The 143294-nt window shown below is 37.9% G+C and overlaps 10 protein-coding genes and 2 long non-coding RNA genes across 26 annotated transcripts; 4 read left to right on the forward strand and 8 right to left on the reverse strand.

The window, feature by feature from the left end:
* Window positions 1-10408: 10408 nt before the first annotated feature.
* On the reverse strand, window positions 10409-17684 carry LOC131323411 (protein GRAVITROPIC IN THE LIGHT 1-like). Of its 4 annotated transcripts, XM_058355189.1 has the most exons (5): window positions 17408-17572; window positions 17209-17256; window positions 16075-16192; window positions 12156-12287; window positions 10409-12119 (listed from the first exon to the last, which is right to left on the reverse strand). In XM_058355189.1, the coding sequence occupies exons 4-5, from the start codon at window positions 12285-12287 to the stop codon at window positions 10563-10565; spliced, it is 1689 nt and encodes a 562-aa protein (XP_058211172.1). In that variant the 5' UTR covers window positions 16075-16192; window positions 17209-17256; window positions 17408-17572; the 3' UTR covers window positions 10409-10562. The 4 variants fall into 4 exon arrangements, with proteins under 4 accessions (XP_058211172.1, XP_058211169.1, XP_058211170.1 ...); XM_058355186.1 differs by having other exon boundaries at window positions 10409-12287; window positions 17408-17684; XM_058355187.1 differs by having other exon boundaries at window positions 10409-12287; window positions 17201-17256.
* A 5976-nt stretch (window positions 17685-23660) lies between these two features.
* Window positions 23661-29912, reverse strand: LOC131323413 (uncharacterized). Its single transcript, XM_058355190.1, has 7 exons — window positions 29655-29912; window positions 26879-27253; window positions 26122-26349; window positions 25642-25996; window positions 25300-25424; window positions 24998-25133; window positions 23661-24194 (listed from the first exon to the last, which is right to left on the reverse strand). The coding sequence occupies exons 2-7, from the start codon at window positions 27220-27222 to the stop codon at window positions 23955-23957; spliced, it is 1428 nt and encodes a 475-aa protein (XP_058211173.1). The 5' UTR covers window positions 27223-27253; window positions 29655-29912; the 3' UTR covers window positions 23661-23954.
* A 1301-nt stretch (window positions 29913-31213) lies between these two features.
* Window positions 31214-40245, forward strand: LOC131323414 (transcriptional adapter ADA2-like). 3 transcript variants are annotated; one of them, XM_058355191.1, is made up of 13 exons: window positions 31217-31526; window positions 32660-32718; window positions 33744-33922; window positions 35039-35104; window positions 35264-35389; window positions 35484-35559; window positions 35976-36042; window positions 36147-36205; window positions 36330-36398; window positions 36801-37023; window positions 37493-37703; window positions 38917-39198; window positions 39691-40245. In XM_058355191.1, the coding sequence occupies exons 1-13, from the start codon at window positions 31474-31476 to the stop codon at window positions 39880-39882; spliced, it is 1662 nt and encodes a 553-aa protein (XP_058211174.1). In that variant the 5' UTR covers window positions 31217-31473; the 3' UTR covers window positions 39883-40245. The 3 variants fall into 3 exon arrangements, with proteins under 3 accessions (XP_058211177.1, XP_058211174.1, XP_058211176.1); XM_058355193.1 differs by having other exon boundaries at window positions 31224-31526; window positions 38926-39198; XM_058355194.1 differs by lacking the exon at window positions 36330-36398 and having other exon boundaries at window positions 31214-31526.
* Window positions 40246-44237: 3992 nt separating this feature from the next.
* On the reverse strand, window positions 44238-55405 carry LOC131323415 (transcriptional regulator STERILE APETALA). The gene is made up of 3 exons (XM_058355195.1): window positions 54862-55405; window positions 47041-47599; window positions 44238-45015 (listed from the first exon to the last, which is right to left on the reverse strand). Exons 1-3 carry the CDS (start codon window positions 55105-55107, stop codon window positions 44435-44437), a joined length of 1386 nt encoding a protein of 461 aa, XP_058211178.1. The 5' UTR covers window positions 55108-55405; the 3' UTR covers window positions 44238-44434.
* Window positions 55406-66657: 11252 nt separating this feature from the next.
* Window positions 66658-84817, reverse strand: LOC131323416 (phytochrome C). Of its 6 annotated transcripts, XR_009199168.1 has the most exons (7): window positions 84645-84817; window positions 84255-84382; window positions 75157-83818; window positions 73784-74600; window positions 73279-73575; window positions 71065-71439; window positions 66658-67047 (listed from the first exon to the last, which is right to left on the reverse strand). XR_009199168.1 is itself a non-coding variant. In XM_058355200.1 (6 exons), the coding sequence occupies exons 3-6, from the start codon at window positions 76976-76978 to the stop codon at window positions 71296-71298; spliced, it is 3051 nt and encodes a 1016-aa protein (XP_058211183.1). In that variant the 5' UTR covers window positions 76979-83818; window positions 84255-84382; window positions 84645-84817; the 3' UTR covers window positions 70757-71295. The 6 variants fall into 6 exon arrangements, 5 of the variants coding, with proteins under 5 accessions (XP_058211183.1, XP_058211179.1, XP_058211180.1 ...); XM_058355200.1 differs by lacking the exon at window positions 66658-67047 and having other exon boundaries at window positions 70757-71410; XM_058355196.1 differs by lacking the exon at window positions 66658-67047 and having other exon boundaries at window positions 70757-71439.
* Window positions 84818-86708: 1891 nt separating this feature from the next.
* Window positions 86709-89296, reverse strand: LOC131323417 (protein NEDD1-like). Its single transcript, XM_058355202.1, has 4 exons — window positions 88560-89296; window positions 87823-88394; window positions 87195-87368; window positions 86709-87115 (listed from the first exon to the last, which is right to left on the reverse strand). Exons 2-4 carry the CDS (start codon window positions 87859-87861, stop codon window positions 87068-87070), a joined length of 261 nt encoding a protein of 86 aa, XP_058211185.1. The 5' UTR covers window positions 87862-88394; window positions 88560-89296; the 3' UTR covers window positions 86709-87067.
* A 4685-nt stretch (window positions 89297-93981) lies between these two features.
* On the reverse strand, window positions 93982-96404 carry LOC131323418 (alpha-1,6-mannosyl-glycoprotein 2-beta-N-acetylglucosaminyltransferase-like). The gene is made up of 2 exons (XM_058355203.1): window positions 95837-96404; window positions 93982-95696 (listed from the first exon to the last, which is right to left on the reverse strand). Exon 2 carries the CDS (start codon window positions 95629-95631, stop codon window positions 94333-94335), a length of 1299 nt encoding a protein of 432 aa, XP_058211186.1. The 5' UTR covers window positions 95632-95696; window positions 95837-96404; the 3' UTR covers window positions 93982-94332.
* A 2394-nt stretch (window positions 96405-98798) lies between these two features.
* LOC131323419 (uncharacterized) lies at window positions 98799-100345 on the forward strand. Its single transcript, XM_058355204.1, has 3 exons — window positions 98799-99130; window positions 99229-99298; window positions 99972-100345. Exons 1-3 carry the CDS (start codon window positions 98986-98988, stop codon window positions 100114-100116), a joined length of 360 nt encoding a protein of 119 aa, XP_058211187.1. The 5' UTR covers window positions 98799-98985; the 3' UTR covers window positions 100117-100345.
* Window positions 100346-101876: 1531 nt separating this feature from the next.
* LOC131323420 (protein ACCELERATED CELL DEATH 6-like) lies at window positions 101877-105193 on the forward strand. Of its 2 annotated transcripts, none has more exons than XM_058355206.1 (3): window positions 101877-102767; window positions 103361-103878; window positions 104688-105193. In XM_058355206.1, the coding sequence occupies exons 2-3, from the start codon at window positions 103402-103404 to the stop codon at window positions 105003-105005; spliced, it is 795 nt and encodes a 264-aa protein (XP_058211189.1). In that variant the 5' UTR covers window positions 101877-102767; window positions 103361-103401; the 3' UTR covers window positions 105006-105193. The 2 variants fall into 2 exon arrangements, with proteins under 2 accessions (XP_058211189.1, XP_058211188.1); XM_058355205.1 differs by having other exon boundaries at window positions 101877-102582.
* A 23002-nt stretch (window positions 105194-128195) lies between these two features.
* On the reverse strand, window positions 128196-136679 carry LOC131323422 (uncharacterized). Its single transcript, XR_009199171.1, has 3 exons — window positions 135807-136679; window positions 128586-128761; window positions 128196-128464 (listed from the first exon to the last, which is right to left on the reverse strand). It is a non-coding gene; the product is annotated as an uncharacterized LOC131323422 (long non-coding RNA).
* Window positions 128921-131633, forward strand: LOC131323421 (uncharacterized). 3 transcript variants are annotated; one of them, XM_058355207.1, is made up of 4 exons: window positions 128921-129526; window positions 129896-130112; window positions 130234-130477; window positions 131085-131633. In XM_058355207.1, the coding sequence occupies exons 1-4, from the start codon at window positions 129357-129359 to the stop codon at window positions 131282-131284; spliced, it is 831 nt and encodes a 276-aa protein (XP_058211190.1). In that variant the 5' UTR covers window positions 128921-129356; the 3' UTR covers window positions 131285-131633. The 3 variants fall into 3 exon arrangements, 1 of the variants encoding a protein (XP_058211190.1); XR_009199170.1 differs by having other exon boundaries at window positions 128924-130112; XR_009199169.1 differs by having other exon boundaries at window positions 128928-130477.
* A 1007-nt stretch (window positions 136680-137686) lies between the features above and the next one.
* Window positions 137687-139935, reverse strand: LOC131323424 (uncharacterized). Of its 2 annotated transcripts, XR_009199175.1 has the most exons (3): window positions 139898-139935; window positions 138706-138770; window positions 137687-137912 (listed from the first exon to the last, which is right to left on the reverse strand). It is a non-coding gene; the product is annotated as an uncharacterized LOC131323424 (long non-coding RNA). The 2 variants fall into 2 exon arrangements; XR_009199176.1 differs by lacking the exon at window positions 139898-139935 and having other exon boundaries at window positions 138706-138863.
* Between the last annotated feature and the right edge of the window lie 3359 nt (window positions 139936-143294).

Genomic DNA, 143294 nt, shown 5'->3' on the forward strand with positions numbered 1-143294 from the left:
TTTAGAAAGCCATTTTAGACGGGTATGCTCACACATGTTGACAGCAATCTTTTCCGTGGTAGCAAAGAGAAGATGCCTTTCCACAAGAACCAAAATATTTTTATTTGTGGTCAACATCAATCTTGGTTGCACCCATAATGCTTTTGACGAGTAGAATCTCCCTTTTGCAGTCTGTAAGTAAATGCATAATTGGTTTCGTATACAGTGGTGGGTATTGCAACTATGTTTTAAACAAAGATACATTTAGATATACATAAAGGTTTTAGAACCATTAATATACCGAATTGTGAGGTACGTATACCAATCGTAAGATTTATTCAAACATAAGATAAGTTTAATGATACGCATCGGTGTTACCTATAAACGTACTGAATCGTAGGATACGCATCGTCAATTGGTTTTGGCAACGCTAAATCATAGGATATGCATCGTCAATTGATTTTGGCAACACTAATACACCTAACTCTGATTCCCCTAATACTTTCAAATAAAACATAACTCTTTAGCTGTTTTCTATGAGCTTTTGTTAGACTAATAATTGTTAGCAACTGTCAACTAGCTCTCTCAGCAATGTCACTTCCAATTTGTTGGGTGATTATTTGAAGTGATAGCTTCGCATTGCCAACATTTTTTAATGGTTGTCTTGCCATGCTTGCCCCTTGATTTGTTTTGTTATTAGTAGTTTCTAAGGAATTTATTTGTATATCGGATTGCATAAGCCCATGCCAAACCCATGATTTCTCTTTGAGGACCCAAAAACTGTCCGATAACAGCCATCTTCCCGCCCATTTTTGCTTATTTTCGTATGCAAGTTAAGTGACTTGTTGCAAAGAAGAGCCTCCTTTACACTTACTGGTGTGGAGTTCAAAAATATACACCCTCTTGAAATGAGAATAAATTGTATCCACCGCCGGTGTAAAATCCCACTTTTCCACCACCGTTTATTGTGGGCCCCACTGATTGTCTATTATTGTAATATGAACCGTTCATATTAGAAGACACGCAATATTGTATTGCCATTCAAAAAAATCAGCTTTATCGAAAGTCGATAGATATATCAAAATTTGAATTTTGGTTGATAAAATGGACCATCTGATTTTTGTCAATAATAATAAAGATAAACTATTCATTTTACAAAGTAAAATTCAATTTTTGATACTCCTATCGATGTCAGATTAAGTTTTTTTTTTTTGCATAGATACACTATTATGTAGGGTTTACAAGATAAACGGTTCAGATCAACAAAAAACACACAGTAAGACCGAAAAAGGCGGTGATGGAAAAGTGGGGTTTTCCACTGCCTGTGGAAAGAATTTAATCTCGAAATTGAGTTATGCAATTAAGATTTGTGGTTTTATCTAGATTCAACATATGGTCTAGATTTGAGAATAAGTCGTACCCAATGCTCCAAATTCCTACATTTAGTCGGGTCTGTTACATTTTTTGATAACTCAGATGCCTGGATCAACTTATGCACACCTCGATTTATTCTTGGGGTCCAATCTCACCGTTCACTTGCGGGGAGCCCAAATCGGAGCAAAGTTCCATATGGACGGACCCAAAGGAGTTGATATCACCTTAAGAGGTTTCGAACCTAAGACTTAAGAGTTAGGAGGGAGCAAACTCCTAAGTCGCAAGCCTTGACTACTGGGCCAACCCTTTTGGGAATGAATGTGTTTTATGATCCATTTTGCATGTAATGCTACCGTTGCTGAAAAACCTGGCCTACTCCATACAGAACAGTACAGAAATGCAGATGCATTGCCACTAAAAACGGCCATGCTTTCAAAACTATTGCGTACAAGCAATAGACATGGTAACCCAGCATAAGTGACTTGACTGACTGTAGATGATAAGCGCCCCTTGTGACATTGCCACCATCCTCTGTATCAATGTCAAGTTCTCTTTTTCATCCTTTTTTGAAAACAGGGGAATGGGGCATTGATTTGGTATCAACCCAGTTGGAGAAAAGTTGAAACCCTAATTGGAGTTGAAGAGAGAGAGAGAGAGAGACTGAGAGTGACTAGGTTCACAGAAACTACCAAAAAACATGGGACGGCGGCTTCCTAATTCATGTGTACCTACCTGATCTACTTCCACAAGGCATATGACTTTGCAAAACAAGGTGAATGTTCCTTTCTCCCAAGTATCTTGACTCAGCCATTTCTCACTTCCACAAGGCATATGACTTTGCAAAAGAAGGTGAATGTTCCTTTCTCCCAAGTATCTTGACTCAGCCATCTCTCTCTCTCTCTCTCTCTCTCTCTCTCTCTCTCTCTCTCTCTCTCTCTCTCTCTCTCTCTCTCTCTCTCTCTCTCTCTCTCTCTCAATATTGCTAGTATATAAGCATGTTACACTTCCAACCTAGGCTGGCATAACAGCCTTCACTTCTCATCTTCTTCTCTGTTTATCGATCTCCATTACCCGACTCTCTCTCTATCTTTCTACCCTTAGCATTGCACATGGCTCTCTTAAAAACAGTTTCTCTTGCTTTCTTTGTTTTGTTGATCTGTTGCAAATCACCATCCTCAGAAGCGAGGGTGCTCTTGAGCAAGGAGAAGGAGGTGCCTTCTATGGAAGACAGTTTGATCCTAAGTGCCCTGCCCAAGGGCACGACTCCGCGTTCTTCCCCGAGTCACAAAGGTCATGCAATGGCCACCATTAATGAACGGCTCTATGTACTCCCTATTCCACACGAAGACCGGGTTTTGCAGCAGTCGGTCCCTAGTCCCGGAGTCGGCCATTAGACTCGTCTACCTCTTACAAATATACATCTACCCTCTTTTTCAAGACAATCTATAGCTGCATATATAAAAACATAAATAAAGTATGCTTGCTTAATTTTCTGTTCCTTAAAGTTTGATGTATCAAGTCTAAGAGATTATACAACATGTTTCTATTCCCTGTTTAAATGCAAGGACATGCCCCAGTTCAGCAAATGATAGTACGCACTCAATAGCAGTACTGTATTAGTCAGCCATGTGCAATGTTAGCACGGGACAGAAGTAGCGAGTTTCACGGTAATAATGAAATAGAGTGGATTTGCATCTGAAAATGTTGTATACGGAGTAGATAAGATATAATAAATGGCATACAAGTAGCGAGTCTCATGTTAATAATGAAATAAAGAGGATTTGTATCCGAAAATGTTGGATACGTAAGTAGGTAAGATAATAAATGGCACGGGACAGAAGTAGCGAATCTCATGTTAGTAATAAATAGCGAGGGACATTTTTGCTTTTTGTCTCGGTAATTCTCCTCACCGTAATAACTTTGTTCTTGGTTTTGCTTCAGACCAACAAATACACATCTCTTATTATGATTATGATTCTGGCTTGAAAATAAATTAAATAATCAACGTTTCATGGGGGACCTCTAATTAAGTTGGAGTCATTTATAATGACTATGAATTATTATTGTTCAGTATACGGTACTAATCAGTTTTTGTTTTTTGTTTTTTTTTTGTACATTGGAAATTATGTTAATCAGTAATTATTTATTGGCAAAACGAAAGCTACTGAAAACTATATTATTCAGTAATTATTCAACAGATCAACGGCTGATAAGAGTTGGCAAAAAGTCAAAATGTATGATTCAACAGATCATCAATTACTGATTAAATGTCAAAAAAAATATTATGCATTTTAATCAGTAATCTTCAGCCAATATTATTCAACAGATCATCAACCCATTAAAAAGTCTTGAAAGAATTGGCTGGCAACTTTGAAATATTTTGGGTAGTTTAGGCCCATTTCGCCCCAAAACCAGTTTTGATCCGGGAAATTACAAGTGCATTGGGCTTTTTCAGTATCAAAGATTCTGAACCCTTCCTATTTATTTATTTTTTGTTACACAGACCTTCACTAATTCAACTTGCTGATTTCCGCAAACACGATGTCCTCGACAGAGTTCAATAGAAAACACGGATTCATGTAGCCGATCCCAATTGATTGAGACTTAAGTCTCGGTTTGGTTAGGTTAGGTCCTACTTGGTTACATATATATTAAGAGTGTTGCTACAGGGACCGAATTGGGGGACCGAATTCGGACCGACGGCCGCCGGCGGGCCGTCTCCGGCCACCGGACGGCCGATCCGAGCCGTCCAAAAATTCTAAAAAAAAAAACCGAGGGGCCCCACGCGGGAATCAACGTCATCCGAGGTGTGTAGGGTGCTTGATCGGAGCACCCCTTTTCGTGTGTATATGTATATTTCCGGTGGCCGGAGACGGCCCGCCGGCGGCCGTCGGTCCGAATTCGGTCCCCCAATTCGGTCCCTGTAGCATTTTTGATATATTAAAGCAATACAATAATTGGCTACTAGGGATTGATTAGGACTAAGGTAGTAATTCCTGCCACCCAGATTTCAACAATGGAATAAGGTTTGAGACCCTTGATTCCGTTATTTGTTTCATTTCCACCGGAAAGGAAAGAAGGCTAGGCTATTTTTTTTTGAATCAAAGCCCATTTCATTAAAAGCCAAAATAGGCTAAGTACAGCGAATCCATCCTAAAACACAGAGATAGGGAACCTACAGCAAACCATCACCGAAATAAAATACTGAGCACAGGTGACCCAGGGGCAGCGATAAAAAACCGCGAAACTAGTAACTAGACCTGTGCATGACTCACCGCTACAAAGGGTCGGGACACGAGGGGCCAGCCATCTAACCATTAGTCGCCCCGGCCTGATAAAAGAACCCTATCAGAGATAAACTATACAAGCCGATGGAAACAGGAGTAATAAACAAACAAGTAAGTCATACACGACCACCATAGAAGGAATCCACTAGCACGCCGGCCGCCTCCAGTTGAGAGGAACCACCCGAAATCGACTGGATCTCGAACTGAAGGGATGGAGGAAAATCTCCGACAAGCCTATGCTGGCACGACAGGGCTATGGAATAGGAGGAAACGAACCAACCTTACTACTGTAGTAATTTTTGGAAACCCTTCATAACGAGGAAATACCTCCTAGCTATGGAGTTGGTATTAGTGTTTGTCTGTATGAAAGAAGAAAGTAGAATGAAACAAGCGAGAGAAAAGTACACCTTTCGAAGTCATGTTTCGAATGTGGCGGCCGTAAATGAAGGCTTTTGTCTACGAGAGTATGGCGATTATCCCGGAGCACTTTTTAAGCGTCGGTTGGAAGTGTCCACATTTCTAGAGTCATGAAAGCCGAGTTTGAGAAGGTTGCTTGCTGCTATAACCAAACCTCATGTCAAAATGTGAACAACGTTCAAATGTTACAGACCAAGCACTCTCAGGTCAGTCATTTGTTAGGACGCTCGCAAGAATCAAAAGTGTGAGCTGGATATATAAGATCGATTCATTGGTCATTTAATCCTCTTGTACTTTGCGTAATTTGCATGGACCCAAGTCCCCAAACCACCCTAGCGTGTTTTATGTATCAAATACTATATGGGTGTAAACGATGAACCTAAAATATCATCACAAAAACTGATAATGAGTCTTGGATGGGTATTTATTCTGCAATGCTGATAAGCGTAAATACCCAACTTTTTCCATTGACAAATTGAGTCCAAATTACTTTGCACGCGACAAGTCACCGGTCAATTATTTGCCAAATGCAAGATTTGGTTATTCTTAAAACGACAATTTATTGATAGTTAGTTCGTCGCAGCAATGGAGTTTGATGTAGTATTTCGAAAAAAGAAGAAATTTGATGTAGTACGTACTTCGAGAAAAAAAGGAGATTGAAATTTGTGTCTGGACCAAAAGTTCTACGGTCCGGTTCCAATCCAATCCGTGACTCGCGGATTGGTTACGGTTTTGTCCACGGATTTTAGCAAAAATAAAGCTCAAACATATATTCCACAATAAAAGGGAAGAAAGTTACATTCAGAATTAAATTTAACACCACCAGAAAGTACTTGTTACATATATTACCAAAAGCTTACTTTAGAAATCAAATTCAAAATAATCTAAAACACTAGTAGGATTGTATCATTATAGTACATTACATAACATAAAAGAATCGGAAAAGAAACAAACTACTAAAACTCAACTAGGGTTACCCGTAATTTATACGAAAAAACTACAATTTACTCCTTATATTTTATGTACATCTACATTCTATCCCATTATTAAGATAAAATACTAAAATTGATGGAAAAAAGTGTTAACATTACTAACAATTTATTATATAAATACACACACACACACACACACACACACACACACACACACACATATATATATAGATACATACAGTCCGGATCTCCTAAGGGATCCCGCACGGCCTTACCATGCGGGACTCCCCTTTCCAGATCGAATTACGATGATCCAAGCCGCTCAAAGTGATCAGAACGTGATTTTAAGGGTACCCGCAAGAAATCAGCAAAAAAAATTATCAGGAAGGGCTTGATCCGAACAGTTTTGTATTGAACGGTTCAGTAAAAAACTGTTCGAATCAAGCCCTTTTCGATCATTTTTTTTGCCGATTTCTCGTGGGTACTTTTAAAATCACGTTCTGCACACTTTGAGCGGCTCGGATCGTCGCAATTCGATCGGGAAAGGGGAGTCCCGCACGGTAAGGCCGTGCAGGATCTCTCATTGGATCCCGAGTGCATATATATATATTATTTATATAAAATAAATATCTCACGGTCCAGTTTGGTTAATCCACGGTTTTGTAATGAAAATCCGTAGACCGAATCGCTAGTCATGGTTTTCTTATTTTTCAATTCGTGTCCGAACCATTAATCCACGGACAAAATCCAAAAGGTACTGATCGATTCGATCCGGACCGATTTCACGGTTCACTGAATTTTTTGGGCAGCCCTAGTTCCAACTTGTGCCTTTTTGGCTGAGATACTCTTCGGCATTGCTTGCTTCGAAAAGTTGGTTTTTTGAGTAGCTACGTTTTGATGATTTTTAGCTTCTGCTTTTTGATAAACAACTCTATCAACAATTATAATAAAAAAATATTGCTATTATATCCTACAGATTTGAGACGAGAAAAGAAGAGACAGAACGTCCTCCTCCGCCATGAAAGGAGGAATTTGCTGCACAAACCTCACTTTTGCATGTATCCTTGGCCTTGCCTGTCTGTGATTGAGACTAGATCCTACCCTCTGCCAAAATTGGGACCCCAAGGCCACCGTCTATCGCATTTTCCGGAAGAAAAGTGGGGCGGCAGCGACCCTTTAATGGCGGGTCCGGATCCTCTCCAGTCGAATGATTTGAATTGGACAACCAAATCGGGACTGTCTATTGGTATAATTAATGGTTCGGAATTACTCATTAATTCTTAATGGTAGGATTTTAAAAATGCGTTTTCGATCGATTGCAGCAGATGAACGATATTAGTCGTCAAAACTGTCTCTTCCGATCCAAACATGGATTTGAGAGGATTCTGCTTTGTTTGAATTGTTTTTAAAAAAAATATATATCAAACTCAAAAAACACTCATTATCTCCACTTCTAATTATTACTTATATCTATCTCCGATCATTATTCTTATTTCTCTTTCTATCTCTCATCAATCATTATATCTACTTCCGATCATTATTCTTATTAGGGGTGGCAAACGGGCGAGTTTGGGTCAAATTGGATAAGTTGTTAGTGGGTTGGGTCTTTAATGGGTCATTGACCCATTTAGACCCATTAACTATGAGTCTAATTACCCATACCCATCCTGACTCATTTATTTTAAAACAAATCCGACCCGCTCATTAACCTAATTACATATATACTAAAAATTAAGATCGAAAAATTAGAAAAGTAAAAAAAAATTATGATCGAAACTCATAAATTTTTTTAAAAAGACGAGAATAAGTAATTTTTTTGTCTTATTGATTTTTTTTTATCTTTATTCAAAAAATTATAAGTTTCGATCAAATTTTTTTACTTTTTCGATTTCTCTCATCAAAACAAATTAATAAGTTACAAAAATATGACACAAAATAAAAAAAATGCAAAAAAAAATTGAATAAGGACAAAAAAAATAAGTCAATTTTTTAATCCAAACCCTTTGCGGGACTACCATGAGAGAAATTTATTCACGGCGGAGCACAATTTCACGGGTCCATTCGCGCAATTAATGGATGAGATGTGTTTTCAATTTTGACTGGTCAAAATAATTGTTACCGGTCACAATTGATTTTTAATTCAGACCATTCAAATTTTTTTTGGACGCGTGTGATTTAGCACAAAACAATTGAATAAAAGAAAGAGAAGGCCATGCTCCTGAGAGAGAGAGAGAGAGAGAGAGAGAGAGAGAGAGAGAGAGAGAGAGAGAGAGAGAGAGAGAGAGAGAGAGAGAGAGAGAGAGAGAGAGAGAGAGAGAGAGAGAGAGAGAGAGGTGGTGGGCCGTACTCTTCCACTTCCCAATTGCAAAAGAGACAAATTAAGAGATGGAATTTGGTGGGTTACTTTCATTGTCCATTGGGTCATTTAAGTTGACTCAATTGATGCCCAATTATGACCCAACTAATAATGGGTAAGCTGGGTTTGAACCCATTTTTACCCAACTAATAAATGGGTTGGGTTGGATCTATTTTCTAGTTGATGGGTCTGAGTTTGTTAATAAATCTGAGTTCAATTTGCCACCCCTAATTTTCATTTATCTCTCCATTTATAACCTCAAAAAAAAATTTAAAAATTTCTAAAAAACTCATCTAAACACACAGCATTCATTTCCTTGGCTAATCATGGAGCCCCCAAGTGACCACATACCTCTCTCCTCGAAAAGGATACATTTCCCACAATCTTTAATGCCCACAACTTTCCCATGAGTGCTGTCGAGTCGTGTATCAATCCGAATATTTGTACGGTGATGATGAATTATGTTTAACATAACATGTGACGTATCAATAATGAGTCCTTTGATGAGACCCCTAATTAAATGTTGAGTCCTTTGATAAGACCCCTAATTAGATCACATATTCACATGGCTTTGTTCCTTTAAGGGTTTCTAAAATCTCCGGTCACGATTTTTAATAAATTTTCTTTATCTATCTCTCTTTATTTATTACTTTTGAAAATCTCTCTCAAAATTCATACCGAACAGTCTACCAAATTAAAAAAGTAATAGCGATCAAGTATCCATTATACCTCTCTCTAGTCAGCAATTGGCTAGGTGAGTTGATATATGAAATTAATTACTCTTTTCCCCTCGTTCAAAAAGAAATGGCAGAAGGGCCTGTGATATTATTATTCATTCTCAATCATCAATGAGGAGGATTCGAGGAATGTGTGGTAGACAAACTGTCGTATAATTAAGCAAAAGATGACCTAAAAAACTTGTACCTGCTAACTAATGCCAAAAATTCTTCTACCTACAATGAGAGAGGATTAAGCGGATCTGAGGGAATAACATTTGGTAGATTGACTTTTTAAACCCTATTGAGGAAAGACTGTTAGCCTAAATTCTCCGTGATTTGAACCTGCACTTCAGGCTACAACTTACCCTACTAATAAAGTAAATTATCTTGGAAGGGCATGAAAAACCCTTGTTGTCTATATTATGGAGATTTCACACCCCTCTAAAGAGACCGGTAAACACAGTCCGACTTTTGGAAACTTCTGGAAATATCATGCGGTATTGTCATATGATACTTTGTATAAATAAAAGATTGCAATCACATAATATCGATCACCCAATGTCTCCTAACCACCTTAAAAAAGTGATTGATAATGTCTCTATCGGTCAATTTCTAACCGCGTAAATAGTTAGGAGTACAACGCGTTTGCCTACGTGGTATGGTACCCCGGAATGCTTAATAATTACCCGTAAACAAAGCAAATTGAACAAAAGTTGCACATAATACGAAAAGATGGAATACTTTTATACAAACGACTAACATAGTTTTTTGTTTTCTTTTTGATCCTCAAGGACTAAATCCATACTCCTGATAAAGTAAAATAGTCCCTCTATCACTTTCCTGATATTCACAAAACTTGGGTGACTGCTACAAGAAATACTAAAAAAATAGAAATTTCTCAGTGGTTGTTCCCATGAAATGATGGTCCACGCGCATTCCTTTTGAAAAAAGGGCCAACAAAAAACAAAAGAGCCAGAAAACCCAGGTGACAATATATAACGAATTAGGGGATGTTTTGATTACCCTACTTTTTAGCTTTCTGTATTTTGGGTATTGAATTTTCTGCGTTTTGAATATTGGTCAGAGTGTATTTTGAATATGAAAGAGTGTTTGAAAAATATGTGCAAAAAATATTTTGCAATATGATTAGTGTTTGGGAGATATATACAGAATACATCCTTTAGGTCTTTTTGTTAACTAGTAAAATGGAAAAAATCCCCCTACTTCTAGCTTTTGGCCTCTATCATCAAAATTTGTTAATGTATTTTCTGAGAATGCATTTTGTGGGTAGGGAGCCAAGCACTAAAAACTGAAAAAATTAGGAATGGAAAATGCAAAAAGGTAGGATCCAAACACCCCCTAAGGATGGACCTGTCTTTCTTCTATTAATTAACTAAAACTATACTATTATACAGTATAGGGAACAGACCCCGGCATCGACAACGATTTCTCACCGTCCGATGGAAGATTATTATATATCTAATTACATAGTTGAAGATCAGGAGAGGTATACCTGACATTGAATTACAGTTTTGCCTATCCTGAACCCCGGAACCACGGTGAATGCCACTACCGGTCCGGTTTTGGTTTCGGTTTTGGTTTTGCCATCGGATGACAAGAACGCTTCCTCGCAAACACTTTCCATGTAAACCTCCGAAAACCGGCACCTCTTTTTCACCTCAAAGATCGAGGCTTCGGGCTCGAACGAAAAGGCCAGGCAATGCAGCAGCCAGACCCTCTTCGCCATGTCCGAAAACGCGTAAAAGAAACTAGTATCTGGGAATTCGCCGGTTCTTAGAACATTTGTGTGGTTTGTGTTGCCGAAAAGAGACGACTCCATCTTGGGATGAACGACGCGAAAGAACTTGGCGGAGCAGAATGTTGCGAATTTCGATTTCGGGTTCTTGACTAGATATTCCCTTGTCTTGAAAGCTTTCAGTTGTGTGAATCTATCGAAGAAGAGCCGGTGTTGCTTCTTCGGCTGCTCCCACTTGTTTGGAGGTATAAAGTGAGGGAAATTGAACCCATCGAACATTTCCCGGCAAACAAAGGCTTCGATAGCGAAACACTTGTGGCTTTCATCCCAGTAGACGACATCCGGTTCGATTGCTCTGGCCGCGGAATCCAAATCCCACCCGGTCAGTTCCATCTCGTTGATCATTAACCTAGCGAATTGTCGAACAGATTTCACCGTCTGGCGAACGGCAGAGATGAAATGGTTGGGATTTAGACCAGAGAATTGGAGATTGTCAGGATTTGATAACAACCCACTTGCATTCAATCTCCTCTCAATCAACCTGTTCTCCTTTTTGGTTTCCTCCAATTTCTCTTTAAGGAAAATGATCTCTGAGTTCTTGAACCTAAGCTGAGAATCCAACTTCTTCCCCATGATTTCATATGTCTTCAAAAGACTCTTCTGCTCCTGGAGTTCAGCCAATACCTGAACTTTTTCTGGAGAAGACTCATAAAATTGTTTCTTTACATAACTCTGCTTAAATCCAGATAAGTTCTTCAATTCCGAAACCACAATCTGATCGGCCGCTTGAATGGCTTCACCGTCGTAAGGAGACTCAGCAAACTGCATTTGGGCATATGCTGCTTTCAAGGTCGAAACACTAGCGAATAGTTTCGCAAGAAATGCTTCCGTGGCTAATTTATGCTGGAGCTTCTCATCGACGTTGTCAAAGGACTGATGCCTGTTGCCTATTTTATGCTGGAGCTTTTCATCGTTATCGCCAAAGGACTGACACCTATCGCTACTTTTATGCCGCGGCTTTTCATTGTTATCGCCAAAGGACTGACGCATATCGCTACTTTTATGCCGGAGCTTTTCATCGTCATTGCCAAAGGACTGACGCCTTTCGCTACTTCTATGCCGGAGCTTTTCATCGTTGCCAAAGCCAAAGGACTGACGCCTTTCGCTACTTTTATGCCTGAGCTTTTCATCGTTGCCAAAGCCAAAGGACTGACGCCTTTCGCTACTTTTATGCCTGAGCTTTTCATCGTTGCCAAAGGACTGACGCCTATTGCTCATGCTATCGTGCTTGACCGTCTCCTGAGTTTTAGTCTTCTGAGCTCCATCATCCGGGGCCTGAGTCTTAGTTTTCTGAGCTCCATCATCCGGGGCAACACCGGTCGCAGCTCGAACGTTCAAAACCTTTGCGAAAGTGCGCGCCAATAGACTTTTATTTGGAGTCACAGCCCGCCGATCAACCGCATCCATCTGAGACAAAAACCCAGAATCAAAACGATGATGATGACGATGATAGGAGGAGATTGATTGTAGTTCTTGAGTGATTCCAGATAAGCAATAAGGGCAGTGCTATGATGGTAACAATGATGAATGTTTTTCGTACAAAAGTGGAACAAGCTTTTGATAGAGGCAATTATTGGGTATGTGGAATTGGATTTCCTTTAGTTTTTGCCTCTGAAAATTTCCATTTTGCTTTCCACCGGATGTGCAAAAGGCGGATTTTAAGCTAAAAGAAAAGGGGAGGAAAAGAACAGAGCTATCAAAGATGACAAAGCTTACGAATATGAAATATATTCATATGAGACAGGCCCAAGAGTAGCCTACGTATGAAATCAAATAGAATTACTTTAAAATGTCATTGTCATTAACACTTATCAACTCGTCTTTGGGTCACATCACCTCCACACGTAAGACGCATAAGTGTATGAAACGGCTGTGGAAGGGGTGGTAGAGATTTGGCCGAAGTGCGCGCAAGCTGGCCCGGACCACAAAAAAAAAAAAAGACTTGCCTAGGTTGGAATGACGCAGTGCTGCATGATTATATATTTTACTATAGTTTCTGGGTGGAGAAATGTCTAACTAGAGGAACACACGACTAGTGGGAGCTACAGAAGTTAATGGTGCCATCCCGGAAATTACCTCGCAATGTTGTTTTTTTCTCAAATAAAGAAATACAATACGCCAGCCAAGTATCAAACTCATGAAAACTCAGTCAGAAAATCATCTCATTAATTAGTACGTACTTCCTCCGTGGCTCCGTCTATTTTTAAATGTCCAATTTCGTAATTTTAACTTTTAAGGGGATTTCATTATTGGACCTTTTATATTCACTTTTCAAAATTATCCTCTACTTTTTCCCATTAACTATTTACCCATTAATTTTTTCAAAAGGACAAAATAATAATTGTACACGCTTTTACTAATTAACTTTTCAAAATGGACATTTATTAAGAGGCAACCTAAAATTAAATACTGGACTATTACTTAGGGACGAAGGGAGTATAAGATATTTTCGTAATTAGCTGAAATGAGTCGTAATAATTTTGTTCGTAGCGTATGCAATTATTTGTAACTAACACGAGATACTAATACCTCAACTATAAAAAGTACTCCTAGTAATAAATTATCCAAAATGTACTTAACAAATTAGATACTAATACTCAACCATGAAGCTCTCACTCGTCTATGGTACTGTGAAGAAAAGCGAGAGTATCCATCATTAATTGTGTCTAATACATTACCCTAACACGCCTTTATACAGTAATCTACAATACTTGACCACCAAGAACCCTAAACAAATTAGAAAAATATGTGGAACATAAAAACTTAGACTAAATAGGAAACACGAATAATGGCCTAGACAAAACATGAAACAAAAACTAATAGAATCAAGAAACTATGGTAACATAATATTTTCTAGAACTCATCCAAAGCCCAGAAAAAAAAGGTATGTAAACCATAAACCAACATTATTGTTTTGTTATGGTCTTCATTGGCATTGGGAATCTATTTTCCCTATGCATTCAACTATAAGTGGGAAGGTTTGACCACATAATAATAATAATAAGAGATTGCTGATTTTGTCACTCCCTTTTTTGTTAACGTCACTCCCCTGCAAGTGTACAGGGGAGTGCCATTAACAAAAAAAAGAGTGACAAAATCATTTCCCTAATAAGAATATATTAAGAACCAAGAAGAGATGGATGCATGTTACTAGGGGTTCGTGTAGCAAACTAACGCACAACGAAATTGGAGTCCACCTCGATAGAACTCTTTTAGATTTTATTACTCATCATATTGAATCGTTCAAATTTATAGAATTCGTCAAGTACTTTAATTGGGCAAATAAGTGAACTTATCATCTGATACCGATATCTAAACGATTGGACAACATGCATTTTAAAAATAACGAACGGTTAGTATCATTTAGATCTGTCGGACAAATTTATATCGATCCTGTGATCATGAATACTTGACTAACCTTATTTGTTGCACAAAAGGAATGCTCAAAAAAACTCTAAAAATGAACGGCTCTAATAGAATGATAATTCTTATCTCAAAAGATCAAAAGAGACGCGTTACACCCCTAAAAAGTCATATATCCCTCCCAATTTTGATACCTCTACGGACTTTCCCCGTACGCTAAAGTAGACTAATCACAATCATGGAACTAGACGGTGACAACTACAAGCCATAAATAAGAGGACAAAATAGGAATAAGAATAAACATGAACAGGTAATTGGCAATAGTATTATTCTTTCCCATATTTCTCAAATGAATTAATTCTAGACAAAGAATAACCAACATGATTAGCCGGCACTACTACAAAATGAAAAAGAAATACTAAGTCAAACCGGCAATTAGCTCTATTATTTGATGGATCCCATATTTAAAAGCCCAGGAGATAGAAAATAAATTTGAAATTGAAACTGAAAACTTTCTCAATGTACATAAGCAAAATTTTGCACATAAACTATCTTATGGTTGGGACAGAACGAATCGTCTGGGTGATGCCCACTTGATTCTTTTTCTTGATTTAGTCGACCCTATTTCGTCACTGTATGCACGTTTGCCGGTTACGCGCAAACAAGCTCGGACAGTCGAAGTTGTCAAAGAAAAAGTATTGTCCTCAACGCTCCAAAAAGTCTTACATTGTCGTCCACATGGATGACACGGTTTACACCTATATTGAAATCGAAGATAAAGTTTTACCGCTTATAACAGTACTAACGGGCCGTCTGCCAATGGAATAGAAAGCACCGGATATAAGTGCTTCGAAGTATCAGGTCGGCACGTTTGCCGTAAATAGGAGTATCTTTAATCCAGCGACAAAAATCCAAATCCTTTTTTGCCCCGCGTAGCCTTAGAATTATGGATTTGACAACGTAGTGGTCCACACGGGTGGCATTTGTCCAAAGCAAAATAGTCTTAAAAACAGAAAGAACACGTTGGGATGCATACGAATTTGAATTGGACCACCCACCGTCATATGGTACTCTGAACCACTTTATAATCACGTGTTTTGTGAGGTCTACCACCAAGTGCATGGATCTCAAAAAAACATATGGTTGTAAAGTGATCCGGAACACCACGCAGCGATATTTCTGGACTATTGAATAATTACTCTGCTTGGACTTTTGAACTTAACTTAAATCTGGAAGTTTGTTCTTATTTGAATTTTTTTCGCATTTATTAGTTTTGCGCGAAATTTTTGTGAGTTATTGATTCGTCTCGACGAGAGAAATCAAAAAAAGTAAATTTTTTTTACTTTTACCTAAATATTTTGAGAAATAACTATTTTTTTAACATAAGATGTAAAGTAAATTTTTTTTTACTTTTTCGATAAGACGAATCAATAACTCTTAAAAATTTAACGTAAAATTAACAAATACGAAAAATATTTAAATAAGAACAAAACTCATTTAAGTTAAGTTCACAAAAACACGGCCTTGTTCATCGCGTCACTGTACCCACATTTATCACGACCGTTGGATGGGTACTCATTGGGATTCTAGCCACAATTGGCTAGAATCCAACGGGCACGAGAGCTCACCATCCGATGTGGAGCCCACCCCAGAAAGAGGGACAAAAGACCTGAGAACTCTGGTGCGGGGTGGTCCACAGGGAATCGACGCTCTCCCAGGAGACAAACGCATCGTTAATCGGACGGTCGTAGCGGGCGATGTACTAGTAAACTTTGAACGAATATAAAAACGGTCGATTTTTTGAATGAAAGAGCGATAAATTGGGACCTACCTCGAAAGAATCCCCGAGAAACTGCGAGGGAATCTCAGCCTCTGCTCATCGCGACGTGAATCTCAAGGGAAAAACAGAGCACCGTTAACAACCTCCAATGGCGACCCCTCCCCCAACTCTGCCAACCAGAAAACAAGGAAAACAAAGTTTCATGTAAATTCCCTAGGCATGTATGTACGGTGGATGCTTATTTTGACACTCTATTTTTGTATATACGCGCTTCATTTTTAACGTGAAGTTATACAAAGTGGAGCGTCAAAAGTCAATTTTCATATACATTATACAGACGCTTAGGCCCCGTTCCACGGAAGAAAATAAATACAGTACTACGGAGTACTTATTGTGAGATAACTTATTTTTTGAATAAGTACAAAGCTTCATGTAAAATTTTCAATAGTTACTTATTTTTTGAACTAAAAGTGATTTATTATGAAAAAAATGACACGTCTTGTGAGACAAAAAAATAAGAATCTCGACAAAATAGAACCTTATGCATATGAAAATATGTTTGAATGTTTGCAAATGAATAAAATTTGCTTCGATTTTAATTGAGCCTTACCACCGCAGACTATGTGATTGGTTTTAAAAATTAGTTAAAGATGTACGTAAACTAGATCATACACGCTTAGTTATAGAAAATAAATGTGTACACATATACAAATATGTGAATCTATTACTAGTACTATAAAGCAAACACCTCATTTATGGTGTGAACGTGAGTTTGAGTCAGCCTTGCATTTTTATTTCTTAAAAAATACTCTTTTCAAAAAAAAAAATTTGTTTTCTTCTGTCCGCTTTTCTACTTTCCAAGATCAAATTTCATTACAAACGATGAAATTTAAGATGTGTTCTACCAACTAAAATAAAAATAAATTAAAAATGATATATCGTGATAAAATAATTTTTCTCGTAAAACAAGAAATAAGAAACCTTAGCGGACCGGAGGCTCGAGAATTCCGTGCTCTGTTCGGCTAAGCTTAAGAAGCCAGCGAAACAGAGCTTCATATATATGATCTGTACTCTACACGTACATACATATCAACCGATATATACATGTACCTGATTCTAGATGAAATGAACAAATGAAATTGAAAAGGAGAGAGAATTTTGCTCTGTTTGGCTGAACGAACTTACCTCTTGAAGAAACCAGTTCTAACTCGAATTGAATGACTGCCTGAAAAGCTGCCAAACAGAGAAAACCAAGCATTTTTAATTAGAATCACCGTAAAAACGTAAAATTCATAACCTACATGTCCGAAGATGGAACCAGACGAAGAAGTAAATTGGGAAAAAAAAATGCAGCTTTTGTGAAGTTGGGAGAAATTTGACCGACCTAACGGTTGTCAATGGCTGATTCTAGAGGCAATAAGTTGGTGAATAGAGCATTTGAAGCAGAAATTGAAGCGTGTTTGGAAGAAGATAGGAGCTTATGTGGAGAGAGAGAGAGAGAGAGAGAGAGAGAGAGAGAAAACAACCAGGATTTGGGAAAATATTTAGACAGCGAAGGCCTTGGGGGGTTGTTTTCTTTGATTTGAAAAGGCGAGGCGTTGGGAATTAAAAAACACGATAGGTCAATCGTGCCCCCGAGTCTCTATCTTTGCTACGGGTGATGGATTGGAACGTCGACTGTAACGGTTGGGACATTTGAATGTTTAGGAAGGCTAGTTTGGTCAATTAAGATACGGCAAAAGAATTTGAGTGTGTGTTTTGGGTGTGGTTGTAACCTTGATGTATCTATTCACACCAGAGATATGGCAAAATTTTTTTTTATTAATTGGAAGCGAAAATGCGATGAGATGAAAGAACGGAGGCTCACACCATATTTATACTAGGTAAGATGGGTCAAATAATTCATTAGTATGATCTTTTGTTCTCGATTTTCAGTCATTGTTCTATGCTCTCGTTTTTAATCATTATTTTTGCGAATTTTAATAGTTTGAGATATTATTGAAAGTCATTTTTATGCTTGCGGTATCATTCACGCACGCGTAAATCAATAAGTAACTTACGAAAAACACATGGAAAACATTGGTTGTGGACTTACGAGAAGTATTGGTTGTGGACTTACGAGATATATCTTAGGTGACTTACGAAATCCGCAAATCTAGTCATCGAAATGAGACTCGTAGTAAGGGCACGGCCTGTCGGCCTCCCTTACGGCCCAATTTGTAGATGTAAGTCATTGTAGATATGGACTTACGAGAAGCATAACGACCCATAATTTTTGAAAATATTTTTTAACCAGCTTATGGATCAATATGTTAAATTTTTTCTATTCACATGAAAGAAAACCTTTTTTTTTTTTTTGGATTGACAAAGTAAAAGAAAAATATAGTTGATAAGTAAACGGGTGAAAAAAACCAAGAATATTGCTTTACTATAATTTATTCACATAATTCAGTGCAAGATTACACAAGGACTCACATAATTCAGAGCAAGATTATACTAATCAAAGGAGTTTTATGAAACCAAATCTTCCCTTGGCGACCAATAAAGGAAAAACAAACTAAATATAAAGTTCCCTTTGAAGCAAGATTAATTCATAGATAAAAAAAAATTAAGTACTTGCCAACTTAAGAGTCAAATAGTATAATACCATGGTACACGTGTGAAGGGTGATTAAGCATTTTTTTAGGACTTAAGATTTTTAGGTAATCAGTCTTAATCAAACCAATTAGAACCATGCGACAAGGAGAGATTTAGTGGGCATAATCTTGGATTCATGAATAGTTTGGTTAAGCAAATTTAAAAGCCATAAGAGAAAGGGTATGTGGTTGTCAGGTTGTGGTTAGAAAAGGCTTAATCAGCCTTTCACATCAATTTGGGTCACAATTAAGATTAAACCTTAAAAGTAGGTTATGGTTTAGAACACGCAATCGAACAAGTGTAGGATTTCCTTTCTTGTTTCGTCTTTTCACATCCATGTTTATTGCATGATTGTTTGCTTGATTGAATGCGCATTGAAGAGACACAGCCATGTCATGGTTTATAGCAGGGTTTTAGATACAAGTCGTCAGGTATCGAATCGGCCGTTACGTAATGAAATTTCAGATCTCTAATACCGTAATTTACTTATCGAAAATGATTTTCACGCTTCCCTCTTTGTAATCCACACTCCTTTTTTTTTTTGGTTTTTCTTCACATGAATTTACAATATCACCCTTGGATATGTGAAAAAATGTATTAAAAAAAGAATGGATTGTAAAATAGGGAGTGTTCATTAACATCCAACAGACAGTCATTTGTTTAACCGATTAAGCGCTCATGAGAAGGGCAGGCAGGATGAGCTGTGAATCATGGAATGAGGAAGCGGAACTCACTGCAAGAGGAAGGGTTAGAGTCGCTTCGAGAAAAGCCTCCCCTCAATCCGGTAGATGTCAAGAAGGCTGTCTCTCTCTATCCGAGGAGATTCGATAGTGGCATGACACAGTTAAATACAACTGGCCATAGCCCTGTGTTGTGGCTTATCAAAACTTCTGTGGTGCTCCTAAGTGGTATGGGAGCACCATACTCCCAATGAATTATAGCCTTTGGATTGAAAATAGATAAATCACAGCCGTTAGATGAAAACCAAAATTTAAAAGTAGAGAGGTTTTGGTAAAAATCAGGTGGTTTTGACCAAAAAAACGGAAGATTACTTACCACAGAAACAGGAAATACTTACTATTGGTAAGACAACACTTACCATTGTATAAAGTAAAACTTACCATACAAACAGGCATACTTACTACAACCGGTTGGTCAGGTAACAAGTTACCATGAAGTTAAAAAAAAAAAATAGTAACTTTTTTTTTTGGCGGGAAAATTTGGAGATTTTAGGGATTTATATATTAGAAGAATTATCTAAAAAATGGTGTTCATTTATAAATTTAGTTTAAAATTTTAATTTGTTATGAAAATATAATTAGAAGAATTATCTAAAAAAAATTTGAAAATTATTTTTCATAATTTCCAAATGACATTATAAATGTATTTAATTAATTAATTTTCAAATAGTCATTTATTATAGATATATTTAAGTAACTTAGTTTTAAATATTATGGAAAAAATAAGATATTTATTTAATAATTTGATAGCTTACAAATTTAATGAATATATATTATAAAATAACGCTACAAGTTGATTGTTACAACAAAACTGAACAATAAATATATTTTTGTTTAATAGCTATTGAATAATTTTGTAGGATTCTTAATTAAATTTATGGTAGTGTTTAATGAAATTAGGCTATTCAATTTCATTAATATAGTTTATAGTGATCAAAATGATATATTTTGCAAATCTAACAACTAATAATGTTGATACTAATATACTTGGCAGCAATCAATCAACGAAGATTGATTCATTTGTAATTGATTGATCTAGTTATATGTTCAGCCAATTGATCAAACGATTTGAATCGATTAAGATCATATTTGGCAGATATGGTAGTTAACAATGATGTTGATTGATAGTGATTAGTGAAAATTAATATAATTGGCTAAAGTAAGATGACTAATTTATTTAATTGCTTAACGACAGACTTATCTATTTCAATCCTTCAAGTTACACAATTAGCAAATTTCAAAAATGGTTATTTGATGGTTAACATTGATCACTTAGCAAATGAATGAGTAACAGTCTTTGAGGTTAACATTGATCACTTGGCTAATGTAGGAGTAACCACTAGTGAGCTAGTAAATTGAAATATCTCATTTATTTGATCCTTTTTTAAAAGTAATTTTATTAATATAAATGCTTTTATTTAATTTATCATAAAAGTAATAAAATGGATCCAAATAAAATTTAATGTGGTAGGTAATATAACATTAATAAAGATATACATAAATGTATACCTACCTGTCATTAATGTCATACTTACTATAGAATAAAACTTATTTACCAAAGCATAAGGCTAGAGATACCACAAAACTGAATTTTTATGATGAATAAATATTCGTTGATAACACTTACGACGTGGTTAACAATACTTACCATGAAATAAGGGGAAAATGACTGTATGGTGAAACCAATCTTAACATGCAAACTGATCACATTTTACCATAAGCTAACTCTTGTTCACAACACTTACCACGTTTTTATTGTTTTTTTACTTTGTTGAGAGCCAACGATGACTATATGATGAAGCCACATTTACTACAGAAAGTTAACACGTTTTGATCATTGCATTGCTTACCTACCACCAATTATAGCATTAATGGTACTAGATTTATCCATACCTACCTTAAACTCTTCAAAATTATCCGCTCTAGCTCCCATTCATCTCTTTTCTTCTAAAAAAAATAAATATTAAAGAAGAAACTTCTTAACTTTCAAAAATCCAATAAAATGAAGAACTTAACCAAGTAAGTTTTTTATAAAAAAAAAAATGAAATTTAGTTGTGATTATTAGCTCTTACCAACTTACTCAAATACCATAAGTTGAAGAACAAAAATAAGTGTTTCACAATAATCTAACCAAGCTTTAATTTTCATGTTTTTATTATTTTTTAAGGTTACGCTTACCATTATTTATGACAATACATACCACTTTATATGGTAGTACTTATTAGTTATTATGGATTGAAACAATATGATACTAATGAGTGTGGATCCTCTCATGCAACCCTCATGTGATGCAAAACTGGATCCACCACGATTGTACATAATGATCTGAACTATTTATTTGTAGTTCTTAATGTTTATTTTTCTCAAGGCAAAAGTCCCTCTGTAGTAGAACAATTTATAGTCACCTCCAACTCTATCCATACTAAATTTATATCCCCCAATCACATAATCTTCTCTTCTACCATCTTATCCTCTATCCATCCTTATTTAATAGTATTACCAAACACTTAAAAACATTCACTGAAGATAAAAACAATAAAAACAAACAATTTTTTTAAGGTTGACTCATGTTTTTTATTCTTTTATTTATTATTCTCATCGAGATGAATGAATTATTCTTAAAATTTAACAAATTTTTTTGGATAAATAAGAATAATCCACTCTGTAGGCAGACAAATGATTAATTCAAAAAAATTTAATGTAAATTTATCAAACCATTCTTAAAACCAACGGGAAAAAAATACCAAAAATTCATGTAAATGATCATTGGCCCAAGAGAACAAGAGTGTGCAGCATGTGACTACATTTACAATTAGAAAAAATATATAAGAAAATAAAAGAAAAAGAGCACAGCAAAACTGTGCGTGCCAATGTATAGTTTGTTAGGTAGCCCAATGCTAACATGAATGGTTGGTTGGAAGTAACAAGAGTCAGGAGCACTGAATAATTTGTCCAAAGAGAAAGGGAAAAGTGTTACCGGGTGGTAACCTGTTGGGCTTTTAGGAATTCAAGGGTGGAGATCTCTTGTTCTTCAATCCAATGGTGAAGAAAGTGCTAGTACAATTTGGAAGTATGGTGCTCCCAAACCGTGTTGTGGTGAGACAAAGGGACGGAAGGAACCTCGTTGTCAGAGCATCCTTCCCTGAGTGCCAAGCGCAAGGACCTAAAAGCAGCTTAAGGTTTACAGCTTAAGGTTTACAATAAGCAATCAAACAAGTTTAGGATTTCCTTCCTTGTTTTGTCTTTCACATCCATGTTTATTGCATGATTGTTTGCTTGATTGAATGCATGTTGAAGAGACGCAGCCATGTCATGGTTTATAGAAGGGTTTTGAATATAGGCCGTTACGTATCGAATCGGCTGTTACATAATGAAATTTCAAATATCTGATATCGTAATTTACTTACGGGAAATGATTTTCACACTCCCCCTTTTGCAATTCATACTCTTTTTTTTGTCTTTATCCATATGAATTTAGATACAACTGGCCATAGCCCTGTGTTGTGGTGAGACGAGGGGATGGAAGGACCTCGTTGTTGAATGCAAGCACCTTGATGAAGTGATATTCTCAACCAATTGATCGAAGAACCAGTGTTCACATTCATTCCAAATTACTTGCTTGAAATTAACCACCTTCAGAGTCGCTCAAGCATAAATGAGGTTTAATTAAGTCAAACTCAAACTGCTTTAATTGTGTTCATGATTTTGAAGGAATGCTAACTTATGCAGCCAAGATCTTGACTTGTCCGTATCACGAGCAGATCTCGAACGAGCTTTGCATCTGCATACAAGTCAAACTTGAGCATTCAATTTGGCAGAAAACCGTTTTTGGCATCAACACCTCACGATAAATAACCACGATTGAAAACAAAGACACAAATTTTACACCATTCGACGATTACCTGCATATAGTGTGAAGCAGGTTTCAGTACTCCGAGGAGAACATACAGTCAATCCCAGCCCAAGCTTATACCCAAGCAATCCTCTCAACTCTCTCTAATCTCTGTATTTTGAGCCAACTCCTTGATTTCCAGGAGCTGGAATTCAACAGAAACCATCTCTCAAGTAAGAGAATAGCGCAAGATTATTAGTTTCCCTGCAAACAAGTTGCCCATCTCTTGTTGTGCAGAGTAAGATGTACTATGTTATATATGCGACTCATCAAGATCATGGGCTACTACAAAAGAAAGGAAACAGTTTTTCCAGTATATCGTTGATTCATTCATCGGACGAGACTCAAAGTATCTCAATTTCATAGCTGACAATAAAAAGCTTCAAGAAAAATTCATTGAATCATGCAAAGTGACATTACACAGAAGTCGTTAAAAAAATGAAAAATAAAAACATGGTCCTTGTCCCCATTACTTGGGGTGGGCTACATAGGGTCATTCTCTCTAACAGTGTCAAACTTAATCACAAACTACCCAACAGTGTCAAATTGAATCCTGTAGTCTTAACACGAGAATCTACTTCCGTCTCTTAGCTCACCAAAACTGCTGGGTAGCTCATCGGCGCCACCAATAATACATTGCACAAAAAAGCCCAAATAAGTTTTAGAAACCAAAGAAACCGAGCTCACTGGCTTTCTCCTTCTCGAACGTCTCAAAGTACTGATATATAATCGTGACAGCAAGCAGAATCCCAGTCCCCGATCCAATTGCTCCCATGAAGTCTGCCAAAACAGTCAGTGCGCCAATACACATGCCCCCAAAAGCCGCTGCAGTGGGTATGTAGCGGTTCAGTTCCTTCTGTAAATTTGTTTCCCTATGGCCAGGCATCATCATTTGTTGTTCCTGAAAGTCAGCAAACACAAATAGAATCAACAGGTTCACAGATGAGACAGAATATAACCCATATTTTTTGCCTAGCTGATAAATAACCCTCATCAGAATTCCCACCATGCATAGTTAATCAAGAAGCTAGCACAACAATTACCCAAGGCAGAGAACAATATACAAAAAGGAAACAAGAAACAAGAGACAATGGGTCTCTATTATAGTACATTACAGGTTAATTCACTAGTCAACTGCACAGTGCAAGGGCGAGCTTGCAATCATTAGCAAACGATTAAACTAGATCGTATTTGACAAAAATCGGTGTGGAACTAAGACATAAATCATCTAGTCATCTTTCACTTATTTAAAGGGGGCCTAAAGTCTGCCTATTATGTGTAATCAAAAGCTTATACAACCACAGTACATGAACATCTGAATAGGATTATTGCTTAATTCCAGTAAAAAGTAACTTTTTAAGTTAAATTAATGTATACCATACAAGATTTCTTGAAACCTACTCGTACAGGAGGCTAAAATACAGATGTGATGATGCAAATGAAACAAACCAATACCTAGAAATGAACATGAATCATATTACCCTTGCTTAATCATACCCTTCTATTCACCAATTCCCCGAAAAATCACGCTTAAGTTAAAGAACATCACCTCGGAATGACTCAGATGGAGGAAAGAGAAGAGAGAAAATGCAAGAATTTCTTCTCATGAATGCTCAATCAATCAGTTCACATATGGTGTATGTAATGAAATAGAAAGACTGAGTGGAAGAATAGCAAAACAGTAAAAAACCATTTACATCGTACCTTGAGCTGCTTAGCCACATCCCTAGCAGAGGATCCAGATACTTCAATCCAAGTCTTCGAGAACAGAGCACATGCTGACAACATAAATACGATATAAAATAGTGCATGGAAAGGATTGGCTGCCATGTCTGCCAAGCTGCAAAATAGCGATTAGACTAGTTTGTCAGTAAGGCGAGCTGGTTTAACTGGGGGGGAAAAAAACCACCAAAGAGGTATACAAGGCTGTGTGTGGGTGGGTGGGGGTGTGTGTGTGTGTGTGTGTGTGTGTGAGAGAGAGAGAGAGAGAGAGAGATTCTATAAACCTTGATGGTGCAGTTATATAGTATGCAAGACCACCAACAGGGACGGATTGCCCAGAATATTCAGATTCCTTCCATTTGCCCAACAAGTTCACAAGGAAATTTCCACTGTATCTCCTGTAAAGCAACTGCAAAGGAAGAAAATCATATTAACTTAGAATCTGCATCTATGACAGGCAAACTATTTCTCTATCTATGCTAATCCATGAACTTTTAAAACCAGTCTGACATTTGTGCTAATGGGTGGATTTAAACCTTTTCTCTTATGTTGGATTCTCATCTTAATACTAGGGCAAGGGAAAATGACTTCAGTTCGTGCATAGAACCAGTAACAAGTTACAGTACCTGGGAAATGAAGTAAAGATTGGAGACAAGTGCCGACTGCAGAATGATGGGCATATTGGAGGTGTAGAACAGCTTGATGGGATATGAACCCTGTTGTCCACGAGCATTCTTTGACCTCACAGGCAACACCACGCGAAACCCTTGGAAGTAGACAACAATAAGGAAAATCAAGACCGTAGCAAGCAAGTTTGTTACATTTGGAAGGTTCTGCCGGTAGAATGCCTCACGGAGTGCTCGAACCTTGTCCGTCCGAGTTATCAGTAGATGGAACAAAGCAATAACAGCACCTTCAAATTCAGCTCCACGCCCACTATTGATTGTGGTGGGACTAAATGCCTTCCAGATAATGTTCTCACTACAGAGAAGTCACAAAATTATCAAGAAACAATTCTTGTGGGACAAGGTAAGTATTAATCATTCAAACCTTTGACATGGTAGTAAAGCCACACACAAAAAAGAGATAAAATAGCGACTACTAACCACATGTTGGTTGCTATGAAAAGGGATATTCCAGATCCGAGACCATATCCTTTTTGAAGAAGTTCATCTAAACATATCACAATGATACCAGCAAAGATGAGTTGAAGGATAATAAGAATGGCATTTCCAACTCCAAGTTGGCCAACACTTCCATACATCCCAGAGAGAACGTATGCAACTGCCTCCCCTACAGCTATCAGAATACCCAATAATTTCTGTGCACCATTCCTGGCAGAGAAAATAATCAGCAAGTCAATCATAGAAGGCGCAAGCCGCACAAGTATGTTGCAGGTAAAGAAAAAGTGAAACACATCTCAACTTCTAGAAACCACAAACATTTTGAAGCAACGATAAAACTTGAGCATGCCTATTCAAAATGCAGATTGATATACACAGAAAAATCTGTCTATAGTATGTGTTGATTGGTACTTCAATAATCAAAGGACAACATAATCTGAAGGCTCAAACAATGGTTATTCAGAGTCCAGACTACGGCCACTACAATAGCTTGAGAAGAACACAAGTGCAAACATTGTACTACCATCACAATTTGTTTATTAGGTAAAAGTTATGGAGGGAAAATTCATCAACAACGAAGTCTGAAGTTTGAAGCTTAGATGAAAGAGGTAACATGAAAGCATTAGTAACAGAATGACCAAACCAAGAACAAACCAGTTCATCTAGGTGGAATATGACACGAATAATCCATTTCAGTTCATGACGTTAAAGAAAGCAGAGTGTCCTAATGTTTACTTACAAGAGGGCACGATCCTCGCGCACATTATTGTCCACTTCAATGATTTTCGATCCAGCCAAGAGTTGCATCACTAGTCCAGATGTCACAATTGGTGTGATCCCAAGTTCCATGACAGTCCCACGACTCGAGGCAAGAATAACACGCATCCAATAGAATGGATCTGCGCCTGTTGTAGAGTGTATGCCGTACAAAGGAAGCTGACTGCATACCAGAAAAATAAAAAGAGCGATCACGGTATATATTACTTTCTCTCTGAATGGAACCTTCCTGTCTGCAGTCTGAACTTCAGGCAGAAATGAGAGGAACGGTCGAACAAGGTGAAGCACCCTAAACCCACCACCCATTTTCGTTCTACAGAAACTAAATCACTCCAACCTGCACCAAGAAATTGTAGTGACATGGGTATCAGCAACTGACTACATCTGTGAAACATTACATCATCAACTAATAAAAGTCACGATTACAAGACCTTAATATTTTAGAGAGTCCTTGTTTAGATAAAACTGAGGAAAAAATAAAATGTCTATATGACCAAAGGTGGTTCAGACCATAATCCTCTCAATCCTATGATCAACACTACTGCATCTCGGAAACCACCGGATCACAAAGCCATCAAATAGTATGATCGATGTTGCATTAAAGAAGCAAGACATAGGGATGGCCATCTCGACCGATCCGTCCATATCCGATCCGTTATCCGTCCCGAGAGATTTTTCAGATATCGGGGCGGATTCAGAATTTTTTTTTTATTTTAAAATTCGGAGATCGTATCGGATTCGGAGGTAAGCCTGCCTCCAATCCGATCCGCTCCGAATCAGATATCCGATCCGCGTCCGATTTCCAAAACACCGCAACAATATTTCAAGCATTGCCGCCACTACCGCCGCCGCCGTGATCATCAAGGAAGTGGTCGAACACCACCATGTGAAGTCCGTAGAGGAGGAGGAAATCGAGAGGGAAATCGACGTGAACACCCTTTTGAAGTCCCACAGCCACCTCTGCCATGGTATTTCGCTTCTCGACTATCTGGGGAGGCGGGAACCCACCGTAGACTCCACCCACTTCGATGACGGGTTGGCTGAAGTGGCGGAAAAATGTCCTGCCGTAACCCAGCAGGCTGATCACTTCAAATGCATTACTTAGGGAGGAATCAAATTTGGATTTGGATCTCCGTTCCCCGGTTGGAGTGGGGATGGAGGACCAAAATATATATCCGCTCGGAGTTTGGGGCGGATTCGGGGGCGGGTGGAAGGTTCAGATTCGGATATTGCAATATCCGCCTCCGATCCGCCCCGTTGCCATCCCTAGCAAGATATTGCAAGACTTATGACTTAGTAATACACATAAAAGCACCCAAACTACCAGCCGTTGTATTTCAATATAGGAAAAAGGCATCATACATATGTACCAAGAGATTAGGTCACATTCAACTATAAGGAAAACTCAAATAGAATGGGCATTAAAAGCACCGACGGCAGGAAAATGGAATGCTCTTTTTCTTTTCAGTCCAACATTGTTTTCTGCCATCCAACATGTGCCATCACTTAAAACTTTCCAATTAGTAGTTACCAATTCTTTCTATCTAAACAGGTTATTTATAATTTATAACAACTTCAATAAAACAAAAACAGAAAACAGTTATTTAGCACAGCAGGCCATATCATACGCAACAGAGAAACAACAATGTGTTGGTAAGCTCCTCCTCTCCACAGCCCCCCTCCAAAAAGAGAAAAGGAAAAAGCATTTACATCCACATATGTAGTTGAGAAAGTGTTTTCTGAATCCGTCACACCACGTGACCGAGCTGTCATGGTGTAACGTACCACTCATGGTTGGCCCTGCCAAGTTGTTACAAGTATAGAGTTCCATTTAGTCGACCAATCAGCACCTCAGGCCACCAAACACAGAGTGGACCCTCCGCCACACTTTTACCTCAAAGAAGAGAAAGAAGGCCCTACACTACCTCGTAACTTCCTAAGTACCAATCTGGATGGTCGAGTAGATAATCCACTTAGAAATTCAGATTGATCAGACTTAATACCAATTTTGCAGAATGCATTTGTCTTGAAAAGAAAGCAGCTATAAATGATTCTTTAAAAAGAACTGTAAGGTAAATGCACATCGATCACATAGTTACCAATGTCCGATCAACCTGAATTTTTACTCGGAATACCTACTTTACAAGACAAACAAAATGTCCGATCAACAGGATCTGGGATTGGCTCCACAATGGGTACACAGCACCAATGCACAGGACAGACAGTGCTCCCTGTCAGCTCGGTCATGTGGTGTAATGGTTCTATGAAATACTTTCTAAATCTAGTCAATAAGCCCAAAAGTGTAAAGGATAAAAGGGGAAATTTTGAATTTTGAAAACACTAAGGATAAAAGGGATAAAATTAACAGTAAGACTCAAATTCAATATTTCGGTTTCACATCTATTCAAAGACCAGAATTTGCGACCTACAAATCAAATTACAATCCACCTCAGAATGAAATCAACCCTCGAATCTCTGTTACTTTGCCCGTAGACACTCCATCACTGAAAAAGATTGAAGAAAACCCATCCAGTACATGCACAAATAACCACCCCAAACCCAACCGAAACACTAAACTAACAGAGACACTCGTCTTGCAAGATTTTCCATACCCCGATCGGATCAATCAGGTTATTATGCGGAAACAAACGAGGAATAAATCAAACAACAGATCTACGTTAATGAAGACCCAAGTAGGAAAGATCGAAAAAGCTGCGAATTTTATTGCAGGAACTAACCTTGGGAATCGAATGGGCGAAAACCCTAATTGGATGAGCCCCGATCTGTGGAGATTGATGATTTATCAAAGACCCATTTGACGATTAATGTATACTGTTTTTGGTGGGGGAGTAGTTTGTTTGATCTGGGCGGAACTGGGCCCCACACGTGTGTAAGCTAATCCAATGGTGTGTGGTGTGGCTGTCTAAATTTGACCAAATCCTTACGCTCAAAGTACTTGGACCCGGCAAACCGATGCTTGGTTTTGTTTTTTCTCTTTTTTTCCTTGGATCTTCGTTTCCGAACTTCCCCCTCCTCTTTTCCGTCCCTCGTCGCATCTTAATCGAATAAAAAGTTAAGAGAATAAATTCTTTACATCGCCGGTGTAAATATTTATTTTTTTTAAATCAATTGTATTGTGACGCGTGTCAAAATAGTGATTTCAATTAATAAAATATGACGACGTGGCGCAATACAATTGATTTGGAGGAAACAAATCTTTACACCGGCGGTATAAAGAATTTATTCTCAAAAGTTAATCATACTCTTATCTCTTAATTGGTGGTACACTTTTACCTGAAATATAATTCTTATTTGATAGATTTTATTTCATTTCATTCTTTTAAATAAAAAATTTAAAAATCACCTACAATGTTATAGGTTTCAAGATATAGTGAATTAAATTTGGCACGAACTCTCGCAACTTATTTTAAAAAATGGGACGTACGAAGTAGTTTTATCACTCTTCTCCTCCTCATACCAAAAACCAAGAAAAGAATCCGAGACTAAAATGCCAATTCATCCACTGTCACTGTAAAATTTACTCCCTCCGTCCCTATTTTATAATCCAGTATTTCATTTTGGGCTGTCCCTTAATAAGTGTCCATTTTGTAAAGTTAGTAGGTAAAAGTTGATGAATTTTTCATTTTGTCCCTAAAAGTAGATTCTATTTTAAAAAGTTAGTGAGTAAAAGTGTAATGATGATGGGTAAGTAGGAAAAATGGAGGAAAAAGTTGATGTGAAAGGTATAATGATGATGTCTTTTTAATAAGTTGAAGTTACGAAGCAGGACACTTAAAAAGGGACGGAGGGAGTAACATTCTTGATTGAAAATGCTAGCATCTTTAAGAGAAAAATAAAAATAAAAACGCAACCAAAGTACATTCGAAGAGCTACATAAGCAAATCTCACTCCCAAAAAAATAGGAATGGGGATGCTGCCGAGCAGTGCAAAACAGTTGATTCGGTTGCTCAACTCGACAATCGACGATTTGGATCTTAATCGAGCAATATACGATTCAAATTTATATGCGATCAGAATCGATCTCAGTCGCTTGTGTCGAGATAAACAGTAGATCCAGCCATTCTGTACCCGCTCGGCAGGGTCCCCAAAAAGAGCAAACTTGATACTCTAAACATTATTGTACAATCATTCTACGATCACAAAATATTTACACAAACTCGCTCACATTCACATTGGGTGTATGAGACCCATCAAAAGTTATGAGCACGCGTAAAGTGTTTGTGTAAGTGTGTGTGGAAAAAGGCCTGTGATTTCTGACAGGCTTACCCAATCCATATCCACACGGCCCAGAAAATTTCGAAGCCCAGTAATAGCCCAATCTCACTCTTCCCCTTCAACTTGGCGTTCATCGTCCCCAATTTTGATCCAGAGATCAATCAATTAACCAATTTACCTGTTTTTACTCCTTAGTCACTGAATTTAATCAACGAGATTTCTTCGTTCCACACGAAGCATTTAACTACCAGTCTCTGTTTCTGGTAGAACCTCCTACGGTTTCCAAATTCGGAGCCCTAATCGGACCCGATTCGCATACCCATGGGTCGTTCTCGCCCCGTTTCCCACCACGGCAATGACGATCCCACCCAAAGGTCCCTTCAATTTTTCCGTTGTTTTTCTGACTATTTACTGTATGGCTGTGTTGTTTATTTCTATGTTCATAAAATGGATTCAATTTATTCATTCGAAGATTGAATTTTTTAGCTGAATTACTTATCTGAAAGAATTCATAGCTTAAGAGAATTTCAATGAAGGGGATAAAAATTACTAGTACGTGGATGTATTTGCACACTATATGTGTTTATTTGTGACTAATTATCCGAGAAAGTTAGCTCAATTTCAGATTGAATGGTTTAAAATGGATTTTAACATTGAATTTTTTAGGTGAACTTACTGAAATTTTTATTCTGAAAGAAAGAATTCATAGCTTAAGAAATTTGATCGAGAACTGCAAGTCATTAGGCAGGAGGTATGATTGTAAAATGGGAAAAAAATCAGTTCTTGTCATACATTTGATTGAACTCTCTCGTTCTGCTTATTCGTTTGGTAATGGAATTCTCCACAAGTTTAAGATTTTAAGAACCCTTTTATTTTACCAGATATGAGCATCCGATTGTTGTATATGTCGAAGGTCACATATCCGTCTTTTTTTAATATCTGGATAAACATCCATTGGACGTATAATCTCACAAACTATGGGATATACATTACCATGGAGGTGTCGAAAGATTCATGTTAGGATCGGGAAGATATCATGAAAATTTTGAAATGAATGGAAAGTTAGTATTTTTTTACCGTCATTATTAACCTCATGGGAAGATATGTCCTATGACATTCCCATATCCCTTCCCCTTACTCCCATCATACAAACGGCCCTAAGTTTTGGTTTGTCATTTTGTTTTCCTCATAAGTAGAGTTCTGCAAACACATTTCCATCTTTTTTATTCAGCTCATTGTTGCATCATTGAATTTTGCTCATATTTCATAATCCAATTTTGTTTTTACCTTTTTCCCTATAAAGTTTTTGATGCTTTGATTGGACACGTTAATCTAGTTATTACCTTATATCCATTCTCTATGGAGTTTATGTGTCATGCAATTATCAAGTTCCAGTCATATCTCTAACTGGCAGCCATTCCTTTATTTCCGTTTGTGTTAATTTTGTGTGCCCTTTTCTGGGGATATCATTGGAAACTTACCTTTTCTTTTCCCTTTAAATCTGCAGTCGGTCCAAGAGAAAAAGGGCTGCATCAAATGTGGAGAATTTAGAACCTGCAACTGCAGGTACCATGACTCAAAGCAGACTCATATAATGGGCCATCTTTTTATTTTACTTTCGTTTCCTTCTTCTTTTTGTCTTTTTGTGTGGAAGTGTCGGAAAGGAAGTGGCGGTGTGCGGGGATTTCAAGAGAAGCCATCTACATGAAATTGGAATTGTTTGTGCTTAAAGAACCTGATTCCTTTTCTGTTAGCGGAAGTAAAAGCATTAAGCATGCTTCTCTGATACAATGACTCAAAATCTTGTTATTGAATCAGAAATCTTGCAAAAATATGAAAATAAATGGGGCGATGTGTTTGGAACCTATGTTAAATTTTCTGAAAGATCCCCCTTTCTTTTCACATCTCTACTTCTTATATCTTGGTTTCGGTGGGGGAGGGTGGGTGGGGGGTTATCATATGGTATGAGAGAGGATTTGGGGAATGTACATTTAATGCAATGAGGCATCAATTGGCTCGTCACATGTATGGTCATTAGATGTTAAATGTTTAATTTGATACTTGAATTCTTTGAGCATGAAGAGGGTGAAGAATGGGTTGTGGGAATTGAACTTGCATCATTAATGTGGAAAGGTGGGGTTTTTGGTTATGTCGAATCAGCATTTTAAGGTCTGTAGTTATGAACCAGAATACACTTTTAGATTTACTGCACTAATATGCGTACATTCCAAGATTTATGATGTAGATGCAGAAAAAAGATTGCCACAGATCAGCATCCTCGGGAAGTCTACCTGCAAGATAATAATATCCATGCCAGCTTTTGGTTAGAATACAGTCAAAGATGACTTGCTTTCGATCTGATATCTCTGTAATAAGATGGGGGGAAGAAACGCATGCGCACATGACTTGACCATAGCCAAATGTATTCTTTATAGAGAACAGTGTCATTGCGTAGTGTGGGTTTGAAGTGTGGTTGAATTGATAGATGTATTCCATAAGCTTCAAACACTCTGCAAAAAATCAATTAATATAAATTTTCCTTTTTTATATCATGTTTTTCCATGGCAACTCATTATTTTCAACTGTGGCAGGTCAAGGAATGAATGAAGGGAAGGAGACTTTATACCACTGTAATTATTGCAATAAAGATATCTCTGGGAAGATTCGTATTAAGTGTGTGACATGTCCTGATTATGACCTTTGCGTGGAGTGCTTTTCTGTTGGAGCTGAGGTGACTCCACATAAAAGCAATCATCCTTATAGGGTTATGGTTAGTGATCCTATTCGGTGCTACTTTTCTTTTTGCACAGTGATCTCGTCTTTGTCATTGTCTTTAGTTTTCGATATTAGTAACCTGCCATTCTTTTCCCTCTATCTTAGTCTATACGAATTCCTCTTCCATCTGATTTATAATAGTCGTTATTTACTAGGTCAAGTATTGCTTGAATCATACTTTCTATATTGTCCTCTCAATTCTTTGGCGCTTTGGCCATGTATCATCGTTCATGATTTTAGTTTTCTTGTTTTGTTAGAGATCTTTTATTTGTTTTAGATCTTGGTAGATATTTTGTGGCTTACATTCATATTTCCTTGACAAAGAGTTTAGTTTTAACCTATTTAGCCATGTATATAGCTAAACAAGGATGTCTAGAGTGATGAGTGACCAGACTAGAGGGCATACAAATAATGAGAATGCATTAACAATAAAAGATGTTACACGGACTCGAGTATGAGGTGCCAGGTGCGAGTGTGTCTCCACTGCCCACGTATCAAATTCACCTAATTTCCATGTCATGGACATGGAACGCGGCAAAACACTCATATTTCTTTCTATGTTTCTCCTGCATTCTATGTAAATGGTATTTGCAAGGTGCGACAGGGCATTTCTTCTGTATTTATACAGTTTTATGCATCTTTCTATCTTAATCTTGACTTGATGGAGATGATTCTTAGGTGAATGCCCAGCTAAAATGTTGAACACGTATGCCATATCTTTCACCCAAAATGGTAAACAGTATGCCATACCGGTACCCAAGTGTTCAGGCACGGAATTCTACTCATTCTCCTTGTAACGTTGCTATTAGTTGCGCCAATTGAAAATGTCAAGATGAGGGACTCATTGAGATATGAGATAGTTTATGGGTTTCGTTGGTGCTGCTACTGGGAGACGTGATGGTTAAAAAAGAAGATGAATTGAGGTTTCAAAGAAAGCACATGGGACCGTGGACTTCACTGTGAAATTGCACAGAGAGAGCAATGGAAACTTCTTTCTCCTTTGCATAAAGCAAAATGGAGTTACAAAGATTCGCTATTCACCAGTGTCCTTTTATGTTCTCCATTATTATATGTCAATGTCAATGACAATTGCTTTTTTTTCATTTTTCAGGACAATTTGTCATTCCCGCTTATATGTCCTGACTGGAATGCAGATGAAGAGATATTACTACTGGAGGTATGCATATATGTTCAAACGGACTCGGTATTGGTAAATTACCTTATCGAAATTTCCATATAGTCCTTGGTAATCTTCATGTTATTCATTTGATCGTTAGACAATGTATGTGTCTGGTACCTTGACTCCTTGTCCTAAAAGTTTCTACCCTTCCTCTAGGGTATTGAAATGTATGGATTCGGGAACTGGACTGAAGTTGCAGAGCATGTTGGAACAAAAAGCAAAATGCAATGTATTGACCATTATAATGCTATATATATGAACTCGCCCTGCTTTCCTCTTCCGGTATGACAAGAATTATCTATTTATCTCGCTTCTTTGAAATGATTCAAGCTGAATCTTAATATTTCTGTTATAATTTTCATGCTGTGTCTTCTAGGACATGTCTCATGTTATGGGAAAGAACAGAGAAGAACTCCTTGCTATGGCCAAAGAGCATGGTGAAGTAAGGAAAGGTTAGCTTTCTAATTTTCTTTTCTAGCTCTATTTTCTTGTGCTCTTTTAAATTTGACTTCCTTGCATAGTTTATGACAAAAGGAGATTGAATTCCTAGTACCTTTTTCTTCCGCTTATTTTAGTAGTTGTTGCACTTTACTTGTAATCCCCATGTACACCTTGTGTCTACTGATCCCTGTAATTTACCAGTTTGAATGGGTTGTTTCACACAATATATATGTACAGGGTGTTCGCTTGTTGCTAATCAATTCGTAGCCCTTCATTGGTTTTTGTAGAGTGCTAGATAATATTGAGAGCATTAGATAACTGAAAGTACCAACGACTCTTCTTTCCATGTGTGGGGTCATGCAATGCGTCTTTTGGCTTTTGTGTAAGACTGATATTAGGCATTTTCGCCGTTTTGGTGTGTCCTCAGGAATTCCGATGCTTGGAGAACTTACTGTGAAAGAAGAGCCTCCGCTATCTGCGACTGCAAGAGTCAAGTATAGCTAACTTAAACTATGTCTCCTTTTTCCTTTTAAAAAACTGTCCCCTTTCACAAGCAGCTTACTAATTTTTTACCCTTATCTCCTTTTGCATTGGATAGGGTTGAAGATCAAAGAAAAGAAGGTTCAACTGGTCGACCCTCTTCCAGCTTAACTTCAGGTATGTCGAACCGAAATCTGGGATTGGGGACATATTGGTAACTCGTCTGTTTGGCTCTCTAGATTTATATGAAGTTTGAAGTGATTCATATTGGTTGATTAACTTATTCTCGCTTAAAAATCAGAGGTAGGAACTGGTACGGGTGTTAGCAATGGTACAGCTAAGGATGCTTATGATGGGGTCAAAATGGAAGGTATAATAGCCTATCCTGATTCATGTTGCACATTCCGTGGTACTCTTTCTAGCAGTCATTGTGTTAGGACGCAAATTATTCGAGCTGGCATTCAACTCGTTATAACGCGCTTTTTTTTTTTATTGAGGGACCTGTTTGCCCTGGCACCTAGATGACCGGTCGTAGTTTCAATTTTCTGACCTAAAAGGTCTCAGTTTCTACGTCATTGGGTGTAATTTTCATTTGAGTGGATGTTAGAAATGAATCTTATCCAATAACCTATGCAACTTGAAACAGTATGCTGGTGTTATAATGACTTGAGAAATGTATTTATTTCATTTTCCATTTGAGGGGTACAAAATCTGTATTTTCTCTCTTTTGCGAGATATATGCATGATTCATTTCCTTGTATGATGTTGGTAGATTCTCATGAGGACAGGAGCATTGGAGAGAAGAAACCTAGGATTTCTGGCGATGAGGGCCCTTCTATGGCAGAGTTGAGTGGATATAATGCCAAGAGGCAAGAGTTTGAAGTTGAATACGATAATGATGCTGAGCAGCTATTAGCAGACATGGAATTCAAAGAGATGGACACGGAGGCTGAACGTGAACTAAAACTGCGGGTATTGCGCATTTACTCAAAAAGGTATAGTACCATCTTTTCTCCCTTGTTACTTTTGGGGGCAGACAAAACTATGATTATGCTTGTGCACTGCATTTCATTAATAGTTTAAAAGTATATGCTGCATGCAACAAACCAGGACGTGTCCAAGGCCAAGAAATGGTACAAGATGCAATAACGCTATTTTGTACGTCGTCAATAAAAAGAACTTTGTTAATTACCTTGTTCTCCCATCAGTAGTGTCTGCCAACCTTGTCCATGACAAATACTGTATCGGTCCCTTTTTCCTTTTACATTCTGAAACAACCTCCTTTCTGAGTGCCTCTAATTACCTAATTATGTTTATAAGCATGTATTAATAATGCTTATTAATGTGATGTGCTGGTGCCACATGTCTCCTAGAAACATGCGAGATAATGTCGTGGTGAACTTGTGGAAGGATTTTGGTTCTTGTGCTTAGTTTTTTTTCTTGCCTGTGATCCATTTTTGGCAGGCTTGATGAAAGGAAGCGGAGGAAGGATTTTATACTAGAAAGAAATCTACTTTACCCTAATCCTTTTGAGAAGAACCTCTCAGCTGAAGAGAGGGAAATATGTCAGCGTTACAGGGTGTTCATGCGATTCCATTCAAAAGAAGAGCACGAGGAACTGCTTAAGAGCGTTATCGAGGAGCACCGGATTTTGAAAAGAATACAGGATCTTCAGGTTTGATGCATGCCCGACTCTTAAACTCAGTTTACTTGAATATTTAACCAGAATTTAGATATGATGCACACTTGTAAAGACAGATGTATGTCATGTTTCTTGTGTATTGTATAATGAGCCTCTTGAAAGCTCAAAATAGAGGTTTGGCACATTCTTCTGTCAGTCTTTGCTACGAGTGTAGTCCCGGGTTGATTGACTTCTTTTGTAGTTGTAGTGAGCTAAGTAATGCACTCCCTAATGGAAGAAAGCCTCCTCTATTCAGCAGGGGAGGGATAAAGAAGGCCACCCCAGAATAATATGCTGTTTTCCATTAACTAGCGTAAAGTTTCGACTTTTTTCCTTAAATGCACGTCCACCGAGCACATGCAGATTAGGATGCTGCTCATGCACTAGGCACCCTACTAATTGGTCTAAGATAGTTAGAACTTGGAAGGGAGGTTGGTTGTTGGAGCAGTCAGGATGTCTTGCAGCGTAACTTATTCTCTCAAAATTGTCTGAGCTGAATTTTGATGTACTCCCAGTTAATGTTGTCTTAGTTATGCTTCCTATGTTGCTGAAGGATAAGATATTGGGATCCCACATAAAATGTTGAACTACCACTTATTCATGTTTTGACAAAGCTTTCCTTTTGCTGGCCTCTCTTTTTTCGATTATTGCAAGTTCTCAACTGCTTTGCAATATGGGATGAGCCTGAAGACAAATTACTGGCAGCAGAAATAGACAAGATAGTATGCACTTATGTAGTTTTTAATGATGTTGCTTGTTTAGTGGGTCACTACTCAGAAGCCAGGAAAATGCATTATTTCAATCACTGTTCGGCAAAACAGCTCAACTCAACGTATTGAATGCAAATCTTTGGTTCATCTATCATGGATTCATGTGTTCTCTACTACCTTAACGTATTTCAGTTCTGTTTTGTTTTGTTTTGGTAGTAGTTATTAATAAAAACCTTGCTGTGGAGAGGATTAGCTTTTGCGATTGGACAATTGGGAAGATATTATATGGCAAGAATATAGGAGCATAACTTCTTTTTGAGCTACTTATGAATCAGCATCATCCTAGGTCTATAATTGGAAATTGGAAATTGGAGTGCAAGCTAATTGCTTGGCTTCATACCACACCCATAATGTCACGTCTTTTAGACATATACCATCTCCCCTGCATTTGTGATAGATTATGCATGTCTATAAATCCACACTTCATATCACAAAAGTCTGGGCAGGAGGCTCGAGCTGCTGGCTGCCACACATCTGCTCAGGCTGAAAGATATATTGGGCAGAAGAGGAAGAATGAAGCTGAAGAGAGCACTCGTAGGTTGAGAAGGGTGAATCATCTTAAAGGAGAGCCTGATAGCAGCCCGCAGGGAAATGTACTGGAATCTTCAGTATTAGATTCCATTGGTAAGGACTCTACAACTGCAGGACAAGCTGTTTCAAACTCCTTGGATTGTTGGGACATCTCTGCATTTCCGGGGGCTGACCTGCTTTCTGAAACTGTAAGAACACTTTTCCCAAATCCTATTACTAATCATAAATAGGTGCGTCTTTGTTTTGAAATTCGGGCATGTGATCCAGAACCCTACAACTACAAGCATGTCATGATTGATTAGGATTATACTGTCTACTTTTAAGGCCCTGTTTGGTTGTCCGGATTAAAAGCATTGGGTTGATCTATATTTCCAAGGGGACCACATATCCTGCATTGGTTGGAACTTCTATTGTCAGGATTAAATATCCGCCGAATATGAAATTGCACGAAAGATGGGGACATACTACCACGGTGGATGTGTAGCATTAATCTCCTCACTATTAGTCCTATCTCCAATGGGATAAACCATCCTATGGCTTTATATCTTTCACTAGAGGTCTGGTCAAAGAAACAGAGCCTGAAGATTTTAGTTTCGAGTTGCGATTAGGGAAATTGTGTGATCCTTGTTTATGGATTGGTGGGTATAACTTATAAGTTCGGATGATATTTTTACGTGCAGGAGAAACGGCTTTGTGGCGAGATCAAGATCCTACCTTCACACTACCTCAACATGTTGCAGACCTTGTCAATGGAGATGTTAAATGGCAGCATTACTAAGAAATCGGATGCCCATGGCCTGTTCAAGGTTGATCCAATCAAGGTGGATAGAGTTTACGACATGGCTGTGCACAAGGGTATTGGTCAATTGTGAACATGCTTTGCAACCGACATGACGTAGGAAAATCTCATGAGGATGGGGTTCTTGGAATAGAAGTCCATTGGTTAGCATGTACTGGAAGTATTACAATTCCGGCTATTTATGAAACGCTACATCCTCAACGTCACAGAAGGTAAAGTGTTACCTGTGTACATACCAGATCATTCAGTTCCAACTATGGGATATCCTAAAATAATTTGTAGGAGTACAAAGTTAATTAGAACGTGAATTTTCTACTTGAGGATTGTATGATTGGAAGAATTCCGACAGTTGCAATCACCAGGAAAGGGAAAATGTGTTGTACTATTTAATAAGTAAATTACATTTCAAATTTTGAGTTTCCCATTAGAGTGCCAATGCGAGTGTTGAATTCAAATTCCTCTAAATGGTCGATGTTTGTTACAAGTGACTCTGCTTGGTCTCCGTAGGTTTTCATTACTACCTAATTTTTTGTGAATATCCTCGTTGTGGTTTATCGCCACTTCTATTCTCGGTATGATTTCACCACACGTTGTGCAAGGATACAATGCCATCTTCTGCAAAGCAGATGTTACTTAAACTGTACTCTGGTAACAAAAACCCTAGGTTATGAGTGTCCAAGAAAAGTTATTTGGGATTACAAGTTTGTATGCAGAAGTTTGTGTGCCACAAAAATCAAACAGTGTTCAGAATCATCCGATGCAAGTTGACACAGAACCATGGAGAGGTTCGTACACTTCAGACACTTCAGTTTCTACCATGATCCAAGTTGACACAGAACCATGGAGAGGTTCATACACTTCACACTTCTATTTTCTACCATGTACACGCGAATGTGAGAGAGTAGCGTTAATAAACTGGAGGCCGGGACCCTGCCGGCCCATTGGGACACATGGGTGTTGTCCATTCAAAATTACGTCGTTTTGGATCAAGAAATTACTCCCCCTTGGTCCTTATTTGGTGCCCAATAAATGGGCAAGAGAGCAACATCGGATTGAGCTAATCTTTTATAAAAATTCATAAAAAATATTTTAACTATAATGAGCGGCTTGAATCATCTTTGTAGAGTTAATTCAAAAGTTAATAAATTTTTAATTTAAAATTTAGTGTTTGACCCCTGTGAATTTTGAAAAATCTCTTTTCGATATCGGATTGGGCTAATTTCTCGTACGAATCAATAAAAAAATATTTTAAAAAGAATGAGTAATTTGAATCATTTTTGTAAAACCCAAAATGGGCTCCGCAAAAAAAAAAAAATCATTAATCTAGAATGGCCAAACACTCTAATTTTAGATTAATCATATTAACTAGTTGCGTGAATAATTCCATTTCCCCAAGTTAGCATCCAGGCTATGAAAACAGTTATCGTAATAAGGAAGTACTATTTTGTTCTCTCAGAATAATGTAATGTACAAATTGCGTGAATAAACTGTTATTATCACGCAATTAACAATTACACCACCTTAGTCCAAAAATCAACAATTACTCTACCATTTACTACTTTTATCAAAAACAAAAATGTAAAAATACACGACATTCAGAGCATAAAAATGTCCATAAAAGGAAACGAACGGTTGTGAATCTGAACCGTTCGTTTCCTTTCATTGATATTTTCACAATCCGAGTGTCTTGTGTAAGTATTGTACTACTACTCCTCTTATCAACCTTCTCAAAAGAAAAGAAGAAAAAGGGGAGTGATTTTGACACTCCATTTTTTACTAACCACACTCCCCTTTTTGTTTTTAGTGTGTGAAGTTACCTTTACACTTTTCCATATTTCCTATTTCTTGTTATCAAAATATTCCTTGTTTTCTTTACAATTCAAAAAGAATTTTTCAAAAAATTCTCCCTAAATTTTTCATACTTTCAACATTTCTCTTTCTATCTCTCTGCACTTATTATCCCTACTATTTTTCAAAAAAAAATTCAAACGCAAATCCAAACATAGCAGAAATGGTTTTTTCAAAAAGTTGAAGGATACTTTGGTAATTTCACAAACTAAAAACAAAAAGGAGAGTGCAATTAATAAAAAGAGAAGTGCTAAGGCCCCTTCCGATTTACCTTACTTCTCTAAAAGTTTTTTTTTTTTATTTTTAAATTCAAATATAATGAAAATAAAAAATAATTTTTTTATTTTTTTGCACTGTATAAAAGATCTCAATTAGATTTATTAAACAAGATCCATATTGGTAGAAAAATTATGGCCGCTGATTTTGCCACTCATCTGCAAGTGTATTTTTGCACTAAAAATACACTTGCAGGGGAGTGTTAAAATCATTTTCCAAAATTATTTGCATAAACATATACTACCTTCGTCTCAATTTAATTGTCACTTTTAGAAGTTCTTGTCACTTTTCAATTGATTATATCTTGTAATTTATAATGTTTTGGGTGATTTTAAAAATATTATATTATAAAGCAAATCGAGATCTATCAAACAAAATTCATATTGGTATAAATATTCATTACCAATTTAAAGATATAACTAATTTTTTTTATTCAGTTAAAATAAAACGGGGACAAATAAATTGAGATGGAGGAAATAATTTTTGAGCATGAAATCGTTTCTTTTTTCAAAAAAAATACTTTCTCCTGCAAACGGGCCTAAAATCACTCTCCAAGAAAAAAACAACACATACACGATGCTCAACCACCCTTCATAGAAAGGACAAAACCCTAGACCGAGAGAGAGAGAGAGAGAGAGAGAGAGAGAGAGCAGTGTCTGCATCATCTGAAGTAGAACAAGACAGAACAGAACCAGATTCGCTGTACAAATCCAGCAACCAAAACAAAAAATACCAACAACCAAGACAAAGTGACAAAAAAGAACAAACATTTCTGGTCAAAACAAGGTCGTAAGTCAACCCACCCTATCCCCCCTCAACCCTAAAAAAGCAGTACCCAAAACAGCGCATCACGCGCCCATCGATCTCACCATTAATTAAATACAGAAAAATATCTACAGTATTTATTGTCAGTCTTTTCAAAAAATAGGACTGTCTACTCTACTTAACCAATAAAGTACAGTTTCAGTCGAGGGGTGAGCACAGCTAATGGAGTAGTTAATTAAAAGTAAAGTAAGCTAGCTTTCTGTCAATATCTCAGATGGAGAGTAGAGAGTAGAGAGAGAGAGAGAGATATGTACCCGGCCTACCTGATCAATCAAACAAACCCCATTCCCCTTCTCCTGAGTTTAATACTAACGTACAACTGTACTATGGTATGGTATGGGAGTGTACTACTTCTGTAACTCCTATCGTACCCTACCTGGAATTGATGACAAAACCATTTGGACTTTTGCATACGAAAATGGAGACGAGTTGCTTATCCCCTTTTCGTTTCGGGTCTCAAAACCCCGGCACACTGTTCCCGATAGATTTTTTTATCTATCTTTTTGCTCATTACCCTATTTTTTCTCTCAGAACTGAAACCGAACATGTTAGTACTCATTTCCCAACTCATTTACCACATGCCTTTTCATTAAAATAAAATAAAAACTCATTTCATAGATGATTAGGAAAAAAAAAGAAAGAGGAAAAATAATTTTTACACTTCATTTTTTAATGGCTGCTGATTTTGTCACTTCTTTTTTTTGTTAATGTCACTCCCCTGCAAATGTATTTTTTGTGCAAAAATACACTTACAGAGAAGTGACGTTAATAAAAAAGAGAATGACAAAATCATTTCCCTCTTTAATTATGACATTCTTTTTCTTGTTTTTTAGTGTAAAAAAATGCACACAAAATTTATTGAAAGATAAAAAATAGAGTGTCATAATAAAAAGATTGAAAATCATTTCTCAAAAAGAGAGCTCGTCAAGACCAATCACGGGCACCTATGTCGGTCCACTATTTTTTTTTATCTTGGGATGTTCCAAATTGTTGCTCTCTTGAAAATTCAAAACTTAAAATGGGTTAAGTTTCAAAAAATTGTCCTCATAAATCTCTATCATTCAATTGCAAATAAGTTAAAGGAAGGGGTAATTTTAGAAAATGACACCTTGAGATTAGATGCTACAATTACAATCATTACATGCACCTTTTAAAAGGTACTAACAAATAGAAATGGATGGAGTACCACATACTTTAGTACAAAATTTATCTTTGATAACAATGCATTCTGATCAAGTGTCCAAAGAAAAAGAACTCTTTTTAAAATATATTCATTTCCGCAAAAATATAAGTATCCAATAACATGATTTTCAACACGATTAAATTTTTTGACAAGTTTAAAATGAAAATAATTTCGGTCATCGAAATTAGATCGACGGCACCCCAAATTAATAGGTTGAGTGGTCCAATCCTTTTATCTGCTACGAAGAAGAATATTAATTGTATGAAAAATCCTACCAACGTACGAAGTAACACAAATTCAAATACGGATTCTATGTCACGTGAACTAATACATCAAACAATTTTCGACACATTTTTGATTTGTGCCCAAATTGAATACAATCTTCCGTTAGTGCCCTCTATACCATGATATCCTCTCTCTCCCCCCCTCTCTCCAAAAAATTACTATGCCCTAACCTTGAATATAGCCTGAAAGTATAACAGCTACACCTATATTATTGTGCTCCAAAGTCCCACAGATGCACAGACGTATCACTGCTACATGCTACCACATACCTCTCGTCGGCCGCCACCGCGGTCACCTCCCCTACTCTCTCTCTAAAACTATACAAATACTCCCCGTGCTCCACCTCCCAAACCCTAAACACGCCCCCGGCGCACATTATCGCGTACCCCGAATTCATGCACCCCAAAACAGCCCTTTGCGTCGCGCCCCTCACCGTGAACCGGCATATCTCCTCCAACGTGCCCACCCGGCGCACGCTAGCAAGGCCCCGCGCGTCGACGGCAACGAACGCGGAGTCACTGGCGTCGACGGACCCGACAATGAGCCCCCGGCGGAATTCCTCATCGCCGAGGATAATGCCGTGGTTGGTTAGGTCAAGGACGATGACCCGGAGGCTCGTGCACGCGACAGCTGAGTCGTGCGTGGGGACCCTGACTCGGGCGATTTCATCGGTTAGATCGGTGAGGAGGTGCCAACCCGTTACGGCTTCTGGGTCCGTGAGTGTGCCCCCGACGAACACGAGCTCTTCGGTGAGTCCGTTCCACACGTGGAAGGCACGGCCTGGTACCCCTGCGCAAGAAAGGCAAAAACACCATTTATATACTTTGGCAGTACCACAATTTTTTGGAAGTAAAAATTGTCAACTTTGACCCGTAAGAGTACTTCAACGAATTTCAACCATTAATTGCTGAGATAAATGGTTCGGATCTGCCCTACAATGTGCACTATTGGGAGCGCCCTAAAGCATCCCCGAATCTCACCGCAGTAATGCAATTATCAGTACCACAATTTTTGGAAGTAAAAAACAGGAAAATATCCTAACTTATTGTACAAATTTGGAAACAATAACTAAAAACATTGTCAAATAACTTAAAATATTCTCTGAATTGTTTCTAAATCCAGTCATTTTTTCACGCGTTTCTTTGAATCATCGAGAATATATTTGAAAATCAAAAATATTTTGATCAAAAGTTTAAAAGACAAACTAATAGCAAAAATAAAATTAACTAAGTTCAAACTCTACCTTAATTTACTTTGCTCATGCACGACGTAGTCAACGATGCATAAATTTCGAAGCATTATTCCACCTTAATTTACTTTCCTCATGCATGACGTCGTTGTCGTCATCGTCATCGTCAAAGACATGCCTAAATTTCGTAAAACTATATTCAAGATAATACTTAGGAAAATATGTTGTCGTCATCGTCATCATCAAAGACATGACTAAATTTCGTAAAACTATATTCAAGATAATACTTAGGAAAATATGTTAACGAGTGAAAGATGTATTGATATATGTGTATAGCAGCCAATGTTCTGTAAATGTGCATTGAAATTCTTACTCTTTTTTAAAAATTTGGAGTATTACCGTAGCAGGATGGATGAAGATGGTGAACAGTGACCCTATTATACAACGAGAAAAGTGTAAATTGTAGCAAAATATTTTTCTATTAAACAAATTCCAACGTTTATTTTCGTGTGTTTCGGAAGTGTATTTTGAATTTCAAACACTCCTTATCTACAAATTTGGGTATTCACTCCATTACCATACAGTCAGAGCTAGGAGTGAGCATGGACCGTATTGGTCCGGTTTTATAGTAAACCAATAACCAAACCACTACCTACAGATTAAGAATTTAAAGAACCAAACCAACCCATAAAATTCATATAACCAAACCATTAAAAAGCAGTTCGATTTCGGTTTTGAACTACGGTTCGCTCGAAATTGATATATCATCCCCATAAACTATTTGAAATACTTTAAAATTGAATACCAAAACTTATACTGTATTAAACTAGCTAGTCATATAAAAATCACAAAAACTCACTAACATCAACTAACTAAATAAAAGTAGAATACAAGAAATTACCGAAGGAATAGAGCAATGGAATAGAGTATTAGATAAGAAAATTCGTAACTGAGCGAAAAGAGTAAGAAATCAATTGACTTAGTCGAACCTATGTTTAGTGTATTGAAATTGTAGGAATAGGTTATCGCCTATAGAAGTTTAGGGAATCAATTTGGAAGTAAAATAATAGGGTGATAGAATAGAGAATTAGATTAGAAAAATAATTTTATTTAATTTATCTAAACATATTATAGTATATGTGTGTGTTATACGGTTCAAATCGGTTTGGAACCACAACCCTTTAACGCAAATCCACAGATCAAACCATTTAACACGATTTCTACAATTTTAAAACCAGAACCAAACCACATTACTAAAAAACCAAACCAAACTAGTCGGTTTGGATTGGTTTGGACTAGATTCACGGTTTGACGGTTATTTTGCTCACCTCTAGTCAGAGCATTTCCATTTGAGTGTTTTAGACATCTTTAGTGTAAGACTTTAATCAATTAAAATGAAATTTCATATTTTTTTGGCGCCATTTGACATTGTTAGGATCTTTCTTTACAATGTCAAATGTACCATTTTCTCATTCGATCTCTATCTAACAAGTCGAGATACAATTTGGGCCGCACTTTTAACACTTTTTGTCATGTAACAAAATAAATTTTTTAGGGATTCAAATGTGGATATGCTCTAATGGAGAGTAGAAAAATTATGGATAGTATAGAAGTATGTTTTGCACCTGCATATAGGCCGACCCACCACTGGCTACAGCCGCTGAAATCGACCAAGGCACCGTCATTCACCACCGCACCCAAGTGTGCCCTCCGCACCGGCGCCACGTTGTTAACCATTGCCACGTGGATATCCCCATCGTGAGAAGCAAATATTACCTGCGCGTCGGACAAAATAATCCCAGACACGGCCCGTGAAAACCTTCCAAGGTGGTTGAGGTGTTGCGGCCGTAAGGTCAACAGGTGAGTCCTGGAAGGGAGGTGGAACAGGCGGACGGAGCCGTCGGAGAATCCAGCGGCCAGGTGGTGGTCGGAGAGGGCGAGGCGGCGGCACAAGAGGACATTGTCTTCGTCGCCGTCATGTCCGTCGCCGTCCGGGGGGATAAAAGGGAGGGCTGTGTAGACGTACCGCCGGGTGCGGAAGTTGTGGGCGGTGCGGTGGCGGAAGATGAACTCGTCGCGCCACGTCGGGTTGTGAAGGAGGCGAAGGCGGCGGTTCCAGATGCGGCGCGTGAGTTCCCGCCATAGGGGGTCGGATCGCGATACGGCTTGCCACCTGGAACAAACCTGAAACGACAAATGGTAGCATGTTTAGGTCCTTTTTCACATTGACGTTTAACTGAGAGGGAGCAGAAATCGAAATCTGTACAAAAAGTCAATGGGGAGAAACTCACCCGAAAACCCTAACCAAAGAATGTGAGGCGCAGAGGAAAAGGGACCAAAAAAAATAATAATAAATCGGAAAAAGTCATTGGAAAATAGGGATATGCACGGTCCGAATTGGTCCGATTTTGTATGAATCTAAGAATCAAATCGTTACTCGAGGTTTCCAGAAATTGAGGTCCATGTCCAGATCCAAAGTCTTACGGATGAACAAAACGAATCCGCAAACCACGGTTCCGTGCACAATTCCATCCGCTACGCAAATAACTCCTATTCCACACATCTCGGTCAGTTCTGTTTTAGGTCAATTTTCAACCTTCCACCATATATACACTGTTGAAAACTACTGGAATCCTCCCACGTAAAATACACTAGGTTCTGCCTGAACTTTAGGTGGTGTTCGCTTTAGTTTTTTGCCAGTCTTTTAAGTTTTGTCTCTATTCAAAAAAACATTTCGAGTTTCATAGTCTCGTGTCACACTTTTATAGATTATATTGTGTCTCGTCGAGATGAATCGAAAAAATAAAAAATTATAACTTTCCCCCGATAAAGCATCTCTGATCGAAATGAATTAATAATCCACAAAAATTTGGCGCAAAAGTAATAAACACAAAATAAATGAATAATACTCCCTCCATCCCAATTTAAATGCTCCATAGTCCCAACGAGAGACCTTGTAGCTTTGACCTCGAGAAATAAAATACTTTTTGAATTAATTTTTAACATTGTTTTTTGCATTGTTCAAAAGATCTCGATGAATAAGCAAAAAAGTTTCAAAATAAATTATGAAAAATATGATTTTTTTGAAAGTCAAAATGACACTGGCTTTGTTTGGTTTAGATTTTAGAAAGTTATTTTTGAGAATTGGAGTAGTAATGAGTGGAGAGAGATAGAGAGAAAAATTTATTGAAAACTGTGCCGAGAGTTAAAAGTTACTCTCAGAGTGTTAAACCAATCGGAGTGACTACTTTACATAAGGATCATTTAAAATGGGACGGAAGAAGTAATAACACAAAACGCTCGTCCAAAATACTTAGAGAAATGGGACCTTACATATCGTATCGTATTTATCCGGAGTAGGAGTGATAATGAAGAATGATCCAACTTCACATCACCGTGAGAAATTATTCAATGCTCTTGGAGCACCGCAACGTGATGACCCAGAGCACTGAATAATTACCCCATTACCCTAGCGAAAGTAAGAAAGTCTACGCCCACCACTATACTCAACTTTTACTGTTCCCTCCATTTTGGATGGTCCAGATTTTAAAAAAAAAGTTCCGAAAAAACGCACCATTAATTGGCGGAACAAACGGAAAAATATTGAGTGATGAAATAGAATGGTTAGCGTAAGCACTGCTCCTTAACGAAATAGTATAGCGACAAGTAGACGTGAATCCATGCATGCGTGATGAACCCTTTTTCAATTTTTTTTTTTGGTCAAACGGAATTTGAACCCTTTTTCATTTATGAAACTTCGGGAGACGAAACTCGTGCCTGCAGCCAAACAGGCTGGCAGGTTGGCAGGCAGGCATATCATTCAAGGTAAGAGAGAAAAAGGCAAAAGCAAAGTACTATAGTAAATATAACTCCCATATAGATAACACAGATTTAACTAACGTATCGTAACTGAGATTTCTAAAGTAACCGGAGGATACTTCAGTTACTTCTAGGGTCGTTTAGATTAGAGATGGGCAACGGACACGAGACACGATAACACGACACGAACTGGACACGAAATTAGCGGGTTAAGGTTGAACATTTCTGACACGAAATACAAAAATGACACGACTCGAGAACACGAATTCTAAATGGGTTGGGTTCGGGTTGAACACGCGAAACACGAAATTGACACGATTAACACGGTTACTAATCTGTGTCACCCATTAACACGAACGTATATACATAATATATGGTATATCTGTAATTCTATATAGAGTTGGGCAACAGACACGATAACACGACACGGACCGGACACGAAGTTAACGGGTTAGGATTGAGCATTTCTGACACGAAACACGAAAATGACACAAACTCGAAAAACACAAATTCTAAATGGGTTGGGTTCGGGTTGGGTGATTTGTGACACGAACCCGACTAACACGACACGAACACAACCCGGCACGACCTATTACCCAGATCTAGTTTAGATGAGGGAAAAGAAGAGGATATTAGTTAAGAAGAAGAATAAGATAGTAGGGGGTATTATATAAAAAGGATGTGCCCATAATGATGTAATGAGGGTTTAAAAATAGTTGGTTTTGATGAGATATTACAAAATGAGGATTAAATAGTACTTGACTTGAATGAGGAATAAAATGAAAGATAAGATTGTTTTGTAGTTGAAATGAAAAATAAAAGGTATTATTTAATAACCTCCTCATAAATAATCCCCCGCCGGAGGTATTAAAGAAGAGGGGCTTAAGCTAATACCCCTTGTTTTTTGGTTTCCAAACCATGGCTTGAGTGATGGAGCCGAGTATATATGAGGGGTATTACTAATACTCCTTCACAGTTCCCATCCAAACGACCCCTAATGCTAAGGATTTCACAGAGGCCTATTAATTTTGACCTGAGCATATCATTCTTTGGTGGAGTAGTATTTGATTTTGATCTGTGTCCAATCGAACAGTTCATTATTCCAGTGCCGACCTTTCTCCCATGCTCTCCTCTTTCCCAGTTTTGCTATCACATTGCTTGCCCTCCTTCAACTCGTGGGGCATGTGTTCAGTTGATCACGGGACTTAAACCCCGTTTTGCTAAGATTTTTATTTTTTAAGTATTTTTTTTTTTACGAGGTAGGTTATTCTCTTACAATACATTACTTTTAATTCAAAAAGTAAGTATTACTTATTTATCCTAGCGGAATGGGGCCTTAGGTCCGATTGAACAATGGCAACAGAGTATTTGTTCATTCAGGTGCGTTTTTGCTAAACTAAACGAACTGAAGTCCATGCTTTTATAGATTTTTAGGTAGATCATTTTCCTCACATACGTTAACTAAAATGCTCTCTCCGTCCAAAAAAGTTGGACACTTTCACTACTCCGGTCCTATGAAGAAATTATCTAGTATATCTTTTAATCTATAATGTTTTTTATATGCAATATGAATTTTATTTGATATATTTCAATTAGTTTTATTAAACAATAGTTAACAAATCGCATAAAACATGATGAATTGAAAGATATAGGCAAAAAATGGCAACGCAATTCCGAAAGTGTAACATTATGCGACGGATGAAAAGTCTCCATTTAGCGGAAGCAACTTGACTATTGTCATAAATATGTAGTGCATTTACTTTGGCAGCAGAAGTGCACCCTTGGTATCCCATGAAGGGTATTAACTTATACCAAGAATAGTACTAGCTAGTCTCACTTCCATTTTTTTTTGTGGTAAGGGTCTAACTTCCATTGTTTGGTTTGTTGAGAAAGATAAGAGAAAATTTGGAAAAAATACCTTCAATTTTCTCTCTTATTTACCCTCAACTTTTCCTCAAATTATTCTCTTCATTCTTTTTCCTTCCTTTCCCATTTCCTCCCTAAGTTTCAAAAAGGGCCTACATGATTTTATCCCACCTAACTGGAACGAGCGATAGTGCGGCATGGATGGTACACAGCACGATATTGTGCACCACTTGCACAACACTCTCTCCCGTTCCGTTATTTGCATCTCTCTCCCACCAATAGTCACTACATGTAATCAATAAGGAGGTGAGATTCTAACACAAGGAATTCTTGATATAGTACTACTAATTACTAAATCATTTAAAAATTAAGCAATTCAAGAAAGTACTAATAGAAACTCTATAAGCACAGCAGGCTCACAACATCAAGAAAACAAATTGGATTCTTCTAGTGGGACTAGAATATATTGAAATAGGGCACAACAAACGGAGGTATGGGGTCCGAGACTGCAATAAGGGCAATAATATATTCTTATCACTAGAATATATTGAAATCGGTCATGGACAGTGGACAACTGCATTGGGTTCTCTGGGAGGAAGCTTCGAGATCGAGCTCCTAAACATTGGCTTCATTCGTTTGGTCGTAAAATATCTTTAAAATGAAATATTTCAAATTTTTTTGGCGTTTCATTGTATAAATTTCAGGGAAAAAAAATCCTTGATCGTATAAATTTTAGGAAAAACATGCAAGATTTTTTTGAATTTTATACGATCAAACACCAAAAAATGCCAACCTGAAGCAAATTAATTTGTGCCGTATCCTAATTTTAGTTTATTTATACATGCACTCTATTTTCACCGGATTCTTATACGTCTATATCTACCCTATACACATCTATTCCTATCGGAACCGCAATAGTATTTTCTCAAAATCCTACTGTATTAGTTTTGGGGGATTTTTTCCAGTCAAAACTTTGATTAACACAGTTTTTTCTAGTAATTCTTGAAACATAACTTATGTTGAACCAAATGGAGACAAAAGCTAGAACAAGAGATTAACACATAAGTGCTAGAATCCATAAATGCTAGAATCCACATCGAAGGATTTGTCCGACCGTCAAAACCCCAAAATTAGTCGAGTTGTGCACAAGCTGCCCCGATACTTGGTTATCAAAACATAATCCACGTTGAAGCAAGCTCTGAGAACAAAGTTTGACCATTTTATACACTCTCTCCTAATCAATTACATGTCCAGAGAAAGACTGGAATAACTTAGGCCGGAGGTCTCAAAGGTCTCAATCAAGGATTTTTAGAGTAAATAAAACTGTCCCTATTAATGGGGAGACACACGAGATTGCTGAGAAAGTTTCAGCCAAAAAGTAGAGGACTTCTATAGCTTAAAAAGGCCCGAAGCAAAGAAAAGGAAAGGAATTCCAAACCAAGAAAAGGAAAGGAATTCCAAACCAAAAGAACACTTTTCGTTATCGTAAAATGACACTTAAAAAAGAGGTGTCCAAATATAGACAATTTCCCAAGTTAAAAGGGCTGCCCATGAAGGTATTTCCAAATGAGAGAAAACAGCAAATTTTCCAAAGTAACCTTTGCTATTTTTCAAGTTTTCCACATTTATGGTTAGAGAAAAGATTCTACCAAATATATGAATCCCCTTTCAGAGGCAGGCCCTCCTTGAGTACTCAAAAAAAACGTAGTCCTAATCATTACACGAGTAACACCTGAGCTAACCACCGCACTTAAGGTATATTGATATTCGTGAGATATCTAGTGAGTTCTAACTTGTTTGACATTATATGTGTATTATCGACCACGTAGTTATCTTCGAAGAATAAATTCAAATCGTGATTATAAGAAGAGAAATGAGTATGTATATATGTTACGGAAATTCTGGGTATCATTCAATTTCACAGCAACTGGGTATCATTCAATTTTCACAGCAAACGTGGCAGGATATCATTGATTCTTATAACATATACACATAATCTTTTCAAACATGACAACGATTGCGGCCAACAAAATAATCCATTCAGCATTGACATCATTTTTATTACCTCCGTCTGTATTTGTTGGTCCATTTTGAAAATTTATGTCATTTTAAAATTGTTTATATAGTTCAATTTATAATATTTTTCATCATTTTGAAAACATTGAATAATACAAATAATAAAATCTATCAAACAAAATTCATTTTGTATATTTTTGAGATTTATATTGAAAAATATAAATAATACAAATAATTAAAATCTATCAAACAAGATTCATTTTGTATATTTTTTAGATCTATATTGAAAGATATAGACAATTAAAAAGTGGCACAGACTCAAAAAAAAAAAAAACTAACAAACACGGATAGAAAGAGGGAGTAGTAAAATTCGAACTAGTACTCACCAACGTAACCCACGATGATGATGATGATGATATAACGTAGTAACCAAGGCCCTAAAAAGGTTATGAAACCGAGCCGTTCATTACTCGGTTAAGATCCAAGCCATCTATTGTCGAGATGAACGGCCGAATCAATCGCTCTGCATCGCTTTATTGGGAATATCTCATTGCCCTAAAAAGTCACGCGTTTTATACACATAGCATAGAATATACATACAGTTAAAACACTTTTTTATTATTGACTAGTATACTGGAGTACATGGTTCCAGCCCCGCGAGGGACAGTTTGAGATTCAAAACTATGGACAGCCTTTGAATTTTCTCAAAGCTATGGACAGCCCTATTAACATTTATAATATTGGCAAAATAAAAAAAGTATACTGAAGGAGTACATTTTTCAACGCCACCTGCTAGCTACTATAAGCCTATAACTGGGCGATGAGCAATATTTAATTTGTATCAAAACAGAGTGTTTATTAAAATATCGATACTCTTGCACCAAACTAGTAAAGATTTCTTTTTAGTAGTAAACAAATTAAAAGGTCTTTTACAGTATGTTTCAGGCCTAACATCGAAATGGCGGATTTGGTCAAAGATTTAGCCTATCCCCGGACAATCACATCATCAGTAGTCGTTTCAATCGAAAAAACCGCAGAGTCCTTTGCTCTCTCTACGTCTTCGTTGAACAATTCAAATCATGCTTAATCGGTAAAGAAATTAGCACAAAATCGCCATCTCAAATGATATGTCAGACGACCTTTTCCCAAAAAAAAAAAAAAATGATGTCAGACAAAGAATCTTGTCAACAATCGCGTATAAGACAGCGGATACAGAATCCGGAAATGCTGCTAAACAAATTCGCATAGCATAATGCTTTTTTCATCAAAAACATTATCGATGAGTTTAGCCTTTTCTTAATAGATGCTCTTATCGGTATAATAAAAATGCATCGAATATTCAAGTTTCATAGAGGACGGACTATATAAAACAGTAGAGAAACTTAACGAACGCATTAACATAGCACAATACTTTACACAACATGCTCATGTGACGATGTAATGGATACAACAAATGTATCAAATACTCGAGTTTCATAGAAGGACAGACTATATAAAACAGTAGAGAAAATTTACGAACGCAACAGCGTTTACAGCACAATACTCTGCACAACATGCTCATGTGACAGTGTACTGGATGGATTACTAGTTTTCGAGGGGTTTTGAGACACCGCCACATCGTAATGCTGTGCAAAATGTTACGTCTTCTTTTTTATCCGCCAAAATGTTACTCCATATGCATTTTATTGCAAAACAATTCATATGCATCGAGAGAGAGAGTGAGAGAGGGAGAGAGAGAGAGAGACCTGGAAGAGGTTGAAGAGGGCGGGGGCGGCGGCGAGGCGGTTGACAGAACGAGAAGCATCAATGGCGACCTGGACAGCGAGAGCTTCGACGAAAGGCTCCGGCCAAACCCCGTCGCCGGAGCGCCGGCGAGACGACGACGGTCCTTCGAAATCGCCGCCTCTTCCTCTTCCTCTCCCTCTCCCTCTCCCTCTCCCCCTCCTACCTCCACTTCCATTTCCACCGTATTGCGACGAGGAAGAAGCCATCGCATATATCTATATACCTATATCTCCCTCTCTCTGCAGACGATGCGGAGCACGTGCGCGAATAACGGCCGGCAATGAGACAAAACGAGAGAACCGAAAATGGGGCCCCAGAAGAACGAGTTTGTTAGAAACGGACACAGGAACGTACAGGTGTGAACAGGTGATTGCGTATCTGTTGGTAACGGTTTTGGGGGGGAGGGCGGTTGTTTTTTTCCCGCGCGGGAACAGCGGCGGGAGAGCGGCGGAGGAGGAGGAGGAGCGGTGGAGGTGGTTTTCTTCCTGCGTGGTAGCTAGCTTCACCCCCCTGATGTCAGTGGAGAGTATAAATATATATATATATACATATGTGTATATATATATATATTTTGAGCTTTTTCCTCTCAGATTGTACTTATCTACTTCCCTCTGGCAAGGTCTACATAGGACCTAGGAAATAGGGGCTGTTTCGGAACCTGTGATTTTTTTTTTAAAGTTTTTATTTACTACTCCATAATTATAAAGCTGCATTCCAATAAAGCCTGTTTTATAGTAATGATCAAAAAATAATATACTCCAGGATTGGATTTTTTTGGTTTTAGGCTCTGCTTAGAACTCAACGAAAAGAAATAATAATAATAATTTTTTTTTTCTATTGTTTGGTTGGAAAAAGGGTAGAAGAAAATAAAATTTTTAAGTTTAGTGAATAGTTAATATTTTTTTTCTTTTCATTTCATTTCTTTAAGTTCCAAACGGAGGTAGCCTAAGTTTTTTATTTTTAAAACTGACAAGTTCTTTTCTTTTTTTTAATTGTAGGATTTATGTTGAAGTTTTTCGATTAATAATGGAGTGTATCTGCTTCTCTTTTTTTAATCAGTGATCAATAAGATATCTTGACCAGTCAGCATAAAAGGTACAAATATTACAATCAAAAGTTATAAAAAAAAAAAACCACAAAAGACAAGAAAAAAAAGAAACAGTTATCTTTATTGTTTTAATATCTATCTGATTATAGTACTTTTTGGTTTGGATTTTGAGGAATATTTTTGGAATAATGTAAGTCACTCTCGAGTCACTCCTTTTGTGCCCACTTGGAGCATCACAAGCTCTTCCCTTTTGTGAAGTGTATATAATTTTTAATTCCTAAAATTTAATTAATGATTAAGATTTTTTATTACACAAGTACACCATTTTACATGTCGAGAGAGATATATTCACGTATAGTTATATCCATAATTGTGTCTATATAGTTATATATATTTACATACACACAACGAGAGAGAGATGAGAGACGAGAGAGAGAGAGAGAGATGAGAGACTTACAAGGTTGTCGAGAAAGGATATTGTCGGTGTGTTTCTGGTGTCGATTGGTGGGAGAAAAAGAAAAATACTTCGGTCCTACTTGTAATTTTAACTCGTATATTTTAAGTAATAACATATTTACCCTCGCCCCTATCCGAAACATATCTGAGCGTATCCAACACGTATCCGCATGTATCCAAAACGTATCGGATACGTATCCGGAGTGTATCGGCGCGTATCTGAAACGTATTGGGATACTCAAAAATAATTTTAAAAGCAGGATACTTTAAAAAAACGTATCAGATATATATCCGGAGAGTATCTGAGGGTATCGGTATCCATACGTTATACAGAGGCAAAAATAGAGTATCCTTGTCTCATAGCTTTATACCATATAAGGATTTTATTTGAGTAAAAGTACAAGTAAGGGTTTAAGAATGTTCGTATTAAATATATCCTATCGAGTTCCAATAAACAAAAAAATTCACAAAAGAAAGAATTTAGAGGACCCAATGGAGAGCTGATTTCCATATCGGTATACCTCTAGGTAGGAAGCGTGAGCTACATATCCCTTGATATATGCCTAGAGAGATATCTATGATCATCACCCCCCAGGTGTGATTATTAGCCCATGCATAGTTTGTTCTCATGCTTATCAAAAATAATGTTACAAAATGATGCATGTGAGATCGATATTGTCTTTGGATACTAATACTCTACTACAGTAGTACTACTAATGATCGATGATCTCCCCCTGTACTGCAGTGCTCGAGAATTAGGGTTTTGGAAACTTGAACATGGATATATATACATTAGAGTCATGGAGATTTCTCTCTCCACACTAAAATGGGAAAATAATACTGTATTGGATAAGGTTTTTTAATTAGCTCAACGGACAGGGGGGGCAATATGTAACATGCATTCATAATTGAGAGAAACTTCTTTACAGAACTGATGAATTGCAACCGTCTAAAAGTGTTTAATTTGGACAGTCCGAGCTTTAATGGAACTTTTTCCGGAAAGAAGTTTGACTCTTTTTCGAAAAAGTTTCATTAACATCTGAACTATCCAAAATACTTTCGGACGGTCGTGATTGGCTCCGTAAATAACTGTTCACGGATCCGCCGTTAAAAAGATTTTCTTCATAATTACGTAGCAAACAATGGCTGGGACAGGATCTTGGAAGTGGCAGGCAAAAACAATTTTGTATTTCCCACTGTTTCATATTGTTTATCTGTATTCCATTTTGAAATGTCCGAAAATACTTGTTCTTTCTAAAAAAATCAAATCAAAAAGTGTGTATATATCGACAAAATACACTTCATAAACGATTTATTTAGTTAAAGTATCGTTCTGACATATAGTTATTAAAATCGGCTAGAGATTGCAAAACTAAATAACGTTTCTTTTATAAGAGGTTATATATATAGGACCCGTAAATGACCCTATGCCACTGCCCCCTTAAAGGCTCCGCCCCTGATAGCAAACTACGCGATCGAGTCACAAGACATGACAACAAAGAGTGCCAAGGAAAATCCCAGCAGAGAGAGAGAGCGCGCGCGCAATTGTGGACCCTTTGCTACAAATTGGGAAAAAAATCGCTTTAATAAAAGAGTTTTTGGCAGGCAATTATTATATGGAGATGGTTTTTCAAAAAAGTTGTCAAGTGGGAAGTGAGATGTATAAGTCACGATTTTGAATTCCATGAATCCACTAGACATTTTTCAGGAGGCCCCCTACCAGAGCTTTGCATGGTAATTATCCGGTATGTGTGAACAGGGTAATCAAATAATTAGTACCAAATGTCAACCTCAACCTCGATTATAAATTCATTGGATGAGAGAGGATACAAGGTTATATAGGGTATACAAATGTCTTTTTGTATTTTGAGAAAAAAAAAAAAACCCCCTCGTAAACCATCACAAAATCTTATAATCTGAACACCAAGAATGTGTATTGGACCGGGAAAATTAATTTAAAAAATGCTGTAAAAATTCATAAACAACACCACAAAAATTATAATTTCGAGCTGCACGTCTTTTTGGATTTCGGGTCATTTTTTTACTATGAAATTCATTAACGACACCATGAAAATTTGTAAATAACACCACAAAAAATTAGAAAAAGTAACCATAGAAATTCATAAATTTTTTTTTTTTTTTGCCACGGATAGAAATTCATAAACTAAGCCGCCACAAAATTCATATCTCAGGCACAAAATTCATAAAATGAGCCACAAAATTTCGAAGGATGTACCGTACACCTAGAAAATGAAAACGAGTCACAAAAATTCGTATAGAAAAGCGAGAAAATTGACCGAAACGGAGTTACTAAAATTCATATAAAGATTGTCAAGTTACAAGTTTCGTGGATAATACTCGTCAACTAGTGTTAGTGTATATCATGATTAAAGCATGCAAAAAGAATTATAATTAGCCGATCAAAAAAGTGCTAAATGAGGTAGATCGTGACTTTGTATCACCGACGAAATGGGAAAATACACAATTACACACCTTTTTTTGAAAATTTTCATTAGCCGAAATTGGATGATTGCCCATTTTGGTATAATATAAAACCACAGTCGGCAGCAGTGATGACTTTTTCTTTTTCTTTATTTTTTTTTGCCAGCAAAAGAAAAGATGGATAAATTTTTAATTTTGCGAATATATATATGATTTTAAAACAACCTAAATGACTCGTAGCCTCAGTTGTACCTTCACTTTCAGGTCTCGTTCCGAACTCGAAAATATGATTCAAATGATTCACTGTTTAGAGTTAGGTGAGCAACAATTTGTAAAAAAATCAAGTTGATTGGACAAGGGTGACCTGCTAATAACTGAGTTTCTAATATCCGATTGACTTGATTTTCACGGGGCTATTGCCTGCATCTTATTCTACAAAATTGAATAATTTGGATTAGGGTTGCCCGCGGATTGGTTTTGGGCGGTTCAATTCAGTTCCCAATCCGATCCCATTAGTGGCGGATTGTGGTTTTTTTCATCCGCCACCCGTCCGTGAGTGTTGTTCAGTCGGATCAGTTTGGACGGATTTGAGCCTTTATACACATATATGTAAATACCACAATTTTTAAAAAGCTAGTCCCAAAACTTCAAATCCAATGGAATCCAAACAAGTACAAACAGGTCTAAAAATTCATCCATGCTGAAAATATTTGAGTATAAAGTTTAAAGTCCAACCAGCCTATGCAGAAGCCACAGCAGGCCCCTGAGTCCCATGGACGGGTGGCCCGGATGTGCGCCCAGTGTTGCACAACACCATCTTCTGGTTCTGTTCGAAAAAATGAATGGAAGAGAAATGGACGCAAAGTCAAACAGTAACGTTTTGGGATCACCACACAAGATCAGAGGCTTTGGGCCTATCTGTATGGCCATGCTCATGTCTTTTCAGCGATTCTGCCACATGAAGACCTTCGGTGAGAATATATATATTTTTAATAAGTAGATATTCGGATTTGCTTGTTTGCGCCTCAACTAATTTCGAGGCCCAAAGGTAACAAAATAACAATGGGGCATAACTCCCAATAGCTCCAAGATTTAGGATGATCGGCCCCCGTGGAATTCGAATATACGATCTCATAGTCAAGTACTTATTACTTTCTCATGCCCATTTTCCCAAACCTTGAGATTAATTCAGAGAGAATACTAGGGATGGCAATCCTGACCACCCCACTCCATTCCCCACCCCAAATTGATTAGGGATTCGGGAATTTTTTGGAGATCGGGATAATTTTTAAAAAAAAGTGAGGAACGGGTAAGGGATGGGTATGAGTCTGTCCCCGCCCCATCCCGTTTGTGTGTGTGTGTGTATATATATATGTATATATAATAAATAAGTTATATACATAAATGAAAATTATATATGAGTACTATATATACATAAGTGAGGAAGAAAGAAAGAAACTAAATCTCACTGACAATTAACATAGAAGTAATTGAATTCACTTACCACGGATAGAAGATTAGTAGAAAAAAGAGCTCAAATCGATAGTTCTAGTCAGATAAATATTGTTCACGTCTGATAAATATTGTTCACGTCGGAAACTCATGAAATAACGTCGTGTTGAGAGACTAAGAAACGAAGCTTTAAAGAACTTTGCGTGTGTTGTTTGTTCTTGGAGTCTTGTTGCAGGAGGGATACCGGATTAAGAATATCGATTTTGCCTGTGGTTCCAGTTGGATCCCCGATTCCCCACGGGGATCCCCGTTCCCCGTTTGGGGAGGGGATGGAAAGTAAAAATAATTTTCCGGCGGGGATCGGGCAGGGAATGGGGATGGGGATGGATTTAAATTCGGAAATCGGGGACGGGAATAGTGGTATCCACCCCTACCCGCCCCATTGCCAACCCTAGAGAATACTACTACTGATGAATGGAAGGGGTCGTGGTACCATATGAACTGTGCAAGCCCATTCACTGTGCTGCAGGCTTTTCGCGACCCATGGTGTATGTCCATGTAGGTAGCGGGGTATTATTTTTCACTAAGTAACAAATTGTGGACACAATTTTTTTGGTTTCGTTCTTATTCAATTTTTTTTTGCGTTTCGATTCGTCGAAAGGATTCGAAAAAGTAAAAAAAATATACAGTAACTATTTGGAATCCAGAAATTTCAAACCAAAGGAGTAAGCAGACATTAAGTGTGGAATGTATTACTCCAATTGAAGTCTACGTCTCAAATTCCATTGGAGGAGATTTTAATGAGAGGCAGGGAGGGCTAAGCGATGGCAGGGTTATTGACAGTCTGAGCATGTTCCACCTTTCAACAGCTGAGGTTCCTGGTGGTTTTGGACATGAATGATCAATAAGTTGCTGCAATATTGATGATTCTTGCTGAAAACTAGTTTTGTTGGGTTCACGATTTAATGGGAACTGCTTTTGAGGCTTTTGCTGCTAATGGATCTGAGCTGAATGAGGAGCTAGCTGATCTATTGATATTCAGGTGAGATGAGCTCTTACTGCAATTTTGATGAATCTTGCTGCAAATCTGTTAGCTGGGATTCATAATATAATGAGATTGCTTTGCCACACTTGTTGCCGGTCGAAATGAGCTGGATGAGGACCTGATCTCGACTAAGTTTTTGGAAGATCCTCTTGTTAAGTTTCATGTTGTAACAAGGATGCTCTGAAATGAGTCTGACTGATGGATGCCATTCAATTTCCATAGAATGTTTTTTTCTTTTCTTTTCCTTCAGGCCTATACAGTATTTCTTTCTTAGTAGTCTGTATTTGGTCTATCCTCGATGTACCCCTTGTCGAGTTTTTAACAAAATTTTGTTGCCTATCAAAAAAAACCTTTACACAAGTATTTTTAAAAATACCCTAGAAAAAGTCCAAAAAATTGACTTTATGAACTTTTGCTTTAATAATTCTCAAAATATTCATGTAAAAGTCCTAATTTTTTAGTTTTTCAATTTCTCTTGTCGAGGCAAACCAATATTACATAAAAATTTAACGTAAAACTAACAAAAATGAAATTTTTAATAGAATAAATACAAAACCCAAAAGTTGCAGTTCAAAACTTGTTGGGTAGTGAAAACACACCCTAAATATAATAGACCTAGGTTGTATTGCCAAGTGCCTTGCCCGAAGCGCACATGTTTTATAGGATTTTAGCGTTAGAACCGCAAACTTTTAGCTATGTGTTTAGTTATGGATTACTTCTTGTAGTCCATAAACGTCAATTAATTCCATTAAACTATAAGTTGTAGAAAATGTGTTGGGTTAGTAGAAGAAAATGTATTTGATGTTTTAGTTTAGTGAAAACAAACTTAACTTTTGACCAAAAAAAATAAAAATCCACTAAACTAAAAGCAAGGTCCAAGGGTTCAAATCATCCACAACCTAAGTTATTCACCTATTCTCAAAGATAACTCAAGTAAGAATCAAGCTCTCCATGTTTTTACTCGAAGGATTTAACAATGAAAATCTTGTTTTACATAACTAGTGTTTGGAGATAGAGTGAACCCTTCAAGGCATTTTATGAAATACTTAGAGTGCCATTGTTCTAAGCATTTTGTTCGCCGAGGCTCTTGTCAACATATAATCAAAGAAGTTAAGAACCCTAGCTTTGAAATCAAAGAGAAAGAGCTCATTAGTGTCATTAATCAAAGTACTATGTGTGTAACGATCCTGATTTTTGGTAAATAAAAATTTCGTTAAATATTTAAATTTTATTTTAATTACTTGGACTTGCTACAAAAAAATTCTTTTTAATTTTAATAATCCGTCATAATTAGATTTGAGACCTATAAAATTATATGTTTTCACGCCGAGCAATCTAGTCATTTTCTAAAGACAAGTATGCTTATAAAAGCGCTTGTATATTTTCCTAACGAGTTAGATAAAATCTTTAAATTATATTTCTTGGCTAGAAATCATACTTGGCTAGTAGAGTTAATTTCCAACCGACTAGTTGGACAAACCAAAACACCATTTCTCCTAGTTACACTTCCCGAACCCTAATTGGACCTTTATGACCGTCTTGGAGCCTTTTGAACCCCCCGAACCCTAATTGAACCCTTAGACTTTTAGGGGTAATCATTATACCCCATGACAAGTCATTTCAAACCCTAATTATAACCCTTATTCTTTTATCCTTTGGTCCATAAATGCTAGAGAAATTTTTGACCATTGGTCATTGATTATCAAGTTGCCAATAAGGCTTTGATTTGACCATACATAATCATGGGCCAAGAATCTCATCATTTTACTTCCAAAACTAGTTAACCTAACCATGCATGCATGCAACCCTAGGATTTTAGCCTTAAACCTAATAATCCTAGACTTACTTTCCTAGACACACATATATATACTCTTATGTACACATATATATATGTACCGAGAGAGAGAGAGAGAGCGAGAGAGAATCCGAAAGAGAGAGAGAGAGGGGAGACCGAATGGGGAGAGAGAGGGAGAGTGTGTGTGTGTGTGCAAGTTTTGGACACTTATACAAGCTACTTATTGTACACTCAACCTAGATTCTACTTGACAACCCTTGACTAGACCACTTTAAGTATGATCCTAGCCAATGATGTTATTCCTTCTTACAAGCCAACCCATTCTAGGATTTGACAAGCCATAAAACCTTCATTATAACCTAGGATTTGGCCTATTATTGGATTGACAAGTGAAGAAAGGCTAAGACTTTGATTAAGGTCTTGAAATGACAAGACTATGGAGCAAAATCCATGGGGAAAAGAGAGGAGAGGGAGGCCGGCCATATGGAGAGGGAGGGAGCCAAGACTTGTGCTTATAAATAGCAAGCTCACTTCCATTCAACTCACACCTTCACTCATTTGCCATTTCCATTTCCAGACAGCCTACTGCTTTTCACAAATCTCCATTTTTCTCCTGCTTAAAGTAGTTTTTAGAACCAACTCCCTTCGGAAAAGTTGTAGAGCACTTCGAAACCTTCAAGTTAGACCCAAGAACCACCCCAATCGGTGAAGAAATGACAAAGATATTGGCATTCGAAGTTCAGTAAAAATCTCGGATTTCCATTTCCAGACAGCTTACTGTCTCTTCCTTTATCACCATTTTTCTCCTACCTAAAGTAGTTTCTAGGATCAACCTCCTTCACGAAAGTTGTAGAGCACTTTGAGAGCTTCAATCTCGACCCAAGAACGATCATATTCGGCCAAATATTGACCGAGTTACTGCCATCCAAAATTTGGTCCAGATTTGCGAGTTTCACCGCCCTTAGAAAACTTCCAACTAGCTTGTTCGGCTCCGACTAGTTTCGGATCAAGGTAGAACCCCTTGTCCCCTAAACTCTACGTATAGAATCGTACGTTAGAAAGTAGAATGTTCTTGATTCAAAGTATCAATATCCTTATCGTTTTCCTTAAGTAGATAATGTTATCTATTGTTTAGTTTCAAGTAGATAAGGTTATCTATCGTTTAAAATGCATGATTGTCAATAAGTTTATCTCGCTAATGGAAGTACGAGCATGTTAGATAAATGACTTTTCCTTAAATAAACATATGTTGTTTAGAACTTCCCTCAAAGAAAGAAAGAACGATTTTCGAAAGATAGAATTTGACACTTGAATAGAAGTATTCGTATTTTGATCTTTAGGATGGTTATGAGCATAATTAGAGAATTGGATGATCTTGCTAATTTAGTTTCAAGATTTCAATGAATGATTTATGTTTGTAAAAAAAAAATCCTGCCATGGAGTCTACGCATGAGAACGAGACACGGAAATTGAGAAAATAGAAACATGACACCTAGGGTGTGGTTAACAAGAAAAATGTGTTTCGAAGGAGGAAATATTTTTGAAACTATATAATGACCGATTTTGATGGCATTATGTGAGATGTGTGTATGAGTGTGTGCCAATAGGAACCCGGGACGGCGGAACCATTGTGAGGATACTCGGGAACCCGGAACGGCGGAACCGAGGTTGGGTGTGTGGCTTAGTTATCCGCGAAAAAGTAAAAAAAATATACAGTAACTATTTGGAATCCAGAAATTTCAAACCAAAGGAGTAAGCTGACATTAAGTGTGGAATGTATTACTCCAATTGAAGTCTACGTCTCAAATTCCATTGGAGGAGATTTTAATGAGAGGCAGGGAGGGCTAAGCGATGGCAGGGTTATTGACAGTCTGAGCATGTTCCACCTTTCCACAGCTGAGGTTCCTGGTGGTTTTGGACATGAATGATCAATAAGTTGCTGCAATATTGATGATTCTTGCTGGAAACTAGTTTTGTTGGGTTCACGATTTAATGGGAACTGCTTTTGAGGCTTTTGCTGCTAATGGATCTGAGCTGAATGAGGAGCTAGCTGATCTATTGATATTCAGGTGAGATGAGCTCTTACTGCAATTTTGATGAATCTTGCTGCAAATCTGTTAGCTGGGATTCATAATATAATGAGATTGCTTTGCCACACTTGTTGCCGGTCGAAATGAGCTGGATGAGGACCTGATCTCGACTAAGTTTTTGGAAGATCCTCTTGTTAAGTTTCATGTTGTAACAAGGATGCTCTGAAATGAGTCTGACTGATGGATGCCATTCAATTTCCATAGAATGTTTTTTTCTTTTCTTTTCCTTTAGGCCTATACTGTATTTCTTTCTTAGCGGTCTGTATTTGGTTTCTCCTCGAGGTACCCCTTGTCGAGTTTTTAACAAAATTTTGTTGCCTATAAAAAAAAACCTTTACACAAGTATTTTTAAAAATACCTAGAAAAAGTCCAAAAATTTGACTTTATGAACTTTTTATAATTCTCAAAATATTCGTGTAAAAGTCCTAATTTTTTAGTTTTTCGATTTTTCTTGTTGAGACAAACCAATATTACATAAAAATTTAACGTAAAACTAACAAAAATGAAATTTTTAATAGAATAAATACAAAACCCAAAAGTTGCAGTTCAAAACTTGTTGGGTAGTGAAAACACCCTAAATATAATAGACCTGGGTTGTATTGCCAAGTGCCTTGCCCGAAGCGCACATGTTTTATAGGATTTTAGCATTAGAACCGCAAACTTTTAGCTATGGGTTTAGTTATGGATTACTTCTTGTAGTCCATAAACGTCAATTAATTCCATTAAACTATAAGTTGTAGAAAATGTGTTGGGTTAGTAGAAGAAAATGTATTTGATGTTTTAGTTTAGTGAAAACAAACTTAACTTTTGACCAAAAAAAAAAAAAAAAATCCACTAAACTAAAGCGAGGTCTAAGGGTTCAAATCATCCACAACCTAAGTTATTCACCTATTCTCAAAGATAACTCAAGTAAGAATCAAGCTCTCCATGTTTTTACTTGAAGGATTTAACAATGAAAATCTTGTTTACATAACTGGTGTTTGGAGATAGAGTGAACCCTTCAAGGCATTTTATGAAACACTTAGAGTGCCATTGTTCTAAGCATTATGTTCGCAGAGACTCTTGTCAACATATAATCAAAGAAGTTAAGAACCCTAGCTTTGAAATCAAAGAGAAAGAGCTCATTAGTGTCATTAATCAAAGTACTATGTGTGCCAATGCTATGGTCTACACATGAGCAAAAATTCAATAACCCTTGTTTTGGATAAAAAAAAAGGGGTTAAACTTAATCCATTCACAAACAAGCTTTAAAATCACATATTGAGATATTGATATTGAACAACCTAAGTCATAGAATGAATATCACCCCATGACTGAGACGTAAGGAACTACTCTTCCATGGGAGGTGAAATCAACAAAAAAGATAGAGAAATAACACAATCATAAAGATAAACACAAAATTAAGCTAAAACTTTGATTGAAATACTTGTATGATTTAAAGAAAATTGCAAGAAGAAACTACAAATCAAAGCTCCTAACAATGGAGCTTTAAGAGCTAAACCTAAGAGGGAGGTAGAGAGAGAAAGTAAAAGGGTAGATTTTATAAAGCCAGGGGAAATGTTCTATTTATAGTCCCACAAAAAATTCTAAACCTTAACCACAATGCCTTAAGTTATAACAAATTCGGGCAAAAATATTCCAGAAATCTAGACTCCTCCACCTGGGTTTTTGACAACTTTTTATGTTAGCTTGCTTCTCTTGACACTTGGGCATTCCGAGTACCCTTCAACGCTTCTTCCAATAACTCTTTGGGCTCGGCGACGGATTGCTGTATGGTCTTGGGTCCTTTGAATACATTTGGATGCCATGGATTGCTTCCTAATGCACATTATAAACTTTGATTTACCTTAAGACTCACAAAACTCCACCTTCCGTGCAATATCAATGTAATCTAATGAGTACGAATATACACAAGTATGACAAAACAAGAGGAATAAGCCACAATTATTTACACTATTTTGTGATTATCAATGGGTGTGTAAGAGGATATGGTTGTAGAATGTTTGAAAAAATAATTACCATGGTCACCCATGAGCCCGAAATGAACGGGTCCTGTCCATCTGTACCGGAGGCATCCTGTTTTCTAATAATGATTATTCTGTGTTTTCGAAGCAATTAGTAGGAGTAATTATTTTTTCTAATTATGTAGTAGTACTTACTATAATTTTAAAGCGAGTTTTTTTTAGGAAAATGATTTTGACACTTCATTTTTTATAGCGACACTCTAAAATTTGCCTTTTAGTGTAAAAAATTGTACATAGTAAATATACTAAAAAATAAATTTTGAAATCTTATTATAAAAAAGTAGAGTGTCAAAAAATTATTATTATTATTATTATTATTATATTTTTATTTTGAAGCGAGTTTACTAGTATACTTATTTTTCCTAGGGGAAATTGCATTTCAGTAGGAGTTGGGGCAAATAATGCCCAACTCATGGAGAGGTTTTTTTGAAATTACATAAATATGAAACGGAGGAGAAAAAAATCCCCAGACATGGAACGGAGGAAAAAATATTCCCCAGACATGGAATTGGTTGTAATCGAATCTGGATTTCCTAAGTTGCCCCTTCTGTGAATCTAAGTTGCCCCCTATATGGATCTAAGTTGTCCCTTCTATGAATTTAGATTGCCCATTCTATGAATTTCCTGAGTATTCAATTTCTTGAGCATTTCTTCAATCTCCTTACCATTTTTATTATTTTTTGAGAAATTTAGGATTTGGGTTACTTGCAGATTTGGGTGAAACGGACGAACTGAAATTCTCCATGCATGAAACGGAGGAAAAAAATTTCACAAAACATGAAGTCGGTTTGTAGTCAAATCTGAGTTTAAATCTAAGTTGCCCCTTCTATGGATCTAAGTTATCCATTCTATGGATTTAAGTTGTCCATTCTATGAACTTAAGTTGCACCTTATTTTTTTTAAGAAAAGCAACCAGTGAAACAATTGGCCCATTCTATGAATTTAAATTGCCCCTTATATGGATTTAAGTTGTCCTTTCTATGAACCTAAGTTGCCCCCTCTATGAACTTCCTGAGTATTCAATTTCTTGAGCATTTCTTCAATTTCCTTACCATTTTTATTATTTTCTGAAAAATTTGGGATCTGGGTTACGTGCAGATTTGAGTTTTTAAAATACTTTGAGGTTAGTGTATTTTAGGTAATTTTTTAGAAAGAGAAATGATAGAGAAAATAAGATGTATGTTTCTAGCATCCACTTTATACTTTTGCTTTTAGATTCTAGGAATTGGAACTTGAAATTTCTTGTTTGATTTTATTTGAAAATGTGAAGAAGTTATGCTACTAGATACCAATTTGCTTCACTGGTTGCTTTTCTTAGAAAAAATAAGGTGCAACTTAAGTTCATAGAAGGGACAATTTAAATCCATAGAATGGGCCAATTTGCTTCATTGGTTGCTTTTCTTAAAAAAAATAAGGTGCAACTTAAGTTCATAGAATGGACAACTTAAATCCATAGAATGGATTACTTACATCCATAGAAGAGGCAACTTAGATTTAAACTCAGATTTGACTACAAACCGACTTCATGTTTTGTGAATTTTTTTTCCTCCGTTTCATGCATGGAGAATTTCAGTTCGTCCGTTTCACCCAAATCTGCAAGTAACCCAAATCTCAAATTTCTCAAAAAATAATAAAAATGGTAAGGAGATTGAAGAAATGCTCAAAAAATTGAATACTCAGGAAATTTATAGAAGGGGCAATCTAGATTCATAGAAGGGACAACTTAGGTCCATATAGGGGGCAACTTAGATTCATATAAGGAGCAACTTAGGAAATCCAGATTCGATTACAACCAATTCCATGTCTGGGGAATATTTTTTCCTCCGTTCCATGTCTGGGGATTTTTTTCTCCTCCGTTCCATATTTATGTAATTTCAAAAAAACCTCTCCATGAGTTGGGCATTATTTGTCCCAACTCCCACTGAAATGCAATTTCCCCTTTTTCCTATTGTCTGAGAAGACTGATGTAGTACAAATCTATCTGATAGAATCGTACCCCACTTCTATTCCATTCTGCGAATCAACAACAAATCTAGAGAGAGAGAGAGAGAGAGAGAGAGAGAGTACATGTGGAAGGGCCTATAGGTAGTATTTTTTAGCCTATTTTTAGCTTATTTTTTGATCTGCAAGGCCCAGAGGCTAGAGCTGGTATACGTAGGCGTATACAGCTAATACTACAAATTACTAACACAAAAATGAGAATTTATCGAGTAAAAAATAATAAACTCTTTTTTTATATATACTATAATGAAAGGGAATTGAAATCCCCATTTTCCCTTTTTTACCATCCACACTTCTTCTTTTTTGTTTTTATCCACGGGAATTTACTTTCTTGGCCTTTTTTAATTCACTTTTTCATACATCCAAGAGCAAAATAGTAAATTCATATGGATAATGACAAAAAAAAAATGTGTGGATGGCAAAAAAGAGGGTGTGTGGATATCATTTTCCTAATGAAAACAATCTAGAGAGGATAAAGTACAAAGCTGGATTTGGAAATGGACCGTTGGGGTGACATGTGGGCCTAAAGAGGCCTCCATTCGCCAACGAGGCTAGACAAGCCCATATTTCTTGCTTCTGTAGAGATACACCTACGTACTTTTAATGAAAAAAAAAAACAATCTAGTAAGTAGTAACACAATGCCTTGTCTTCTAATACAAAAATGCCTTGTTTTCACTGGTTCGAACGCAGATGTTTCTCTCTCTCTCTCTCTCTCTCTCTCTCTCTCTCTCTCTCTCTCTCTCTCTCTCTCTCTCTCTCTCTCTCTCACCCAACCATCACAATCTCATGATCCCGCAATAAGTTGAGGTACAAGTAAGCTGACTTAAATATCAAGTTATTAAGAAGGAAAAAAAAAAAAACAGAAATCACAACAATCACGATGCTGGCCGATGGTGGATTTGAGCTCAAGAGCTTAAAATACCTAGACGGGATACCAATGAACCATTCATGTTGATCAATCAAGAACCAAACAGATCTGCGAATGGAATGTTCGAGTAAAAATTCATCGAAGCCACGCAAGTCCCCATCGTTATGCACGAGCAACATGTAAATCGTGATGGACTATTACATTGAATTTGCCAACATGGTATGGGAATCTAGAGAATTACCATTCCAGTAAGATTAACCGGCTTTTGGGTGGACAAATTGTAGCTGTGAACTCTCTGGATGTTGCTTATTATGTGATAGAAAAAACTGCATGCTATGCGCTTAACACATGTCTCCGTATCGATTCTCACGTTTATTAGTCGAAAGCCATGCATAAGAAAGTAAGGATTATCGACAAAGACAGACTAAAATCTCATTCTACCGAGATTGTGTAAATGATCACAACAGCTCTTGGTTGTTAGGCCACGAGAAACAGCTCTTGGTTCTTAGGCCACTAGAAGGCTGATGAATGCAAACAACAATCTTCATGGCCGAGGGGAAGAAAATGCTTAAATCATGTGTCTCAGTACCTTCTTTAACAAGCACGACTTGGGTACTTGGGTGAATCAATCGATTAAGAACTTAACACGATTCAACTTATTCTGACAAGATACAATCTGGTCACGCGTATTTTACCCCAAACTCCCCAACACTTGAACAGGAGCAGAGTCGTTAGTAAATACACGTTATGACTAAGCGGCCTCTATACATAGAGACCGAAACAATTCCCTTCTGAGCCTAGAGATGGGAAAACTCCAACCAATAGACAACATGAATTGAACTTCTCTGGCGGCCAACAAAAAAAGATTAATGACGAACAATGATACACAGGCTGTTTATGATTTGTAAAGAAAAATATAAGTGGGTTTCCGCTGTTAATACCTGCTTTGCGAACTTGAACGAGATATACCCAGTTCACCAAGTTAAGCAACACCAAGTCCAACATCCTTCATTCTGATAATCATTCATACAACACAGGATAGCTATGCGCCCATTCTACCAAATGGCATGTCACTGACAATGAATCTTTGTTGTTAGAATTCTTTTGAGTCATTTGTCTGCTGAACCAGCGGGAATTCCACAAGAATTATGAAGGAGCAGGTCTCTGCCCCTCTAAGGTATTGCACAGTACCATTCATGATCTTTACGAGCTTTTGGCTGATGTACAAGCCAAGGCCTTCTCTTGATACACTCTGACTGTGGTGAAACATCTCTTGAATTAGTCCTTCTGGTATCCCCGGGGATGGATGGGTGATCCTGCCATGCAGGATACATAATCAGATTAGAAAATTTTCACCATCACCTTTTTGTTGCTACATTTACTTATAATGCAGTGCATTCAAGTTCTGATAATCTACTCATCTTACGAGGTAATACGTTTTGAATGATAATTGGAGGCATATATCATTTCTTGATGAGATAATATTGAAATTGGAAAGGCCACCGAAATTTGATAACAAAAGATTCTGAAATCTCCATCATTCAAAGTCTGAAAGGGACCACATGAGCCGTGGAGGTAATCGAATTGCTTCAAATTTTATGAGGAAGAAACTTTCATTTCAAAAAAACAAGGGAATGCATTCGATCATATCTAGTCGCATTCTAACATTCACAATGCTATCACCATTTGTCCATCTTTTTCAGCAGGCCAGTTTTTAACAGCTTTAACGTTGTTAAGAATATGAAGCACGGATAAGAATATGGGATACGGATATGACATGATACAGAAAAACCTAAAAAAGTAGGATACGGATACTTCGGGATAAGGTTGTGCAAAAATTATACACTTTTATAGTAATTATTAGTCGCCTACTAGGCATATTGAAATGATAAATTATACAATTATTTGAATTCTGTAATAAAAAAACACATCAGCATGTAAAAATATATGCGTCAAACACATTAGCGTGCAAGTATATGTATATTGCATACACACCCGTATATAATATCAGAACTTCTACATATTAAAAGGTGTGCCCACTGCCCATAAATGTATTTTTCATGCAAGACATCTTTTATTTTGTACTATCAGTGAATATTTTATATCTTATCGGTTTGAAAAGCAGAGTACATGTGAATCAAGAATCCCGGAATGAAGATGGAATCATGATCTAGGGTTTCATTGGTTCAAGCCTCACAGGGTACACGATCTGATCAAAGTGTATGTGGGTTTATTATTTATACCATTACAGTTGACCCCTTGTAGTTTTAACTCAAACTTTAAAATTTTCATTTTAACCCCCACTGTATCCCCAAACGTATCCTGACTTATCCCTCGCAATACACATATCAGAAACATATCCGAAATTAAAAACATCTAAATTAAATAAATGATACTTATTTGTCGTATCTGATATGTATCATGGCGTATCGGGCGCGTATCCGTATTTGAAAAGTATCCGATACCTGTACGCGAGTACTTTCGAAGAATCCGTGCTTCATATCTTGGGGAGAACAGCCAAAAACCCAAGTGTAGACTAATTGAAAGCAACGGGAAGAGGTATGAACATTTTTCTAAGAAATAAAAAGCAATGGGAAGCTTAGGAGGAACTGCAGTAAATTAACAAGGCAAAAGATTAAATTCTGTTCAATGATACCCAGTCCACTTCCATGCAATAATAATATTATACCCCAAGTCTCAATTTGGGAGTTGGATTAGTAGTAAGAAAAGTAGAATGTCTAGAAGCACCTAAAAGAGGCATTGTTCCACATATGGCAATAGTATGATTTTTGTATCTAAATCTATATTGCCAATCCCAGTATAGAAAACTAGCCGGTATGGGATTGACAACTTTGATATAAGTACATAACTGGATAATATGGGTCTACAATTTATATCTATATATCTATCTCCAGCCTTAAATTGTTTGTATTGCTCATTTCCAGAATCATTTGTGTGGCACGGCTATATGCAATTGCGTTCATATCCCCATCGTGTCCATGCTTGGGTACCATTTTCCTTTTTCAATATAAGTTGCGTGGGTACCATTAACTTGCTTTTCTGCGAGTCCAACTTTTCTTAAGAATCACAGCTTCTCAGATTTTGTTTCTCATCAATAAAATCACAAAATGGTGATGACAATGAAAGAGCAGTACCGGAATTCAAGATGAACAACATGTATCTTTGTCCCTATACGCTTCTTTCTCGGGATTATCTTGAGCAGAACTGATGACCCTTCGAATGCAGGAGTAAAAGAGAGAGCATTTGTTAGAAAACCTGAAAGGACTTGCTGAAGCCTCAAGTTGTCTCCATACAAGAGCATGGATGACACATCAGCTGGTGAGTCATATATGACCTGAACTAGCCGCTCCCGACTTAGAATCATAGCTTGATTTTTGACCACTTGAAGAGCTTCCCCAAGATTAAATTCACTTGAGTTCATCTGCATATAGCTGAAAATGGATTTCATAAGGATCACCAGTTGTCCCGAAATGACTGTAAATGTATAAATTCGCATGTGTCCCCACATGCACGTAAGGAGCATTTTACTATGTATAAAGAATGATCTCAACAACAATCTAATGAATTTCAAATTCCAATCAAGCAATAACTAAATCCAGAAAGAAACTCCACAAGTTAGTTCAAGTCAGAAAATCGTACCTTTCCTCAATACCCTCAATGTCGGTGTCATCAACAATCTTGGATAATTGTTCTTGACACAATGTGCTTGTCTTCAGCAGTTGCCTCTGCTCTTTGCTTAAATCAGAAGATTCCATCAGATTCTGAATGCACTTTATCCCATTTAAAGGGTTAATGAGTTCACTACGAAGGTAAGCCAATTTGGTGAGACTATTTGTTGCAGCCTGTTCTGATATCTTCTGCACTCGCAATGCATATTGAAGTTCTGGACTGGCCAAATGCAAAAAGCATATAACCCCAGTAATTTTTCCCTCCACATCAGTCCTTCTGTTGGCAGAAAGTAATGCCTCCACCAAGTTACCCTTCTCACCAAAGAATCCGAATAACAATTTATCTTCATCTTGGCTATAAATTACCCTATTTAGTAATATCTGGAGCTTGGTTAGCGTGTCTTGATCTTTGAGCCGACAACCAAAATTGTTGAGTGTAAAAACCTCTCCTAGAAGCATTCGGTTGATCGCTTCTTCTCTAATTACACCAGATAATTTTTGCATTACATCATTCCACTCCGTGCAACGACCATGCTCGTCCATCATAAATATTGGAGGAATAAGTGCAGAAGGGTTTCGCACAATTCCAACATAATCACCTTGGATTTGGGTGTACTTGTCCATTATCATTTTCTGACCAGTAACATCTTGCCCAATAAAGCAAACACCAACAATATTTTCATTTATGTCTCGACTACAACATGAATTAGCAACCAAGATAACAGGACCCTTGTCTTCCAGAAGGCCAACCGTTTTGAGCTTAATTTCAACATTTTGCTCTTCTGTTCCTGCCATTTGACATAGGAAAAGAACATTAGGCAACAATTTCTGGAAGAGTAAAACAGTTCAAGGGACATGTCGCTGAAGTTAGAGACATAGAACTCAAATTACGAAAGTATAAACCAATTTAGTGTATTCTACCTTCAAATTATAAGGCATATGAAATGGTACTGATTAAGATCATAGAAATCTACTTTCAATTGAGATAATAAAACTTGATGATAAAAAAAAAACTTGTTTGACTATAAGTGGAAGATAACTTAAACAACCAGTTACAAAGGCACTGCATATAAAAATAAAAAAAAGAGAAGATAAAAAGGTTCCATCTAGGCATAATTTTTCATATAATTTCATAAAAAAAGAAGATAACAAAGTTCTAAAGATAACATCATGGCAGTCATGCTCAAATCACAGTTTCACCTCTAAGAAATTATAGGTTATAAGGTAAAGATATCCCCATAACCATGCAAACTTTTCACCAACATCCTGTGAAGTATTTTAATAAAGAAATCTTAAAACCAATATATCATCAGCGAGAAGCCTAATGATTAAGCATAGTATCACCTTGTGAAGCCGTGAAGAGAACATTTTTCACCAAATCAACTGAATCATCTGCAACAAGATTGATAAAAGATGAGCCAATTGCTTCATGCATGCTTACCCCAGTAAGTTCTGCTATTTTAGTATTCCACCCATTAACATTACCAGAGGCATCAACAGCCAATATGGGAACTGGAGCAGTCTCAATAAGGCGAACCATTTCGTTTGTCACAACCCGCAGCTCATCCGCCCTCTGTAAATGGGTCTCAACCGAGGGAACATTCACAATCATTTTGCAATCATCTGTGGCCTCATCTTGCAAAGATCCTCTCAATATCAGTTGTAATGAATGGATTGCATCCATTTCCACGTCTTCCCATGGTAAACTCCGCCTCTTAACCACCTCTAGAAAGGCCTTAAATGATGACCTAGGATGCATTCTTCTCCCATCGTCCTTATCTTCAGGATCATGTTTTGCTCCACCCCACTTGATCTCCTTTGCCATATGGGACCGAAACCAGAAAAGGAAGTCCCTTTTCGTGATTTTCACAGCAGCCATTCCACATACTGGATCTCCAAGTACGGAAGCACCTGGATAACCAGCTTCCATGAGGCTATCAGTACTTAACCCTGTACTCCCCCCGTGGTACTGAATAAGCCATTCGGCTATATCTCGGATTTGTGCCTCTGAAGGGGTGATCCCAATAGACCAAACTTTGTTCCTGTAATAAATTGCAGCTCCATCACAATTAACAAGATCCATCACGTTTGGCGATTGATTGATAATTCCAACGGGAGCATCTCTTAGGAGCATGTCACAAAGCACTGCTTGAGTCCGCAAAATATGCTTCTCCCTCAGTTGAACCGCCATCTCGACTTCCTTGTAAATCTGAACACCAAAAACTTGAACTAAGAACTCACATGCGTACCTCAAGGGAAATGGAACAAACCTAGGGCTCGTGTGATGACAGACAACCAAACCCCACAGTTTTCTTCCCCTTTGTGGATCACTCTCTGACTCCTGGTCTTCCTTGTTGATTGTGACGGATAACACAAGAGATGCAATGGACCCCATATTCGCCATGTACTTAGCATGACATCCATGAGGAGACCTTAATGTGGATCCACAAAGACTCAATGGTTCATCAAATCTCTTGTCTTGAATAACCCTAACTGGAGGGGTCAAACAATCACATATCATTCTAACCTTGTTTTTCATGAAGAGGAATCTAGAAGCTTGTGGTATATCAGTAGCCGGATAATGCAACCCAAGATAAGGTTCCAATTCGGGTCTTCGGCACTCTGAAATAACTTCCCCATGCTCATCTTCGTGAAATTTGTACACCATTACCCTATCATAACCTGTCAAATCGCCCAATTCCCGGACTAACACATCGCATAAAAGTGATGTATTCCCTGTTGGCAAAGATTGTAATCTAGATATGGCTTTGGCTGCGAGTTTATACGATTTTAAGGCCCCAGCAGCTGTCACTGGGACATCCTCCGCATTCACAGGCTCTAAATCTATGACCAAACCCACATCGATGCGATGCAGAATTGCATAAAAGGGTTTCCCTGAATTTCTACAATGGACCAATATAGGGTTAAGGAGGTTGACTTCACTAAAATTTGCTGCTTTCTGCAGTGCAGCAGCACAGGGGGATCGAAATAGAGTTCGAATGTCAGTTCCAAATGTCAGAGCTTCTTTTTGCTCAATGCTTGGGACTGCGTGGGGGGTTAAGTCTAGCATTTCTGGGGCATTTTCGCTGTACGCAAGGACGGTGAAATTTTGCTCATCAACCACAATCATGCAACCGAACGGCTGGATTAGACTTCCTCTTTGCATCTTCCACAGATAAGCTGATCTAGTGGCTTAAATAAGTGTTGATTAATGACTTAACCCCCCTCCCAGACTCTTCAAAGTCATCCACATGAAGCTTAGCCAAGCCAAGAAATCATTCAACCAATGGAACCCATGTAAGTGGAATCTAGTAAAACCACCCAAAACCAATTCAAATCCTTACAACATGGGATCTCCAAGGATATGCTCAATACCAAATAATTGAAAGAATAAACCAAGAGTACACCAAAAAACCCAGCTCCTTTTTGTCTAACAGTATCTGCCAATTCAATACCACGTCATGAGAAGAAGAAAAAAATAGATGCTTCTTGCTTTGCAACTGCCAATCAGAACCATAACTTTTCTCACTCCAGAGGCCCATGAAAGCTTGAAAAGAAAGTGATAGAAATCACACCCAACCCATGACTTGATCCTCTATCCAAAGGCCACCAAAGAAAAGGAAAGGGAATTTGATTCTCCAAAAAGTGGCATAGGGTTAGGGGATTGCAGAAAATTTCGAAACTAGATACCGGGGGCAGCTCCACAGTCAATAACAAACCAAACCCAAGAAAAGAAAAGAAACCCTCAATGAGTTAATACCTGTAAATTTCGAATTTCGACCCATTATAGAGAACAACCCATAATGCAGAAAATTTCTTCCAACTTGGTGAAGTGAATTGAAGTTCGTTTATAACTTAGAGGGAGACAACAAAGATCCAAGATTTTTTTTTGTTTTTGTTTTTTGTATTTTGATAAGTAACGGAAGTTCAAGTTTCCGAACAAACAACGCAAACTCCCAAACAATAAGATAATACTACTAAGAGAGGAGAAGCAAAGAATCTAGAGAGAGAGAGAGAGATGGGGGTGGACTGACCATCAGAGATTTCAGAATTGCAGGGCATGGATCAGCAACACGTGAAAACAACTTGATTTTCTGGAGCAAACCCATTAATTTGAGAAACTAGATCCATAAGTACATGTGCATAGAAGTGATGAGTCAAGTGACTGTAAACCAGTACTCCCTATATCCATAACGACTTGGTTTTCTGGAGTAACAACCTGGGTAACTAAAACTGATAGAGCGGTAAACTCAGTCATACTGAAATTTGGCAACCTCTCGGGACTAGACGGTACGAGTGAATTTTTTTGACTGTTCCACGAGGAGTCAAGGTGCCCAGATGGCTCGGACACTGATCATAAAACCAAAAAAAAAAAGAAGAATACTACTATTCAAAACTGTATAGAGAAACTGAAATTGTTGTTTTGTATTGTACGCTATTGTGGGAGGTGATGGAGAGAGAAATCTAATTTGGGTTGGTCCAAAAGACCTCCTATTAGAGTTCGGGAAAACTGAGATTGACTTATGTGTATCTACAGCAGAAGAACCCTGCCTCAACTAATAGAAGCCGTCCAGATTTCATATCTACTTTGTCGGATTTGAGCTGGGGATTCTATTGGAATTCTTTATTATTTGAACTTAGATTGGTTTCTAGTCTAGGTATTTTGTCGGCCTTACTTCTGCGAAGTCTTGGTAGTTTTGATTTATTTTTGTATGATTTGATCTATATTGCCTTCGGGCTTTGATATATTATGAAATTGACAGTTCAAAAAAAGAAAATTAATAGAACATGAAAAAGGAAATTAGATGGGTACGAAATTATAGTTCAAGAACCTTGGCTCCGTTTTGTAAGGTTCTTATTTTTCAAGTACTTATTTTTTACTTTACGAGACATGATATTCTCTTACAATAAATTACATTTAATTCAAAACATAAGTATTTATCTTTCTTAGCGGTACATGGCCTAAATAGTTTTTTCGTTGAAGTATCGTGGCCTGTGGGGCTGGCTTCACTATGAGATACTAACTTGTTCGGCTAAATAATTCATTTTGGATTATTTTTTGTTCTTATTAAAAAAAATTGCATTTGTTAGTTTTTCGTCAATTTTTTTAAAGATTATTGCTTCGTCATGACGAAAGGAATCTAAAAAGTAAAAAACTAATATCAAAACCAATTTTTTTTGAATAACGACGAAAAAATGACTTATTGGTTTATTTTTATCTTTATTCAAAAAAATTAAATTTCAGTCATAATTTTTTGCTTTTTAGATTTCTCTCGTTATGATAAAGTAATAATCCACAAAAATTTAACAAAAAATCAACAAATGCAAAAAATTTAAATAAGGACAAAAAATAATCCATAATAGCTTTTTTAGCCGAACAAAGATTGATCCTCGAATTTAGAATCAACCTTCAACAAATCCTTGTTGGTTTTTACTTTTGTGATCAGGCGTCTAAGTCGTACTCAAACGCACATCGACTAATTTTATGATGCTAAAGTTAATGGACGAATGACCACCATGTCACATCCCAATAGCAATAATGTGACAGATTCTAAATTACACCGGTTGGTGAACCATCATATACTCCTATAATTGTTCTACTTTGAAATGTTTGGCAATTTACGTAGCAAACAGAAAGTCTGTTCACACAGACTATTAGTGTATTCTGCACAAATTTTGTTGTGGAATCTACCACGTCTATACAAATGATCTGAGCTATTCATTAAATGTAAGACATTTTTTAAGGGTTCACACTAAAAATCCGCTCAATCTGATATTTATAGATACTTGATCCAATCGTTTAACTTTTCATTCAGATTTCAGGATAATGAAAAGTTACACGATTAGATATAGGTAACGGATTGAGCTGATTTTTTGCGGAGACTCTCAAAAAAATGTTTTAAATTTAATAAATGACTTGAATTATTTGTGTGAAACCCGTGGTGGACCCCACAACGAAATCTATCTGTTTGTGTAGCAGGGTTCGTAGCAAAAGCTTGAAATCACATTATTTGGAGAGGTCCAGTTGTTTCGTCCACAAAAGGAAATAAAAGGTAAACAGGTTTTTCCCTCGTTTGCTGGCGCTTAATATAATTTAACTTATTTATATAGCCTAGTTGCTGAAACAAAGCTAATGAAAGGATGTTTGTTAAAAATTACGAATAATCACTTATCTAACTTTTCTAGCTTATCTGACCCAAAAAACTAAATTATTTTAAGCTCCAATTTGAAACTTTTTTGCTTATTTTAAGTTTGTTAAAACAATGAATGGACAAAAGAATTTAAGCCCATTTAGAAAAACTACCATTTACAACTGTGAATAAGGGCAATCTGGACATTTGATTTCCAAAAAGCTATTTGGCAGCTTATCCAAACAAACATGTTAAACTTTTTTTACAACTTATAAAAAACTATTAGAAACCGTTTAACTACTTAATATATATTTTTAAGCTGATAATGTAAAAAGTTATAATTTAAAAGCTAAATTATAAGTGCTAGTAAACGAGAGTATTCTTTTTTTAGTAGCTTTTATAGGTCAGTTTAGATAAATGGAAAGTGCACTAATAGAGATTACTCATTAACTCAAAGTTAAAATATACTTACCTACTTTAGTTTAATTACCTTTCAGTATCAGGCATGGACGTGGGCTTATGCTTATCCTAGCCAGAAATGAAAAAGTCGAGTCAAAAGAGGCTTTTGCACGTGGAATCGAATAGTGCGCAAACCGAATTGTCCGTCTTGATAATTAATAGTTCAAATTTCATGACTTCCTCCTCTTAAGTCCCTTTTGAGGAATTCCCCACCGGTTATTCCTAATTTACACTATCTTAAGGGACTGGGGGAGGGGGATCGAACTCTATCCGCGTGCATGAGAGTATGTAAGGGAGGCCAACTGTACTACACTCCATTCCATTCCGAGGATTTATGAGTGTTAAACTAGTGACACTGATTGAATAATATTTGAGATAGAAAACACTGCGGAGTGCATTTGAATGTATTAGACGTACGGAAAGAAACACAAGGAAAGTAGTCGGAGTTCCTCGCTCAATCCTTAGATTCAAATCTCCATAGTCAAACTAAAATTTCGCAAAAGACGCATTCGAAGAACTATTTTTCCATGAATTTCAAACGAAATTATAAATTGCACCCAAAATAAAATCACTAACTGACTGAGGGGAAAGGGGTTGTGGGGAGAACACGAGGTTGGTTGAGGTAGGGGAACCACCATTTGGACTTGAACTTAACCGATTAATCTCTCTCTTTGAAATCACTAATGAGATTGCCACCTGTATTAAAAGAAAAAACTAAAATGGAAAATCTAGGAATTAAGGTCCTGTTTAAGGATTAGGAGTTTAGAGGCTTTCGGTCTCAAACACATTTGTATAGGATATTGATTGATTGATCGGTCGGTTTAGATAATGGAAAGTGCACCGATAGAGGCTACTCATTAACTCAAACTTCAAAAATACTTGTCGGCTTTAGTTTACGGACAACAACGGTTTGGTTTAGTTAAGGTATTGGTATAAAACTAAAAGCAAAACCCAAACTCGTTAACTAAAACCAAAACTGTAACCAAAACCGACAGTTTTCTTTTTATCTAAACCATAGCAACACACGTGGGCATGGGCTTAATCTTGCCAGAAATGAAAATGTGGAAGTGAAAAGAGGCTTTTGGATGTTGGATTTGGTAAAAAAAGAGAGGCTATAACAGTTGCTCTCTCTGTTAGTTTTCCTACATTTTTCATGAGTTCCCCCTCTCAATTCCATTCTTAGGATTTTTGTAAGTGTCGACACTGATTGAATAATGTCCGAGACACAAACATTGGACAATGCTAAGCATATACAAAAATAGCAGCAAAGCCTGGAGAATGCTTTTGGACGTATTAGACGCACGGAGAGAAAAAAACCATAATCACTTCATTTCTTATTTTCACCCAAAACCCTCGTTTGGGCTCCATCATCCACATCTGTATGTAATCTCTTTTTAAAAAACAAACAAACAAACCAATTTGGTATGTGTCCAATTCTCTTCGTAGACCTCTTTACTCGCTTGTCGTGGTACAATTTAGATACTGAACTAAAGAAACAATAGGGGGCTTGTGAAATTTAGTTACTGAACTAAAGAAGCTATAGGAAAATTTAGATATTGAACTAAAGAAGCTATATGATTTTTGACATGATAGTTTTCAAGTCGCTTCTAATATGTAGTCATTTTGAACTCACTATGATTAAGCTGCCCAGCTCAATGTTGATATATCAACATGCTTGACCCATGCTTTTGCTAAAAGCACAATGGTGAAAGAGTCGAATCAACAAAAGATCTGTCAACCTCAAACTTCCAGTTATAAACCACCTCCGCTTGAGATGGAGGCACATGGAATCTCACAACCAAGAAATCAGATAAGCACATTGAGGGATACTTACATTGTTTTTGGTGAACCCACAAGAAGAGACACCCATTTTGGTTATAGCCCATAAGACATTTCCAAACCTATCGCGAGCTTTTGCAGCAAGAACCATTTTATCTTTCTTATACGGAGCATCAAAGTTAACTTTTATGTAGCCTTGCAAGGGGGGAAGCCAACGTTTAAGAGACAACATACCTGTGTCATGCTCCATGTGATGGAAAGTGTCTTCTCTGCTACGGATATGTTCGGACCATAAGCCATGGATTTCTTTACGCAACACTTCATGGTCAATCACCTTGCCACTAAAGATATGATCGTCACGGACTTTCCATAGTCTATCAATAACAATACCCGTAAAAAGAACAAAGTTGTCCCATTTAGGCCAAGGCTGGGGTAGGAAGATGCCATGATTTAAGATTTTAAAATCCTTGCATCAAACCATACCATTTTGCAAGATGGCATGTGAAGAAAAGATGGGTTGCTGTCTCAGGCACCTGATTACAAAAAGGGCAGCTAACCTCATTTATCTGGAATCTAGCAGCTAGGATAGACCTGAGCGGTAGAGTATCTGTAGCAACTCTGCGCAGTATAACCTTGAACCGTTCATGGATCTTAGCCTTCCAAAGCTTCAGCCATTCTTGAGAAGTGAGCCCAATAGCTTGAAGATTTGAATGACAAGATTGGAGAGATTAGGCAGATCTAGCTGAGAAATTTCCATGTTGCTCTGGCAACCACAACCGTTTGTCTTCAGAATTAGCAGCAGCAATAGGTATCATTTTTAACGACTGAACCACATGGGGCTAAAAAAACTATTGAAGGAGGCTGACATTCTATGTGAGAGACTGCTAAATAGCTCACAAACCTTATGAATAGGGGGAGGGTTAATTTGTGGATGAGGAACTTCGTGAGACTCAAGATTAGGAGCCAAGGGCCTTTCCATATGTCTGTAGATGAGCCATCTCCATCGTTTTTGCAACCACCAAGGAAAAGATCTCTAGTGTATAAAATTCCTTTCCAAATAGCTGAATCTAAAATTTTATTACGAACCTCAGGAAAAGAAGACTGGTCACAGTATTTTGCGGTCAAGATGGAAACCCATAATTTCTTCTCCTTGCTTAGGAGCTGACACGCTAATTTAGACAACAAGGCGTTGTTCATATCTTCCATTTTGCTAAAGCCCAATCCCCCAACAGGTTTTGACTGACACACAATCTCATGCCTTGAGGTGAACTTTCCTTTCATCCTCCCCACCAGAACCAAGCTATCTTAGCATTCATTGAATTGCAAATGTGAGTGGAGAGTTTAAAGGAAGACATCGCATACACAGGCATTGATAAGGCTGCAGATTTGATAAGGGTAGATCTACCTGCATATGACAAAGTCTAGCTCTTCCACCCCTTGAGCTTGTCAACCTTTCTGATCTTCCAATAAAAAAGAGGTAACCCAAGATAAATCGCGTCTCCTTCACGTTTCCTCAAGCCTAGAGCTTGTTTAACTAGAGCTTGAGTAGAATGAGAGGCATTCAGCATAAAGCTCTAGACTGTTCTTGATTGCATTAGCCTCAGCTTCATTTGATCTAGTAAAAATAAGGAGCTCATCTGCAAACATAAGATGCGAAAGAGGGGGACCCTATTTTATTTCAAGACACATGGAGTCATAGGAATTAAGCTCAAACCGGGCAATTATCCCCATCTCATACTCAGATCTCTTCATCCTTATTACACTGTTACATTTACAGTAAAAGCAGCCATTGCCTCGTTGACATAAAACTCGATGAGCAAACGATTGACTGCAAAGTAAGAGGCACATTTTGAATTTGCGTCACAAGAGCAATTTCCAATATTGCCCAAGTAATAACAGAATTTCACAAGTATTTCTTTGATAACATGAATTAACTGTTAGATCAAAGGGTTACAAAACCACCCCAGCTCAACTACCCACTCCCACACCCGACACAATCACACATGCACACATGGAGGTGTGCCCAACGTTGAATGCCAAATGAAACTGAAAGAAATTTTGAATAAACCTCACCAAAATCAAAAGCACCTCAATGTTATGGATAGCCTCGGCGCAGGCCATTGGAATGGTCCCCACACTCTCCCCATTCTTCCGCCACAACGAGCTCTTTTTATCGTCTCTGGCACTTGCCACAACCAAATCTGCAACAGTAGCAACGCAATTTAACACTAGGAAAGAATTAACGGTGCCAACTAAGTCACATAATGCACTTAACCAAAATTAAAAAAAATAAAAAAGTTTAAAAATATTACACACTACTAAATTCGAGAGGGTGAAGATTGAGGGGAGCGCAAGTGAGGATTGAGAGCCGGCGAGGAGGGTACGGGGTGTGAATGCTAACATTAGAAAAAAATTTATGACAATCAGTTCAAATGCTAAGAAGAAAGAAAATTGAATCCTTACTGGTGTGGTTCAATCGCCGGACTCGACGGAGAGCTTGGCGGTGTGGCCGCCAAAAGCGCCGTAGTGTTGTAGAGAGAGAAAAGTGGTTTTCTGTGTAGTTGTTTAGAGAAGAGAGAGAGAAAGAGAGAGAGAGAGAGAGAGAGAGAGGGGTTGAGTTTACAGCAGTTGTCGTTGAATATCTATTAAGCGAGGGGAGAGAACGTCCGGAAGTGCGGCCAGAAACTCGCGTTTGACAGACGCGAGATTCGACATTCGACGACGTCGTCCTAGTTTATTAGACTTCTCAGGTTTCACATGCGAAGTCTAGTTAAACTACGTAATTAGTAAATTGCGAGCTTAATCCGGTTTAGTTTTATGATCGAAACTGCTCGAATTTTATATCTTGTCAGGAAGAAATACCATGTTAAATAAAATACTAATTGAACGCTGATTATTTCATAATCGGAGATGATTTGCGTGAATTTGTTTTTAAGAAAGTAGAGTTGGTTATACCATATCAAACCCAATACTATCAAAGACGCGTTTGACAGAAGCGAGGCTCCACGGAGCAACGTCGTCTGGCTTTCATTGAGAAATCGTGCGAGGTCTTTTGAAACTAAGTAGTAATTAGTAAATTGTGAACTTAATGCGATTTATTTTGATAATCTAAACTGTTCAATTTGTGGGTCTTGTCCAGAAGATATACTGTGTTTAATTTCATGTCAATTGAATGCTGATTAGTTCATAATCGCGGATGATTTGAGTGAATTTATTTTTAAGAAAATAGAGTTGTCCACACTGTATCAAATCCAATAAAATTAGTATTAATATTATTGGCGCCCGAAACCTTGCACTGGCGCTACAAAGACTTCGACGACCTCTTCGCCGTCCTCCCGCCGCCGCTACTGTCACCTCCGCGCCGTCGGCTATGTCCACCGGCTTTGACTGTATAGGTCCTGTCTGTGGTGGTCAAATTATTGTATTGTAAATACCTACATATATAGGTCCCGTGGATGTCAAAATTTCTTATATACAGTTCCAATCTCTCGTCTTAATTTGTGAAGTTCAGAATGTAGTACAGCCTGAATTTTCTCCTATCTACATTTGAAACTGAGCAATTTTGCTCTTAGTTATAAAGTGTGAAGAAAAATAAAGTAAAAGTAGTGCTTTACTTTTAGTCATGTCATTCCTTTATGAAGGGGTGAATTACGTGTATCACAGGTAGAATAGTAAGTCTAATTATGTGTACCACCTCCTGGAATCCTTCCTGAGTGGTGATAAAGGTGTGTTGTCGTAAGTGATGTTAGCAGGTAAGCAGGTATTGAAAGTAGTATGTAATAGGTGTTGAAAGATGAACGAAGTAGGCTTTGAAATAAGGTAAAGTGTGACAAATATTATTGATGTAAAGTAAATTGTGATGTAAGCAATGATGTAACTGTTTTTTATGCCTATAAAAGGAAGGCATCTTCCCGTTGTAAAAAACCAAGTTAGTATGTTCTCTCTATTGCACTCTCTCTTTCGATCCTAATTTACTTTGTGTTTGTACCAATTTCATGTCTGGTCAATTTGTTCATCGAAAATCTGTACAATAAATGCATGGAACGGTTGTGGGAGGAGCTATATAGATTAGTCCAAGGTGCGCGCAAACTGGCCCGCGACACCTTGGATTACCAAAAAAGAAGAAGAAGTTTGTACTCGTATTGCTTACTGCTTAGATAGCATCGTGTGGGGGAATTTTGATGAGATCGATATGCATGATTGAGAATAGTTGCGGGGCCTTCAATTTCTTCGTTTTGGTAGTTCAGGTTGCCACTTTTTTCCTTTAGTTCAAGGTCTTCTTGGTCTTGTTCAAATGTTCCCTCTTTATTACTCCGTAGTATTTTGTTTTCGAATAGCCCGATGCTGCTTACAATTGCTGAAAATGCTCCGTTAGTAAATAGTAATCAATTGAATGGCAGAAAATAAAGACTGAATGAATCTGGAGAATGCTTTTGAATGTATTAGACGCATGAAGAGAAAAACCATAATCACATCATTTCTTAAGTTGACAAAATGTTATACAACTGTTTTTTCACACAAAACCCTCATTCGAGCTTCATCTGTACGCAATCGCTTTTTAAAAAAACAAACAAACAAACCGTGTTATGTGTACAATTTTCTTCGTAGACCTCTTTACTCGCTTGTCGTGGTACAATTGCTCATTTGCAATTCTGCTTGCGGTAATGGTACAGAGTTGAAGGCAATAATGAAGTGAATAGTCTACGTCGGGTTCTTTGAATTTCTTGCCGAGTTAATTTTCCTTGGTAAATCCCACCACAAATCCATGATCCGGACACCAAATAGAGAAGTGAAAGGACACAAGAAAAGTAAGCCTCTGCCCGTGATTATACTAATTGACGGAGCTGCTGGATTTCCTAACGGAACGACTGAACATCTGCCCAAGCTCAACTTGGTTTAGCTGAAAATGAGCTCACCGCGCTCGACATTTCCATCTGTCCAGTGGTATAGTAAGCGAAAACAAGGAAAAGAGCAACAAAAAAAGCAACGAACTAGATTGAATATAGAATATACCTCCTGCATATGGAACCGTCTTAAAACTTCAATATGAAGGTTCCTCGTATCTTCAAGAAGCAATTTTTGAAAGGAAGCTAGAGTTTCTTTGAGTGCGCGTCGAAACAGGTGAAGCGAAAAGGAGCTTCCCTCCTGTGCGTCATTTTGAGATGGGATTTTCGGTGGTTGTGATACCTGTCACGATGTTACAGGTTAATGACACAATTATTCTAGCAAAGAACAATGCTAATTTACCAAAAGCAAAAAGCAAAAAGAAAGAATGATGCTAACTTCGGTTGTGTTGGCATCGTGGATGGATTACTGGAGGAAAAGAAAAAAGTAGATTATGAACTAAAGAAGCTCTAGGGGGCTTGTGAAATTAGACTGGAAGATGAAACTACTTGGGTTCTTGTAGTCATTTTGAATCCACCATGATTAAGCTGCCCAGCTCAATGTTGAGATCAATATATCAACATGCTTGACCCATGCTTTTGCTAAAAGCACAATGGTGAAAGACAGAAAGAGTCAAATCAACAAAAGATCTGTCAACCTCAAACTTCCAGTTATAAACCACCTCTGCTTGAGATGGAGGCACATGGAATCTCACAACCAAGAAATCAGATAAGTATATTGAGTGATCGATACTTACATTCCAACATACATCCTTTGCTTCAGCTCCCGTTTTCATTGTTTTTGGTGAACGCACAAGAAGAGATGCTGTTCTATCACTCAAGGATAAATAGTACTTATCCTCTCAGCATAAGTAGAATATCTTCAAGGGGATAACGCTGGCCACAAACAATCAGGATTAGAAGAAAGAGATGTGGAATTGAAGGGAACGTGCTCTGGGAATCCAAGTGAAGTCTCTAGATAGGAGGAAGTGTTTCGGGAGTGTAAACTTGGCACGGTTAGGCTTGAACTTGTCGGGTAGCTCGTACTCGTTTGGCTTTTTGACAAAGCAAGATCTTGGAATCCAGAAAACATTGATCCTGATTCCTGACATCAGACTAGTAGACATCAACATCGCAAAGCAAGACGGCCAATTGCCTGGTGGGCGGTGGTGAGTGGATTTATCGGATAATCTCTCCCCACCCCAAGCTTCTGGAGGGGTGATGGACGAGTCATCAGGCTTGGAAGATGCAGCAGCAACTGTGGAATGGAACGGGCGTCTCCTGCATAAAGTGTGGGCTCTGCATCTAAGTCTTCTTGCAATTTCTCTACCTGCAGAAGATAATAATTGGTTTGTGGGTCATCAAGTTAGAAATCATAAGTGTTCTATTTTAAATAAACGGGGTTAAGGTAAAACATTGCATCCTAACAGCAGGGTAGAAAAGGCAATTTAACCCATGCTATTAATAGGAATTAGAGATGGGGAAAAGAGTGAACCTGTTTGGAAGTGGAACTAGCTTTCCAGTCAAAAATTGAATGAAGATCGCTGCGTCCTTCCTCTGAAGGGGAATATCTCTTGCTAGATGAAGGAAACAATGCAAAAGGTTTATTATCGACTAGAAGATGATCTTTCTTCAATCCCTCCCAGTCCCTCCAAAAGCTTGTTAACTGATGGTGTGTAATTGGCTGTATTTACATGAATGGGAAAAACACTTCCATATCATCCTTGAAATTATATGTACGAGAGACATTTAAGCTCGCCAAGCTCCACCAACCCACAAAGTGCTTTTAAGTGGCGTTTCCACTAAAGACAAATGAGCGCGTTCAACATGGATGCACTTGATGGTGTCATGGAAGTGAGTGGATTCAGGCATAGCTATCGAATCTTCAAGAGCACCTCCAAGAAGAGCGGTCTCAGCTATGCAGTTGTTTTCATTTACCATTACTGGTTTGCTTCTTTGCCAACACAGACTTGTGACAGCCCGAGGAAGAACATACAATGAGTTATCCTTGATAAACTTGACAAACAAGGCTGGCTTATGGAGTTGGGCAAGTCAACAGCAGAATGTTAATCGTCACCTTCCCGCCTCAACAACCCAGCAACATCATTGCTACTGATGCAAGGGAACTAAACTTACTGATATGGCCATGCAAACACGAATGTTCAGATGAGAGGACTTGGGAGATTTGATCAAGTACTTTTTTCCGAACAATAGGGAGGAGCAATTGCACAAATCACATATTTTTGGACATCATAAACTTAGACTTCTTCTCTGCTGGCTTAAGAATTTGGAAGGGGCACATCAAGTTCTCATCAACACTGATCAGAGTGCAGGCATGGTCGAGTTCACCACAATAGTTAGGGGCTGAGAATACGGTTACAAGCTGCCTTTTGGCAAAAAATTCATAACCGTGCTCGACAACCTGGAAACATAAATCATACGACAGCAACCAGGATAAGTCATATGCCATATTAATTGGGATCAAACAAGTAACCGGGAGCATGGAACTCAACATACCCTGAAAAACAGTACCATATGGGTATGGTTATATGGAATACAATATTGGATGTACTTCTGTCAAGCAATAAGACAATTTATAGAACAAAATACGGATTTCCAAATTATTCATGCAAAACACATTTTGAGACCAAAACGATCAATCTTTAAACATTTTCACTTGTCCAAACTCCACTTTGCCTAGAGTTTTAGTTTCACTACACTAGATTTTCCATGGGCCGCTTTGGATAGTTAAATTCACCAGCTTGAAGCAACTCTACCATGTTTTGGAATGTGCATTCCAGTACATATTTGCTAGGATATTAGCGTCCCTGGTAATAAGTACATGCCAGATGAATAACAAACAACAGCAGAGTCAGTAACCTGATGAGCGTGACAAACAAGATCCAAATGATGCTTCGCCAAAAATTCTGACACCTTGTCTGAGCCAAATGTGTACGAAATCATTCATTTCCCATCCCTTGGCATCCCTACAGAGATCTGACCAGACAAGGACGGAACCAGGATTTTACCCTGACAGTGGCGAAATGTATATTAAAGAAATCTAGTGGCGGCGAGACTATATAAGTTGGGCATAATTTTTTTTTTTTACATATAATAATTGCATTTTCTAAAATTCTTGTCGTGGCAGTTGCCGCCACTAGACCCCTTGTCCCATCCTTGCGACCAGAGTAAATCACAGAGTAAACCAGTGTCCGGAACAGCAGTTGGATGGGGTAAGTTTCTAATTTGATAACAACCCATAAGCATAGATTCGTAATGCACTCGGAGAGCGGAGAGAATTGACGGTGCCAACTAAGTCACATAATGCACTTATCAAAAAAAAAAAAAAAAAAAGTCATATAATGCACTTGTGTGCGTGAGCGCGAAAGCAGTCTTTTAAAAATATTACACACTGTATTCGCGAGGGTGAGGATTGAGAGGGGAGAGCAAGCGAGGATTGAGAGCGGACGTGGAGGGTACTAGTGAAGGATTATGTAACAAAGGGTGCGAATGCTAACATTGGTAAAAAAAAATTATGACAATCAGTTCAAATACGAAGAAGGAATATTGAATCCATTACCGGTGTGGTTCAATCGCCGGACTCGACGGAGGAATAGGAGAGCTTGACGGTATGGCCGCCGGCAGCCGTCAAAAGCGCCGTAGTGGTGTAGAGAGAGAAGTGGTTTTCTGTGCTGTTTAGACTTTAGAGGGAGATGGGGGGAGGGGGGTTGAGTTACAGTACTGGGTAGTTGTTTAAAACGAGGTCGCCTGTTTAATTAGACTTCTCAGGTTTCACCTGCGAATCTAGTTAAACTATGTAATTAGTAAATTCTGAACTTAATCGGGTTTAGTTTTATGATCGAAACTGTTCAATTTGTATATCTTGTCAAGAACATATACCATGATAAATAACATACCAATCAAATGCTGATAAATTCATGATCGAAGACGATTTCTATGAATTTATTTTTAAGAAAATAGAGTTGGCCGCACTATATCCAACCCAATACTATCAAAGACGCGTTTGACAAAAACAGTCCCAGAAGAACGACGTCGTCCGAGTTTGATTTAGAAATTGCTTACTATACTTCGCAAGTTGAATATGCGAGTTATCTTGAAACTAAGTAATTAGTAAATTGTGTACTTAATCAGATTTATTTTGTTAATCTAAACTTTTCAATTTGTAGATCTTGTCCAGAAGATATACTGTGTTTAATTTCATGTTAATCTAATGCTGAGTAGTTCATAATCGGAGATGATTTATGTGAATTTATTTTTGAGAAAATAACTGTCCACACACTGTATCAAACCCAATACTTTGTCTCTCTCACGACCCTGAAACCTTCCGCGGGCGCTACAAAGACTACTGGTCGACCTCTTCGCCATTCTCCCGCCGCCGCTACAGTCACCTCCACACCACCGGCTTTGACCATACAGGTCCTGTGGATGTCAAAATTTGTTGTTACGGAGTTTCAATATTCTTTTCTCTGTGAAGTTGAGAATGTAGTACACCCTTAATTTTATCTTATCTACATTTGGAAGTTGGAACTGAGCAATTTTGCTCTTAGTTGTGTTGTTCGTCGAAAGTTTGCACTTGAACACCCTAGGGTATGGCCAAGTGGTCTTGGCACGGACTCTGGGGTTTGTTCTCTCCTCCTAAGGATTATGTTTAATTCTTCTTGCTTACAACTTTTGGAGCCACCTCATCCCACACGTAGACGTATCAAACGGCCATGGGAGGGATTGTAGGAATTAGTCTAAGGTGCATTCAAAGTTGGCCTGCGACACCCAGCATTACCAAAAAAAAAAAGAAAAGAAGAAATTTGTACTTGGTTGCTTACTGCTTAGATAGCATCAAGCAGGAATTTTGATGAGATCCATATGCATGATTGAGAATAGTTACTGGGCCTTCAATTTCTTCGTTTTGGTAGTTCAGGTTGCCACTTTTTTCCTTTAGTTCAAGTGTCTTCTTGGTCTTGTTCAAATGTTCCCTCTTTTATTATTTTCGAATAGCCCGATGCTGCATACAATTGCTGAAAATGCTCCTTTAGAAATCAATTGAATGGCAGAAAATAAAGACTGAATGAATCTCTCTTCGCGCAGTATATATGTTTATTGTTCCTAGCTCGCATTTACATTGTGACGAAGAAGCCTCAAACTAACGTATTTTTAGCGCTTGAACCAGAGAACCTGGGTTTCTTGAATACAAATACCATTGCAGTAAAATGAATGAGCAATCATTGTTTTACTATTCAAGTTTTGTGCAGAAACACGCTCTCATTTGCTATTTTGTCCGTCACTTCAGGATGCCAACTTCTGATTTTGCAAATGTTTTCTCGATTCAGGCCTTCTTGATTACTATTTCATTAGCCCGAAGATAAACAAAAAACTCCCAAACATGTAAAACTGGTAGAGGAGTGCCATACTTCGCCTTGAGAAATTAGAACCGTGACTACTTGCAACTCCGCTTGACACCGTCAATGGTATAGCTTTTGGAGCAGTGTAGCATATGTGCCGCAAATACAAAGATACTAGTTTCAAACTCAGAACGATTTAGATTTCTAACCACCTAAAAACACACATACGGTTACAATCAGTATTCAGTAGCAAAGAAATGCCTTCATACTGAAAGATTGAATAAGCAAGCTAGATGAATGAATCCGTCTAGTAGCAACCTTACAAATATGAACAAATATGAAACATTATCTGTTCATTCTTAAAAAGTCACATGGGGTTTAATAGGCACTCGGATGGACCCAAATGTTGACGCATCAAACAAATTTCCAGGTGGTACGAATATGATGCCATCAAAGACTCTAATTTCCAATGGTGGTCCTCTGTAGAGTTGCAGCCATAACTTTTCAATCACCTTTCTACAGCATTAGGCATACTGGGTAAAACTGGGAAAAAATAAGGCTAACCCCAAAATTAAAACCATTCTAAGGAACAAATGCAATTTAATGTACCAGTTCACTTCAGCTATGGCTGTACTCCACACACACACACACACACACACACAAAAGCCATTGTTTTTTCACTTGATCTAAACCACATCGTCTTCGCTATTTCCACACCATAGTGAAGATTTTCGTGTCTTGATGGCCAAACCCCATCTGCATATTCTTCACTTGTCCCTGCATGGTGATGGTGTCATTTTGCCAATGAGTTCCTCCTACGTTAGCCATGGTTGGTCTTTGTCAAATCACTCTTGATCTTAAGTAACAATACACAAGTTACTTAACTGCTTCTAGTTTGCAAATATTTTGGAGATATCTAGGTCTCTAAGGTTTCCCCATAAATTTATAACACAGCCACCAGACAATGAGACAAAGCACTTCAGACCTTGAATAACTAAGTTGAGTTAATATAAGGATTTAGGGCTAAGATCCTCGAGTGCACAAAAAATATAATGATTTTGGAGCATTATTCTCTCTCCTCAATTCATCCGCTCCCTCATTTTTCACTCCTAGACAAACTCAGTATATCCAGAGTCTAGGGACTTGTCAAATTGACGATTTTGGAGCATTCTTCTCTAATCACTAGGCACAACTTTGTTTTCTGAAACCATGTTGATCTCTGTCATGAGCTTTGTGGTGGTCTTCCTCATTTCTATAATCCTGTTTATTCATAGAGCAGGCAATCATAGAGTAGGCAAGAATATACAATGAAATTGCCATGGCAAAAGAACTGATAGGAGACAATCATGTCTGTCCAGTAAATTGACCTAACCTATAGTTTTATCCATTTATCAAAATGATTTTAAAGTATGGTACCACGTGGAAATTTCCAACCTTTATATCCCTTCGTTCTAAATTGCAAACTTACCACCCTTCTTACTTAAACTACGAGTTCATCTCCTCCGTCAAAATCAGAAAACAACTCAACAAAATATCGAAGCTCATTACTTTCTTCGATCATGAACCTGTAACTTTAACCTGTTTCTATATGAGGTAATTGGTCAGGAAGAGAAAAAACACTCTTCCCCCATATCCAAAAGTATAATAAGTTCGTATCTTCCGTAAGCAATTACACAAAATTATCATGACTGGTACATGCCAAATAGAGTTCTAATCCACTGAAACATACCGAATCTGTGAATAGCTAAAGGCTGACCACCCGCTACGCCTGGAGCTCAAAAACAGGATCCAATATGAGATATATTGCATAAAATAAAGCAACCAATATTCCTACTAGGTAACTCAAAAGAAAATAAAATCCATGCCTTACAAGTAAAAATAATAGGAAATCCAAAATGGGGCATAGTCTCTTTAAGATGATGTTCCGTGTCTAAGGTGGTACATGTTAGCAAATTCCAAGCACAGTTCACGGTCCCGCAAATCTCCCCAGCCTCCCCAACCCTTAAACCCAGCTTGATATCCTCCTTGATGCTGAAGAACCTGCACTCCCCATTCTGAATTGATATTGCCACCCTTGTCAATCTCTGGTACTTCGATGTTCACCAAACCTTTGTCAATGCAAGACTCTTTGTTCCCCTGTCCCTGATGCAAACCACATTTCCCAAAGTGAACAGCACTTGTCCTGGGACCTCGTAGCGAGTAAACAGGACCACCAAACGAAGGATAAACCGTTGCCCACATTGTTATATCCCAGTTGTAATCATCAAAGAAACAAAACTCTCTTGCCTTTGTACGTATCTTCCTCCAAACGGTCCGATTAAAGGCATAACCCACGTTACCCATTCTCTCTGCGATTAAACTGTCCCAACCCTCTCCCCTTGATTTCACATCGCACGGTGCCAAATTCGCTGCATAGCAATTAGGACATTTTTTAGGCTTCAGAGCCGTAAGTGACTGTAAATTGCGATAAGCATTGGGAAAAATGAAGTGGTCCTCTTCTATGAAAAGAATATGGCCTGAATGCTTATGAGTCTCCATTAACCCATCCCACACCGTGTTCATCATCCACCACCAGTGATGCTTTAATGAAACAATCTTTGGTGACCTGTGGTTTCCATATTGATCCGGATTCCCTGTACAATTTTTCTTAACTGCATCTTCCTTATCCTTGCAATCTAATGGTGAGACACCCGGAAAGCTTTTTTGGAAGACGTGGGGTGAGTATGGGGCAAATATTTGTTTCACTTGACAAAATCTAATACCTTCCACAATCTTGTTCATCTCTTGAAAGTACCCATCATGACTAACTATCAATAGGGTTTCACCAATCCCAACTACTTTAGAAAGACTCTCAACAACTACTTGGAGATATTGAGGGCGATTGTGGACATATAGAACAATTGTTATATGATCATTGGCTAGCTTTGGAAATAAATCCAGATTTCTTGGAGGCAACTGATTTCGCTTCTCCAACAAAATTGACAATCCACTCTGGTTGGGGACGTTGAGTAATCTTCTAAATTGGGTGTAGTTGTAAGTCAGCTCAAAATCCAGATCACTTTCGTTCGAATATTCAGTCACTAGATTGGAAGTTGTGTTTGTCTGAAGGAGAAAAACGAGCAGAACAACCCCAAACAAAGTAATCAAAACCAAAGATAAGAAACGGCGAAACGCCGCATCTTTGAGTCGGGGTTTATTGTTCAAAGCCATAAATCAAGACCACATAAGGTATCAACAATGTTTCATGGAAGTTGTAGTTACAGCATCCACAGATCCTGATTCCAAAAAGACAACCAAGAATTCCTCTGAACTAGTAAAAATCCAAACTTCCATACATTTAACTACTCAAAACATCAAAAACTGCACAAAACCAGTTGAGATCAAAATGTATTAGAAAGGGGGAGAATATCAGTACCCAAAAATATGTTCTTCAGAGCGTGATTGAAAACTGAACTGAAGCTCTCTCTTGCTGTCAACCAAATCAACAACCTCAATGACGTAGAGACAAACAGCAAAACCCGTAAACCAAAGCGCCTGAAAACACTTGGGTTGGGTTTTCGCCAATATCCGTTTTCAAGAATTGAGACCCAAAATTGGTCAAAGCTGGTAAAGAATTGAGACCCAATCTCAAATGGGTAGTCAAGAAATCAGGATTTTGAGGATTATATTGCTTCTAAACACTAATAAGATGGGATAAACGATCAAAAGTACGAAGTAGAAGGAGTCGTGGGAAAAAGGGTAAAGTGGGTTGAGTGTTTTACCAGTTAGGGGGTGCGAAGTACTAATCAACGCTTTGAAAAACTTCAAGATGTGGAAATGACTCAAGTAATTAGTAATCACTAATCAGTGACTAATCACACTCGTTGGAAACCTTCTCTGATTCTCTCAACCAATGGGAGGGTCTCTCGATCATTAGGGAAGAGCCCAACCAATATGTATGTGGAAAGTAGAAGGCCGGCATTAGAGAGATTGGGAATTACTATCATGGGGAGGTGGTACATTATTTGGTTTAAAATCTGTTATTGGTGAACGGGTTGGTTTAGAGTTATGGATTTTATGGTTTGTTAATTTGTTTGGAACCTAATAAGGAAAAAGGAGAAGAACAGAAAAACAACCTCTTTGTGATTATATTACTAAATTTGTGGTATTTTAGACATGTCTTATTACGAAATATTTTAATCAATTTCCTTTGGTACGATATATTGTGATAAGAAAACATTAATTTATGGTATTGTCATAACAATTGTGGTTTGTTATATATTTTGTGGTATTTACATATGTTTTCTTTTGATACGACACGTTATGGTAAGAAAATAACAATTTTAGGTGTTGTCATAACAATTGTGGTTATTTTATGAAATTTCTGGCATTTTACAAATATTTTTGGTTTGGGTATAACAATTGTTGATCCTGGTACGACATATTTTGATTTTGTTACGGAATATTATATGAATTAAAGAATTTTTGGTACGATTCATTGTGGTAAGATAGTGCCAATTTATGGTGGTGTTATAACATGTCGATAGCATTATTTAATTTTTAATATTGTACGCATATATTTGGTTATGGTACAAGTATTATGGATTTTGGTACGAATAATTATGATTACATAATAACAATATTTTTTAATTATGGGTAACCTGCTAATCACCCGTCCAATAGGTAAATTTTAAAGTACAAGTCGTAACTAGAATTATAAATATGCATTAGAAAACCAAAAATTGCCGTAATGAAATTCATAAATTGTCATAATTTAGATATACAGTATATCCTGTGTACGATAGCTTTCTTGGGTTGACAAGTACTATAAGGGAAGAAAATAACAAAACTAAAATTTAAGCACAATAAATTTCCCTCCCTTCAAGATTTTAATTTATTTCCTTTTTTTTTTCGTAAGTTCAAACAGGGCGTTAGGCTAGGGCCCGTTCCAGAACCGGAATAAGAACTTATTTTTTGTCTAATAATAAGGTGTGTTCCACAAAATGGTGAATAAGTACTTATTTTTTAAAAAGGTAATTTCAAGCTCAAAAATCATGTGCTTATGCAAATAATTTTCCTATCACTATGGATCTTATTTGATAGATCTCATTGAGATCTTTAATACAGTGCAAAAAAAATTGAAAAATTATTTTTCATTTACATTATTTTTGAGTTTGAAATTGTGAAAATAAGCAGCTTATTTTGATTTTGTGGAACAAAGCTCCAAAATAAATACTTATAAAATAAGAAGGTTTCTGGAACGGGCTAAGACTTTTTTTATTTTTTTCCCCAAAACAAGGACTATAAGACCATAAGGCCTGCAAGTGTGACGGTGACGGCCCTATTTCCCCAGACAAAAAATGGTAGATCCACCCTTTGGTTGAATATTGAAATTGGACCTTGTCTAATCCATCCAAATGGCTACCACATGGTACATTCCTACTATGTTGGAGTAGTGTAATTCTTTATTTTAATTTGGATTTATTTTTTTATGTCATTTTTAGTTGATCATCCATGCAGAAAGCAGTAAGTACTATTGCATAACGTCCATCATATTCATTTTTCATTTTTAAGAACAAATATGATGTCCATGTTTTTGAGTGTGGGTGAAGGAAAAGGAAGAGTCGTTTCGTTGGGGCATATGTTGCAAAGGGTGACACCATGGCATGGTGAGAAGCTTGTTGTTTTGTTGACGGGTGTTTTTTTTGGTAGGAGCGTTGGGTGGTATGGAAGGGAATTTCGAATTTTAAATCATTATAATTACATGATTAGTTTGTTAGTTCAATTTTACGACCAAAATAAACTTTTAGAAAATTCGAAGCTTCATGGAAGCTTAGATCAAGGAACTTTGAGAAGATGTTCTTTGTAATTTTGCAAATGTGAGGGGGCAATTTCTAATTTTTAGAAACCTTGGGGGTGGTTTTGGTAATTTATCCTCTCTCTGTTTCTTTTTTTCTTAGATAGATGGGGGAAAAGGTGTTCTCAATATTAGGAATCTTCAAAGAGATGGATTTTTTGTTCTTTTCTATTTAATCAGAAATTTTTGGACATAGGATCTATGTATTCCTCTAATAACCAAACTGCTGTTAGTAGTATGGTTTTCTTGATGTCCATAGGTAGGTGAAACTTGTGACTTAGTATCTGAAGATGATGGCTCAGTGCCACACAATTTTTTTCTTTTTATAACTTAAGGTGTTGGAGCTAGTTTATACGAACATCTGTTAATTTCAGAAGCCCAATTGAAGGCAAAACAAATCTCTATATGGATTGACCTCAAACAAGTTGGTAGCTCCCGGAAGATTTTGAACCTGAGATTTTAGGAGCGAACAAACTAAGCTTCGGGCATTGACCGCCCCGCATATCTAAACGAGAAGCGGGCACTCACTTGGACATATTGGTCATACGTATGGTGTTTAGATAAGGCAAATAATATCAAAACTGTTTGATAGCTGTGGAGAACCACTGCTTCCATATCCAAAACTGAACAAAAGATATTATGCAGTATGTGATGGCCAACAAAAGATGGGAAAAGAAGCAAACAAGTCCTCTAATCAAACCAGGGGGGGAAAAGAAGTCCTCTAAACAATGGCAGCAAAAGTGGCTCTCTGTCTTTCTTTCAGTTCCCAATTTCCAGTCTCAACCAAGGAATCCTCCTCCTCATCCCCTGTGCCTTACACCCTCTGCCCGAAAAGAACAAGGGCTCGTCATTTCAGAGTTCAAGCACAATTAGGTTTGATGATTTACTCTTTCGTTCTACCCAGACACAGTTGGATGTGTTTGAATTTTCCAATATTAACTTCATTTTTGTTCTGATTTTGGTGGTGTTAGGTGGAGGAGAGGGAGAGGTCAAGCAGGGAGGGAAGAATAAATTCATCACTAAAGATCAAGAACCTGAACAGTAAGGCTTCTAAAGTTCTAAACTTTCACATTTAGACATGACTGGCTTGGCTGCATCGATCTGTTTGGTTTCGGTTTTCATTTATATCACCAACTTTCGGGTTCTGTAAACACACAGGAAACTTGTTTGGTGAACTTCTCTCCGTATCTGCAGTTTGCAAATACTTGGCATTTGTTTCCTGGTAGGTCGGAAGTCCGAAACCTCATAAGTACTTTTGTGGGGGTAAGTCTATATGGGGTTTTGCCCTAGTCGTAATTGACCCCCGCTAATCAGTGGAGGAACTGGTCTTTTAGAAATTAGTCGAGGTGTGCGTAAGTTAATTTAGACCTTTAGTATCATTATCAAAACTGCAGTCTGCAAAAATTTGTGAAACAACCCATACCGAAGTATCCTGCAAAAGCGATCCTTAGGACTACAACCAAACAAAGACTGAGTGTCAAAACTTTTTATGGAGTATTGGTTTTGTTTCTGAGATCATGGAAAATGAAAACAAAAGAAAACGAGAACGAGAACGAGAACGGCGCCTAACGGAGATATTTGTCTCTTGCCTTCCAATTCAGAGATAGCAGTGATTAGCACATGAAACTAGGCTAGTTGCTGAATCTCATAAATGAAATGACACAGAAACTGGAGTTATGAATCACCTAAAATAGGCTTCTGGTGACTACTGCAGGTATTGGCAAACAGCAGGGGAGAGGAAAGGGGAGAATCCCATGTCAACACCCATTCCCTACATCATCATCTTTGGTATGTCGACCCCTTTCGTGATCTTGGCCATTGCTTTCGCCAATGGCTGGATTAAGGCACCCGTTCGATGAAACGACTAAAGATTGCAGCACCAGCACATTGGCAATGTGAAATGCTTAGGTCTGATTTCAAGGCATTTGAGTACTTCTGTTATAGCATTTGTTGTTTGGTACTAGCTGTTTGTAACTTTTCAAGTGGATCACAGTTCCTTTGCGTTTTGCATTGTAATCAAACACAAACAGACCTTTCGCATGCCTTGTTCAAGCAAATATATCCTAAGTGAAATCCAATGATGTAAAAGTTGATATTGTATCACTGATATGAGGTGACTAGCGGCCAACTTGAAGTAATCCGAATTCCAAATCACACATTTTCTTTCTTTTCGAGTGATTTAGAGGCTTGAGGGGATTCCACATATGAAGAGTTGAACAATTTTGAATGCCATCTTAACCGAATAAATCATGGGCTTTATGTATACGCGCGGTTAAACTCTCAACTCGTTTGGGTGATAAGATGGAAATGAATGGTTCAAGAGTATTCCCTTTTTCATGACAATTATTTTTGCCTGAGAAAATAATGTAATTGTGATATGCACATTGAAAGCAACATGATACGCCAAGATCCATTTACGTTGAACTATCGAGAAAATACAAAACACATGTTCACACAGCCTTTCATATTTGCAATACTCATTGCCGAATACTTAATTCATTCAAGTTTAGCGTCAATATATGAATTTTGGATAGTCATAGTAATTTCCGTGAAAATGTAGCATGTACATTGGCAATGCCGTACATGTCCATACTACATTTTCACTCCTGTTGGCGAATACCCGCCTTAGTAGGGATGGCAACGGGGCGGATATTGCAATATCCGAATCCGAACCCTCCACCCGCCCTCCGAATCCGCCCCGAACTCCGAACGGATTATATTTTCGTCCTCCATCCCCGCTCCGAACGGGGAACGGATATCCGAATCCGAAGTTGGAAAAAAAAAGAAAGAAAGATTGGAACTCGATAAGAAAAAAACTCAGATTGAAAAAAAAACAAATAAAACTAACATGGGGACGGAGTCTCGCTGCCGCGTTCCTGAGGGGAGATTGCCGCATCTTTTCGTTGCCAGAGGTTTTTTTTTTAGAGAGAGGGAGGGGGGTTGGGGAGGAGAGAGAGAAGGGGGAGAAGTCATGGGCGAGGAGGGTTGTGTGAAGTGAAGTCGATTGGGTAGGAGACTGACTATTGACTAACCCTAAAAAATATGAGGTATTTATATAGTCGGATATTCGGAGGTGGATCGGATATCGGATTCGGGGCGGATCGGATCGGAGGCAGACTTACCTTCGAATCCGATCCGATTTCCAATTTTTTTTTGAAAAATAAATCCGAATCCGCCCCGATATCCGAAAAATCTCCGAAAAATCCGATCCGTTCGGAACAGATAACGGATCGGATAAGGACGGATCGGCCGAGATGGCCATCCCTACGCATTAGGAGTTTCGAAATTATAAGGACTCAGAAAAAGGAAAATGGGAACAGTTTCCGAAATAGGGCTGGCAATGTCTTGCCGCTCTATGCCTTACTTCAGAATCGAAAGACGGCGATGGCAATGTCTTAAGATCGGCATTAGGGCCTGTTTGGGAGCTTAATTATTTTGCGTTTTGCATTTTGGATAGTGAACCTAAATTTACTTTTGGATCTCCAAATATAGAGACCATACTTATATTTTAGAGACCAAATCTCTAAAAAATACTACAATGGATCTAACCAATATTTTCTAGTAAAAGCAACGGATCTTATGTTGTGTGGTTACCAATTCCTTATCTTCACACCCGGGGAGAGAGAGAGAGAGAGAGAGAGAGAGAGAGAGAGGATGGATCCTAAGCTCTACAAAGCAGCAAAAGAGGGTGATGTGATGTATCTCGCTGCAAGAATCGTTCGAATGAAAAGAACAGAGGTAGAAGATCTCGAAGTAGGAATCCTTCGAATAAACAGAACAGAGGAAGAGGACAACCGATACGGTAGGAGTGAGGAGTATTTGCTGGACAGGACGCAACATGGCAACAACAACATTCTTCACATAGCAGCAAGAGCCGGACGTGATCTCTTCGTTGCGGTAGCTCTCCAGTTCCTCCCTGTTCTTTCAAACCAAGTGAACTCACAGGGTGACACCCCTCTCCTTGCCGCGGCTAGGTTTGGTCGCCTCAAAGTGGTGGAAACAATTACGAAGCCTCAGTTCAAGTTTCAGATACGACGTGACATGGCTGCTGCTACTACGACGCTTATCAGAACATACACGAGTAAGAGTAGTAGTAGTAGTCGTCATCGTTGTTGTCAAAGAGATGAAGAAGAAGGGCTAGTTGATCATCCATTGGAGCTGGGTACTATACACGATGATATGGCTACGACTGTGGATAACGGGACAAAGTCGAGTAGTAGTCGTCGTCAGAGAGATGCGGAAGAAGTGCTAGTTGATTGTCAATTGATACATGGTACTACAGCTCTACATGAGGCTTTAAGGAATGGACACGAGGGGGTGGCACGGTATTTATTAAGTTTGGATCGTGAAATGGCAACCTTTGTTAGTGGTGCTGGAGAGAGCCCGCTTTTCTTGGCCGCCGAATCTCGTTGCGAGTTATTTATGTAAGATATTTTACAATCAAATCGGCCATATAGCGCAAAAGGCTCCGACGGGCTTAATGTATTACATGCTGCACGAGATTGTTGCGGTATGTAATTTTTTAGTGTTTCATTCCTCAACATACCGCACAAAATGGATTAGAGCCCGTTCCAGAAAGAGAAAAAAAAACTCTTATTTTTTAAGAAGACAATTTCAAGCTCAAAAATTATAGGTTTATTGAAATTTAAAAATATACAATATGGATCTTGTTTGAAAGATCTCGATGAGATCTTTTATACGATGCAAAAAAAATTGAAAATTTATTTTTCATTTATATTATTTTTGAGTTTGAAAATGTGAAATAAACTACTTATTTTTTAAGAAGGTTTCTGGAACGGGACCTTAGCCTTCCACTTTTTCCCTCAATGAGAAGAAAACTACGAAGTGAACTAGTATATGTTATGCTATGAGCTAGGATTGAAATCCACACACACAAATACTCGACCACATAAAGACAAGACTTTTTATATAGTTTCTCAAGATCGGGTATATCCACGAGGGTGGCAGATTCATATATCCACCAAAATAAAGAGTCCGTGGCATTATAGCCACCCTTAAGTATTTCTTTGTTGTCCTTTTATTAATATTAATATTAATATAGGTAATAAATATCACTCTAATTTCTCATGCGGCTTCTTGCAGGCAAAATTATTTCAATTCTAATAACACAAAAACCACACCTGATGAGACAAAAAGATGACTGCGGAAAGGCAGCCATTCACTATGCAGTAGAAGCAAATTATTGGGTTTTGGTTGATCAAATGTTGAAGGCCGACGCTTCGATTGCCCTCTTTCCTGAGGACGACGGTCACACCCCTCTCCTTACAGCAGCGAGCAGCGGGCGTGGGAAGATTTGTGAGAAGATACTTGAGATATGTCTAGAATCAATCGAGGCGCGCAATCATAAAGGTCAACATGCACTTCATCTTTGCAAATTTCGGGATGCTCGTTTTCTGATCAGGATTCCAGAAATATTGGAGCTTCTTAATGTAGGCGATAATGAAGGAAACACGCCTTTGCATCTGGCCATAAAAGAAATTGACTATGAAAAGGCAATGTTATTATCTTCTTCGAATTCAGTTGACTTGGGGGCTGTTAACAAAGAAGGTCTAACAGCCTTAGATCTTTGCCAGACAGATTGGAAGAATGCACACAAACAGGTACCTTGTTAATTATTTCGTCACTCTGAATATATATTACATGGCCTGCTGTTTTGCAACAGTACGCGGGCCCGGAATTGGATCCGGTCAATTTGCCTACCGACCAGTACAGTCCATCTGTTACATCCGGGTCATCCAAAAGTGTTTTGTACGGCACAAATTTAAAAGGGTGTTTTTAAAAAAACAAAAATACCCTCTTTAAATTTGGACAGTCCAAAACACTTTTGAACGGTCTGGATGCACCAAATGGACCGAACTGGTTGGTAAGAAATGGACGGGATACTCCCAGCACAGGCCCCTAGCTACCCAAGTAAGCAGGGAATGAGTTTCCGTCCAGTTTTGCTAAGGTCCAGTCTACTCCAATTTTCAAAATCTTTGGGTTTATTCTGGATTCAAAAACATTATAGACATCGTTCATTTATATAATTTGTTGAGAAAAATATCCATGTCGAAAGTAAATAGGACTTCGTTTACCATATGATATGACAAATTTCGCGTTTGTGCGAGAAAAAAAGAAAGCCACTGTTGAGAGTCTGATCCGCCTGAGGTTTTCTTGTGCACATATAAGTCACCTCAATGAGCAAATTCTAATTTAAGTGATATTGTCATGTGTCAACTTTTGAGTTGAGTGAATCATATCATATCATAGCAGTAAAGAATTTTGTAAGGCTTCTCCAACTTTTCTTTCTAACAGTTTTACTTTGATATGCGACTATTGAAATGGTGTACGTAATCGCCATGGTCTCATATCAGTTGCATGGGTATATGGATAGTACGGTTATTCAATAAGTTTTGGGCGTTGATTACAGAGACTGATGTGGCTTCATCTAACGATACTCGGAGCCCCACGTGGCCGACTCCGGAATGAGTACAAGGTTCCTGTTGGAGAACGGATTGAAGATTTTAATCCAGTCATTAATACCATGGCTTTGGTAGCTACACTAATTGCCACTGTCACTTTCGCCGCTGCATTCACGATGCCAGGCGGGTACGACACCAGTCCCGACAATTTGGGTGTTGCGAATCTCGCAAAGAAGGCTGCGTTAAGGGCATTCATTCTATCGGATACCATTGCTATGTCCTTCTCCATCATTGCGGTGTTAGCACTTCGTGGCAGTATATTTTGAACAAGAAATGCAAAGGAGAATTTGCTTAATAAGTTGGGCATTGATCAACTTGGCGATGCGTGGAAGCCTGGTAGCTTTTATGAGCCGTTTATTTGTAGTAATAGCACCTAAGGCCTTATGGGATGCCATCTCAGTATGTATCATTTGTACCACAGTTACTCTTGCATTAGAGCTCTCCGTTCCATTTCTGTTCTCTCCAAGCATTAGAGATCTTCTTTTGATTTTTCGACGAAAAACGCACCAATGGCTTAAGGACTTAAGAGAGTTCACTTCACGCAGATCCTCATCAATGGCTTAAGGACTTAATTTTTCTTCATTTGGTTGACTGAGGGTAATTGGTGGTGTAGGCCGGCCAAGGTATGCTTATCGGAGGGGGAATAATATTGAGTTTGATTACGGAGTTAGAAGTTGGATAATTGAGTCGTAATGTGGTAATGAGTTGCCTTAATGATTTGTGTCTATATTCGATTCTATATATTTGTATGCATGATTGCATGCTATTGTGAGAGAGAGAGAGAGAGAGAGAGAGAGAGAGAGAGAGAGAGAGAGAGAGAGAGAGAGAGAGAGAGAGAGAGAGAGAGAGAGAGAGAAACCTTCTCCCCACACAGTGATTTGTGATTGAGATTTGAGAGTTTGTGTGTTTCAGTGTTGTATGATTTTGAACAGTGTAATAGAAGTTAGATTGAGTCATTTTAATTTGTATGTGCAATTTCAATCCTCCTCCCACGATTCATATCGAGAGAATTAATCTCTAAGTACAATATTTATTGATTGATTCCATTAGAAACATTATGTCTATTATGAGTAATAATGTGTTTATGAATTGAATAAAATTGTTATATAATTCGTACAGTAAAAGTTGATTTTGTATTCAATGATGATATGATGAGGTGACTAGCTAGCGGCCAACTTGAGGTAATCGATCCGAATTCCAAATTTTCTTTCTTTCAAATGACATTGGCGAGGTTGACGATTGGAATCAAAGTCTGCAATGAGAGAACTTGAGGGATTCCACACATGAAAGAGTTGAACAATTCTGAAGCGCCATCTAAACCGAATGGATAAATGATGGGCTTTATGTATAGACGTGGTTGAACCCTCAACTCGTTTGGGTGACAAGATGGATCGGAAATGAATGGTTCAATAGTATTCTCCTTTTCGTATCAATTATTTATGTCCAAGAAAATAATGTAATGGACAATATGCACATTGAAAAGCAGTACGATATGCCAAGATCCATTTGGGTTGAACTATTGAGAAAATACACATGTTAGTACAACCTTTCATATTTGCAATATTGATTGCCGAAAACTCAACGGCGTCGAAAGTTCAAGATTAACGTCAATGAATTTTGGATTGTTAGTCATGATAATTTCTGTGAAAATGTAACATGTACATAATTTGCAAAGCCGTACATGACCATACTACTACACTTTCATTCCTGTTGCTGAATACTTAATTCAACAGCGTGAGGAGTTTCGAAATTATTAGAACTCGGAAAAAAGAAAAATGGGGAACAGTAATTATGATAATCTTTCTTATAAAAAAAAATGAAATACGGGCTGTCATTGCCTGGCCTTTCTATTATTATTATTATTATTATTATTATTATTATTATTATTATTGGAGTATTTTTTATCGGCTTCTATGTCCCATTTTGACTTCGTGTCAAAATTGAAAAGAATGCATAATCAAAATTTACAAGATTATCAAGTGTAAGCTAGGCAATATGGAAAGCAGGTGTTGGCACAAATACGGTTGTAATCCATTTTGCCTAGTTGGCAGGATTGAGAGATGCAGCCAAGCAGGAGTGTTTGGCTGAGGTGCCGAGCGGTCGATCAGATCGTTCATCTCGGCAATTGACGGCTTGGATTTTGACCAAATAATATACGGTTCAGATCTTTACGTGCTCAAATTCAATTCGAACCGTTCATAACGAGATGAACGACTGGATGCCGCTCGGCACCCGGCATGGCAGGGGGTGATCGGCAACAGGGCAAATTGGCAATGCCTTACAGTTGCCATTAATATCTACTAGTTCCAAGACATAAAGTTCTTATTGAGAACACGAAAAATAGGACACAATTTTCTTTATGTACAATGATTAGCAGATGGAGTGAATTGTGACAAAATAATAAAAAGTAGGGAAGGCAAATGTAACAATGGAGGATAGAGAGATTTGGAGTCTGATGAGAGAAATCGAAAAATTAAAAAGTTGTGATTCAAACTAAAATTTGTTTGAATAAAGTCGAAAAGCTGACTTTTTGACTGATTTTTGTCTTAATTAAAAAAATTAAAGGTTATGCCATAAATTTTATTTTTCTGATTATTCTTGCCGAAATGAACCAATAATTTCCTAAAATTTGATGCAAAACAAATAAATACGCATTTTTTGAATAAAGAAAAAAAAATCCTTTCAAGTGAAGAAATAATCTTATCTTGTCATCAAATCATAATGGGTTGGTGCTTTAAATTTTAACTTTCACGGAGGGGAGTGTGTGTTTCAAGTGAAAAAATAATCTAGTATGCTATCGTTAGAGGTGTAATATGGGCCGTGTCGGCACGGGCACGGCACGGCACGACACGTTTGAAGGCGGCACGGCACGGGCACGGGCACGGAATAATCCTGGCACGGCACGGGAACGGCACGGTCTTAGTGGGCACGCGGCACGGCACGGGCACGGAAGTGAGCAGGAACGACACGGGCACGGCACGGAAGTTGATTTGGCACGGCACGGCACGGCACGGTCTTAGACGGGCACGACACTGGCACGGCACAGAAGTGGGATGGGGCACGAGTCACGACATGGCACGACACGGTTCTAGCACGGCACGGCACGGCACGGCACGGGCACGCGACACGGCACGGACACGGAAAGTTGACTTGGCACGGCACGGCACGGCACGACACGGGCACGCGACACGGCACGGGCACGGAAAGTTGACTTGGCACGGCACGGCACGGCACGGGCATACGACACGGCACGGGCACGGAAAGTTTGACTTGGCAGGGGCACGGCACGGCACGATCTTAGACAGGCACGACACTAGCACGACACGGAAGTGGGATGGGGCACGAGTCACGACACGGCACGACACGGTTCTAGCCAGACACGGGGCACGGCACGGGCACGTGGCACGGTTTGGGCACGGAAGTGAGGGAAAACGACACGGGCACGATAAGAAAGTTGGCTTGGCACGGGACGGCACGACACGGGCACGGGCACGGGCACGGGCACGCAGGGCCGATCTTGAGATTTTCGAGGCATAAAGCGAATTTAAAAAATGAGGCTCTATATTTTTAACAAAAAAAATCAATGTATGTCAGTATGTGTCTAATATGAGGAAATGAGGTTAAGAGATTAAACTTTTAGCTTCATAATTTAACTAAAATAAAATTTTAAAACGATTTATACCATTAGAAAAAAAAATGAATCAAACGTATCAGTATCGCTCGATTATGTTTTTTTTTTTACTAATGAACTTTAATTGTAAGAATGTTATTTTTAATAATAAGAGAATTAATTGTTTTAAACAACTTTTATCAAATTTTGTTGAGTTCGAAGTAAATATTATGCTTTTATATAGTCAAAAGTATTTTTTTTTCCCTGTGATGTGAACTACATATTAAAAGTTAAAAATTAAATTAAAAAGAAAACTTATCCAAACAATTATATTAATATTATATAATTCTATTTTTAAAAAATGGCCTCTTGTACGCTAGGTCGCTAGCCACATGATTGCAATAGAAGTATGACGATCCATACCGTTCATTTCGTTGCTTTTGGTGGTTTAATCGCTCTCGCACATTTTCGGGTCTATCGGGTTTTTGAAACCCTTTTATCGGGACGTAGATTTATTGATAGGGGATTTTTTTTTATGTGCGATCGAGTATATAATGATAAACAATTTTTTTTTTTTTGCACAAATGATATAAATAATCCCACATAAAAGGTAGACAGTTCCGATTTTCAAAAAACAACTCGGGCGGGCCTAAAGTGGTGCATTATAGGACTTTTACGTCGTTGGAAGCACCGAATATGTTCTGATCACATGTTCTCCTATATCCAATTATCTCCTATTTTGGGGAGGATGATAAATCTGATAAGATCTTAAATCGTAACGGTTTAGATCGAATATTTGAAATAATGAGTCTGCAGCTATCGTTTAAATCTATACATCTAACTTATCTAGTTCTAAACTAATGTATTCCGCTATAGTCCAATGTTCGCTAGCCACACGATTGCGACACAAGTATGACGATCCATACCGTTCATTTCGTTGTTATTGGTGTTTTAATCACTTTGGCAAAAATTCGGGTCTATCGGGTTTTGGACACCCTTTCATCGAAACATAGATTCATTAATAGGAATTTTTTGTCATGTGCGATGTAGCATATAACGATAGCCAATTTGCTTCATTTTTTGCATGAATGATATAGTCACTCTCACATAAAAGGTAGACGGTTCGGATTTTCAATAAACAGCTCAAGATGCCCTCGAGTGATGCATTATAGGACTCTATGAGAATTTTCGATAAGTTGGTGCACATGCATTATGGTGTATCGTATGCACATGATCACACACATCATATAAAAGGAATGAGATGCTGCCCTAGCAGACATCTCATTCAGTCATTCTCCGATCTCACTCTCTCAGACTCCTGTCACTCCTCTCAACTCTCAAGTTCTCAACGTCTCTCTGTCTCTCTCCAGTCTCAACGTCTCTCTGTGAGCAACGTTCGGATTCTGGGCCTCTTGCACGCCTTATTTCTTTGGATCCATTCACCGAGTGATTCACCTCTCTCTGTCTCTCACTCTCTCAGAGACTCGGACTCACATACACTCTCTGTCTCTGTCTCTCTCTGTCTCTCTCTCTCGCTGCTCCTCTCTCTGTCTCGCTGCTCACGGTCAGACTCTCTCATCACCTCAGGCTCAGCCGCTCAGGTACTGAGCAGTGAGCTCACCGACTCACTCACGTGACTCACCAGCCACCGTATCTCTCTGAGCACAGTTGCACAGGTACCTCTCTCACTTCCCTCTTCAGTTTCCCCTTATCTACTATAAATAGGGTTTCTGAAAATAGGATTTTAACCTGGTTTTTGAAATTAGGATTTTTGTTAATTGTTACTAATTTCTGAAATTAGGGTTATGAAATTAGGGCTCTTGTTAATTGTTACTAATTTTTGAAATTAGGGTTACGAAATTAGGGCTTTTGTTGCTAATTTCTGAAATTAGTAACAAGAAATTAGGGCTTTTCACTTTTGTTACGAAATTAGGGTTTTTGTTTCTAATTTCTCAAATTTGTAACAACAAATTAGGGCTTTTCAATTTTGTTACTAATTTCTGAAATTAGGGTTACGGAATTAGGATTTTTGTTGCTAATTTCTGAAATTAGGGTTACGTAATTAGGGTTTTTGTTGCTAATTTCTGAAATTAGTAACAAGAAATTAGGGCTTTTGTTACTAACTTGAGTGATTTCGTATATTAGTATATTTTCGACAAATTCGTCGAAACTGATTTTGTACACACACGGACACGGGACACACCTGCACTAATTTCGTATATTAGTACACACATGCACAGATGCACTGTTGATATTTTGTATATTCTAGAAATGACCAGATCTAAGGATTTTGTTATAGCTATGCACTGTTGTCTGTTGATACTTCATACTTGATATGGATTAGTTTATTTTTGCATTACTTGAATATTGCATTTGGGGTTACAAAATTAGGGCTTTCGTGTTTCCCACTAACCCCTGTTATATTGTTTTTTTTGTAGATGGATGCTAGAAATGGGGAGGATCGTGACTCCCACTTAGGTTCTGAAGAACTACCACGAAACCCTATTGGACCACAGCGTGTGGGTTCTGTAGGTGAGGAGGCTGCTTCAAACATTGTTGGTGGTGGAAGTGGTCCAAGTGGAACAGGCCTTCTAGGTTCCACTGGTACTCCGACAGATTCTACTCATGCAGCTGCAAATTCAGGCCTTAGTGGTTCAAAAAGGTCACGACGCCACTCATGGGTATGGAATCATTTCTCTATAAATGAAAACTTCAAAAATGAAAATGGTGTTGACATAGGAGCTAGGGCAGTATGCCATTATTGTGACACAAATTATAAATGCATAAGTAATAATGGTGTAGGGCCACATGGTAGACATCTAAGGAGTAAACATGCTGATAAAATTGGTGATGCATCTGATAGTAGTAATTTTGTTTATTCAAAAGAAAAAATGAGACATGGACTGGCCCTTTATGTAGCTGCAGCAGAACAACCATTTACTTTTGGTGATGATATTAGATTTGAATATTTTGTCAAAAATTGTCTGAATCCTTCATTTGCTAAAGTTTCTAGAAATTCAACCCGTAGTGATACGAAGAAAGCTTATAGTGAAGTTAAAAAAGATTTGATTAGTGAACTTGCAACTGTTGGTGCTATAGGTTTTACTTCTGATATGTGGTCTGGTATAAATAATCGTGGTTATATTTGTGTGACTGCTCATTATATAGACTCTAGTTGGACTTTGCAAAAAAAAATTATTGCTTTCCGTTTAGTGGAGTTTCCTCATGATGCTGAACAGATTTATGAAAGTATTATGGGTGTTTTTAAGGATTTTGAAGTTGTTGATAGAGTTTATAGCATTACTTTTGACAACCATAGTGCTAATAGTGCTACACTTCCATTGTTTATAAGAAATTTGATGACTCCTTATTTTGGTGAATTATTGCATTTGCGATGTGTATGTCATGTCATTAATTTAGTTGTGCAAGATGGTTTGAAACATATAGCACCACAGATTAAAAAAATTAGAGATGCTGTTCTTTTTATTGCTACTTCCCCATCTAGGCAACAAGAATTTGATAAATTGTGCACATCACTTTACAATCTTAAACCCAAAAATATGAACTCTGATGTTCAAAATCGTTGGAATTCGACCTACCTTATGTTAAAGTCTTGTCAAAAATATAGTGATGCAATATCTGCTTATGTTAATCAGAGGTATCGACCGTGTCGTGGTAATCCTTTAACTATAGCTGATTGGGAAATTGGTTTTGAGTTCATGAAATTTTTGAAAGTGTTTTATGCTGCTACCGTAGCTTGTTCGGGTGTTCGTTATCCTACTTCTTATATTGTGCTTCATCATCTTTTCAATATCAGTGTCAATTTTCGTAAACATAGGGAACATCCAAATTTTGCACATGCTTGTATAGATATGGAAGGAAAATTCAGAAAATATTATGAGGAAATGCCACCAATATTTATGTTAGCTGCAGTAATGGACCCTAGGATGAAGTTACAAGGTGTTAGCTTGCTCTTAAGAGAGATTGGTACGAATTTGGGGATTACCGCTTTACCTTCTTCTGCTAATGTGAATGATTTACTGAATATCATGTATGCCAAATATGAATCTAAGTTTCGTTCTAATGCTTCATGTACTACTGCTCCTTTAACATCTTCTACAAGTACCAATGATGAATTTTGGGATTTTGTTAGTTCAAATTTAGGAATAGGAAGTAGCACTGGAACTTCACGCATTGAACTTGAGAAATATTTGGACCTAGAATCTATTAATGTGAATGACAGGCGTGATTTTGATGTCTTAGCTTGGTGGAAAAAAAATGAAGATAAATATCCTGTTCTTTCAATCATGGCACGTGATCTACTTACCCCTCCTGTGTCTACAGTGGCATCCGAATCTGCTTTTAGTGCAGGTAAAAGAGTGTTGGATGAGAGGAGGAGCAGACTTGCTCCAGACATTTTGGATTGTCTCATATGTTTGAAAGATTGGGAGGATGCACGCCTTGGAATTCAAAAAAGATCGGCTAAAGATGAATTCAGAGGCTATTTTGCAGATTCTGATATAGACAGTGATTAGGGGGACCTGCTGTCATTTGGTTTGAATCTATTATTCATTTTTTCTGTTGGGGTTGTGTCTGTGGCTTATTCATTTCAGCATTGTGTATGGCTTATTCATTTCAGTAAGTGGGCTGAAGTGGATATTGTGGCAACTTATGAAGGCCTTAAATGGCAACATGATGTTGCCCCCGCTTCAATTTTTGGCTATGATGTATTTTGTTAACTAACATGCTGAGCCTAAGGCCCTAAGTTATGCTGCATGCCTTGTGGTCTGTTTAGCTTCACTTAACTGAAGTGGATGTTGCCTGCATGCGTTGTGGTGTGTGTGGACAGTGTGGCAGTGTGGGGTGTGTGTGTGTGTGTGTCTCCTTTTAGTTTGAAATGAATAAGCCACAGACATAACCCCAGTTTTTGGCAAAGCGAAGTGTGATTGTGTTGCAACTTATGAAGGCCTTTAAGGCAACTTAACGTTGCCGCATCCATTTCAGTTTCCGGCTATGATGATAAAAAAACACTTATGTCTGAGCCGTAGTTGTGTTGTTATGAACTATGAAGTGGTGTTGCAACTTATGAAGGCCATAACGGCAACTTAACGTTGCATCCATTTCAATTTTCTGCTATGATGATAAAAGGAACTAATATCTGAGCAGAATTCAATTTTCTTATTCAATTTCCTTGTTCATTTGGCTTTTATATACCTGTTTTCTGCTGCTGCTGCTGCTGCTGGTTCTTGTTTTGTAGGACATTGTAGACCATAGACGCCAAGAACCAAACCACGTGAAGGCTGAAGCAAATTAATACCAACAAAATGTTGAAGGTGGATTTTCTTACTTATTTTTGTATCCATAGTTGTTTTATGATTCCCTCAATTAAAGTAAATGGTGCTTACTGCTTAGTCTGCTTATGTGTTGGAAATAGTGCATACAACATATGCAGTTTGATCTGTTTGAATACCAAAAGTAAATACGTGAAATAGTAAGGATTGGAGCATTTTCAATCTCTAGACTCTAGTAGTTTATGTGTTAGTATCTCATATTTAGCTTGGTGGATACCTCTAACCTGTTTTTATGCTAACCTGAGGTGTAACGAAGCCAGGCTAAATATTGAGTTGTTTTTAGTTAGTATAGTTACTTTTATTTGATTGCATTTCTTAGCCGAGGTGGTGGCATAACCCCTCGCATATTCTGTTTGCTGAGTTGAGGTGGCGGCCTAGCCCCTCCAGTCTGTTAGTTTGTTAGTCTGTTAGCTGTTTATTTGATTGCATGCCTTGTGGTCTGTTTAGCTTCACTTAACTGAAGTGGATGATGCCTGCATGCGTTCTGGACAATGTGGGGTGTGTGTGTGTGTGTCTCCTTTTAGTCTGAAATGAATAAGCCACGGACAAAACCATGCATATTCATGAGCTTACCAGCATATTTTGGCTTGGCTTAGTAAGTCTAAGAATTGCTTTGAAACTGTAATCAGGAGTTGTTAATACCAGTTTAGTGCGAAACAAAACCTTGAAACAGTAGTTTGTCTTCTCCTTTTGGAATGTTATTGTATGTACTTGACAGAGTCAAATGGTTTAATGAACAGCCAAGAAGTTTAGAAAATCACAAACATACATCATATGCTAATTTTTGAAACACAACCTGCTGAGAATAGGACTGTTCTGGTTCAGTTCTTTTATTATACGAGCTATTAAATGAAGCTCGGGCTTAGCTCATCGAATAACAAATGACCCTGCTAATTTTTGAAACACAACCTGCTGAGAATAGGACTGTTCTGGTTCAGTTCTTTTATTATACGAGCTATTCAATGAAGCTCGGGCTTAGCTCATCGAATAACAAATGACCCTGCTAATTTTTGAAACACAACCTGCTGAGAATAGGACTGTTCTGGTTCAGTTCTCTGGAACAATTCTGTTGAGTTGAGTTCTAAATGGTGGATGACGATTCCATTTGCATTCTGTTCTCTTCGAATGGTAAGAAAAAGCATTGCAAGAGATTGCCCAATATATTCCTGCATTCATTCCAATAACCAACAACTACTTTGCCTAGAATTGAACCTTGAGGTTTTTTTTTTTACCATTCAGCTTTCAGCCGTAGTTGAGTTCACACTAAATATGTATATGTATGAATCGAATTGAATCTATTTGAAAACGAAAAGCCCTAAACTTATGTGTATGTATGTGTAATACCCCTAATCTTTAATTATGTTTTAAGTTAATTATGTGATATGTTTTAAGCTTAATATGTGAGTTATTAGGCTTAATTTGCTAGCTAATGAAATTGGAACATAAGTTGGTATGTGGTACACATACACTCAATCATTTTCTCCCTAAGCCTAGCAATACAAATTAAGGGTTCTACATTCTTCTTTACTTCCTACCAAAAAAACGTAAAGAGAGAGAGAGAGGGAGAAAAAGGGAAACGGCAGGAGGAAGAAAAGAAGGAGAAAAAGAAGGGAAAATTTGGGGAAAACCTAGAGTTGATCTTGCTTGACTTTGATTGAAGTTCCAACTTGGTAAATCATGTTCTTCACACTTGAATTTATATTTCTTGACTTGAATATCATGCTTTACTGGCTGAATTCGTGCTCTAGATGTTTGGTTTAAGTTGAATTGGAGTTTTGGGGTTGAACTCTTAAAAAACTCAAGAACCTAACTTGAAATTCCTTGGATTGGATGTTTAAAATTGTTTTGGTGCATGAATTTGATGTTTTTGGAGTAACCCTTCTATATTTATGAGATTGAGCATGATTATTGAGGTTTTGATGTGAGTTAGAAGTAGTTTGGATGGGTTTAAGGGTTGAAAATCGCAGGAGGAACAGGCTGCGTTTTCTGGAAAAAAAATCTGCAGAATTGAAATCTTGAATCTGTCCTGATTTTGGGAATTTTTTTTGAGGCAGTTCCTAAACTCCAAAACTTATGAAATTTTTATTGAGAGTTCCTCTATGAGTCCTTTATCTATGGTAAAAATTTCGGGATCAGAATCAAAGTACTAAATTCTGTAGAAATTCGTAACCTCGCAGTGCGCAGTTTCGGACTGTGCTGACTGCTCAGACACGTGTTGGGGAAATGGTCATAATTTTGAGCTCGGGCGATGAAATTGCGATCCGATTTCTGATTTTGAAACTAGATTCATAGACCTAAAAAAATGCATGAAGATTGTGTCTTAATTATTCCTGTGCAAAATCAGATTTTAGGTTAAAGGTTGTGAAACTGCAGATTTTGTGACTAATTTTTAAGGCTGGTTATGAATTAGGGTTACTTGAAATGCTGTTTCAACTTCCATGTCCTGTACTCTAATAGCATTGATCATTGATCCTGCAATTGTGTTTCTTACTATTAATTATCTTTGGCTAATGAATGGTTGGATTATCAAGACTTCGTTTGAATTTTGTTTGGACACTTATTTTTCTGTTTTTTCATGTCTCCCACATTTTAACAGGCTCTTTATATTTTATTTGATGCAAGCTTTTTTGGCCAGAGTAGTAGCTGCTTCAACTGTTATGATTGTTTTATTTTCTTAATCTTGTAGTCCGTTCTGTCCTTGAGCTTAATTGAACAAGAGTTGTTACATAAACTAGGATGATTTTGGTTGTATCATGTTTTCAAAGATTGATTGATTTAATAATATGTCTTTACCTTTTTATGTCGTTATTGTTTTTGTGGTGTGATGGGGATAAATTCTTTTAGTTTCATGATTCACCTGGTATAAAAATCCGATAAACCCCAACTGTGATCGTAATCTATCTTTATTTTTAATTACGGTTGTAAACCCCAACTGTGATCGTATGGTATCATTTATCACGGTTCTTAGCCCATAGCGTGATCTTATTGTATCTTTGATTACAGTTCTCATTGTGTACTGTGATCTTATTTCCTATATAAGCATACCTTTTTCTTTTTAATATCAATTTAAAGAGAGATTTAATCACAGTCAAAAACCGTAATGGATTCTTATGACATTTAATAACGGCCCGATCAACCACGGTTTTAAAACCGTGATTGAATTATAACAATCACGGGTAAAAACCGTGATGTTTTAAGGTTATTGTAGTAGTGTCTTCTCTTTCTGGTTTTTTTTCTTCTTCTTTCTTCTCCATTTCCCTTGTCCATTTCTACTACCCTCTTTGAGTGCTTTTACAGAAAGTGAAATTGTAAAGCTAGATCAAGTGACATTGGGTCTTCATCTCTCTCTCAATCCATCGTTGAAGATTGGGTCTTCGTTTGCTTCTTGATTTTGCTTGAAAATCCCCATTACTTCCTCCTTTATTTCAATTGAACTTTTTGGATTTTGAAGACAGAAAGTCAGAAAGAGAGAGAGAGAGTGGAAGTCGGCTTTTGCTCTGGGCAAGACTTGAACTTGCGTCTCGTGCAGCCTATTTTTGTTTTTAGAAATAGTGGAAGCTCAGTTTTGCTACTTCTCCAATTTTCAAAATTTTTTAAAGTCATTCTCTCTTTTTGCAAATGAAAATAGACATGCAAACATACTTCCATGTGGACCATGTCCAGTTTTTTAAAATTCAGGTAAAAAAAACAGAAAAGTGAAAGTGAAAGCGCTACCAAACATAGCCGTAGTGTTCCAACTTCCAAACACATGTATGAACCAGATTGATTATCTAGAACTTGTATGGATGCGGTTTTTTTGAGTGAGAATGGTTTTCCATGGAGAGGAAACGGAGGTGGTAGGATAGAAGGTTTGCCTCCTGTTTGGTGAAATTGTATAATTTGTATGTTTGCAATTTTTTTATTTGGAGAACTTCAATTTTACATATCAAAGAAGATATCCTTCTTTTTTTCACCATATAATTGATAATTATTCCCAATTGTTTGATGGATATGAACAAAATATAATTTGAAGGAAGGAGATGAGCTATTCATAAACTAATCCAAACTCTCCGCCGATCTTGTACACAAGTGGTTCGTCTTCTCTTGTTAAACTATACCATAAGTTGCCTTCTCCTGATTATTTAAGCATTTGCCAGTGCCTGATGTTACTGGATGACCCAGAGGGTGTTTTCAGCATCTTGGAAAAACTTCTACGATCTGAAAATAAGGAATCAGCTTTGCTCGCATTTCAAATAGCTTTTGATCTGGTCGAGAATGAGCACCAAGCTTTTCTACTGAATGTCAAAAATCTGTGTTTTTTGGGCACCAGAATGTGTGTTTTATAGGAAGATTTTTTTTTAGACGAAAATCAATTGCCGGTTGGTAATGTGTATATGAAAATCGATGGCACAACATGGCACGGCACGACACACGATTAAGGGCCGCACGGCATGACACGAACGGACAAAAAAGGCACGGCACGACACGAGTCACACGACCCGACAAAAAAAGGCACGGCACGACACGACAAAAAAAAGGCACGGCACGACACGACCCGACAAAAAAAAGGCACGGCACGGCACGACACGACCCGACAAAAAAAGGCACGGCACGACACGACCCGACAAAAAAAGGTACGGCACGATCCAGCACGATTAATTAATCGCGTACGGCACGACATGACACGATTTAAAAAGGCACGGCCCGACAAAGCAAAATGGCCCACCACGGCACGGCACGGGCACGGTATGGCTCGGCACGCCATGGCACGATGAAGTAAACGGGCACGGTACGGCACGACACGAAGCACGATTGGCACGGAAGAAAATGGCACGGCACGGCACGACAGGCACGTTTGACACCTCTAGCTATCGTCATCAAATTATAATGGGTCATTTATTAATCTGGGAAAAAATTCGGTATAGAAATATTTTTTTCCCCTATGTGGGATCGCTTGACCGCACTACCATGTGAGTGGCGTGTCCACATGAGACAAGCAAGGGAAAGGGGTGAAGAGAGATGGAATGATCTGTTGGGAAAAATATGCGAAATTTTCCACGAGTAAATCACAAAGGAAATAGAATAAATGCAGCGAACGTAATCAAAATGCGCAAATCACAAACCAAACGAACACAAAGAATTTTACGTGGTTTCCCCAAAGTGTGAGGTACGTCAACGGGACCGGAGTCCGATTCCACTATCAACAAAGGTTCTTACAAATGGGTTTACAAGAGATACAAGATCTCAATAACACCTAAGGTTTATCCAACAAATACAACAATTAAGAGGAGAAGACCTCACCAAATATAGATGAACCAAAACCCTCCAATAGCAGTTGAAAAGGAGAGCCGGAAACAGAGCACAAATCAGCCCCAAATGTTGACGAAGATGATGCTGAATATTGCTTCAAGAGAAAGAGAGAATGGCTGTCCCAATTGGTTCTCTTACCCACCGAAACACTCACACACAGTGCACTAAAGTTTTTTCTTTTTCTTTCAAAGCTGCTAACTTTTCTGATGATATTTTTCCCCAAAACAGACGAAAACCGAATTAGCTTCCAGGAGAAGCTTTTCTCATCCCAACAAATCATGTGCCAAACATGTGCTCTAAATGTGAAGAATGTTCCACCAAAATTAGCCCATACAAATATAACTCTTTTGGGCCAAACACAATTATTATTGGGCTAACAAAATATTGGGCTTCCACTAAAGGAGGAAACCCAACATGATCATCTTCGTCTTATTCTCAATCGTCTTCGTCCTCCACTTGTGCACTAGTTCACCATTTTTGCAAGCTCTACTATGGCTGTGTATTCGGGTGTGTGAGAGAAATGTTGGGAGTCTGATCCGTTGCAGGTTCTTTCTTGTGCACGCAGGCCCAATTCTTTGAGAAGTATTTATGGAGTCCACACCACATTGTCTGGACTCAATATATATTGAATGATCCATATTGAACTTTCTAATTGTATATTAAAGTCCAATCTTTTTTCTATTTATGCACGATGTGAAACTCAATCTTTTACACCTGTTCCTAACAAGAGAGACAGAGAGTATCAGGATAGTGCTGAGGCTACAATGGTGCTTACACTAATAAAAAACTTGTAAATTTTTTTTTTGTTAAAAGTTGTTAAGAGTTTTCCGATAGTGAATAAGTTATTAAGAAATGTCAAAATGTCTTAAGTTTTTAGCGATTTTTGTTAATGAAAACGGGGACTAGGAGGAGGCGAGTTACTGTAATGGAGTTATTTCTTTGTAATACATTTATTTAAAATGCCGAGGCCTTGGCGAGGCTGTTGCACGATATGGCTGTTGAGATCGATTTTGCTCGGTAGAATAGCGGAAAGGGGAGATGAATAGGCAGCTTGGAGATGCTTGGTCTTTACCGAGTCTTCTGGACTTGCACATGGTTTAGGTCAATTTATTCTGTCCACAACTGTATTGCACAAAAGGAGAAGACAAACTTTCGTCGGTGGTGTTACATCCAAAAGAAAAGGAACACACTAAAAAACAAAAAAACGCAAAAGAAAAAAGAACGATAGACGTATGACCTGAAGTCAAGTCCACACATAGGAACTTTACATATACTTGTATATGCATGCATTATGAGAACTTGTAACAGTCAGGCTAATGAAACTCGACAGATATATATATCGGGGCGGTTCAATGGACAACTATTTAAACACCTAAAAAAATACCTCATAGTTTTCAATCAAATTTTGATGATCCGAGCAGCTCAATGTGACCAGAACGTGATTTTAAGGGTACCCGCGAGAAATCAGCAAAAAAAAGACCAAAAAAGGCTTGATCTGAGCAGTTTTTAGCTTAGATTTAATGAACGGTTCAATTAAAAACTACTTAAAACAAGCACTTTCCGGTCAGTTTTTTTGGTAATTTCTCGCGTGCACTCTTAAAATCATATTCTGCACATATTGAACGGTTCGAATCATAAAAATTTGATCGAAAACTATGTGATTGAGATTTAGGGTGTTTTTTTAGGTGTTTAAATAGTTGTCTATTGAACCGCCCCGTATATATATAAAATAAAAAAATTATTGAACGACTCGGGCTATCTGAGCGGAATTCAGAATGGGTCTCACATGTCTGTCGATACCCCATATATCCAGTATGCTATTGGTACTGACCAATAGCAGGGTTCTAACCCAACAAACACAACCGGGAATTACTTTGGTATCTCCCCTCAAAAAGGAGACACCGTAATTTTTGACATAACAAAACCATTATGAGTAGGGTGACTTTTGGCATAACCAAAAGTTATGCCTTTGTTAATTTTTTGAATATGCCTTGTTATGATTTTGTTATTGTTGTAATGAATTTTAATTATGTTCATAATAATTTTATTATACCAAAAATTACAGTATCTCTTTTTTGAGAGGAAACACCGAAGTGCTTCCCAACACAACCACCACAAATATGAAAGGAGAAGTCATCAAATCTTAACATTGTGATGAGATGCAAGTGTTCCGATGAGTAGGATGAGACCCCCAAATTCCCAATTTTTTTTGCCACGTGGTTTCAGTACAAATTCTGTAGGTGGATATGTCTTGTCTGGCATGTGAATCACAAAAAGCAATTTGGGAGTTCAATGGTGGAGTATCTTTCAACCACCATGCCCCGGAGCTATGTGATGCATTATGGAGATCAACTGGGCTCAACTACTGACGGACTCATCCATCTTTTGTCTAATCAAAAGCAAAAGCAATGTGGACCAAGTCTTGATGTCCACAGCCACCTTAATTATTGAGTACAACACTAACGGCCTGTTTGCCAGCCGGATTTGGCCCTCCCGGATTTGTACGTGCCCGAATTTGGAGCCCGGCCTGGGGCCCTGGACGCTCCACTTAAATCAGGTGTTTGGGAAGGAATAAACTTCGTTGAATTTGTGAGGGGATTTGGCTCGCCCGAATCGTAAATCCACCCCCAACCGGATTGTAACTTTTCACGTGGATCATAGTTCCTTGGCGTTTTGCATTGTAATCAAACACAAACATGCCTTTTGCAGGCCTTGTTCAACAAATAAATCCTAAGTGTAATCCAATGATGTAAGTTGATTTTGTATCACTTACTAGTGCTAGCCCGTGCCTACGGCACTACGCATTTTAGTTGGAAGGGGATGGCAGTTGTGTGATTTAGGTGAAAACCATAGACACTTAACCAGGAAGTGAAAGGATGCACTACAGCCTTTGGATCAAATGAATCTAAACCGTTCTAACAACTTGTCCCTACACCTTTTGTTTTATAATAGAGATATGAGGTGACTAGCGGCCAACTTGAAGTAATCCGAATTCCAAATCACGCATTTTCTTTCTTTTCGAAAGGCTTGAATTTCCCTCAAAAACATTGGTGAGGTTGACGATTGGAATCAAAGTTTGCAATGAGAGAACTTGAGGGATTCCACACGTGAAGAGTTGAAAATTTCTGAACCGCCATCTTAACCTAACAGATAAATCATGGACTTTATGTAAAGACGCAGTTAAACCCTCAACTCGTTTGGGTCATGACAAGATGGAAATTAATTGTTCAATAGAATTCCCTTTTCATATTAATTACTTTAGCCCGAGAAAATAATGTAATGGATGATATGTACTTTGAAAGCAGTATATATGTATGCCAAGATCCATTTACGTTGAACTATCAAGAAAAAACACAACACATGTTAGCACGGCCTTTCATTTTGCCAATACTAATTACCGAATACCTAATTCACCAGCGTAGGAAGTTCAAGTTTAACATCTATGAATTTTGGATTGTTAGGCATAATAATTTCTGTGAAAATGTAACATGCACATTGGCAAAGTCGTACATGACCATATTCTATATTTTCATTCTTGTTGCCAAATACTTAATTCAACAGCCTGAGGAGTTTCGAAATCATTAGGGCTCGGGAAAAAAGGAAAATGGGAACAGTAATTATCATAATCTCTTAAAAAAAAAAAAAACGAAATACGTGATTTTAATGCCTGGCCTTTCTATGTCGCATTAAATTTTTTTTATCGACTTCTATGTCGCATGTTTACTTCGTGTCAGAATTGAAAAGATTGCATAATTAAAATTTGCAAGATTATCGAGTGTAAACTAGGCAATATGGAAAGCAGGTGTTGGCACAAATACGGTTCTAATCCATTTTGCCTAGTTGGCAGGATTGAGAGATGCAACCAAGCAGGAGTGTTTGGCAGCGGTGCTGAGTGGTCGATCAGGTCGTTCATCTCGGCAGTCGACGCGGTTCGAATCTTGACCGAAGAATAGACGATTCTGATATGTACACACTCAGGTTCAATCTGAACCGTCTATGCCGAGATGAACGGCTGGATGCCGCTCGACATCCCGCTTAGTAGGAAGTGCTTGGCAGCATGGCAATGCCTTAACGGTTGCCTTTATTATCTACTAGTAGTTTCCAAGACATAAAGTTGTTATTGAGAACACAAAAAATAGGAGGACACAATTTCCTTTTAAGTTGTAGATGAATATGTGAGCGAAAAAAATGTTTAGAAAAAGAAGTTATTGACAAATTTTTTGTTAGTGTGAACAATGTGTAAAATAGAATTAATTTTTTTATTAGCGTGAATAACATAATAAAATGCCTTAAGTTTTTAGCGATTTTGTTAGTGAAAACGGGGACTCGCTGTCGCTGGAGGAGGCGAGTTACTGTAATGGAGTTATTTCTTTGTAATAGTTCTTTAAGATGCCGAGGCCTTGGGGAGGCTGTTGCACGATGGCTGTTGAGATTTTGCTCGGTAAAATAGCGGAAAAGGGGAGATGCGTAGGCAGTCTTTACCGAGTTTTCTGGACTTGGTCATTTTAGGTCAAGTTATTCTTCCACAACTATTGCAAACAAAAGGAGAAGACAAACTCTCGTCGTTGTTAACTAGTTATCACATCGAAAAGAAAAGGAACACACTAAAAACCAAAAAACGAAAAGAAAAAAGAACGCTAATAGTCCACACAAAGGGACTTTACATTTGAGATTGTCTTGTTTTGGCGGTGCTGTTTACAGCTACAACCAATTACAGCTGTCCAAAAGTGTTCTGGACGGTCCGGATGTTAATGAAACTTTTTCGGATTCATTAACATCCAGACTGTCCAGAACACTTTTGGACGGTTACGATTGAGTGCTGTAAACAAGTTTTTCTTTATGCATGATGAGAACTTGTAACAGTCAGGCAAAATGAAACCATTGTGGGAAAAAATGAAGGGGAATTTTTAGGCGGGCCCAAAAAATTAGGTTTGGACTTAATTTAGTCCTGCACAATTATTTGTATTTTTTATTCCAATCATGTCCCTTCACGCGCATCAGCGCACGGAACTAGAGAGCATCTAATATAGAAAAATTATCCAATACTCCATGAACATTGGTGCACCATTAAAACATTGTTTAAATTTTAAAAAGTCATATCTTTTGTTGTAGATATTCATTTTTAAAAAAAATTTATATTTTTGAAACTTATTCGACGATATCTATTAAACAAGATCCATATTGAATATGAAATTATGTAAGATTAAAAAAATATCATTTACTATGAAAACTCTCTATGAGAACTATTTTTATGAGAATTGTTTTTATGAGAAGTGTCTATGATAATTATTCTATGAGAACTGTTTCTATAAGAATTATCTTTATAAGAACTATTTCGGATAAAAATATCCTTGGTTCTGTGAACTGGTTATGAGAACTGTCAATTCTCATAGTCAGTTCTATGAGAACTATGTGAAATGGCTATGTGAATGAAAAATACACAATTCAAATAATCTCAACACACACTAAACTACACAGTTCTCATAGAAAATACGTAGTTGTCATAGAAAATACACAGTTCTCATGGACAATACTCAATTTTCAAAGAAAACAAATAGTTCTCATAGATAGTTGTCTTGAACAATACACAGTTCTCATAAAAAATACACAGTTCTCATAAAAAATACATGATTCTTATAGACAGTTTTCATAGAAAATACACAATTCTCATAGAAAAATACACGGTTCCCATAGAAAATACACAGTTCTCATAGAAAATACACAGTTTTCATATAAAATACACAATTCTCATATACAGTTCTCACAAAAAAATACACAATTCTCATAAAAAATACATAGTTCTCATGAATAAATACACAAATCTCCTAAAAGTACTCATGAACTATGGTTACGAGAACTGAGACTATGAGAGCTATATTTTTAGAATCAATTCCTGAATCATATTATTTCGGACAAAAATACCATTGGATATGTAAACTGGCTATGAAAACTACCAAGTCTCATAGTTAGTTCTATGAGAACTATTCGGTTCTCATAGAGAACTGGTCTTGTGAGCTGAGCTATGAGAACTGGCTATATAAATTGTCAATTCTCATAGTCAGTTCTATAAGAATTGACTATGAGAAGTAATTGTTCTCATAGAGAAACTTTGTAAACTGGTTATGAGAATTAGATTATGTGAACTGGTTATATGAACTAAAAAATATATATTTCACATAATCTTACGATACACTAAAATACACAGTTCTCATAAAAAATATATAGTTCTCATAGAAAATACACGGTTCTAATAGACAATTGTCATGGACAATACACAGTTCTCATAGAAAAATACACAGTTTTTATTGTCAGTTCTCATGAATAACACACAGTTCTCATAGAAAAATGCACAATTCTCATAGAAAATATACACACGAATGAAAATTGAAAAAAAATAAAAAGATAATCAAATCAAATATAGTTATAAATGTTCTCACCGTCATGTCTTCAAAAAAGTAATCAAAGTAAAAAAATGTAATAGTTCACATAGGAAATAAATTGATTTAAAATTGAATTTTTAACTGTCAAGTCTCATAGAAAAATACACAGTTCTCATAGAAAATACACTTGTTTACATAGTCTCACTATATATTAAAATACATATTTTTCATAGAAAATACATAGTTCTCATAGAAAAATACACAATTCTCATAAATAGTTCTCATGGATAATAGTTCTCATAGAAAATACATAATTCTCAAAAACAATTTTCAAAGAAAATACACAGTTCTCATGAACAATACACGATTCTCATAGAAAAATACACAGTTCTCATAGACAAATACACAATTCTTGTGAACAATATATAGTTCTTATAGAAAATACATAGTTCTCATAGATTGTTCTCAAAGACAAATATACAGTTCTCATAGAAAAATATACAGTTCTCATAAAAAATATATACAAACAAAAATTGAACAAAAAAAAAATCAAAATCAAATATGAGAGGTTGAAAATACATAAATTTGACATTTAACAAAAAAAACATCTACAAAAAATTGACTGCCATTGATGGATGGTCCAACATTCAACAAAAAAATCGATTGACATTCAACAAAATATCTAATCAACAAAGATTTCTACCCTTGCTCCGGCGTCTCCAGCGTGGGTCTCAAAAAATTTGTGTTCTGAAATCCGGATCTCAAAAAATTTGGGATCTGAAATTAGATCGGAGAAATACCAGTGGGCCTCCGTCTCGTACGTCGTCTTCATGTTCATGCTCCGACAAGAACCATGGGCAAAGCGATGATGAACTACGTACAGTTTGTGAAATTGAATTGAAATGGATCTAACGGTCGATCAGAATCGGAGAAGACGGCCGGAGTGGAGTTGATTCCCAGAGAATACGGATACGTGATCCTTACCCTCGTCCTCTATTGCTTCCTTAACATCTGGACGAGTCCTCAAAGTACGCAAAAGGTATGCAACTTTCTTGATCTAAATCATATCAATGGTATTATTGATTTGATAATGAAAAATCTCTTTATCCTATTGCATCAATTCAATAGAATACAGATCGATGATGGAGAGAGAGAGAGAGGAGGTTTATCATCTTCAGAGGGAGTGGGAGGAGGAATGATGAGATTGAGTTGACGATGCGGACTAAAATGGGCAAAAAAGTCATAAGATAACATATCCGAGCCTATGCAGGCTTGGGAATAATATTCTGGGTTGGGATCAAACCAAGCCTAAAAACTAGGACCGGCCTCTAATTATCTAAAAAATGAAACTCTAACGATAGCCAATGGGCAGAACGGTAAATATCAAAAATGAGAAGAAGAAAATATCATCTGCCAGAACGAAAAGAATATACATATATACATTCATATCTATACACTGTGTACATACGCATTTTGGGATTGTCTCTGATCTCGATATCTGAATGAAAAAATAAAAAATTTAATTGAACACTTACATATATCGAATCGAGCTAATTTTTCAAAGGCCCGCTCAAATTTTTTTGAAAAATTATTGAATGATTCGGATCATCTGTGAGGAATCCAGAATGAGTCCCACGTGTCCGTCGATACCCATCGAGTAGTATGCTATAAGTGCCGGGAAAATGGTTCAATGCATACCTCATTTTAAGGACATATAATATGCACCAAACAAAAGACTCAGATTGGGCCACATCAGCAAAATGTGACCTGAAGAATTGGTCATCCAACATGTCACCTTATTTAACCACAAAATTCATAACTGGACCACAAAATTCATAAAGTTATTCATAACTAAATTAAACAAAGTCATAACTAAACAAATTCATAAAAAGGCCATAAACAATCACGAGAAAACCACAATAATTCATAAGAAAAAAAAAATGGGGAAATTATACTTTGCCCCCTTAAACTATCACCCGGCCACACTTTGCACCCTCCAACTACTCAATCGAACACTTAACCCCCTTTAACTATTATTTCGCTGCCGCCCTAACCCTTCCGTTTGTTGTCTGTTAGGGTTTTGGATGGAAAAAGTTTCCAGGCCATTTTTTTTGAGGCCCAAGGACAAAATTACCCTCTCCCTCCCTTTCTAGCATACCCAATCATCTCAAAATTGAAATTTCCAGACTTTACACAAACCATCTCTCTCTCTCTCTCGCTCTCTCTCTCTCTCTCTCCACAAACCCATCTCCCTCTATCTCTCTCTCTCTCTCTCTCTCTCTCTCTCCATTAATCAGTTCATTTTCTTCTTCCCTCAGTGGAATACAATTCCAATCCATACCAATTGAGTGAGTAAACATTGTCTAAGAATCCAATCAGAATAGCAAACCCATGTAATTCCCAATAGCAACTTAAAATTACAAAGAAAGAAAACGAAACCTGTGTAGAATTCAGTCTCACAATTCATAAGATTTGACTTTTTTTTTTTTTAAAAAAAAACATAAACCAAAAGATAATACTCCTACGGAAAAAGAGATACACAAAAGAAATACACATCCACAAAAAGAAACAGAGAGTACCCAAATTAATTTGCCGAGAACAATCGCTATGCACCTGTACATAAATTTCTCAAAAAATTTGCAACCTTGTGTGTCAAAAAATGCCAACATTTTGCATATCATATCATAATCTGTTACATAAGTGTTCTTAAAGGATCAAGACACACCAGAAATAAGTTGGCAGCAAACAAACTTAGATAGCCATAAAGTGGTCCATAAACTTAGATTGCCATGAAGTGGTCCATAAACTTAGATAGCCATAAACAGGTCCACAAACTTAGATAGCAATTAACTAGCCAAAGTACTTAATTAGAAGCAAAACCAACAGGTGCATATTCCAAAAGTAATGCCAAACTAAAACTACCAGCTCCATGAACTTTTCGACTGACTTCTAAAAGGCTGCATATCCATCAAGTGCCATTCCTGAGTTGTGTGCAGATGTGGGGACCTGAGAACCTTGTGTTGGTGCCATGTTTGACAAGCTTTGTGAGTGGCTAATTTGGACAATAGCACCACCTCTTGAGCTTCCCACTCCGGCTGAAAAATACACATCTCCATAAGTGGTGGACCTCCTTTGCATTTGCATCAATTATAATATTACTCAAGTTAATATGCATTTTTTACAAACTAATGTTAAATAACAGTGGTAGTCATATACCATTGCAGAATCAACTTCAGTTGTAGGCCTTGTGTGCTCATATGTGATCATTGAACTCTCTTGAGTAGGTGTTGGTCCTTAGTTTCTCCCCCTTCCCCTTGCTTGGCTTCGCCCCCTTCCCCTTGCTTGGCTTCTTCCTCTTCCGCTTGCTCTTCCTCTTGCAGAATCTCCCCTACCTCTTCCCCTACTTGAATCTCCCCTACCTCTTGTTGGAAGTTAATTTGTAATTTTCCAAGAGTCTTAAGTAATGGAAAAATCTGGAAGGGTCAGTCAAAAGAGATAAGTCCAAGGTGATGTTTTAACTCCGATCCCAAAGAAGCTTTGGAAGATGAAAAGTCTATGTGGAGAAAATTCTGGAGATGTCCTACAGCAAGTATAAATAGAGGTGCTGATTGTACAAAAAAAGTACACACACACGAAATCATTCCAAAAGATCCCAAAAATCAGTTTGTATGTGCAGGAGCAGCAGCACTGCAAGTTCAAAAAAAATCATTGTAATCCCAAAGCTTGATATTGAATAAAATCCTTGCAATTCCAAATTTTCTACTTAGCATCAAAGTCTATTCTCATCTTTTTATTTTTCCGTCACATCTTTTGCTCACTCTCATCCACTCACACTTCCGCTGTCCCCAACAAATTTGGTATCAGAGCTTGTTTAGTATCCGCTTCATTCCTTATTTTCCTTCCTAGTGCTACTGATGGCATCAATTCCAGCCCCTACCATGTTTAGATATTCTCCAAGTCAAGTCCCTATCTTTGAAGGGGAAAACTATGACTACTGGAGTAGCGAAATGGAGAATTTTTTCGTATCTGAAGACGTGTGGGAAGTTATTGAGAAAGGCATGCCAGATCAACCAGAAGTTGCGACACAAGCAGCACAAAAGCAGCATAAGGAGAACAAGAAAAAAGACGCAACGGCACTCCGCTACATCAAACAAGGGGTAAGCAAATCAATCTATCCTAGAATTTTTAATGCAAAGAGTGCAAAAGAAGCATGGGATGTGTTGAAAGATGAGTTTCAAGGAAATGAAAAAATTGTTTCCATAAAGCTGCAATCTTTGTGGAGAGATTTTGATAACTTATTGATGAAAGAAAGTGAATGCATTAGAGATTTTCTCTCTAGAGTTGCTGAGATTGTCAATCAAATTAAAAGCCATGGTGAAGCCATTCAAGATAAAAAGGTGATTGAGAAAATACTCAGGAGTTTACCTCCAAAATTTGATCATTGTGTTGCTACCATAGAAGAAGCTAAAGACTTGTCAAAAATTACTATGTTTGAACTAATGGGTTCACTCCAAGCACATGAGCAGAGAATTAACAGGTCGTCGAGCCAACCCATCGACCAAGCTTTTCAATCCAAACTCCATTTCAACACCAACAAGGCAAACAAGCAGGAGCAAGCGAAAAAAGGAGGGTCATTCCAAAAGAAGATGTACGGCCAGCCAAACCAAAATGAAGGTGAGGGCAAAGCAAATCAAAGAGGAGAAAATCAGCAACAAAGATCTGGTAATCCGCAACAAAGAGCTGGTAATTACAACTCTAGTTGCCGCACTGCAAAAGGTCTAATCACCAAACAAAAGATTGTCGATTCAAATGCAAGAAATGCAGAAATCCTAATCACTCTCAAAGGGATTGCTGGTTTCAACAGAAAAAGGAAAGTGCTGAAGCAAATTTCATGACAAATGAGCCCGAACAACTTTTTTCTTGCATGAATGTCCAGGAAGAATCTCAGGATGTTTGGTACTTGGACAGTGGGTGCAGCAACCACATGACAGGGAATCGTGATATCTTTGTGGAGCTTGATCAGAACTTTGCTTCGCAGGTGAAACTTGGAGATGGAAAGCTGCAAAGTGCTGAAGGCAAAGGAGTAATTTCTGTCCGCACAAAGGGAGGTAACAGTAAGCTTATTGGTGATGTTCTTTATGTTCCAAATCTTACTCAAAATCTCTTAAGTGTTGGACAACTCTTGCAAAAAGGCTATTCCGTAATTTTTGATGATGGAAAATGCAGAATTTTTGATAAGAAGAATAATGTCACAATGGCAATTCTTGAAATGAGTAAAAACAAAGTATTTCAACTTGTTATGCCACTTGACGAGAAAATTGCCTTCAAAAGTGAAAGTCTTGATAATACTTTCTTGTGGCATTTGAGATACGGCCACTTGAATAATAAAGTGCTACATTTACTCAAGCAAAGTAACATGGTGATTGGACTCCCTCAAATCGAAAGAACAAATCAAATTTGCAAAGGTTGCATTTATGGGAAGATGCGAAGGTTGCATTTATGGGAAGATGCATAGACTTCCATTTCCTAAAACTTCTTGGAGAGCAAAAGCCCCATTGGAGCTGGTTCATTCTGATATATGTGGTCCTAAAAGGACTCCCTCTCTCACCGATAAAAGATACTTTATCCTCTTTGTTGATGATTATGCACGTATGATGTGGATTTTCTTTCTTGCTCAAAAGTTCGAGGCATTTTCTGTTTTTCTTCAATTTAAAGCTCTTGCAGAAAAACAGAGTGGGCATGAAATTAAGACTCTTCGGACTGACCGAGGAGGAGAATTTATCTATACTCCATTCATGGACTATTGCAAAGAAAATGGAATTCAGAGGCAGCTCACTATTAGAAGAAGTCCGCAGCAAATGGTGTTGCAGAGAGGAAAAATCGGACCATTGCGAAGATGGCTCGGAGTATGTTAAAGGGCAAAGGACTACCCAACAAGTTTTGGGCCGAGGCTGTTAATTCAGCAATTTATATCCTCAATCGATCTCCCACAAAAGCTGTTCGCAACAAGACTCCATTTGAAGCCTGGAATAAAAGGAAGCCGGTGATTGATCACTTAAGAGTTTTCGGCTGCATCGCATATTCTTTAATTCCATCCAAAGACAGAGAAAAGTTTGATGAGAAAGGAGAAAAGCTCATCTTCATTGGCTATAGTGATGAGTCGAAAGGATATCGGTTGTTCAATCCAAATACAAACAAGCTGATTGTTTCTAGAGATGTGGTGTTTGATGAAATGGCAGCTTGGAGCTGGGATGGAAACACTTCTCAAGCACTGTAGACACCCCATTCTGGACTGTCCAAATAACGTTATTTGTCGATCTTTTATTTCCCCAATGATGATTTTGGTCGAGAACAAACTGAGGATAATGGTGTGTTTGAGCTTTGAGCGTCCCGAACCTCTTTCAAACCCCTTTTCAAACCCTTCAAACCAGAGCCAAACAGCCCCAGCAAAACCCAACTGGCCTACGCCAGTGCCTTGGAGGCGTACGCCAGTTATGTGCCACGTGTCAGTCATCGACCGTTGACCCAGTTATCACTGGCGCACGCCAGTACATATGTGGCGCACGCCAGTACATATGTGGCGCACGCCAGTCAATTCCAGTCAAATCAACTTTATTCAGCCACTTGGGCGGGACTTTTGTGCCACCCTGACGTCGGCCACAGTAACCCCTGATGATTATATCGTCCAGAGGCGTTCCCTCTCTCTCCTACACCCCCCATCAACTAGTCCCATGCATTTAATGCATGGGAAGGCTCCCTTCTTGACCCAAGCCAGCCAAACAAGCCTTAAACCAGACTGATCTCAGTCACTCCCCCTCTATAAATGCTCCCCTTGCATTCATTTGCAAGGGGTTAGCCTCATTAAGAAGAAAAGAAAACTCTCTCTTCTTCCTTCTTGCTCTCCATCTCTTTTCTTCCATTGAAAGAGAAAGGAAAGCAACCCACTTCCATACATCCTACTGATATCCAGTCACCATCTAAGCCTCCATCTCCAAGTTTTAAGCTCAATACCACCTTCAATCCTCAAACAAAAAGGTATACCACCTTTGTGTCCCTTCCTATTTTTGGCCCCTGAGGGGAACCAGTAAGGTCCAGGCTAGTAAGTAATACTAGTCCTGACCTTAAACTGGAAAAATACGACAAACGTATGGGATAGAACATGGCGCACGCTAATATATGCCGTACGCCAGTCATGGCAGTGAGAGCACTACTGGCGTGGGGATCATGGATCATCATTTCTGTTACCTTACTTTTCTGTCAATCACCTTTGCATGCTAAATAACCAGTTTTACTACTTTCTGTATGTTTAGAACTGTTTAGATATAGTAGTTATTGCTTATTCTTTATCTGTTTAGAGGGCCTCTGGGATCCTTCTGGTCATGTTCCAGAGCCCAGATGAATGCAAAGCCACGCACTGGATAATGGTAACACCTGCGTACGGCATCGTATGACTGGCGTACGACAGTTGTCCCACGACCCAGTGGCTGGCCCTTGCATCTTAGTATGATCTTGGCCTGCTTCATGTCCCCACTCTGTTTAGGGGGTTTTCTGTCTATTTTCATGGCTTCAAGCCATTTCATCTGTCTGTAAATATATATATCCTGCTTATTTAACTGCATGGTTTGTCCTGGGTGTGCGCTGGTCCTTTTCCAGAGCCCAGAGGGTTGCAAACAAAGATTGAGCAAACAAGCAAGTGGAGTACGCCGGTTGTGTGGTGGCGTGTGCATGTTCTCACGGCATGCGGTGGCTTGGCTAGTGCATGCTGGCACAGAATCTGCTCATATCCCCGCAGGGCAGCGTACTTCAAATTATCCAGTTTGCTCAGTGCTTGTCCTCAATCTATATTTAGCATTGCAAGCAAATCATCCATAAAGCATTTTGTCACATAAACTGTAACTTGTTACAGCTTTAACCCCTATTAACTGTTCCCCTGCCCTAACTGGCTAAAAGAGTGATCAAAAGAGAGAAAGATGCAAATGTTTTACAAAAATGCCCGAGTAGAGACCGATCTCCGGATTGGGCGAGAGGGGTGCCATAAAACCCTTCTCCTCTCGTAAACTGGCTCCCGAACCTCAGATATCGAAGGTGACGACGGACCGGTCTACAAGCCTTTTTCAAAATCAAACAAAACGTGGCAAACGTTTTTCAAGTTCGGTTCCTTGGGTGCTTTCACCGCTAAAACCCGAGTGGCGACTCTGAATCGAGGCGTTTCGCCGCGCTTTTCCAACAAAAAGGGCCGCACCCAATTTTTGCAAACGGAATTTCCGGGTAGCGTGCCCACAAGCACCAATGACATATGAATTATTTGAACCAACTACATGCCAGGAGGAGCTGCCAGAGCATTCAAGTCCAACTTCAACTCCTACAAGACTTCTAGCCACAAGCTCCTCAAGTCAAGAAAGTCCGGAATCACCACCAAGAAAGGTGCGTTCTTTAAGAGACATTTATGAATCATGTGATATGGCTCTTTTTGCTTGTGAACCACAGCATTTTGAAGAAGCCTCCAAAGAAAAAGTGTGGAGATTGGCGATGGATGAAGAAATTACCACCATCAAAAAGAACAAAACTTGGGGGCTTATGGACTTGCCAGAGGGAAAAGAAGTGATTGGATTAAAATGGGTCTTCAAGACTAAATTCAAAGAAGATGGTTCTATTCAAAAGCACAAGGCAAGACTGGTGGCAAAGGGCTATTCTCAACAGCCCGGAATCGACTTCAATGAAACTTTTGCACCGGTTGCTCGCATGGAGACTATTCGGACTGTCCTTGCTTTGGCAGCGCAATTGAAACTAAAAGTTTTTCAGTTGGATGTAAAATCAGCTTTTCTCAATGGAGAACTCGAAGAGGAAGTGTATGTTGAGCAGCCACAGGGGTATGAGGTTAAAGGAAAAGAGGACAAAGTATACCGACTTCGAAAGGCACTCTATGGCTTGAAACAAGCTCCTAGAGCTTGGAATAGCAGAATTGATGGATACTTTAGTCAAAATGGATTTCAAAGGTGCCCAAGTGAACCATCGCTCTATGTCAAGTATGAAGGGATGGAAGACTTTCTCATAGTCTGCTTATATGTAGATGACTTGATCTATTTGGGCACAAGTATGAAAGATGGTTGAAGATTTCAAAAAGAAAATGCAAAGAGAATTTGAGATGACTGACTTAGGTCTTATGAAGTATTTTCTTGGCATCCAAGTGAAGCAATCAAATGGAAAGATTTTTATATCTCAAGGAAAGTGTACAGAAGATTTGTTGAAAAAAGTTCAGATGGACAAGTGCAAACCAGTTTCAACGCCAATGGCTTTGAATGAGAAGCTGCAACCAAATGATGGTACTGAAAAAGTGGATTAGAAATTCTTTAGAAGTCTTGTTGGTTCTTTAATTTATCTAACCAATACAAGGCCGGATATTATGCATTCAGTAAGTATGATTTCCAGGTTCATGAACGAGCCCAACAAGCTTCATTATGTAGCGGCAAAAAGGGTGTTGAGGTATCTTCAAGGAACAAAGATGCATGGACTCTTATATGAGAAGGAAGAGGACAATAAGCTAGTTGGATTTACTGATAGCGATTGGGCAGGTTCATTGGATGACAAAAAAAGCACATCGGGATATTTATTTTGTCTTGGCACAAAGCTGATTTCTTGGTGCTCAAAGAAGCAAAAGACTGTTGCATTATCCTCTGCCGAAGCTGAGTACATTGCAGCAACGGATGCGGCTTGTGAAGCTATTTGGCTAAGGCGAATTCTCTCTGATTTGAAGCAATCGCAGCAGCAGCCGACTACCATTCATTGTGACAATATGTCCGCAATCGCCATGACAAAAAATCTCGTGTTCCATGCAAGATCAAAACACATTGAGCTAAGGCATCATTTCATCAGAGATTTGGTGAATAAAGAATAAATCAGTCTTGAATTCATCAACACAAATGATCAACCTGCTGACATCCTCACAAAGGCGGTAACTACCGAAAAGTTTGATAAATTCAAGAAACAATTGAAAATTACAAATTAAGAGGGGGTGTTGGAAGTTAATTTGTAATTTTCCAAGAGTCTTAAGTAATGGAAAAATCTGGAAGGGTCAGACAAAAGAGATAAGTCCAAAGTGATGTTTTAACTCCCAAAGAAGCTTTGGAAGATGAAAAGTCTATGTGGAGAAAATTCTGGAGATGTCTTACAGCAAGTATAAATAGAGGTGCTGATTGTATAGAAAAAGTACACACACACGAAATCATTCCAAAAGATCCCAAAAATCAGTTTGTATGTGCAGGAGCAGCAGCACTGCAAGTTCAAAAAAAATCATTGTAATCCCAAAGCTTGATATTGAATAAAATCCTTGCAATTCCAAATTTTCTACTTAGCATCAAAATCTATTCTCATCTTTTTATTTTTCCGTCACATCTTTTGCTCACTCTCATCCACTCACACTTCCGCTGTCCCCAACACCTCTTCCTCTGCTTGATTCAGCACTAGTTGCAGCCCTACCTCTTCCTCAGCTTGCCTCACCACTAATTACAACAGCTTTTGGTTTCTTTGCTGCAATAGGCCCCTTGCAAGTTCTTGTATTATGCCCATATTGGTTGCAATTACTACACTTTAAGGACTGATGGGTCCTTCTGGCCAAGTGTGGATTTTTTTCCTCGTCAACTCCCTTTCTTCTAGCTTTCTTGGGCCTACCAGGTGGCCTTCTTAAGGAGGGGGCCATAATTGCATCCGATTCAGTGTGGACCCATTGGGTTTGATCAGGGATAGGGTTAATAATGGCAGCATATGAGCTCATATATGTCTCCTTGTGGAAGAATGGATGGACAAAAGACTCTGGTTGCCTCTTGTCTTTTATGATAGCAGCAATCCCATGTGGGCATGGTATACCAGTAATGTCCCATTTCCTACAAATGCAGCTTTGCCTTGCCAAGTCAACAACAAATGTCCTTACACCATTGCTCACCTCAAAAATTGAATTTCCAGCACAAGTAGCCTCCCATGACCTAGCATCACTCTTCAGCTCCTCTAAAGTCTTTTGAATCTTTGGACAAATGCTTCCATTGCATGTTTCAATCCAACTTCTTTTGTTACATCAGTTGCCTTCTAATCATTTCCAGCATTGTTATTATGGGTTTGTCCCTTGCTTCCTTTATGTATTGATTAAAGGACTCTGACATATTGTTTGCCAACATCTCACACTTACGTATAGGGCTAAACATAGATCTAGTCCACACATTTGGAGGTTCTCTCATCAGCCATTCATAAGCATCTTTATTAATCTTTTGATCTGTTGCATGAAATATTCCCAATCCTGAATAGTGTAAGAACAAGCACCCATACTAGATCCTTGAGGTCCTTACCTTTAAATAAAAGCTTGAAGTTGGCATACATGTGTCGAACACAGAATCTGTGGTCAACCCAGGAAGCATTTGCTTGAAAGTCTCAACCAAACCCTACATGGAAATAATAATGTTTTAGTTAAAATTGAACAAGCACATCTTGTCAAAAAAAAAAAACAAGCACATAATAATGTTTTGGTTAAAATTGATCAAGAGTGGTCAAGAGTGAGCAGCCCCCACATGGAAATAATAATGTTTTAGTTAAAATTGATCAAGAATGAGTAGTCCCCACCTTTCACATTTATTCCCCTGCTTTCCAGAGAGGATATACTCCTCCCCTGTTCTTTTTGTTTTTGTAACGACCCATATTTTGGTAGTTAAAATTATCATTATTTTTAGATTCAAAAAAAAAAGAAAAGAGTATTACTTAGAAATTTGAGGTGTATTTGCCGTTTGGAAAAAAAAGAAAAGAAAAGAAAAGAAAACTAGGTTCTAGTAGAAGACAAACTAGGTTCAATTCTATGTGGGGTTTTCATGGAGAAAGGTGATTTCGGTGGCTGTTTTCCTGCTGATTGAATAGGCAGTCCATTTACTCCTCCATTTCTGTTTTCTTTTCCACTAAAAAATCAAAGTTTGGCTAGGAAAGTGCCAACACAAAATTATAAAGATAAAGTTAAAAGTGAACATGCAAATAACAGACCTTTTGCCTATCTGAAATGAATGTCCACTCTCTCTCCTTTGGCCTCCCTATTACACCAAGCAGCTCATCAAGAAACCAAAGCCAGCTATCTTTGAGCTCGGCTTCAACCACAGCCACAACCAATGGATATAATTGGTTATTTGCATCCTTTGCAACAGCAGCCATTAGTTGACCACCAAATGGTCCCTTCAAGTGACATGTCACGCCCCGCCCCGCAAACGGCACCCAATGTGGGTCCGAGTCAGCGCGGCCACGTGGCATTCCATGCAAAAGACCACACCACACTCTACAACCAATCAGAATACAACTTAGCGGAAGACTTCTCACTTAAAATACAACCAAGTCAACGCCAAAACCTCAACTCACAAGTTATAAAAATATCCCTCTCTCCAATTAATTACAAACATTTAGGTTAACTTCTAGACGTATCAGCTACACAACAATCTAACCAACGACATCACCCGAGACTAGTCTCAGCACTCTCCAAAGCGTTGACCAGTAGTGGACCCACTCTAAGCCACCTGCTACCTGGCAGTCCAAAAAAGAAAGCCAGAGTGTGTGAGATATAGAAATGCTCAATAAAATGTCACAATACCCAAAAGAATATCAATAAGAATATTCACCACCAATATAACTGCAATACCCATATGAGTACATTAGTTATAACCACCACATCTGCCAAACATAGCAATATTATCCAATAAACAACCACATAGCAATAACTGAATCGACGACAGCATGAATGTAAATCACACAAGCATGCAGTGACACGTCTGCCACATTCCCATGTACCCAAGGCATTGTGTCCCGCACACCACACTCCCATTCACCGTTAATTAGACGGCACGGCCCACGATATGGTGTGACTCACTCCACAATCCTTTAGCAAGTACAATCAACATACAACAAGCATGCATACCATTAGCTAAAACAATATATAGCATGATATACAACTTCGACCACATATATGTACCTAAGGCATTGTGTCCCGCAAACCATGCTCCCAACCTCCGTTAATTAGACGGAATGGCATACGACATGGCGTGACTCACTCCACAATCCTTTCGCGGGTACAATCAACACACAACAAGCATGCATACCATTAGCTAAAACAACATATAGCATGGTATACAAATTTCCACCACATATATCCATATCAATAGCTAAACCTCGACTAGCATGATATCATTGATATATAATCACCTCCACCGCATTATTTACATATCAATAATCATATTGAAAGCTAAAACACCATTAGCAAGATATATACATACAACAATAGCAATATCTTATTGAGAAGAACCATATCAGACACACTCACCTTTCATTCGACTGGAGTATGCCAAACTTACGGTTTCGGCACCTCCTAAAAGACCGGCTCGTTACCTAGCCACAAGTTAACCCATATTAGCATATGAACATCTAGGAATGTTAAACCAAATGCTAGACTAACAAATCATAACATGCCTTCTACACTAGCTAATGGGGCAAACACTACACAACGTCACCAAAATCTCTAGAGGTGTCCGGGAGTACCCACGTACCCGGGAGACCTCACACATCTTTTTCATACTCCAAGGTACTCCAACACACCCAAATATATCAAATATAAAGACCCATAAGTGTACAATCTCAACCAAACAGCCCAACGCAACAAAACAGTAAAAACTGGTGCAAATGCAGAATTTAGGTCAACTTTAGATGCAAATCTGTTATCGCTCGGACATACCCATGATGCATGGGATGTATCGTTGGAAAGCTCTATGTGTCTAGTTTCTAACAAAACAAACGGTGTGTCATTTTGAGTCCCGAGCTAGGAGTTATGGCCATTATACCAAAGTCTGTCGCTGCTGCCAGATTCTACACGGGAATAAGTAAAATTGATTGAAAAATCATAACTCTTTCATCTTAAACCCAAAAATATTGAAACCAACACCCAAAGTTGCACCACTACAAGCCCTACGCTCAGTTAAAATCTCAGGTTCAGAAACGAGAGGAAATTAACCCAACAATCCAAAGAAAACAGTTTCGCAACCATTTTCGCATCTATCAACCAACCCAGCTTTAGAAATTCACCAAAAATTGTATTCTTAACCAAATTACTTGATTCCAACGCCAATCTCTTCTTAACTTAAATATGCAGCTCCTGTAAAAGACCCAAAGCCACCCAAAATGTTCATCATGCCCAGAAAGTTAAAAGAAGACAGCCACGCACAGAATCGCACATCCAGCAAACAGCCAGTATTCAAAAATTCATAACTAATTGTGTGATTATCGGTTTTGCATGATCTTGGTACCGAAATCTTCGTATTGAAACGTACTTTTACAGTTATGAAGACACCAAAAATTGATTCCTAGCAGAAGGCCCTTCAAAAGACAGATTACCAAAACCCACGAATTTAACCCAAAACATGAACTTTGTCAATTTCCTTCCAAAACTCAATCCATGGAGAATCTAACCACACAAATATGAAATTAAACATAGATTACACTTCTAGAGTACAAGAACTTACTTGTCACCGAGTTGGATCGTCGAAAACGGACCTCTCATATTTTAATTGAATTATGTGTTTATAGGGCTAATTATTATTTGATGGGAATTTAACTAAATGCTATTGGTTGGTTGCATAAGTGGATGGGTGGTGTGGTTACACCACATAATTTTTCAAAGGGAGATATTTGTTAAATATCTCATTCCATCCCCTTTCCCTGATATTTTACGTAGAGAGAGAGAGAGAGGGAGAGCGAGAGAGAGGGGGAGAGAAAGGGAGGAGGTCACGGCTAAGAGGAGGGAGGAAGGAGAGGTCCGTTTTCGACGATCCAACTCGGTGACAAGTAAGTTCTTGTACTCTAGAAGTGTAATCCATGTTTAATTTTATATTTGTGTGGTTAGATTCTCTATGGATTGAGTTTTGGAAGGAAACTGACAAGTTCATGTTTTGGGTCAAATTCGTGGGTTTTGGTAATCTGTCTTTTGGGGGCCCTTCTGCTATGAATCAATTTTTGGTGTCTTCATAACTGTAAAAGTACGTTTCAATACGAAGATTTTGGTACCAAGATCATGCAAAACCGATAATCACACAATTAGTTATGAATTTTTGAATACTGGCTGTTTGCTGGATGTGCGATTCTGTGCGTGGCTGTCTTCTTTTAACTTTCTGGGCATGATGAACATTTTGGGTGGCTTTGGGTCTTTTACAGGAGCTGCATATTTAAGTTAAGAAGAGATTAGCGTTGGAATCAAGTAATTTGGTTAAGTATACAATTTTTGGTGAATTTCTAAAGCTGGGTTGGTTGATAGATGCGAAAATGGTTGCGAAACTGTTTTCTTTGGATTGTTGGGTTAATTTCCTCTCGTTTCTGAACCTGGAATTTTAACTGAGCGTAGGGCTTGTAGTGGTGCAACTTTGGGTGTTGGTTTCAATATTTTTGGGTTTAAGATGAAAGAGTTATGATTTTTCAATCAATTTTACTTATTCCCGCGTAGAATCTGGCAGCAGCGACAGATTTTGGTATAATGGCCATAACTCCTAGCTCGGGACTCAAAATGACACACCGTTTGTTTTGTTAGAAACTAGACACATAGAGCTTTCCAACGATACATCCCATGCATCATGGGTATGTCCGAGCGATAACAGATTTGTATCTAAAGTTGACCTAAATTCTGCCTTTGCACCAGTTTTTACTGTTTTGTTGCGTTGGGCTGTTTGGTTGAGATTGTACACTTATGGGTCTTTATATTTGATATATTTGGGTGTGTTGGAGTACCTTGGGGTATGGAAAAGATGTGTGAGGTCTCCCGGGTACGTGGGTACTCCCGGACACCTCTAGAGATTTTGGTGACTTTGTGTAGTGTTTGCCCCATTAGCTAATGTAGAAGGCATGTTATGATGTGTTAGTCTAGCATTTGGTTTAACATTCCTAGATGTTCATATGCTAATATGGGTTAACTTGTGGCTAGGTAACGAGCCGGTCTTTTAGGAGGTGCCGAAACCGTAAGTTTGGCATACTCCAGTCGAATGAAAGGTGAGTGTGTCTGATATGGTTCTTCTCAATAAGATATTGCTATTGTTGTATGTATATATCTTGCTAATGGTGTTTTAGCTTTCAATATGATTATTGATATGTAAATAATGCGGTGGAGGTGATTATATATCAATGATATCATGCTAATCGAGGTTTAGCTATTGATATGGATATATGTGGTGGAAATTTGTATACCATGTTATATGTTGTCTTAGCTAATGGTATGCATGCTTGTTGTATGTTGATTGTACCCGCGAAAGGATTGTGGAGTGAGTCACACCATATCGTGGGTCGTGCCGTCTAATTAACGGTGAATGGGAGTGTGGTGTGCGGGACACAATTCCTTGGGTACATGGGATGTGGCAGACGTGCCACTGTATGTTGGTGTTTATACATGTGGTTATACGATTGAGTACTTATGTTGAGTTTTGTGTGATTTACATTCATGCCGTTATTGTTATGTGGTTGTTTATTGAATAATATTGCTATGTTTGGCAGATGTGGTGGTTATAACTAATGTACTCATATGGGTATTGCAGTTATGTTGGTGGTGAATATTCTTATTGATATTCTTTTGGGTATTGTGACATTTTATTGAGCATTTTTATATCTCACACACTCTGGCTTTCCTTTTTGGACTGCCAGGTAGCAGGTGGCTTAGAGTGGGTCCACTACTGGTCAACGCCTTGGAGAGTGCTGAGACTCGTGTTGGGTGATGTCTTTGGTTAGATTGTTGTGTAGCTGATTCGTTTAGAAGTTAACCTACATGTTATGTAATTAATTGGAGAGAGATATTTTTTTATAACTTGTGAGTTGAGGTTTTGGCGTTGACTTGGTTGTATTTTAAGTGAGAAGTCTTCCGCTAAGTTGTATTCTGATTGGTTGTAGAGTGTGGTGTGGTCTTTTGTATGGAATGCCACGTGGCCGCGCTGACTCGGGCCCACATTGGGTGCCGTTTGCGGGGCGGGGCGTGACAGCTTGGTTAAGATATGAGTTTAAAATATTAAATATCCGGGACGGGTATTACATGACATGCATCAAGCCCTATTATGGGTCTACAACCAGTTAGAAAACCCTTTACTTGTGCATCATACGCGACAAACATCATTTGAAAGACAGGGGCTGTATTCTGTAATGTCCTCTCCACTTTCAACAATGCTGTTGAGCCAGGGTTCTGCCTTAAAATCATTTCGCAATAGTCACGTAGCCTCCAATATTGTTGTCTATGATTACCCTCAATAGTCTCTAATGCCCTTTTCTTTGCTCTGTATGCTTGACTATCACTAACCTCCACCATGTGGTCCCTCTTAGCAGCCCTTCTTAGGGCACTAACCTTCCAATGAGGATCATCTGCCAACCTGTCCATGTATGTTCTTGCTAACCATGCAGAATTAGCATGCCCAAATTTGTACACTCTCGGACACTGACATGGGTGATTGAGTAAGCTTTTAATCTGAAATGCTTTGGTGTCTTGAAAAAAACTAGCATGCACTCTCCAACCACATTCATTTTTACATTTCACCGTCACCCTATCACCCTCATTCTTCAAAAACACAAATTCTGTCCCATTTTGGATGGCATGCTTTCTAAGAGCAGCCCTAAAAATAGTTGCATTGGCAAACATCATCCCCTTTTGTAGGTCTGGCCTTTCCATATCCCTATCCTCAAAGAATTCAGGAAACTCCACTTTACCCTCCTCATCAGAATTCATTGGAGTATTTAGGTCATCATCCTCCACCTCTTGTATGTCAGGAGGTAATAGGTTTGATCGACCCTCTCCACTCCCACTTCCCATGTTGAAGGAAAAAGGTTCAGAACCACCTACAAGGGTCTCACTCACCTGTTTAGTGCTAATAGTGTCACCTAAATCATACAGCTCATCTC

Source organism: Rhododendron vialii, chromosome 4a, assembly GCF_030253575.1.
Source record: "Rhododendron vialii isolate Sample 1 chromosome 4a, ASM3025357v1".
Lineage (NCBI taxonomy): Eukaryota > Viridiplantae > Streptophyta > Magnoliopsida > Ericales > Ericaceae > Rhododendron > Rhododendron vialii.

Excerpts from the sequence above, each read along its gene's own strand:
- LOC131323411 (XM_058355186.1), bottom strand. The coding sequence starts at position 12,287 with ATGGATGCGGTTGATCGGCGGGCTGTGACTCCAAATAAAAGTCTATTG.
- LOC131323413 (XM_058355190.1), bottom strand. The coding sequence starts at position 27,222 with ATGGGTGGTGGGTTTAGGGTGCTTCACCTTGTTCGACCGTTCCTCTCA. Across the intron at positions 26,350-26,878 it reads CGCGAGGATCGTGCCCTCTT|GAATGGTGCACAGAAATTAT; the intron begins GTAAGTAAACAT and ends TTTCTCTGCCAG. Across the intron at positions 24,195-24,997 it reads ATGTGGCTAAGCAGCTCAAG|GAACAACAAATGATGATGCC; the intron begins GTACGATGTAAA and ends GCTGACTTTCAG.
- LOC131323414 (XM_058355191.1), top strand. The coding sequence starts at position 31,474 with ATGGGTCGTTCTCGCCCCGTTTCCCACCACGGCAATGACGATCCCACC. Across the intron at positions 31,527-32,659 it reads AATGACGATCCCACCCAAAG|TCGGTCCAAGAGAAAAAGGG; the intron begins GTCCCTTCAATT and ends TTAAATCTGCAG. Across the intron at positions 39,199-39,690 it reads CTGACCTGCTTTCTGAAACT|GAGAAACGGCTTTGTGGCGA; the intron begins GTAAGAACACTT and ends TTTTACGTGCAG.
- LOC131323415 (XM_058355195.1), bottom strand. The coding sequence starts at position 55,107 with ATGGCTTCTTCCTCGTCGCAATACGGTGGAAATGGAAGTGGAGGTAGG. Across the intron at positions 47,600-54,861 it reads CCCTCTTCAACCTCTTCCAG|GTTTGTTCCAGGTGGCAAGC; the intron begins GTCTCTCTCTCT and ends TTGTCGTTTCAG. Across the intron at positions 45,016-47,040 it reads GTGGGTCGGCCTATATGCAG|GGGTACCAGGCCGTGCCTTC; the intron begins GTGCAAAACATA and ends TTTCTTGCGCAG.
- LOC131323416 (XM_058355196.1), bottom strand. The coding sequence starts at position 76,978 with ATGCAAAGAGGAAGTCTAATCCAGCCGTTCGGTTGCATGATTGTGGTT. Across the intron at positions 73,576-73,783 it reads ATTGAGGGTATTGAGGAAAG|CTATATGCAGATGAACTCAA; the intron begins GTACGATTTTCT and ends ATCCATTTTCAG. Across the intron at positions 71,440-73,278 it reads GTTGTTCATCTTGAATTCCG|GATCACCCATCCATCCCCGG; the intron begins GTACTGCTCTTT and ends CCTGCATGGCAG.
- LOC131323417 (XM_058355202.1), bottom strand. The coding sequence starts at position 87,861 with ATGAAAACGGGAGCTGAAGCAAAGGATGTATGTTGGAAT. Across the intron at positions 87,369-87,822 it reads CAAAGGATGTATGTTGGAAT|GTATCACAACCACCGAAAAT; the intron begins GTAAGTATCGAT and ends ACATCGTGACAG. Across the intron at positions 87,116-87,194 it reads GACGGTTCCATATGCAGGAG|ATGGAAATGTCGAGCGCGGT; the intron begins GTATATTCTATA and ends ACCACTGGACAG.
- LOC131323418 (XM_058355203.1), bottom strand. The coding sequence starts at position 95,631 with ATGGCTTTGAACAATAAACCCCGACTCAAAGATGCGGCGTTTCGCCGT.
- LOC131323419 (XM_058355204.1), top strand. The coding sequence starts at position 98,986 with ATGGCAGCAAAAGTGGCTCTCTGTCTTTCTTTCAGTTCCCAATTTCCA. Across the intron at positions 99,131-99,228 it reads CAGAGTTCAAGCACAATTAG|GTGGAGGAGAGGGAGAGGTC; the intron begins GTTTGATGATTT and ends TGGTGGTGTTAG. Across the intron at positions 99,299-99,971 it reads AAAGATCAAGAACCTGAACA|GTATTGGCAAACAGCAGGGG; the intron begins GTAAGGCTTCTA and ends TGACTACTGCAG.
- LOC131323420 (XM_058355205.1), top strand. The coding sequence starts at position 102,561 with ATGGACACGAGGGGGTGGCACG. Across the intron at positions 102,583-103,360 it reads GGACACGAGGGGGTGGCACG|GCAAAATTATTTCAATTCTA; the intron begins GTATTTATTAAG and ends GGCTTCTTGCAG. Across the intron at positions 103,879-104,687 it reads GGAAGAATGCACACAAACAG|AGACTGATGTGGCTTCATCT; the intron begins GTACCTTGTTAA and ends CGTTGATTACAG.
- LOC131323421 (XM_058355207.1), top strand. The coding sequence starts at position 129,357 with ATGACTACTGGAGTAGCGAAATGGAGAATTTTTTCGTATCTGAAGACG. Across the intron at positions 130,113-130,233 it reads TAATCCGCAACAAAGAGCTG|AAAAAGGAAAGTGCTGAAGC; the intron begins GTAATTACAACT and ends TGGTTTCAACAG. Across the intron at positions 130,478-131,084 it reads TTCTGTCCGCACAAAGGGAG|CTCTTGCAGAAAAACAGAGT; the intron begins GTAACAGTAAGC and ends TTCAATTTAAAG.